The 144179-nt window shown below is 39.0% G+C and overlaps 2 protein-coding genes and 1 long non-coding RNA gene across 8 annotated transcripts; 2 read left to right on the top strand and 1 right to left on the bottom strand.

Moving 5' to 3' along the window:
* Positions 1-29015: 29015 nt before the first annotated feature.
* ACOX3 (acyl-CoA oxidase 3, pristanoyl) lies at positions 29016-80997 on the bottom strand. 5 transcript variants are annotated; one of them, XM_054065511.1, is made up of 18 exons: positions 80860-80997; positions 76387-76565; positions 74674-74907; positions 73531-73602; positions 71985-72074; positions 70184-70327; positions 69250-69338; positions 59660-59756; positions 59060-59242; positions 57581-57703; positions 55474-55594; positions 54863-54982; positions 54071-54184; positions 52336-52451; positions 49889-50063; positions 49331-49398; positions 48560-48646; positions 29016-33786 (listed from the first exon to the last, which is right to left on the bottom strand). In XM_054065511.1, the coding sequence occupies exons 2-18, from the start codon at positions 76552-76554 to the stop codon at positions 33682-33684; spliced, it is 2106 nt and encodes a 701-aa protein (XP_053921486.1). In that variant the 5' UTR covers positions 76555-76565; positions 80860-80997; the 3' UTR covers positions 29016-33681. The 5 variants fall into 5 exon arrangements, with proteins under 5 accessions (XP_053921486.1, XP_053921487.1, XP_053921485.1 ...); XM_054065510.1 differs by lacking the exon at positions 29016-33786 and adding an exon at positions 42498-43447 and having other exon boundaries at positions 57581-57700; XM_054065509.1 differs by lacking the exon at positions 29016-33786 and adding an exon at positions 42504-43447.
* On the top strand, positions 80888-102583 carry TRMT44 (tRNA methyltransferase 44 homolog). 2 transcript variants are annotated; one of them, XM_054065513.1, is made up of 11 exons: positions 80890-81271; positions 84191-84308; positions 85174-85393; positions 86663-86731; positions 89561-89668; positions 91130-91201; positions 93742-93848; positions 94455-94638; positions 95315-95699; positions 96626-96742; positions 98860-102581. In XM_054065513.1, exons 1-11 carry the CDS (start codon positions 80932-80934, stop codon positions 99090-99092), a joined length of 1953 nt encoding a protein of 650 aa, XP_053921488.1. In that variant the 5' UTR covers positions 80890-80931; the 3' UTR covers positions 99093-102581. The 2 variants fall into 2 exon arrangements, with proteins under 2 accessions (XP_053921489.1, XP_053921488.1); XM_054065514.1 differs by lacking the exons at positions 89561-89668; positions 91130-91201 and having other exon boundaries at positions 80888-81271; positions 98860-102583.
* A 416-nt stretch (positions 102584-102999) lies between these two features.
* Positions 103000-121193, top strand: LOC128852054 (uncharacterized). Its single transcript, XR_008449667.1, has 3 exons — positions 103000-103608; positions 108542-108613; positions 117650-121193. It is a non-coding gene; the product is annotated as an uncharacterized LOC128852054 (long non-coding RNA).
* The last annotated feature ends 22986 nt before the right edge of the window (positions 121194-144179 follow it).

The raw sequence follows: 144179 nt of genomic DNA, 5'->3' as shown, positions 1-144179 counted from the left end.
GGTTTTTCTTTTTTTTAATTTTTTTTTTTAAATCAAGGCTTATCTTGCATTCTCCACTGGCCACAAAGTGTTTCGTTTACTAGATTCTTTATTGATATTAAAGTAAGTGGTAAAGTGCACATGAAATACAACTATGTCAGTAATTGAAACATCTGATTTAACTTGTCTTTCCACTTTGGTGCAGTCTTTCCTAATTGCTTTACTTCCAAACTTTTCTTCTCTCTCAATTAATTACCCAGTAAAACTTACCGTGACAGTCCTACTCATGCCTGGAGTTGCGTTATGCTCAACCAGTGCATCTATCCAAATTTTTTCCTTTGGGCTGAATGTCAGTTTAGTACATTCTCTTTTCTTATACCTTGGATATTACGGGAAAATCTGAAATGTCTAGGCCTTGAATATTGTATTTTCATGTAGGTTTTTCATACTCAGATTTGTTTTCTTCTTTTTAATAACATTCTATTCTGATCTACCCTTTGCAACAGTTCCCTTTGAGTACCTATAAGAGCTGACTAGATCTACTAAACATATGTACATCTGAACTGGCACTTCAGAGCTTATTCTTCTTAAATCTTTCCCCTTGTTGTGGTTAAAAATCAGGTGGAGAAACAACACATAGCCTCAACTACCTAAATAATATAACTTGTCTCACTGCCCGTGTAGGAATGCTTCTGCATAATTTATCAATGACATTGCTTCCTCTCCTGGACATTATTACCTTTGCAGACAAAATTGAGGATCCCTAGTAGGCATTTTTACTGATAAATTACCTGCAATAGGCATTTGTCTGTAACGCTGGAAGAATGTCTCTTATTTCCTGATAATGTTTTATGGTGCTTCATTTAAGATTAGGCTTCTGCAACGAGAAACTTCCAAATCCCAGAAGACCTTCTTAATTTATTGTCTTATAAACTGTCAATAGGTAATAGAAGTTATGTAATCTTGTGTCTTCTGGGCCGCAACTGTTGAAAAGGGGATCACTCTGTTATTTTCAAGTGAGTTATTAAATAATGATAGAGGATTGGATGGTTTCTGGTAACTGTGGTTGAAATGTAGCAGACAGACGTTAAACATCCTGTGCTTCCCATTTCTACAAACATTGGTTTGGAAATCACTAGGTTCAGTAGTCTTCACAGTCCTCTGTAACCACCTGGCTGCTATTAGAAATTAAATGTATAACACGTATTAGACGTATAAACCTAACTTCAGTGTATGAGTGGCCAAATGAGAGATGTGGGTTCAGGATCATGCCCAGACTACAACTGACACCTGGACTGGTGTGACAGCTGGCAGCCAGAGGGATGCTTTTCTTACATTAGTTGGTAAGGACAGAACATCAAAAGGACAAGTAGGTTTATACCACACAAGTCATCGTTCCTTAAAAATGTAACTGGCATATAGAATCACAAAAGGGACATGTCTGCTTTCCTAGAAAGAAATTGTTTCCTACGTGAATTCTTCTAAGGCTTCTGTGTCACATGTTTTAGATTATTAAAAATAGTCACTATGCCGAATACCTGTATCTAAATTAGGAAAAGCATAATTTTCCATTGACTATGGGAAACGAGAGCTTCCTAAGTTAGGTACTGATGGCTCAGATATGAATATCTGCCTTTGTAACTTGTTGTTAGGTACTCATTTGAGTGCGGTTAGGGAGAAAGAAGTATTATGCTTTAAAGTTGGAGTCCAGAAGCAAAATTTAGGGATACAAAACTGTTTTAAATATTACACAGATAATGACAGTTGAGGAGAGAATTTGATAAAGTAGGTAGGGAGTAAATCCTGTTAAGCAAATTGGAAATCTGGGGTAATGTGTTGAAAAGGAATGGTCTGAAGAATAGAGGAGTGTCTGGCAAATGTTATATAACTGGAATTATTCTGGCCAGCTTTGGGCAGAGAAGAGCCAAAATGCAGAGCAGGCTCTGGTAAGGACTGCCCAGAAAGAAGAACTGGAATGGAAAAATCTCGTGAAGCACTTTCCAACTGTCCCAAATTCCTTTGTCAGTAATATGAAGTGCTCTGTACCCATCGCCCTGGATGTCGCTGAAGGTGATGAGGTAGTGTCTAAGCTTTAGCATGTACCTAGCAGCTTTCACGCATGCACAAGCTGAACTGGAGAAGAGAGTGATGAGTACCCATTATTATTGCACAGATAAAAAGTTCTATTTAATTGCTGAATTTTGCCCAGTTTGCCTACCAACACAAAGGCATTGTAAGAACACTCAGCTCATTGTCTCCAGAAAATACATTGCCCCTGGAGAAGCTGTGCTGTTTCGGTGAAGCACCTAACATCAAATCACATGAAGCTGTCTAATTTCTTATTTTCCCATTCCAGTAAAGCCTGTTTTCTGGTTCCAAAAAATCTTGAGTGCCCTCAGCTTTTTATGACCTACACTCCATGCATTAGATAGTCCTTCCCTGCCCCCACCAGTGACAAACATCCAAGGACAAAATGTCAATAATATTTTCCCAGAAACAGAGATGATGCATGTCTGAGTCACAGACAGAGAAACCAAAGGGTGTATAAACAATACAGGAGCAGAAAGAAAATTATGCAGGAGAATCTGCTGGAATTTGTTGTCTTCAAAATTTTGCATGAACACTCAGTATATTCAGTATCAACATGGCATTATTGCCTTTCAAAGACCTGGGTGTGAAATAATTATGTTTTTGCCATTTTGAAGATATTGCTAAATTAGGCATCCCCTTTTTTGTTTGTTTTATAATTCCTTACTGATTTTTTTTATCTGGATGCCTATTGATGACATCTATTAGAATGACATATAAGTGTTTTAACTACATATTTGCCATATATTTCTGTAACAGGTCTAAGCAGTGTTACTGGAGTTTTGATGCATAAGCACAGAAAGATTCAAAGATAATCTAATTTTTAGGACAATTTGGAACAACCAAGAATGTAGTAGCCTGAAGCTCATGACATCCAAGAAATAGTAGCCTCCTTGAATGTCTAAGCCTCCTTGTCTTTATCCCTATGATTAAGTTTTCATACTTTGGAACATTTAGCTTTCTTCATAATATGACATTAAAGACTGTGATCAAAATGGAGGTGGTGGTTAATCTCTTGGGTTTTTAGAATGAGAAACCAGATGATGAGCTTCAGAGGGTACAGGAAGAACAAAGGTCTCTTTAGTTAAGTATTCCATATTTTTCAGTGGTCAGTAATATAAAGAAAGATAAGTAAGAAAGAGAGCAATAACAGGGCAAATAATCAGTGATATGTATTGTTTTCCCAGTAAAATATTCCCCCATGACTTGGGGAATTTGAACTTCAGGTTTTACCTGCATTTTTGTGTGTAATAATATGCCAAAAAAGACTTCCCTTTTATTAAATTATCTTGTTGCAATAAGAGGATCAGTCTGTATACTCCCTGTTTTAATATATTCCCACTAAGCATCTACAGAATACTCTCAAAGATAAAATACTAGATTACACAACCAGAGCTGGTTCTCCCTTTGGGATGGTGCCCTTCCATTCAGCCTTAAATTGCTTGGCTTCTCTAGTTCACTTTACTCAGTGTGAACTCAGTGAGCACTCAGGGGTGCTCAGCTTTAGAGTCTTTATACTTGGAGGTTTCCAGACTAGGCTGGAAAAAAATTACAGGTGGCTTGATCCAGCACTGGTGACCATCCTGTTGGCAGCGGGAGGCTGGATGAGATGACTACCAGAGTTCCTTTCCAGTCAACATTTCTATGGGTCTGTGATAACTGATGTGGTTGAGGGAACCCAAAATGGAAATATAATTTCTGACAGCGAGGCATTTGTAACAAAAAGGAGTATAATTGGAAAACATGGATGAATCCAGTGCAATAGTATTTGTCTCTGTAGCCTCATTCACATTAAGGAGAAGAGATTATAGATTGAGCTAGTTCAGCCACTTGTATTAGCAAATGTATTAGCGCAGACTTCAGCAGAATATGCTGGATAGCTTGAGTGGCTGGATGGAAAATTGTTTAATCAGAATTACAAAGTGGCAATGGTCCAACCAGTGATTTGCTGTGACTCTAGGACAGAGAGCCTTTCTATCTCCATTTCTGTGTCAAAAGAAATCAGTGTTTACGTTCTGTAATATGCTTTGTATATAGTCTATTTGAGAGACTAATAAATTATTTTCCTGTTTTGATGGTAAGTTTCTGAGCGGTGGATGTTTTAGGTAGGCCAATTAAGCTGAGATATCGATTTTGTTACATACACAGACAAGAAATATGACTATATGAATTTATCCCATAGGTGTCTGATTTGGTTTCCTGAGAGGACTTGGATGCCTTCAGACACCAGCATTTTCAGTTCATCGACCCTCTGAGAGCAAAGAGTGTGTATGAAGTACATAAGTACCTTCAGATCAGCAGGGGAAAAATTAAATATCTTGGAAAATACATAACACATTTATAAAGCAGGGAGAAGATTAATGCTAAGCAACAGAAAAAACTAAGAGCAGATTTTATATGTTATGAACACTATCCCCCTCCAGAGCATAGGTTCTGGATTCAAGCCTACAGAATGGTGTATCCATTCATTTTAGAGCCTGGGGTCTTCTGTGGCTAGACATTTACATCTGGTTTTTGAAAGAACACCATTGTTGCTTTCCTTTAAAAATAGAATTTTTTAAAAAAATACGAAAGCAGCACCCTTGTTTTATATATTTGTCTTATGCTTTGATCACTTAGCAGGAAAAAAGCTTGCCCAGGCAGACACTGAATGTAAGGCTTTTGGCTGTGTTGTTCACAGTAGATACCAGTGCCCTGTCCTCCTGGGCTATACCGCAGCGAACTGGAGCTCTCCCTCTCCCATTGTGCCGAAAGGAATCCAAGGTACAGCAGGGAACAAAGGCAGAAGAGGTGTGCACAGCTAAAATTTGCACTGAAAACTACTTGAACAGAATATGGGAAGAAAACTTGTACTACATATACGGACAGTATTATGTCATTTTCAGGATTAGAATTTTCTGAAAATTAAGAATCTCTCTAAATTATCTGCTTCGACCTCTTTGGGCACACCTGGAGGAATGGTTCATTCCTGTATCCCAGATGGGCACAGGGCAGGAAGCATCTAGCCTGACACTTCTGGGTATCATTACTTTTTTCCCACCAAAACCTTTGTTCATGGTCCAAGTTTCTCACAGGCTGTAGTGTGTGATGGTTTGCTTAAATCTACACAGTTTAAACCAAAGGATGAACCCAGATAACCTCAGTCTATCCTTCAGCCTTACTATAACATCATCACTCCTCAGATGTGTAGTATTGCTTTAACCAGCGGCCTGCAGGCTTTTAAGTTTGTGGACGATTTCCTCCTCTGATAATTGTCAGATTTCCTCCATTTCAGGAGGGTGAAAAAGCTTTTCTAAGAAAACCCCAAACCCAGTGCTTGGTAAGAATCCTGGCGAGTCATTAAAACCTTTCTGTTGAACCTTGCAGCAAGGAAGCCTTGGACAGTGAAGACAAAATGTAAGCTGCTTTAGCTCAGCATAAGCTTCAAACTTTCTGCTGCAGACAAGAGGAAGAACTTAATTCCATGGAGCTGAGTTTTCTGTATTTGATGATGAATGAAAAGGAAAGCTTTGCTGGCACTGGTGGGCACAAAGTAAAACAGTATAAAGTTAGAGGCCAAGACAAACAGTGGAAAAAGTAAGCGACTCTCCTTAAGCTCAGCTGTAGGTGAAATAGTACCTCCGGTTTTTCCAACAAAAAAGTCAGAAATTTCTGGGGGGTTTTGGCTTAGTATACAAAACTCAGAAAAAATATCCAGAGTGATTAATAATTCTCTACTTTGTTTTCACAAATAAACAACTGGATACTGAACTGAACTCTGGGCAGCATAAATTCTGGTACCTGTAATAGAACTCCTTATATCAGGAACACAGAGAAGGAAATCTGACAAGATGAAACAAATACTAATATGACTATTATGATCATTATTTTAAGAATATTTTAACAATTAATATTTTAAGAAATAATGTGTATAGGCACACGTGGAGTCTTTTAATACATCACTGATAAATTTAGAGACCAAAATCAGGCACTCAAATCAGAAAATATTTATTTGCACACAAGCATTTTTGTTCTGCTGACATCATGCAGCATTTTCCGCAGGCCCACTACATCATCATGGTACAAAATGAATTAACAAAGGCCTATTTAAATTTTTTTCACTGACTTCTGAGTTTTGGACTCTGTGCTAATCAATTTCATCCATTATTCATTATTTTTTTTAAGCCATTCCTAGCTGGAAATTAATGCCATGATGAATTAGGTGACCAGATTATGTGAATGCTCTCTTTCTGGTCCAGTGCAACATCAGGCAGGTCTGAGGGTCTTTTAGCAAAAAGTTACTAGAATTTTAACTGATGTGGAGGAGAAATTTTTAGGCACTTCATCTGCTGATGATGCAGCCAAGAGCATAATTAAAACCACCAGAGGAAAATAATCAACTTCTCGGTATAGAGGGCGATGCCATCTTAAACTACAACACCCATTTCTGAACAGGCCTGATTTCCTATTTCTTTTCTTGTAAAAGAAACAGAGGTATTTCATCATATGTCATCACTCAACCCAGCAGGGTTCTGTCAAGCAGTTAAATAATTTACGATAGAAATAAATTGACATAATTTATAGAGACCAGCTGTGAAGGAGAAAAATATAGCTAGATCACCAATGGGCTTCACGGCTACTATCTAACAAGAACAAATGATGATTAGAAAGCTGGATATCCATTACAGGGTAAAAAACATATGTCATGGCTCCTAACTTGTCGCTTTACATCTCACCTTCTTCGACGTGTTCCTATGACTACATTGATTCTCCTGGAATTCTTATTTCATGTAATTCAGCCAGCCACAGCTCCTATCCTCCAACAAAGGTTTAAATCTTCGTCCACCAACTTTCAGAGAGTCATTCCCTTCACTGATCTGTCTTTGTCCCCTCTCCTATTCTTAGCAGACCATTTCATATCTCTGTTCCCGGACAACCAAGTCGGTGTTTCTTCTGCATTTGCATTGGCTAATGTTCTGTACTGAAATATCTGTGCCCCAAAAGGAGGGAATCTGGAAAAGAGAGGTATGCTATTTATTATTCCGAAAACCCAGCGCTACAGGAGATTTGAGATGCTTAAGACAGGATTGGTTCTGTTTAGTTTTTAAAATAGAATTTTTCTGCTGAGCCCTTTTAAACTGTGATTAAAACAGTTAAACTTGTTTAACTTGTAAGTTTAACTTGTAAAGTTAAACAAGTTTAACTTGTAAAACTTTTTCTAGATTTGGTGGAAAACAGTGAAAACATGCTCCCTGTAAGAAGGCATTATTTTACTGTGTTTCCAATACGTGTTGTAGCATAGGCTTCTGGTTTCTCCAAGAAAATGTGTGTATACTTTTAATATGGCATAAAATGTTTCATTTTACTGGTTTCACTCTTGGAGAAAACTGAACAGTTGCACAATTTTGGCTGATGCTTGCCAGTAAAATTCAGCCTGAGGCTAAATTTTCTAAGCAACATGTAAAATTTCAGCCCAAATGGTTCAGGTCTGGCAAAGCTATGAGCTGTTGAATACAGAGTCTTGTAAGTGGAAGTGTTAGAAAAGTTTAATAGCAGGCAGTGCTACCAACTCCACCTACAGGATATCTTAAATCTACTATTAGGTCTATAAATTAGATCATGCTAAAAGTAATACCAGAACGATAACAAACATGTTTTTATCAAACTTGAAATGTCATAAAAAGCTTTACAGCCTTAAGCTGGTATATAAATGTAGGTTCTGATCTTGCACTTTATCCTAAGCAGAGGCAGAAGCCAACACTTTTCAGTTGTAGTGTCAGTATTCCCACAACATCCTGTGGAGAAGCTTCACTACCTTGATCTGCTAAATAAAATTTCTGTGGGAGTTCCTATGCTCTGCTGTTCATGCCCTGAAATCTCTGCTCAGTCATTATATGGACCAACTCCCACTGAGGTCGAGTTTCCCCAAGAGAGTATCAAGCAATAACTGAATAAGAACCTCTGGATGCAGAAACATCTTTGTTGTAACTGTAGCTCTGTAATGTTGTTTTTGTGATGTTTTTATGATAAGGGAGGGCAGGATCAGGGTGTACATATGGAGGTGGGAGTGAGAGACCAGTATAATAATTAACATCTAGCAGATTTAAATTCTTTCTCAGTTGCTGGAAAGCAGCTGTTAAAGGAATGAAAACAAAGAACAGTTGTTTCAGATGAATACATCCAGTAATGTTTTCCAAAGTTTATATAGAAACTGTAATGGGCAAGCAAATAAAAACCGGCATAAAATATTAGGAATCAAAATGCAATTTTGTTGGTGGGCAAAGCTGGTGGACAAACTGATGAAAGGATGGGCCTCTCCCCTCAGCGTCTTTATATGCTGTAAGGTGGTGCAAAGAGAAGTAAATGTCTCAAAGTGCACATATTGTAACCCAACTCTTATTGCTACCACAACTTCCCAAGATACTCTCCCACCTTTCATTGCCCCAGGCCTAAAGGAACCATATAAAGTTGTTTCTTCTACCAAGTGTAGCTAATCACCAAACTTCTCTTGGGTTCCTAGTATCTTTTCTTCACTCCTGTAACTTTTTGCCTTTCCACCTTCTGTCCTTGAATATAATTTTTTATTTTGCCTGCTTGAAGTCCTTACACCGCCTCTTCACAGAGACTGCTGTAAGCAGCAACTATAAGGTCACAGCAAAAGTATCCAGTTTGTTGGATCAAAGAGTGTCTGATGACATTCTTGTGCTTGAGATGCCCTGGAGTAGAAAGCTTGGATTTATAATTTGTTCCTACCTTATTTATATTCTTTATTAACTTTAAGAGAACACAAAAAAAAGATTATTCTAGTTGCAGTTGTTGCTAGGGGACTAGCAGGCTGATACCTGAGCTTTTACAGTAATGCTGCACATCAAATGAAGGTATTTGGGAATCTGGTTCTAGTTTTTCACATCCGTGGAACACAAAAGCAAACAATAGTTCCTTTTCCTTCCTAAAAGTGGGAGAAAATTTCCCCATTCTTACTGATTTAAGGAAGAAGGATTTCTCTATTGATCCCTCTCCACTTTGTTGCGGAGATAGAAATAATTCCTGTCACTGCATCGTGCTTTAGGCACTCTTCTGTGGGGTGATGAGTTGCTAGATTGTCCTGCTGCAGAGAGGAGGCTTTTCCTTATTCAGAGTTCCTGCACATATGAATTGGAAGATTTTCAGTTGCTTCCACTCCTACTATCAGTAAAGATGAAGGTGGAAAGAAATCAAACAGAGATGAATTTTCAGTGTGGAGAGGCTTTACTGCCTCTCTCGCTGACTATTACAAAGGAAAAAGAAATAAAATGAAGGCAGTAACAGAATGAGGAGTTAGGGTAAATTTATTATAATTATAAGACCTCTGAGAGCAGATATTATTTTTAAAAAAATCTTTTGAAAAAGAGGAGGATTTAGTCCTTAGGATAAAATGGGACTGTATCGAATATATCAAGGATAATCATACTAAACTAATTCCCTCTCAGAATGCCAACTTTCTTGAAAGTATTTAGAAGACAAATACCAATACAAATGAACTATGTTTCTAATAATGCAGATTAATGGAGCCCAGGCTCCATTTTTCTTGAGGAAAATTAATAAAGGCAATTTCATGCTGGCTCCTTGGCGTAATGCTAAAATAGAAGGTCTGTACTGCTGTACATAAAAGGCATATGAGTATTTGTGAAACCTACAGTCATCTCTTCAACCTATCAGGCCTATTTCTTCTATTCTTGCTGTGCTTGGAGTGCTGCTTCTTTATACTCCTTAGGCTTTGTGTTTCCCTCAGAATGACATCTCTGGTAAAATGGAGTGGCAGGATTAATATACAATAGGAATTTAGAATATTTGCTGAATCTGGACTTTATAATAGCATGGCATGGAGTTTCATTTCAGAAATGAATTAAAAATGATTTGTATAACTACACTTTCAAGTAGGCTGGCAAGCAGACAAGGGACCATAAATCAAAGTTAATGATAATGGCAATGTACCAATTTGGAAGGGAAGATGAACACAAGGAGTATAGCAAGAATTGGTGCTAGGCCCAGCTTTACTAAAAGCCATTATTTATTATGTTAATGGAAACTAAAGAACATAGAAGGCAAAGCAGTTGCCAAAATCTATGGAAGATGGAGAAGACACCTTGCCTAGTTACATCTATCTGACCATTACTTGCTTAGAACGTCTTAGTTTTATAAATTCTCCTGACAAAAGTGAAGACAAAAAAGTACCTCAAAAAGAAGTGACCAGGCTAAGAGGAAGGATGTATGTCTAAAAGCACCTTTCTATAGATTTGGAAAAAGGCCAGAAGAGTGTAGTAGTTAGACGACTGAAAGATATTCAGGACAAAAAAATACAATTAAATCTAGAAAAAGGTTAAATTATGTTTCCTGTTGGATTTGCTTTGGACTGAGATATACAGCTGGAGAAAGATGTTTTGAAATCTTAGTGTCAATAAAGAACTTCTTAATACAGATCAAGCAGTAAAAATCAGCTTTTAACACTAAATAGTTCCAGAATAAAGTTTTTTTAGTGCTTCATGTCTAAAACTCAGATAGGAATTATAATTTAATGGCAATAATAATAAAGAGGTGTATGTTGAATTGAAGACTAACAATATTGAATGAGAACCCAAAGGGTTAGTTCAATAAATCATGAAAGTTAAAAAAGAAAAGAATCAAGCTTAGCCAAATAATGACTAAAAAGAAAAAGAAAACCTGCTAGAAATATTTATTTAAAGTTGAAAACAGCAAGGGGAGTGATAGCCCAAGGGGCATGAGTAAGGAGGATGAACTCAGTGTAACTGTAAGCTGAATATTAAAAGTATTGCTTAATACTAAATTTCTTTAGACACTGAAATATTTTGCAAGAAACAAGATGGAAGCCAAATATCATCAGAGTTATACTTTTTGTTGTTGTTAGGTTGATTGGTTTAAATTAGTTTTATAAAGCAATGTGAACATGCTGCCAAGTGTGTTCCTATGCTAATTATGGCATGGGAAAATTAGTAGTTAAGGGAAATATGAATGTTGTACTCTAAAGACAGAAGAAAAGAGCTCCTATCAATGGTATTGTAGTACATATTGATCAGACTTTTCAGCCTTGCCTGAGGCAAAATGAATGAGACAAAAGAAGTAATGAAATCAACACTCTAATTTAGTGGTTGGGTCCTTTCCCTGAAACATGTGAACACACTTTTCCAATTTTACAGAGTTTATGAACTGTGCATCCTATTTCTACAGTATCCATAGTAATTGGACAAGATATTTAAACATTTCTTACAGCAAGGACTGGAACTTAAGTCTACTCTTGCAAAGGAATTCTTTAAACCAAAAAAAAAGAAGGATTATCTCTTGGCCTAGTGGTTCTTTCATAACTCCAGGGAAAGCTGCCTGTCTAGAGGTGTGTATGAAGTCATCCTCCAACAGTTCAATATTTAGATCCCATTCCTGGGACATGTGTATTTGATATTTCTTAGGCTAAGAAAACAATTGGAAATCACTGTTTCGCTAGCTGCACGAGTGCTCTGCCCACTGCACTAATGGATGCCAAATCAGCTGCCAAAACCTTTGCTGGCATTTCCATGGAGAGCCTTCCTCAGTAGACTTGCTGTAAAAATCTTTAATATATAAGAGATATAGAAAAGAGAAGGAATGTCTCTTGTTTAAGATGACGTGCATTGTCCATGCTAGAACATGCATGACTGGTGTCAACTGGCTACATAAGTTACTGATGAAATTGGAGGCATCAAAGGATCACAGTTTTGGAGTTAAGCACCTAAATGCAGCCCATGTCCCACATCTGACTTTATGTTGCTGATTCTGAAAAACATGGTGAGCTAACAGCAGTATTCCCCTGGAAATCCACTGAAAAGGATTTTCATGCAGTCAGTAAAGCCCTAGAGTTGATTTCCAGGAAGCAGGAGTGGAGGACTGGTATCTCAGACGACTACCTACTTGCAGTATATCAACTGTGCTATTAATCCTGAAAACTTTGTCATTGTCTGGAAATAATTTACTCTGAACATATTCAGGAGTTCTGGACCCTGTTTCCACCTGCCCCAAAGCAATTCCCTACACTACAGGCTGTCCATTAAGCAACACAGAATTTCAAATTAGGGTTTGAAAAAAAAGACTTTTGCTTTTTGCAGCTTGGTTTGGATTTTTATTGAGTGGATGTAGTAGACCATTATGTCACTTGCCATGTAAAAATACACAAGCCATGAATTACATCAGTGTCAGAGATAAAAAAGAAAAGCCAAAGCCTGTAAAGGAGCTTAAGGTACTTAAATGCAAAATATAGATCCTTGAAGCTTTTTCATACATTTCAAAGCAACCAAACTCCCGTCAGTGCAGATGTCTACATTTCTGGTCTTGGAAATATGTAGTTCTTTCAAAATCCTAATAGCAGATCAGTATTTAAGTCCTCTCAGGATTCCCAGGCTCCACGCATTTTGTCAGTGTTCCCCACAAGGCCCCTGTCCCTGCGGCACACTCTGACAACACAACCCAGTTCTACCAGGAGAAAAGCTTGGAGGAGGAGGTGAAATCTCTCTTTAATCTTTGACGGAGTAGTGATTAGGACACTCCATGGCTGAAAATCCTTCCAGTGTCTAGTCTGTCCCAGACATTTTTGCTGAGATCTTTATATTCTTACATAGGTCAATGAAGCCTCTCCCATCGGTAGCTCCCCCCAAGTCTTTGGTGAACACCTTGTGTAGAAAAGCAAGTGCGTATCTAAGTCTTTATCAGACTGTTAAGAGAGGATTCAAACCATTGGGCTGTTAGTAGACAGTCTGACTTGGGTGCTCTTGAGGTTTCTTGGTGGATTATTTCACTTTGCGTAAGCTGTTGAATAATCACTGGGTTGTGGAGCAAAGTGGTGAAAATTCTCTCTGTTATCATCAGTAAGGCATTGGTGCCCAGTGTGTAGGCAACAGAAACCCAGATCCCTTACCTAGATGAGTGTTTTGACTGTATGGATATTTGGCAGTGAGAGGGATCTGCACCTTTGTTTAAGGTGCTTCAAGAGAAAAGTGCTGGACTAAGCTGGAGACTAATTCTAGGCAAAAATTACCTTGGGTTCTAAGAAAGGCGGTCAAAAGGGGGTCAAAAACCTACATTTTCAGGAATGTGGCAAGCAAACCACAGCCAATGATGGACTAGAAAGTGGAAGATCTGATCTAGGTTCTTTAAAGTTTGGGAAGTTTCAGAGCCATGGGACTGAGCAGGAGTTCCGAACAACCAGTCTAGGGGTTATGCTAGACCAAGTTAAAGCAACTACACAATAGGCTGTGATGCAGAATGAGCCTCTGAGCAGGCACAAGCAGGCTATTGCTTTTAATGACCAGGGAAAACGGATGCCTGGGTGGCAATCACAGGAAAACCATCAGGAACATTGTAGAAACAGGTATACCATAGCCTCTATCATAGGTGAGCCCAAGATGAATGTTTAGAAAGGCCTTAGACAGCACTTTATAGCTTCAAAATGCTGCAAGAGCCCTCCCACTGTCAGCAGAGTGTGTTGAAAGTGAGGCTGAAGAAGTGGGAATTGAAACAGCATTCTTTGGGTGGGTGGATCTTCTTGTCACCAGCTATTGGCAAGGTAGGTGCTCCGTCAGGGATGTGCCTGCCCTCAAGTTTGCATTTTTAGACAATGTGTTCTTGTCTCAGATCTTCAGATATCCCTGATGTTTCATGTCCTTACTGAAGACAAAAGTGCCTCTGCCTTTTTTTCCTATTAAAGACCTGCTGTCTAGCTCAAACTAGATCTTTGCTATTCGGAATGCTTGCTAATAACTACCTGGACTACTGTTAAAATAAAAATCCATTTGCTTCTCTTTAAGTAATGCCATTCAAGTATGTTCTCTGCAAAATGTAATTTCCATCTAATGCTCGAACTAGACCTCATGAAATAAGATTCTGAGAAAGATTTACAAGTCACCAAGGCTGAGCTAATGTGCTGATAGCTGTGGAATTTCAGATGTTCAAATAGAATTACTCACAGCTGCAGCAGGAATTTCCTAATTTGCTAAAAACCCTTAGAAATTAACCCTCCAAAAAAAAGGTAACTGAAAGTTTTAACTATTTGTATGCACTTGATTTTTTTTATACTTTTAAATTGCTCTTACAACTTAAAAGATAATTTTGGAGTCATCTTCATACAAAAAGCTATTTCTGAAAATGGAGCAAGTAAGGAAGAGTGAGATGAACCTTTCTGACTGCTCTGCCTCTGTGAAGCTTCTTTCGCACATACACCTGATGACACCTGTCAACACATCCAAAGTCCTCTGGGAAGTCTCTTAATGACTTATGTTTAATTGAGATTTTCCTCAAGTTCTAAGCACAACATATGTAGTGTAACAGACCAGTTCCTGCCTTGAATACTCATTTGAAATATTCAGTGATATTTACTTGGGTAAAGGCTGCAGCATCAATTTGTTATAAAAGATAATGGAGGATTTGATTCATCGGAAAGTTGAATGCCAAATACAATTTTCAGTCATTTTGGTTCACTTAATGTTATTTCAACACAATAAATGAAGCACAGCCTATATTGTTTTCTGTGGGACATTTGGAGTGCATTTCACTTTTATATGTTTTATCCTTAAAGTAAATGTTCAGAAGAGGGATAAAAAGCTATTTGAGGAGACAGGTGGTACTTACAATCATGTAGGTGGGAATACTTAAAAGCTTTATTATTTTCCAGTGTATATATGCTAAGATAATGCTGGTTTGGACACAGTTATGAATGTATATATTAATAAAAGTTTTTTTCCAGTATAATTCCTTCTTTGTCTGAAATCAGCTATACAAGTATAAGCATAAGTACGTAAGTGCAACTATGTTTATGCCACTACCAGGTGTAAATGAAGCAGGATAGGCTTTTGTCTAGGTAACACCAAGTCCTTCAGCTCTTCCAAATACATCGTAATGGCACAAAACTTAATGTTTAGAGATTTGATCATTTTTTTTTGTGAACCTTCCTCTGCATTTGGATAACAGTCCTTAGCAAATATGTTTAAAGAGATGTCTTTCTTCCAATATAGGACTTGGAAACTTTTGATTTTTTTGCAGTGTCTTTCCAAAGCTAGTTGTGTCAAGCATGCCAAGTATTTGATGTCTGTAGTCTGACACGAACGCTTAGAAATGTGTTGCTTGTGATCTATTTTGGATAACACAAGCATCGCCATGCTTTCATGAGTCCTTGATGGTTTAGTTCTTTAGGGAAAAGATGACAACAACATCAAACTTCAGCCAATAAACCTCTATTCTGTTTCAGTTGCAGGGAAATATCCAGTTGCAGGGTAATGAAAGAGTACAAGGTTCAGATAAAAAGAATCGACAACCTGGATATGGACTGAGTAGTTCAGATGCGGGCTGTTTGTGAGTACCGTCCTCTGAGAAAGTGTTATAGACCTGGAAGAACTTCTATACTAACGCATGGAGTTAATTTAGGGCCTGACGCAACAGTTTCATATCCAAATTAGTAAAGATAGACAACAGAGGGATACAGCACAGAGACATTTCTGATGAATATGTGGTGATTGACATGGTTGCTTGTCCACTCGTGGCATTATTTGCAACTCATATGGTCCAGTAATTGTCACAGGAAGTTGACTATGAATGCATTTAGTGCTGAAGAAACAAATCTCATCTGGATACTCTCTGGATACTTCTCTGTTGTTTTCCCTAATGTTGTCTCCAGCCTAATGTAAGCCTCTGTGTGCAATGCCTGGGCTTATATGATTCACTGTATTGCTCAGATTTCACCCTGAGATGGAATGAATGTGATATCAGTCTGAGGAGAATAAAAATGATTAGAGAATTGTTACAAAGCCATTTGGGACAATCTATTATAAAATGAGGTTATGTATTTTCAGACCTTCTTAATGTAGCCAGTCAGTACGTGTCATTCTGAGAAGACACTGTTAAGCTAGGATGATTTCTCGTTCATTGTTTGTTTTCAGGAATTTGCTGCAACAAATGAAAAATCAGTCTGTCCTAGGAGGAGAAAAAGCCTACTAGACATCACTGGGTGTGGAGACTTGGATGAGCTCTGCAAAACAAATATCTTCCAAGGAATCAGCAACATTAGATGATGTTTGAACACTGATAAAATAAATGTGCTAGGCACAAGCGATTCAGAACAGGATAGAGTAAATTTTATACTTTACAAAATAAATGTCTTTCCAAGTGCAACTTCAGCATTCAGTCAAGTTTTGTCGTCACAAGGAACGTACCAGTTTTGTTTTCCTTTGTTGTTCATTTTTCTTTCTTGTTAATTGTGTTTATTTAAAAGATCTTTTGTATTTCCTAGAAGTTTCTTCTCATTTTCTTGTTAATTTTAAGAGGGGTGCCACTGCAGAAATATTGCTGGGCTCAATTATCTCCTACAGTGTCCAGCTTCTCTTAATTTTTCAAATGATCTTTGAAATAGTACTCCATTTAAATACAGTCTGGTATAGAAACACCAAACTATTTTCATTAACATGGCCTGTATGTGATGTAGTAGTGTAGGGGGATTGGTATTTTAATCGTCCATTTTATTTGAAAGAGTAGCTGGTTGATGTGTACCTACTGCAAGTCAATTCTACTTTCTAAAATCTTTCTAATTAATCTGGATACCCTTCTGTTATAAATTTTTTTTAAAAAATATCACACTTGTGTTCATTTTATTCTCTGTTTTAGGTTTCAAACTAATCTTACTTTCATGAAGAAACTGCTGTTATCATAGAATCATAGAATCACCGGGTTGGAAAGGACCCACTGGATCATCGAGTCCAACCATTCCTAACACTCCCTAAAGCATGTCCCTAAGCACTTCATCAACCCGTTCCTTAAACACCTCCAGTGAAGGTGACTCGATCACCTCCCTGGGCAGCCTGTTCCAGTACCCAATGACTCTTACTGTGAAGAATTTTTTTTGATATCCAGCCTGAACCTCCCCTGGTGGAGCTTGAGGCCATTCCCCCTTGTCCTGTCCCCTGTCACTTGGGAGAAGAGAACAGCTCCCTCCTCTCCACAACCTCCTTTCAGGTAGTTGTAGAGAGCAATAAGGTCTCCCCTCAGCCTCCTCTTCTCCAGGCTGAACAACGCCAGCTCTCTCAGCCGCTCCTCATAAGACTTGTTCTCCAGCTTCGTTGCTCTTCTCTGGACATGCTCCAGAGCCTCAACATCCTTCTTGTGGTGAGGGGCCCAGAACTGAACACAGGATTCGAGGTGCGGTCTCACCAGTGCTGAGTACAGAGGGAGAATCACCTCCCTGGACCTGCTGGTCACACCGTTTCTGATACAAGCCGAGATGCCAGATAAGACATCAACATTTTTCCTCTACCTCCCAGGCAGTTTGTATATACATGCTCCAGTACAGTTAAGTAACTTAATGTTTAGGACTGAGTTTGGATATACAATGCTGTGTCTGCTCCTGTCTGTCTCTCTAATAGGAGATTTAAGCTTGTAATAGCACAGCTACATCAAGACTGAAACTGCAGACTTCCAAATGAATTTATCCAACTTTGGCCATAGCAAAGAGAGAAAAGTGACATTGCCTGTGCCTTTGGGGCTGGTGTTCATCCTCTGGGTATTCCACCTGTGCAGGCATCGTTGCAGTAGCTAAGCACCTTTGTGTTGGGAGCAGGGCTGGAGATGGTGTGCATTGGGCTGGTATTGTAGAGCAGGGCTTGCAGTGGGTGAAAAGTGGCCAGTGCTGCAAACAGACACCAGGAACTGCTGAGCACTGAAGCCCTCACACATAATCATCCCGTTAGGGTGCATCATCTGGACTTTTGTCCTGAACACAGACACTCTTTCAAAGGTTCAATTCAGTGATGACAATTAAGGAATAGTTGCAGGTAGAAAAGCTTAAGCTAACACTAAGCTTTTAGGTCATATCCTAACAACTACAAATTTGGCTAGGAAACGAGAAAAGTGGATTGATTTGGTCTTCTTTAATTTGCTTGAGGGTTTCCAACTTCTCCCGCAGCCTAAGACGCCTCTGGGTTGAGCTTTGCCTTAAGCCATTGTGGTGAGGCAAGCATGGATGTGCATGTGGGAGACTTTAAAGAGAAAAGTGAGCTACCAGTAAAACTTTGCTGTTTCCAGGATCAACAGCTGCTGAATGAGAGTTTTCCACATCACACTCATGAATTTAGTTATTAGACAATTATATCTGACTTTTTTGGAGCTAGCCTTTAATCTCTCTGCCTGCTTTTTTCTCTATATTGATGATGTATACCTCCCTCCTTGTACCTCAAAGGGGAGTTTGATATCTGTCTTAAATTACCTCATCCCTTCGGTCTTCCCACCACTGGATGATTGCTCCTGGGGGAAATAGTTAGGACTTTGTGTGGTCCAGCTTTGAAAGACTTTGGACACAAGAATCAGCCTCTTTCCTTATGGGACTGCTTCACATCCCACTTCATTCTAGCAGTAGAAATTGTATTCCAGTTCTAATTTTCCTTTTTCCTAACTTCATCCTCTAAGGGTCCATCTAATTATGCCAGGCAACCAAGCCAAATCTAGTTCAGCCAAAGAGACAGTGGCTACATTGAAGTTTGATGAACTTAGCTTCCCTTGAGCCTGAAAAAGCACCATGCAAATGACAGAGTGGTAAAGAGAAGACTTTCCTTTAATAGTATTGCAAGGGGCATCTGACACCTGAACACCTTCACAACTTGGCATGAGCCTGAGTGAAAGCTGGCAGCGTGGGCCCACACCTCCATCGTTGGTCCAGATTTTCCATCAATTTGATATCTCTATGTACAAGCTGCTAAAAAAATTGATTTTTCTACCTGTAGAGCTAAAATGAAACAAAATCCCTGTTTTTCAAGCCACTGTTACTTACCACAACTGGGTATCAATCTTTTTTCTGTGCTTCCTCCTCCCTGTTTCACTTCCCGAGTGCAAGATACAGGTAAATTTGAAATCCTATGGCAGACTGGAGGCCAAATGCAACATATTCTGAGCATTTTGAAGGGATTCTGGAAAGACATTTAGAATTTATTAGAAGATGGAAACACTTCTGTTTCTAATGTGCAATTAGGGAATTGCAAATCTTTCATGAAATTCTGAATAGCTGGGATAAAAAATTCCAGCAGCCTAATACCCTTTTTAATGTCCAGGCCTGGTATTTAAATTAAACATCTCTCTTCCAAGGTGTGATCCTCTTCACTCTCCCCTTCATAGCCAGGAAGCAGCATTTAGTATCAGATGCCTACTAAGAAAATCTGCTGCTTCTGCTCTACCATGGATTCATACACCCTTTTCTCCTGCTGTTCCCAAAAGCAGGGAAAGGGTTGCTTAATATCTACCACTTACCTTTGTAAGAGAAATTGTTTAATGGGAGTTGGGCCAGGTTTGGATTGCTTCCAGAGCAATTCCTAGAGAAGCAACTGTGAAGTTCCTGTAAAAACACCAGCCTGAATCATTTACTTGCTGTCCTTTGCCATTCCCTTATCTGTGAGCAAACTAAAAATAGAGATGAATTATGGGGCTCCAAGAAACTATGTCAAGTGGAGAATTTGAGATGATGGTGTGTATTTAACGAGAAATGTTTTATAATTGAAACAGAAATAGTAGGAGCTAAATATAGACTTTTAAATTTGTTTGGAATTTGGAGTTGGCAGTTTTGTCTTTATGTTACTTGTACCGATTTCCTTATTTGAACCAACATGAACTGCTATTTTTTTCAGACTCCCAGCACTTCCATGATCCAATATTTTTGGTACACATCAGCATGGAATATCTGATAATTGCAAGTCAAAATTTAAAATCAGAATTTTTCTCCCTAGAGAAAGTTTCTGAGGAGGAGAGGTCAAAGTGGTCACTAGTGAAACTTCAAAGGCTGATGGAGAAAAAGTACATCTTTTTGCCAAATCCATTCTTTTTGTTTAACTTTGGTGAGCAAGTCTTTCATTCTGGTTGTAGAGATACACAAGTCGCCTCCACCCACACTCATCCCAAGCCAGAAGTGCTGAGAGACACCTGAATCTGGTGTGTATTATTAATTGCTGCTAAGCCATGCTAGAAAGTGCTCCTGTGTGGTTTCCCTCCCTGTTGTTTCCCTCTGGACATCAGGAAAAAAATTTTCAAGGAAAGGGTCATTGGGCACTGGCAGAGGCTGCCCAGGGAGGTGGTGGAGTCACCTTCCCTGGAGGTGTTTAAGGGACGGGTGGATGAGGTGCTGAGGGGCATGGTTTAGGGAGTGTTAGGAGTGGTTGGACTCGATGACCCAGTGGGTCCCTTCCAAACTGGTGATTCTATGATTCTGTGATTCTATGATTCTAAAATGCTCCTATGGAAATCTCTTTGCCACACTTCTCTGCACGTTGTTCTAAGTTCTCCTAGGCCAAGGGGAAACAGCCTCCTTTCCTGTAGGACAGATGTTGCATATCAAAGAAAAAACGAAAGCGTGTTGGGTAAAGCATTGCCCATGGGTGGCTGGCAATTAATGGGCAATACAAGTTGCAGCAGAAAAGCACTTAGTGGAATGCAATCTAAATACCAAGGTTTCTTAGTCTTAAGAAAATCATTGCCCAGTAAATGTGCAGTCAGCCACCATAAGTAGTTCTCTCAAGAAGTTGTAACTGCCTAAAAGTTAGGAGTCTGATCTTAGCTAATTATCTCCATGATTAGGGAGAGAGTGGATTCATCCCATCTTAATACATGATTAGTGCTGCCCATTGAAAGTGTGCTTCTCTCTATTGACTATTTAAAAAGAGTAGATGCTAGTTGAGAGGCAAATAATCCTGTCCTAATAACAGAATTACCCATAAACCCAGAAAGATTAATGTGGGCCAATAATTAATCTGAAGGCATCCCTTTAGGAGAGATTTTCTACAGTTTTTTTCTTTCCAAAATAAATCATTTGGCTAAAAATACCAGTGCTGCTTCAGTTAAATCTCAACAGAAATACGCAAACAAACAAAAAAAGTTTTTCATTAAGGACTGCAATTACTGAATAACAGGATACGACTTTCCACCACATCCTACTTCTCGCTGCAGGCTTTTTGAAAAATCACCAGAATCCCAGTCAGAGAAGCAGTGCTGTTGACCGAGCTCGTTGGTGACGGAGCTTTCCGATGATTGCAAGTTTCATCTTCACCTCTCCATCAGGTCTGCCAGTGGGTGAGTTCAGAATTAAGTCAGGAGGGGCAAACGGATCACTGTGTCATCTTTCAGCCCTTTGAAAAAAACAAAGAGGACATACTTGGCAGTACTTCAATTTCTATGGTTACTGATGAATAACAGCACAGCTGGGTAACTGTTGCTACAACCCACTAGCAGAGATAATTTGAGAGGTCACACTTAAGCAGATCCATCAAAAAAGCAGTAGGTTTTTTTAGGGATAATAAAACAGAGGGCCACAGGTTGTACTCTTTGGATTATTATCAAGTGGACTACTCAGCTATTCATAAATTTGTCCTCATTACTGTAATTGTTTATAAAGCAAGGAAAAGAAGGAGGGCTCTTCGTTAAAAGTGTCAAATCCGGGCTGGGGATTTATGAACAAAATCTTGACCAGGAACAGTGTTTGCTTGGATTTTGTCACAGTCTCAAATGCCGATGTCTCCCTTGCTAATGCAGGCAGATACTCCATGCTGCTTGGAGGGCCTTTCTGGCCGGGGAGACCTGTATCAAGGCTTCACTTTCTATCAGGGGAACAGTGATACAATTTTCCAGCAAGTCCGGAAAAAATAATTGAGTAACCCTGAATCAGAATGGTTTGAGAGCTCTGGCATAGACTTCTTCCACGACTTGGGTGAAATGGCTGGTTTCTGCTTTCAATTTTGATCTGTACTTCCTTTTTTATCAGTTAAGGTACCAGTTATGAAGCCCTGGTAACTTCACTGCAGTTCAATGTATCTTTAAATAATTGATGGAATAGACTTTAAAAGCCTTTTGGGTGGGGAAAACCCGTTGCTTTTTCTACAGAGTGCCCCATTCAGGAGGGAAGTGAAGGCAAAATTCCCCCTAGTTTTTGTTTGCCATGCCCTAGCTGGGGGCTCCTCTTAAGCAAATCCTTCCCTAAAACAGCCAGGCATAACAAAGACTTTCAAATTTTTTTTTATTTCTACAAATTCAAAAAAGTCAAGGAAAAGAATAACTATTTTACATGCCTGTGGGTAGAATTATAAAGGACACTGTTAAATATATAAAATAATTATTAATGGGCTGAACCTGTGAGTCTTTCCACAGAAATGTACCGTTGCTGTCAATGCAAATGTTGCAATTTTACATTTTATTCAGTGTAATGCAGGAATAATATCAGAAAAGACAAATGAAATCCATGTAAGTCCTTTTGCAAGACTGTTCCTTCTACTTGTTGTCTTAACCCACACTGGAATAAGCACATCATCGAGAATAAAATGATTTACATCATTAGAGTTTCACCTGGGATGGATTTGGCCTACTTTTGCTAATTGCATCATTACCCTCAAGCTGCACTGAACAATTCATTAGTGGCAGACAGCTGAATTTCTAAAAGAGTGTGTAACCTAACTCTAAAACCAATACAGAAGAAACTACTCTCAGTAGCTCCTCTGGGCAACCAAGGACACCAAGAAATTGGATAAATAAATATAAACAAAAAATGTTTTTCAATTTGCTCTCCATCTGGAGTACTGGCTATTTTTCCAGCTCAGAAACCAAGGCACGTTTGCACACTATTAAAGACAGTCCTCTTCACCCATCTCTGATGAGCTCGGTGAATTTAAGAGTGCTTCTATAAATTAGAGATTTCCCTTACTTTTCACCGCTTCCACAGAATAAGCCAACATGCCATGTGCTGCTTCATTTCTGAAAATCCCTTCTTAAATCTTTGGTTTTGTAGACTAAGGCAAAGGTGAATATACAGTAAGATTTTGAATTTTATTTCTTTCTTCCTAAATGCTTATTTCACTTACTGGTTACAAGCTTTACAGTAATTAGGCAATATACCAGATATTCCTCGTAGCTGTTGGAGCTGAGCTGGTTGGTTGTGGCATTGAGGTGCCGGAGCAGTGGCTGGGCTGGGGTGGCTGGGGACGGCCAGCTCTCCTCTGCAGTTCCGGGGGCCGTTCCCCAAGGGTGGTGGCCACATGCAGCTGCCCTGTCTTGGAGGACAGACGAGCTCACTAGCTAGACACTGTGCCAGCTGGCTTGGGTGCCTGACAGCCCTTCTGAACTTGTTTAATTTATCAGCTGAGGTTTAATGTTGAGGTCTGCAAAGGTGTCCTTCACTGGTAGCTACAGTTTGGGTTCCTGTGCTTTTTTACCTCCCTCTTTAATACTACTTAAAGAGGAATGGTATTAATTCATCTCTCTTGTGTTAGAGCTGGATAAACAGATTTTTTTTCCCACAGAACTTGCGGTTTAACTGATGCATCTAACGGCCAGTGTAGGACTTCTGTAAATAAATGCCCTCACCCAAACAGTTTTGGCTGATGCCTAAAGTTTCATTTCTTGAGACACAAAAAAATGAAATGATCTGAAATGTTGTTATTCCTCTCATCTTCTTTTTCTCTCTGTGGCTCATATTCGTATTTTTGCTCAGTAGTAGCTCTTCAGAAGTGAAGGGACCATTAATCTATCAGTGGGATATACTTCTCCTTGCCCACATGACAGCTAAAAAGGGCAGAGGCCATAGGTGGATATTCATAGTCTTGTTTCTAGATCTCACCAGAGGTGGTTGGGTGCAAGTGCATCAGATCTGGGGACATGTGGGTACAAATTTACAGGTATCTCCCCGAGCAGTCCAATTCTCTCTCTATTCCAGTTTGGAAATAAGTACCTTTTTCAGTGTGTTAGATCTCATGCATAGTATAGAATGCTGTTCCTCTCACCCCACTGTAGACCTCTGAAACAGTTCTTTTTAACTGTACTCTTCGAATGACTGTTTCTATTCAGTGATTATAAAAGGATTCAAGATGTTTGCCTCAGCTCCACCATTTAGTCCACATCTAAGGCCAGGAAAGGCTGGTTCAGACATCAAACCTCTGTGCTAAATGTAGGTCTAGATGGAGGGCTGCTCAGCTTGTAGCTTGATGAAGTGCCACAGGCTGCAAGTGATAACCTCACTTGGGCACTATCCACAAAGTAAGAATCTAAGTTTAAATATCCTGTTTGTCCTACATGTCCCTCCACACCCTAAGGATTAAAGCCAATGGCCACCTTGTGAACCAAGCACAAGTTTTCTTCTGACCCCATCTGACTCGTATTTGAGGAAGACCTACTTGTTCAATGTCACAGAATCAGTGGTTTTGGTAGTCTGTCAGGAGCTGAGGTTGAGCCCAGTGAAGCACACTGGAGTTTGCGTTTCTGAATATTCCTGGTAAATGCTGACTAATGTGCACCTGCTGCTCAAACAGGACCCCTTTCAACATACTGGTTATGGTCTGGGTTTGATGTTGTCTCAGATGTGCTGATTCATCAGAGCCTCTCCTCTTACATGCTGGTGTTGTCTTCTCCTTTCTCCTGGAACTGAGTCCAGACTCTATGATTCTATAATAACATAGGGTTCCCAGGAAAACAAATCACCTTATATGAATCACCTCATAAGGCAGGCATTTATTAGTCCTCCACCTCTGGGGATCTGCAGAGGTTCTTTGTAAATAAAGGAGCTATTTCGTCATCCTCACAAGTATTTTAACTCTACCTAGTCTGTAAAAAATAATAAGAATAAAGGATATTAAAAGAAAAATATTGTTATAATTATGTTTCTGTCCTCACCTTCATCATGCTGTCCTTAATTTGCCTCAAACTAGCTGCTTCCAGTCCTCCATTTTGTTGCTTCTCTGCATTTAATATTCCTTTGCTAATTTTTAAGCTCTAAAGCTATACATTACTTTAAGGGTGATTGATGAAATACTCAAACCAATATCAAACTGAGACTATTCTAATTTTTTTTTAAAACATAACAAATATCTAGTCTGGTGATTATAAACTGATAGCTCTTTGCACTGCAGTAGCTGATGATGCCCTGGTCAGCAGCATTGCCTCACTGAAAATGTAAAGCAATTTTGCAGTGGACCCCTGCTTGGCTTCAGACAAACAAATCAAAGAAGGTTGTGTGCTGGGGGCTTTACTATACGCAGATGGAGTTGGGATCCATGAACCAAAGCCAACCTTCTACTGTTGATCTGTAGCTCTGTTTCTGACACCTTAGGATGAACGTGGGACTACTTTCAACAAGATAGACCCCAAAACCATTCAGAAGCAAAGACACTTTCCTGGGCAGCACATTTCTGACACCTCAAACTAAGGAGGGAGCTGAAGGTGTTCCTTGCCTTCCTTGAGGTGATACTTAAAAGGTGAGTGCCACCTCCTTGCTGGCAGCATTGTTTGAAAGACTCAACTTCACCTGGCTCTGCAGCCTCCTCAGTGTTATGAGCAGTCCTGAAACAGGCTCTGAGGCTGCAGAGAAGAGCAAGGCTTTGTCTGCAGGGTGCCTTCTATTTGTAGATCCAGCACCTCTTCTGTTCATAATATACACAACTTCTTACATTTGTGTTCTTGTGTGTGATACCTTTATCACCTATAGTTGTGCCATGCAGTTTTGAGTTATGTTACTCTAGTGAGTTAGTTTAGCATTTCAAAAATAAAGTCAGAATGAATATTGGTGTGTTTAAAAGGTGTATTAGACAGTATAGATTGAGACAACAAATATTTTTCCCATATAAAGCAGTATTCTTGTTGTAACTATTTCAAGGAAATAGGCTTGTCCTGTTCTGTGAAATGGCTAAAAGATTTTAGGGACTGTGTAATAATTCTATACTGTCCAAGCACATGAATAGGACAACATAAAATGACCTTTTCAAAATTCAAGGAAATGTAGCATGCAGCAATGGTAATTTGGCATAGAGCTTACACAATAGATTTCAATTTTTCTTAACAGAACAATAATTGAAAACTGACTTATCCTCTTAAATAAACCAGTGACAGCTGGGAAAATCAGCAGTTTGGCCCTTTCTGCTTGTTTATAGTAGATTTTGGCAGAGAGATAGTTGATGCATTCTCTATAGGACACAGCTATTATGTCTTCCAGATGTTTTGACCTTTATCTTGGATAAAAATCCATCTTGCCATAGAAACTATCAATTTATATACTCTAAGCCCAAGTCATCAGCTTCTTTAAGATGCTGAAAAAAACCTCTTGTGATGGTTATGCTTCCATTGCCATTCAGTACAGATGTCTAATTTGCTTGTTCTTAGATTTTCAAACGTGTATACACAATGTCAGCTCAGTGCGCCTGTAGAGGAAGATCAGTAACACAATAAAGGTTTCTTGGTACATGCAGAAGGACATTTAGGAAGTCCTTCCTTGGTTAGCTACTGACAGTGGATGGAGGCAGAAAGATAAACAGCAATAGCTTCTTCATGCAATGCCTTTTATTATTTATTTATGTCTATAGGACGATGCTGCTGTACTCTCTGGCTCCTCAGAGGAACTATATCAAACAGTTCCAAGCAAAGAGTTAAGCTTGCTAACGTGCCAAGTAGCCAAGAAGAGCATGGGCCACCTTGTACACGCTGACTCTAGGGACATGAGCAGGACTTCTACCAAGGCCGAGCCTACATCAATGCAAATTGTCCCACTGGTGAAACCCCTGAGCCCAAAGATAAAGAAAAGGAGCCTCTGGCTATAAATGCACTTCAGTCCATGGAGGATTCCAGCACGTTAATTTGACTTTGCTGCACAGAAGAGAAGGACCTGGGGGTGCTGGTTGACAGCCGACTGAACATGAGCCAGCAGTGTGCCCAGGTGGCCAAGAAGGCCAACGGCATCTTGGCTTGTATCAGAAATGGGGTCACCAGCAGGTCCAGGGAGGTTATTCTCCCTCTGTACTCAGCACTGGTGAGACCGCACCTCGAATCCTGTGTTCAGTTCTGGGCCCCTCACCACAAGAAGGATGTTGAGCCTCTGGAGCGTGTCCAGAGAAGAGCAACAAAGCTGGTGAGGGGGCTGGAGAACAAGTCTTATGAGGAGTGGCTGAGAGAGCTGGGGTTGTTTAGCCTGGAGAAGAGGAGGCTGAGGGGAGACCTTATTGCTCTCTACAACTACCTGAAAGGAGGTTGTGGAGAGGAGGGAGCTGGGCTCTTCTCCCAAGTGACAGAGGATAGGACAAGAGGGAATGGCCTGAAGCTCCGTCAGGGGAGGTTCAGGTTGGATATCAGAAAAAAATTCTTCACAGTAAGAGTCATTGGGTACTGGAACAGGCTGCCCAGGGAGGTGGTCGAGTCACCTTCCCTGGAGGTGTTTAAGGGACGGGTGGATGAAGTGCTTAGGGACATGGTTTAGGGAGTGTTAGGAATGGTTGGTCTCGATGATCCAATGGGTCCTTTCCAACCTTGTGATTCTGTGATTCTGTGATTCTGTGACTTTGTCAAAATCCATACTGTGGCACTCAGACAGAGTAGCACAAGAATAGAGTGAACATCATACATCAGTGTTTATGGGGAAGAGAATTAGGACATAGTGGAGCAGAGGAGAATGGGAGAAATGGATAGACCAGTGTGGAATGAAGGGAAGATGTGGGAATCCTGGGAATCTGGACATATCACCAGAGAGGGAGAGGTTGAGAGTCACATCAGTTTGAAGAGAGGACTTGTTTTGATGGGAGACAAAGCAAGACAAGATGCAGAGTGGTTCATACTTGCTGTCATGTGCTCACATCTCTGGGCTGGCAGATGAAAAGGTATGGTTTCCTGCTCCCTACAGTTTTGTGGCATCTGTGTAGCTTGGCTAACACTACTGTTTCTCCTTTTCATATAGGCCAGATGTGATGTCTCCTGAGACAGACCACAAATTCAAGTACAGGAAACTAAGGAGACAGACCGGCTCAGAGCGCCATGCGTCCCAGTGAGTTCATTTCAGACACCAGTGCAGAGCTGAAAATCTTCATCCACCCCCATGCACTCCATTCACCATCACACAACCCTGTATGTCTTGGCCTTCCATGACCAGGCAGGTTCATAGATTTGTATCTGTCACCTGACCGGAGGCATAAGGTCCCCATAGAGCCATGTCATTGTGTGACTTTGTATACAGATGCCTCACGTTGGGAATTTAAAGTCTTGGAGGCAGATGTGACAGGATGTACCAAGGTTATGGCAGAAGAAACCTGGCTGAAAGAAATACTAAAGCCAAGCTGAGCTGATGGCCCACCAGTGTGGTCCACTGACAACAACGATGGATGTAAATCTGCTCTCTACATTGCTGTGGGACAGGAAGGAAAGCTTGTAGAAAGCTGGAAGCAAGAAAATGATGAAGGGAAGAGACAAGAGAGGAGCTGAAAAATGTTCTCTCGTGTTTACATTTTATCCAGAGGTAAAGCTTTTCAGATCTTGAGACACAACAGTAGGCCAGTTTCAAAAGAGTGGGAGGATTCTGGAATGTAGTTTCTGGAAGGCCATGTAGCAGCATTTCTGCAACTAATTTTCTGGGTAGTTGTTTGTGGGAAAACAAAAAAAGAAACAAGCCCACAGTAATTGGTTCAAATTGGACCAAAATTGCACACAATTAAGAAATCTTGCTTTTGAGCCTTTGTGACAACCTTCTGACTCTCCTTTTGTGACTAAATCCAGCTGACAGCAGAAGGATAGTGATTTCTGAGATATTGTTTCCTGGAGATCAAAATATTTCAGGAAAGGTGATGGGCGAGGTAGAACCTGGCTTCATCACATTGAGCCACTGGTGAAATGTCATTGGAGGGCGTTACTTAGTTTTGCAAAGTGGCATTTCTAAACATAGCTTTCTTCCTGTGTTTAGCAGAGCCCCCCAAAAGGGATGAGTTCTGTCTGTAACTCCCTATTTCTTTCCCTTTTGAAGAAGATGTAATGGTACACATTCCAATTTGTCCGTATTTGGGACTTTAATCATTTCACAATATCTTCAAATGATGAGGCAAATAGGAGAGGGCAGTAAGACTATATGGTAAAATGTATTTCATTGAAATAACAAAAAAATGTCAAATAACCAAAAATAAAACAGAATTTGACAAGTGGGAAAAGAAAACAGCTGTGTCAGCTGTTACATTGCTGCATAAATTATAAATTTTCTCCCAGTCACACTGCAGGATAGATAATGAGGGTTTTCACATACACTCTTCCTTTATTTTCATCAGAAGTCCTCCTCTTGAGTCACAGGCTGCTTCAGTAATTTGGTACCATATGGTAAGCTGTGTTTATGGAGCGATGTGCAGATGTTTCAGCCCAAGCTTCCACAGTTGCTCTTCTTGTCTGGACCGCTGGGGGTGGGCAGGTGCTGTCAAACCACATGGTCGGAAACGCTGGGTTCAGGCCATGCCTTATGCTTTATGCTTCGATGAGGAAAAGAACTGCTTGTCTTCTTAGTACTCTCCTTGTGACTCTTCCGAAGTGCAAGCCATTAAACCCAAACCTGTGATCTTTGCCAGATTTAACCAGTTTTACACTCCATCACTCTCATACTTCATGAAGTTTGAGGAGAAAGAAAGAAAGAAGACATTTCCCAGACTGTAAGGCCAGCTGTATTATATAGCAGGTGATTAGTGAATGTGGTCTGACTGTATGCAATGGCTCAGCTAGAGGATAACGAAGTACTGTTTTCATGGAGCTGTTGTCCTGGGTCTTCTGCCCCCCCAGGTTCCTGTGCACACAGGGTGGGCCAGTGCGTAATCCTGGTGCCGCAGAAACAGGTTTCTACGCAACAGGGTCTGGTCACTTCTTCTTAAATTCCCTGGACCCTTCATAAGCTGAAAATCTTTGGCTCAAGGGCCACTGCTCACTATAGACTATTCAGAGTTGGGATTTTTTGGTGGTTTAAGCGTTGACTTGCTTGCTTTACCACAGACATGCCCTGTTAGCTGCATGAGACATGGCACAGTTTGTGTAGGTGCGCTCTGTAGGGATATTCATATACTACATAGCAAAGAAAGGCTTTAAACAGAGTTTGCCTTCGAAGTGCGGAAATAGTAGAATGTAATTATTTACAACATGCTGAAATGTGTATGCATTGAAATGGAGTTTGCATTAAAATGTCAAGATTTTCAATGTATTTTTATTTTACATAGCTGTAAATTAATCCGCAGACAATCTATAGTTCTTAATATTCTCATAGCAACCACAGATCAGCAAATTATTTCCCTGCACTATTCAGGCATACCACTGCTCTTAGGTCCTTTGATTTTTAATTAAAATCAAACAGCTCTAAACATCTTGAGGTAATTAAAATGATAATATCTTTTGTGAGATGCATTTGTTAAACTAACAGCAATTTCTCTACGTGGCTTTACTATTCAAAAATATAACTGCAACTATATTAGACAAATGGGATTGTCCATTATTTTTCATAAACTTAAAAAGTAAAATACGCTTGCATTCTTCTGCAATTCTTGAATGTAATAATAGAATTCCCTCTCCTACATTTTACAGGATAATTCTTGAGATAACAGTCTTATTCACTTTCATTATAATTCTAATTAACATACCATATCATAAATAGTCCCTTATTATCTCTTTTCCTTTCATAATGATTTCATAAGGAGTTGATTACTGTGGTAATGTTATGACTCCTTGTTAAAAAAAAATTATGCATTCACATCTGGCCAGCAGGTCGAGGGTGGTGATTCTGCCCCTCTATTCCTCTCTTGTGAGGCCTCATGTGGAGTATTGTGTCCAGTTCTAGAATCCTCAACATAAGAAGGATATGGAACTCTTGGAATGGGTCCAGAGGAGGGGTACAAAGATGATCGGAGGGCCGGAGCACCTTCCCTGCAAGGACAGGCTGAGACAGTTGGGGTTGTTCAGCCTGGAGAAGAGAAGGCTCTGAGGAGATCTTATAGCGACCTTCCAGTAACTGAAAGGGGCTACAAGAAAGCTGGAGAGGGGCTATTCATAAAGGCTTGTGGGGATAGGACAAGCGGGAATGGGTACAGACTGGAGGGATTTAGGCAAGCAGATTTAGGCTTGATATAAGGAAGAATTTCTTCACCATGAGAGTGGTGAGACACTGGCACGGGTTGTTCAGGAAAGTTGTGGCTGCCCCATCCCTGGAGGTGTTCAAGGCCAGGTTGGATGGGGCCTTGGGCAGCCTGATCCAGTGGGATGTCCCTGCCCATGGCAGGGGGGTTGGAAATGGACGATCTTTAAAGTCCCTTCCAACCCTAACTATTCTATGATTCTATGATTCTGGATGAATTCTGACAGAAAGAAGTAATAGGCAGAGGGAAAACTATTTGACAAAGCCTGCTTAAAAATTGCAAGGTTTTTTTGCATCTGAACGCAGATGCATGGATTGAGATTTGTAAATAATTGTGTAATTGTATATGCAATCTGTATCTTTAAAAATGAAAATCTTGCAACATGCTGCAATGAACCACTGGATTTTTGGAGTTTTTAGAGAATAACATTATTCCAGGTGTTGCCTAGATACATATGGAAGCAAAAAATAACTGAACAAGAACTGCCACAGATGTAATTACTTAACAGTTTAAGCGGAAATTTCTACTGCAGATGAAAACTTACTGTCAGTCAGTCTGGTCCTTATGTCCAAGATATCTCTAAATCTTAAAACTCCTTTGGGTTCTCTGCAAAAACTATTGACTTCCCCCTCTCTCATACAGACAGATATAAACAGAGACTCATAAAACTATGTACCCATTATTCCCTTTTCTCTGCCCTTGGTAAATGTACCTCTGTCCTTATTTTCACAAGAGATCATTTACATTGTCTCTTAGCACAGGACCTTGGTACCATCCCTCGATTTCTATGTCTTTCCACTGGCTTTGATATTAAATTAAGTGTAAGTTCTAGACCTTTACTCTCAAGACTCATCATAGCTAATCCTAATTTTGAAATCTTTTGGTCACTGATAGAATATTTACTCCAGCCTCCATGATACCATCCTTGATGCCAAGTGCTGGCTACCTATTTTCTCCTATTTCCAAATCAGAAAATTTCCGGACAAGCTTCCCATTAGTTTCTTTTACATCTCACCCTTAAATTCTCCTGACACAATATTTATAAATAATTTGGCTAAAAATGACAACTGGAACACTGAGATTGTTGCACGTAGTGCTTTCCAGCACTGACATAATTATTTGTTTATAGTGCATTATTTCTTGTCTTCTATTTAAGTTGCAGAGGTTTGGAGGTATATTTAGGAGAGCTTTGTGTAGCACTTAGGATGACAGGACCCTGGTCTGTGATTTCATCTCTCATACATCACAGTAAACCCTCGTTCTATCTCCACCAATATCCACAAAAACATGCAATGAAAAAATACGAGATTTCTAGAATAATAGCTATGCTTGCCCGTTCCGCTATGTCATTTACAATTTAAAAGTGAATCTGTATTCAAGAAAATGTCAGGCTTAAGAACTAACGCTGATAGAATTAACCTTGTCTTGAAGAACAGCTTTTGACCAGGTGACATCTTGAATCACCTTGATTTTTATGAAGCAGGAACATCTATGAATGAGACTAACTTGGACCTTTTAATTCTTTTTCTCAAACTATTACTGCATTCCTGAATGGGAATTTGAATACATATGAGAGAATTATCTCTGGTAATTCTGAGGTAACATGATAGTTCTGAGAAGCGCTAAGACACATCTCGCTACTAATGATGATGCTGCCACTTTCTTCCTAAATAAAACAGACAATAATTGATCATGTTGTAAACTGAACAGCTAAGGAATGTCCCTTTCTATACAGGCTTTTTCTCCTTACTTAACTGAAACAAAATACAACACGATTCTTTCAACTCTGAGCTTTCTTAGGTCAAAATGAAAAAAAACAATAAGTGATTTTTTTTTCTTTAAGCATCTAAAATCCTGTCTTGTGAGATTAGCCAGTGAATCAAGTTTTGGATAATATTATTATGAGAGAAGTTAAGCAAACAGAAAGATGACTCAAATAGGTTAGTGCCAGGACTATTTCTTAATACAGAGGAAAATCATCCTCTGGTTGCATATGGAATCCTCCCACAATGAACAGGAAGCCTGGCAACAGAAATAAAACTGCAAACACTCCAACTTTTGCTGTGAAACTGACCTTAGAGCAGAAGCATAATGAGGGGACATCAGAAAAATGGACACCGCAGAGGAGAAATCACAACATGGCTAAGTAACACCGTGCCCACATCCTCGCTTGTCCAAAGAGACACCCTGGTAGAGAGAAAGGTGAAAGTTTCTTCGATTCTCCCTCCCTGTCAACAACCCCCAAATGAAGCTCAAAACAAAAAAGTAAGCCAAAAAACATAGAGAGGGACTTCTTGAACAGGTGCTTTCACTATGACAGCAATGGATTATGAAGAGTAACGGTGGATTTCTCCTGCTCAAGTAGAGTACAGCAGGGCAGCACTGCATCAGCTCCCAAGTATCACCTGGTGCCTCTTGCAGGGCGGTCCTGGAACAGAGCCCACTATTGAGACCAAAGAGTGGCTCTGACTGGATCTGTGCTGATGGGTTGTGTCTTGGGTAAACGACACTCAGTGCAACTGATGGCTGTGAAATAAATACATGGTTTTCATCTGCCACGTTGCATAGCTCATCTGTGTGACATTCTTGTGCTGAGAGAAGAACAGTGCTGCTGCTTGCTCATTGTTGTAGGCACTTGTGTGTTTCGTCCTTTTTATGATCTTGTCAAAGACTGGATGGTGGCATCCTTCTTCAGGTGGGAAAGGTAGTTTTTCTATAGAAATACTTTGTGAAAATTGTTCTCCCATTGCCCCATGCTTCTGGCTGTAGGATTTATCCACAGCTTTGGACTGGAACAGGATATGCAGTTTCTGCAGAGCTGGAAGACATTCTTTTAGTAAGAATTTGTAAAGAGATCAAAACAAGCACAGAAACCAAATTCCACCCTATACGTGTCAAAAATAAATTTACAAGTGGGAATATCCCCCAGGAGATATGTTTTTCCTGGCTCCTCCATCGCTCTAGTGAAATACAGCCAGTGCTCGGTTCTGGACTGTGCAAACACTCATCATTGATAAACTAGATAGAAAAAGCCAAGTGTTTGTGTGGGCTTAAAAAAAACGACACTTAGAGAAGTACATTTTTTGGACAGCTGTTCAAAGGGCACCAGCTGTTCTAAAAAGGAGATTTAAAGGGTCTTGGTACAGCATATAACAAAACCATATACTGTTGTTTGGCTGTCCCAAGTAATGTGTGTATATGCACACACTTTCCTTCAAAGTAAACCATGTCCTTAAACCTCTCCCTAGTAATTGGACAAGTCAGATTTGTTTTGACATTTGGCGTTTTGTTCCACTTTTGGACAAGCTGATAATACTGTAATCACATCATATTTTAAGCTCCTCTTCGACTTGCTAAACATTGAGTTCTTTCAGTTTCCTGTTGTACCACACTTTTCTCCAGCTTTGAAGTCAGTACTGTTGCTCTTTTTTGCATCCTTTGCTAGCTTGTACCTCAAGGAAACAGTAGTTTGGCACTCGGTAATTCTACAGAATTACTTGTAGAAATTTTCACCTCCCACAACAGTTTCCATGTTCCAGGAAGGCCTACATTTTTGTGGGTCTAACTTTGGATATGGCTTTTTAAAAAACAGGGCTGGACAAGAAACAATTCTCTGACCATGTCAAGGTTGTAAGGATCACACGTTTTCTTACTCCTCCTGTGACACTTCTGTAAGCTTTTAAGAAATTGTAAACCGCATCATTCTCTCCTAAACAGATCAGTGCAGGTCAAATGTTGACGAACGCAATGACCCAATGCGGAGAGGAAAGCGAACACCTTGTCTCAGCTCTATCTGACTTAGAATGACAAAATCTCTCTGTCCCTATCTTTTTGAAGGAGTTTTTGCATACTTGGGTCAGCAAACCCAGGCTGGTTTGAATTTATTAAGCATTTCAGATTATGTTGTATGTCAAGTCTGTTTCCCCCTTTATTTACCAGTCCACCGATTCTGCACATTTTAGTAGAAGAGATTTTACAATTACTTCCAGCTCACTGAGGAAAATAATATGCAGTGCCTGGACTAGGATTGTCCTTAATAACATCCCTAAAAATCACACAATGATTTCTCTGCTGAGGGCTTCCTGAGATCTTGTCAGTCTGAGAGTTCCTACTCCACTTAAAGTGTTTTTTACTTATAGATAGAACACTGATTCTTACTCACAGGGTCAGGTGACAGTAACTAACTCTTAGACGTAAATGTATACATTGCATGTTGCATCTATTAAAAAAATAGGGAACGATGTCTCTCTATAGATTCCTGGTTTGACTCTTCCATTTTACAAAACTAATGTATCACACTGTTAAAGAAGCTTTGTTCTCAGGTAATGGTTTTCATTGCTAATGTATGGACTGCTGCAAAAATCTCGTGGAGGTTGGGGGGGCCAGTGTGTAGTATATAGAATCATAGAATCACTAGGTCGGAAGGAACCCACTAGATCATCGAGTCCAACCATTCCTAAAAATCCCTAAATCATGCCCCTCAGCACCTCATCCACCCGTCCCTTAAACACCTCCAGGGAAGGTGACTCCTCCCTGGGCAGCCTCTGCCAGTGACCAATGACCCTTTCTGTGAAAATTTTTTTCCTAATGTCCAGCCTGAACCTCCCCTGGCGGAGCTTCAGGCCATTCCCCCTTGTCCTATCCCCTGTCACTTGGGAGAAGAGCCCAGCTCCCTCCTTTCCACAACCTCCTTTCAGGTAGTTGTAGAGAGCAATAAGCTCTCCCCTCAGCCTCCTCTTCTCCAGGCTAAACAACCCCAGCTCTCTCAGCTGCTCCTCGTAAGACTTGTCCTCCAGCCCCCTCACCAGCTTCGTTGCTCTTCTCTGGACACACTCCAGAGCCTCAACATCCTTCTTGTGGTGAGGGGCCCAGAACTGAACACAGTACTCAAGGTGCGGTCTCACCAGTGCTGAGTACAGAGGGAGAATAACCTCCCTGGACCTGCTGGTCACACTGTTTCTGATACAAGCCAAGATGTCATTGGCCTCCTTGGCCACCTGAGCACACTGCTGGCTCATGTTCAGTTGCCTGTCAACCAACACCCCCAGGTCCTTCTCCTCCAGGCAGCTTTCCAGCCAGACTTCTCCTAGTCTGTAGCACTGCACAGGGTTGTTGTGCCCCAAGTGCAGGACCCGGCATTTGGCCTTGTTAAACCTCATGCCATTGGTCTCAGCCCAGCGTTCCAGCCTGCTCAGATCCCTTTTCAGAGCCTCCCTACCCTCCAGCAGATCCACACTTCCACCCAGCTTAGTGTCATCTGCAAACTTGCTGAGGGTGCACTCAATGTCTCCATCCAGGTCATTGATAAAGACATTGAACAGGGCTGGACCCAGTACCGAGCCCTGGGGAACACCGTTCATAACTGGACTCCAGCTGGAGTTAACTCCATTTACCACCACTCTCTGGGCTCGGCCATCCAACCAGTTTTCAACCCAGGAGAGTGTGCTCCTGTCCAGGCCAGAGCCTGACAGTTTCTGAAGCAGAAGACTGTGAGAAACTGTGTCAAAGGCTTTACTGAAGTCCAAGAAGACTACACAGGATCCCAGCAGTAGAGCTGTTTTTCTCTGTATGCTTCAGGAGGTGCCCAGGCCCACAGATAACCTGTTGAAATCAGTAGGCACGTCTCTAGCACAGTCAGAGGTTTGACCAGACTAGAGCTTCGTGTTGGTCTTTCCACATGCTATCTTCCAATTTATTCTTGGTTACCTCTCCATGGCACATACATTGCAAAAAACTGCCCTTCTAAACAAAATTATCATTATGAATTGAGGTGCTTTCTCTATCAAGGAACTTACAATTTGTAAATATTCTTTGAATAAAAGGTGAAATAACAATAGATATTTTCTAATTGGGCAAAAATGAAATTTTAGCAAAGCAATGAGTACAGGAAAGATAACAAGCAAGTGAGATGAGTTGGAGAGGGTACTCTGCAGGAGGATGGAGGAACAAAGGCAGGTGAAGGGGGGCTATTGCCCACTGACACTGTGTCCTTGGAGTCTTCTGCAAATATCAGCAGATGCTGGATACTACTGTTGATCATAGTTCCCAAACAAAAACATAAAAAAAGTGTGAATTACCTTCAGAAAATCCAGTGGGAATTGTTCTAGCTACACACTTGCTGGTCTATTCTTTAACAAACACAGTGGAGAAACTCCTAATGGAAAGTGCATTTATTCAAGAGAGATTCACGCTGTGGGAATGCTGAACAAAGGCAACCAGAGCACAAAAACTTGGGGAAGAAAGGCAAGGTAGTCAAGAGAACTGTTGCTGTCAGCAAAAACTGCATTCATCTCTCTTTCCAGCCCTGAAAGTAAACAAAGTGAAATGCTCTGCTTGTATTTTATGAACCTTAGACCTGACTTGCTTATAGGAGAGTGAAGCTTTATGCTTCTGTTCCCACTGACAGTGAAGTGGGCAGCCTGCTGTGATCACAGCTGACCTTTCCTTGGCTGGATCTGTCTGTCTCCGATTATGCTATCACATGGATGTCTCATGCAGTGAGCTCCCCTTTGCTTATGGTGCTCCTTAGGCCAGTGAACCAAAATAAAATGGTCCGGAGCCTTACTCTGATCTCAGGCTAATGAGAACTGGAATAACAAAACATTGCCGCGGCCCACGGAGGTACAGTGCCACAAGAGGAAACAGAGGTCTCCGTGATGTCCATATGGTTGCATCTGAGAGAGAGATCAGCCATGTTGGTAGCACGTGCTTGTATTAAATCACCACTCTGGTTTGAAAACACATTAAGTCAGTAAAGAAAATACATGAAGAAAGGCAAACAGATGAGAAACTTGCAACCCTGCAGATGCACTAGAAAATGTTTATTACAGTGGGGAAGAGGCTTTCAGTCAGAAATGGCAGCGTATGAGTCTACCTATCTCTGCAGAAACAAGCACATCTGGGAAATTCAGATATCTACAGAAACGCACCTGTAAAGATGGAAGGGCTTCCATCTGGCACCTTAAACCCTTTCCCAGACACCTTTGCTCCTACAAAAGGAGATGTGAAGTATTCATGTATTTATCTTGCCCCATCAACAAGGGAGATCTCTGCATTCAGTGTCCTAATGCACATGAACAATTTGGGCTTTTTTTCTTTAAGAGCTTTTTTGCTTTAAGTGGGTCACATCAGCAGAAATACCAGATCGCAGAGGAAACCAGCTTGAAATAACTTTGGCAAGTTTGACAAAGTCACAAAGATGAAAAGTGCCACTGTCTAGGAGACAAGCCATGAGCACGTGGGAAGCAGCAGGTTGGGGTTCTTTTGGGCCTACTTAAATTCAAATTTCTGCTGAGAGATTTAGCTGCCTTCATGTGTCAGCTTGAAAGCAAAGATTCCTATGGCCAAATTGTTTTGGAATGAAGCTATTTGATAGCCTTTGACCCAGCTCCCCAATGAAGTTAGAATGACATATCCAACTTTATTTGTCATTTGAACAGTGAGGGAAATGACTTTTCTGTTCTGCCAGAGATCTCTTTTATTTAATGTCCCGTAAAGAGGAACAAACTGCATAGAACAATGACATCTTGTGGTAGTTGTTAAATTATTGCCTTATGATTTAGTAGATAATTTGATGCCAAATTCCATGACATCTTTCTTCCTCCATGTTGCAGCTCTGCAAGTTCACACTTATAATTTCTGCTGCTCTGAGAAGCTGGACGTAGAAGACACCTAGATTCTTTGGCTCATTGTTGACTTCACAGAGAAAGGATGTTTTGATAATTTGACAAGTCTGGTTTAACATACAAGTCAGAAAATCACAGTCATAACTGATTAAAGAATGATTATGCAGATATTCATGCAGAAACTACTAGAGTTTTGATAATATTGTGCACAGGGTGTCTCTTGCCCATGGAAGGAGTCTGCCCATAGTCATGGATGGCTCATCCCTGGAGGTGTTGAAGACCAGGCTGGGTGAGGCTTTGAGCAACCTGATCTAGTGGAAGGTGTCCCTGCCCATGGCAGAGGGGGTTGGAACTAATGATCTTGAAGGTCCCTTCTGATTGAAACCACTGTATAATGATTCTATGATGACTCTTTGCTGCACTGTGGCTTTGTAACTGGGTGTGAGAGTAAATGGACATAACCTTTTCTAGCTCAACAGCTGCTGAGCACCTGCATTTAGCTTGTGAATGGTCTTGATGAGCAGCCACCACTGCTTCAGGGCTGCGGGTGCGGAGATGTGAGGTGTTACAGAGTAAACCTGCAAGGCCTCAGGGCACTCCTACTTTGCTTCTACTTGTTTCAGCTTTGGTGCTCAAGTCTCTAACTCCTGCCACTAACTGTGCAGGGATCCGAGGATCCCATGAAGCTTTAAGCTTAGTGCAAGCTGTGTGACAGTTCATATTAGTGTCCATAAATGTGACATTTTACTGAATATCCCATTTTGTCTGCCTGTAATCCTGTTCTTGCTGATGCAGTCTTCGCAGTGCTTGCTGTAGTCAAAGTTTGAAGCGTTTCAGAACAAACAGCACATTTCCCTGCCAGTTTGTACTGTCCTTATCAGCACGGAGGGACCCAACTTAGTTCTGAGTTGCTGACTAAATCGTCATAATAAAGAAGATTAGTGGAAACAGCTTAGGGATAGACTTCTACAGAGGTGCCTGTTTATCCTGTCATGTGTTTGGTGGGTATCTTTGGGGCACACTAGGTCTTCGGTTCTGTTCTACTGTGACACAGAAGATTTCTCATGGTTTTTTTTTTGGATGAAAGTGGGTTAAGCTACAGGCCAAACGACTTTGGGTTTTTTTCTTCTGGTCTATAAAAGGCTCATAAACAGACTTAAAATTTATAAGCAAGATTTATATGCAGCTCTGGTTCCCACCTGTGAGGAAGGCAGTAGGAAAAGACTGTATCAATTACGAAGAGCTCAGAGATGACAGTGAAATTGCATGTGTGTAAGAAAGTGAAATAATGCTTCTGATCAATTAATAGTACAGGATGTGGTGTGACAGATAAATGCTACTGGTGTCTGCATCTTTTCCCATTTTGCTCCACTCACTGCCAGAGATCCTTGTGTTCACATCGGGTATTGAGGACAATATGCTCTACTTGATTCGTTCGGGTCTGCACGAATGCAAGCAGGACACACTTATTGGATTCTCTATTAATACAGAAAATAAATGAAGATAATCATGAGACTCCATGATCCATTATATTATATCTAGTGATAGGTATTTAGCTGTATTGATCTATCTTCTTTTCCATGGCACGATGCATCCTATTGGACATTATTAACAGAGGCAAAACAGTTCAAACAAAATAAATAAATAAATAAATAAATGCTTTATACTGGTTTGGGTTTGGGTTTTTTTTTTGGTTTTTTTTTTTTCAGCAGAGAAGGCTAAATTGTTGACTGTTTCCTACACTTTTGTAGCTAAACAAAGAGCTTCTATTGGGATGTCCTGAATTATGGTACTTCCATTAGAAACACAGAAAGGACAGAGGGTAGAAGAAACACTGGCAATCCTGATTATCTCTGGCAAAGAAAACAAAGTTCAGAAAAAAACCCTACAGGTAAGAGTTAACAAGACAGTTTATATCCATTTTTTCCAATGGGGCTATAAACAACAGGCTTGGCATTTGGCAGTTTTTATTTGTTTGCTTGTTGGGGTTTTTTTACATAAGTGTGTTGAGGGTGATTATCTTTAATTGGCAATGGAATTTGTGGTGCTAAAAATATGATTTAAGATGGAGTTCTGGCTAAGAAGTTATCTTTAGTAAAAGAACATTCCTTTCAACTAAAAGCTGATTATTTCCAACTTCCGACTTCTAAGCTAAGCTAAGATGGGCTGTGCCACTAATACCGGATCCACTAAAAGTCATCTCTTGATACTGTCATGTTATTTACTGTTTGATTCCTTAGAACTGCCACAGTCAGCAAAATTCCTAAGGAGTCTGTGCCTCCAGGGAAGGATACCTGGCTTTGTTAACAGGGAAATTCTTCTTCTTCCTTACTTCTTTCTTTTGTTTTTTCTGAAACTGTATACAGGTTGGGACTCTGCACTCAGCTGAGAACAGGAGAGCAGAGGGGGAGATGCTTTCTGAATGTTCTCTAACTATGATCATAGTTAACAAAGCTTCTGTCTCGACTGTCAGCCTTGTACTTGCATTCTTATGCACTCGGAGTCCCCAGATTTGCCAATAAAGTGCTCTTAAAAACACAATCAAAATTTAAAAAAAAAAAAATCTGTTTAGTAGCCATACTCTGAAAAATCTTCACACTGGCCTTTCAATACATTCTCCAGCTATGAAATGTTTCCTGAGCTCTGTCAGATTTGCATGGAGTCCAAGCCTTTACAGAACTACTTGGTCACATTGTGGCAGCCTGTAAAGATCTACAAACTTCCATATACTGACACTGTAACAACAGACAAAATGATAAACCCCCCCAAGGACAAGGGCCAGATTCTGCTCAAGTAGAATTCAACACTCAAATATTGAAATCATACTTATCTAATAGCCCAAACTATAATTCATCCCCAATGAGTCATCAGTAATACTCAATTTTCTAACATGAAATAATCTCTTTGGCTTGATAGGACTGCTTACGATATCAAGGGCAACAGCAATTCTGCTTCAACAGTACTTTTGATCATATGTACAATAAATGAAAAAATGAATTTGCTTTTCACAGCATAACTAAACCACAGAATATTCTGAATTTTCAAAGCTTTGTTACTCTCTTCCATTTGTGAATCAAAATATTTGGTAGTTAATATAGCTGATAAATATCCTATTCTGTACAATGCCAAGTGCAAGCTCTTGCACCTGGGTCTGGGCAATCCCAAGCAAAATACAGGCTGAGGGAAGAATGGATTGAGAGTAGCCTTGAAGAGAAGGACTTTGGAGTGCTGGGAGATGAGAAGCTCAACATGAGAAAGCAATGCACACTTGTAGCCCAGAAAGCCAATCATATCCTCGGCTGCATCAAAATAAATGTGCAGGTCGAGGGAGGTGATTCTACCCCTCAATTCTGCTCTCGTGAGATCTCACCTGAAGTACCTTGTTCAGTTCTAGGGCTTCAGCACAGGAAGGTCATGGATTTGTCATAGCAAGTCCAGAGGAGGGCCACGAAGATCGTCAGAGGGCTGGAGCACCTCCCACACGAGGAACAGGCTGAGAGAGTTCGACTTTTCAGCCTGGAGAAGAGAAGGCTCCAGGGAGACATTACAGCAGCTTTCCAGTACTTAAAGGGGGCCTTAAAAGAAAGATGAGGAGGGGCTCTTTTTCAAGGAGCGCAGTGATAACATGAGGAATAATGGTTTTATGCTGAGAGGAGATTTAGATATCAGGAAGAAATTTTTTACTGTAAGGGTGTGAGGCACTGGAACACGTTCCCCAGAGAAGTCATGGAGGCCCCATGCCTGGAAGTGTTCAAGGTCAGGCTGGATGGGGCTTTGGGCAACCTGCTCTAGTGGAAAGTGTTCCTGCCCATGGCAGGGGGGTTGGAACTAGCTGATCTTTAAGATCCCTTCCAACCTAAATCATTCTATGATTCTATGTTCGATAATGACTACGACTGTCATTTGTTTTTACAAGCTCATATTTATAATAATTCATCGAGTATATTCTGACCTAAAACATAGATCCAGTTTCTATGTGTGTTGATATATCCCAGGCTTGACACTGGTTCTGCAGTACCGAAAACTGTATAATCAACAAAGAACACATATAAGACTTACAAGTTTGCATTACCATACATTTTTTTTAAAAAAAGATGTACAAATGAGTTGTTTTCAATTGATTTTATCTAAAGAGTTATACACAATTAAAAGACAGATTAGCTAAAATCCCAGACCTCTCCCGCGCTGGAAGTGCAATCAAGTAGTTTAACATAGGCATATATGAGGTAAATCAGAATAGCTTCACAAATTTGAAAGAGGCATCAGAAATGATTCGCATCCCTTAACACAGGTTTATCACTGTTGGTGTTTTTGATGTCTTGTTTTCTTTTTTCTCTGAATTCTCTTTTATTTTGCTTTCGTTCAGCTTATTCATAATCTCTGGTGGGAAATGGGTTTTAATTATTTCATTGCTTTGATATGACAGTAAAATCAAGAGACTGATTGGAACATTTATAGAAACTTTGCAAAGCAGTGATCATAATGAATCTTAATTTTTCTGTATTTAATTGAGTAAATATGAATAGTGTGCAGATGTATTGCTCTAGCTCCTCTCATTATTATAACAGTTGATGAGACCAAGCTGGACTTCATTTTAAAGTTATTTTAAAACTTGGCACTTCTCTATGAAAATCTCTTTAATTTTCAGTGTTTGACATACGGTCTCATTTCCTCCCGATGTCTGAAATACGGTGTCCATCTCAGACCTGTCCAGCCTCTTAAAAGTTATTTGTTTTACATTCTTGACCTCAGCCTGCCTATAACAGGTTTATTAACACAAAATTCTGCCCACCAGGAAGGCCTGTTCAGAGCTTTGCTGCCTTGAAGGACCTCTGCCCACATATTTTTATATAACTGCAAAATAAAAATGAAAGAAGGATTAGTTCATACTAATAAATCATACTAAGTTCATAAAGCAAACTTCTGCAAGACAAATTATCTAACTTATTGGTTGAAATGGGATTGTGATTGAATTTCTAGATAACAAATGTGAATAATTAAGTACAGGCAAGAATAAACAGATAAAGCACAAAATTTCAAAGTACTATAAACATCAAATTTATATGAAATGTAAATCATTTAGGCCATCTTTGGCACAAGAACAGGAAACCAGTAACCTTTCTAATTTCTTGTTTTCAACTTGACAGGTAGCTTTCTCTTACAGGTAGAAAAATGGAAACAGGGTTATACTAAGCCAGGCTTTGTTCTGTCCAAAGCTGATGATTATGTCTGAAAGCAGTTGTTCATCTCTGGTGTTACTTCTATTTCAACACATTTCTGTAAAGTAACATAACTTCTTTCCCAGATGTGAACTACTTGATCTGAGCATAAGAAATTCCTCTGTCATAAGCAGATCATTAATTCATCATAGAATCATAGAACAGTTTGGTTGGAAGGGACCTTAAAGATCATCTAGTTCCAACTCCCCTGCCACAGGCAGGGACATCTCACCAGATCAGGCTGCCCAAGGCCCCATCCAACCTGGCCTTGAACATCTCCAGGAATGGGGCGGCCACAACCCCCCTGAGCAACATGTTCCAGTGTCTCATTGCTTATGGTGATCACCTTCATCAATTAACAATTTTATGTGGAATGATTAAAAAAAGTACATGGGAAGTGAATTCTGCAAAATTACAATTTTAGCAATATATGGCAATTCATAATTAACTGAAGCTTAAAACTTTAAATGACATTATAGAAAGATGAGGAAAGGAAGGCCATATTTTAAGCAGTAAGTTAAAGTACAACGTAATTCCATATCAAAAAGGTATAAAAGCAGTCAGCTATGTAAAGTAAGAAGCCTTTCCTCTACCGGAAAAGATGCCTTGCCCCATATATTTGTGATGATTTAAATGAATATTGAAATATAATACATTCAATATTAAATACATTTTACCTTGATTACATAGGCCAGTGTTAACTATTTATTGCACTCCACGATTTAATATTGTCTAACAATTTTTAATTAATCTTTAAATAAATGTGGTGATAACTTCACATACTTGATGAGATTGCCAAAGCTATGGGTAAATGTTGCCCACACTATCAAAGCTGCTTTTAAAGTGAATCTGAATTATTCAGTGCTTAAAGCTGCCCATAATGAATTTGGAAACTTTTCTTCCTCTCTGATTAGGACCTGTGGTTTGCGGTGCAAGAAACTCCACTGCAGTACAACACAGGTTACCCTGAATTAAATTCATTTTCTTGGTATGCTTGGATAATCTATTCTTTACCATATTGTAATTTTTACCAAAATGTTCGCATTGTTTTTTAGAAGCTGCAAAGACAGCAATGAATAATTAAATATAGGCAGCCAAGAGACAAGGAGCTTTATTAAGTATTTTCTTTCAGTGAGGAATTGGCAGCCTTTTTCAAATTTCAGTTGAAAATACTTACACAAATTGAAAACCACAGACTTAGAGGCACTTCAGAAAACCTCCCTGAATTGTGCAGAACATGGATTTAGATTACTTTACATTACTTGAAATTATTCTCTCAATATGACCCAATGAATTTACAAAAACCTTACCAAATATTTAGGACACAGTGAAGTCAGTAGTGTTTACTCACATATTATAGTAATAATACTAGACTCCAATATTAACTCTGACTGCTAATAATCCTCTGTGGCTACTCTAGTTGTGTCAGCTAAGAGCTAGCCAAAGAGGAACTAGAGTCAAATCCCTTAAACAACAACTTTATTGGCTGCTGATAAGAAATCCCCAGCCCAGTGACAGCAAGGAGATAGTATTCTATCAACAGATCACTGTGTACTTGCACCATATTTTATATTCCTGCCTATAGCATCTGCTCATAGCTTCTGTTAGAGACAGAACAATGGGTGAAAATGGCTTTTGGCTAATATAAATAGTTCTTTAATTCTTAGAGATAACGTTCCTTCTCACTGAGCTTCCCTGCCACAACCTCTTTCATTAATTTAATCCTCAAAAAGCAACAGAAACAGAAACAAAGTTTTCAGTGATGATTACAGTTCTCTTGTTGAGGTGGCTGGATTTGTAGAGCTAGTCTCCTTCCTTTATTTGTAGAAACTCTGTTACCAAAGTAATCACTCTGTTAGGTCAGAGTCAGGTTAGAAACATCTGGGGTGCTTTTGTATTGCTTTATTACCATGGGAACGATTGACAACTTTAGACCAGAAGACACAGACAAGGGATAATTAAAAGCATTCGGTACACTTGACTCAGCAATCCCGTCAAAATTCTTGGCTGCCTGGACAGACTCCAGTGATTCCCTACAGGGTCTATCCACACTAACCCAAACTACCACACTGTGACACCAGTATCTACGTAAGTTATCCCACAGCTTGGCTCCACTGAGTAGGGTTAGCCAGTAAGCAAGAATTTTGGTTTGCTGAGACTTTGGAATGGAATACAGCTCTCTAAATATGACAAGAAAAAAAAGAAGGGAAGGACCATGAATTACTGTAGGAAATCCTGAACCATAGAATGGTTTGGGTTGGAAAAGACCTGAAAGATCATCTAATTCCAACCTCATTGCCATGGGCAGGGACACCTCTTACTAGAACAGGCTGCTCAAGGCCCCATCCAACCTGGCTTTGAACACCTGCAGCAACGGGGCATCCACAACTTCCCTGGGCAACCTGTTCCAGTGTGTCACCACACTCAAAGTGAAGAACTTCTTCCTGATGTCTAGGCTAAATCTGCACCTCTCCAGCTTATACTCATGCGCCTTTGTCCTATCACTACAAGACTTTGTATAAGGTCCCTCCTCAGCTTTCCTGTAGGCCCCCTTCAGTTACTGGAAGGCCGCTATAAGGTCTCCCTGAAGCCTTTTCTTCTCCAGGCTGAACAACCCCAGCTCTCTCAGTCTGTACTCACAGCAGGGGTACTCCATTCCTCTGATCATCTTTGTAGCCTTCCTCTGCACCCATTCAAACAGTTCCATATTCTTCCTATGTTGGGGATTCCAGAACTGGACACAATACTCCAGGTGGGGTCTCACGAAAGCGGAGCAAAGGGGGAGAATCATCTCCCTCGACCTGCTGGCCACGCGCCTTTTGATGCAGCCCAGGATGCGGTTGGTCTTCTGGGCTGCGAGTGCGCATTGCCGGCTCATGTCAAAGTTTTCAACAACCAGCACCTCCAAGTCCTTCTCTGCAGGGCTGCTCTCAATGACATCATTCCCCACCCTGTATTGAAATTGTAAAGTGCCCCAACACTGGTGTTGGACCTTGCACTTGGCCTTGTTGAACCTCATGAGATTCACACAGGCCCAGTTCTCCAGCTTTTCTAGGTCCCTCTGGATGACATCCCATCCTTCCGGTGTGGCAACTGCACCACTCAGCTTGGTGTCATCTCCAAACTTGCTGAGAGTGCACCCAATCTCATTGTCTATATCATTGATGAAGATATTAAACAGGACTGGTCAGTAGGGACACCATTTGTCACATATCTCCATCAAGCCCTTGACCACTACTCTCTGAATAAGACCACCCAATCAACCCCTTATGCACTGAACAGTCCACCCATCAAATCCGTATCTCTCCAATTCAGGGAGAAGGATGTTGTGGGGGACAGTGTCAGAGGCTTTACAGAAGTCCAAATAGATCACAACCGCTGGTTTTTCCATGTCCACTGCTGTGGTTACCCCATCACAGAAAGCCACTAGGTTGGCCAGACAGGACTTGCCCCTGGTGAAGCCATGCTGGCTGTCTTGAATCACCGCCCTGTCCTCCATGTGCTTCAGCATAACTTCTAGGAGGATCTGTTCCATGATCCTGCCAGGCACAGAGGTGAGGCTGACAGGTCGGTAGTTCTCAGGGTCGTCCTTTCTATCTTTTTTAAAAATGGGGACAATGTTGACCTTCTTTCAGTCACCAGGGACTTCTCCTGACTGCCATGACTTTTCAAATATCATGGAGAGTGGCTTGGCAACGACATCAGCCAATTCCCTCAGGGCTCTGGGATGCATCTCATCAGGTCCCATAAACTTATATATGTTCAGGTTCCACAGGCGGTCACAAACCTGACCTTTCCCTACAGTGGGAGAGGCTATCCCTTCTTGTTGTGCATTGATTCAGGAGGGGAGAGGAGAGCGGTTGTCAGTGAAGACTGAGGCAATAAAGTTAAGTACCTCAGCCTTCTCCTTGTCTTTTGATATGAAGTCACCATTTTCATCCATCAGTTGATGTGTGCTTTCTTTAATCTTCCTTTTCTGATTGACATCCCTGTAGAAGCCCTTCTTGTTAGTCTTTGCTTCCCTTGCCAAGTTCAGCTCCAGCTGTGCCTTGGCCTTCGTGAGCCCACCTCTACACAACCGGGCAGCATCTCTACTAGTTAGTATAAGAAACTCTGTCATACATTAGAATGACAGAAAGAATTCTCAAAGAGTTTTGCAATTTCTGATATAATCTGTAATTAGAACAAGCTTTAAATTTTCCTTCCTTTTACTAAAATAACTATTTTATAAAGAATTAAAAGAAAGAAAGAATTTGTACATCATTTATATGCTCATCACAGGAATTGAGTGTGATGTCATTACCAATAAAGGAAGCAAAAATCCCAGGCAGAGAAGAAATACACTTTACCACCTCTCTCCAGGGTATTAAGCTATATATTAAAACCAATATATTAAAGACACATGATTCCTTAAGGATTCTGAGGAGATGGTAAGTTTTTTTTCAGTGGCACGGATGCCCACAACACCAAACTAGACAATACTGTATGAGTTTCTTATTGAAGCCCATCTCCAGCATAGGCAAACCACCATATTCTGCTGATAACCATTTAAATATGTTATTTTCCACCGAAAAGTGTCATTCTGTTCTTTCGTAACTGTGAATTATGATGATCTTTAAGGTTCCTTCCAACGCTAATTATTCTATGATTCTATGATTCTATGATTGTCTTGACTATGTTATGGATATTTACAGGCACTATCCTTCTTAGTGTTCAAACTTAGAAATTTTAGAATGCGTTTTCTTACCTCTCCACTAGCTTTACCAATGGGAGAGTTGAGAATGAAGTCAGGAGGAGCAAAGACATCAACCAGGGCAACCGCGTCGTCTTTCAACTATTTAAAAACAAAAGACACAACTTCTTAGTTGTTTATGGCTACCTGCAAACTACAAAGCAATATATAGATTTATTTGCATAAAGTACCAATTACTACAAAAGTAACCGAAGAGTAGCCCACAATAAGGAATCTAGATTTATTTTGCTTTTGTTTCTTCCAGTGTAATTACCAAAAAGATACTGTATTTTAAATTATTTCCTCCTTCGCTTAGGGGTTTTAAATATATTTTGACCAAGCTGGTACTCTTTACACACATAAAACCATGTATTTTTATAACTTTAAAAATGTAACTTCCAGATTCTTCATTGAAATTTTACTTACCTGAGAAGAATATAATACGGTTTGAAAAGCTTTTGTGTATAGAAAAAACCGCGAGCCAACACAATAATGAAACAAATAGAACTGTATTGCAGTATTTCATTGGCTTTCCAGTGAAGACTGCCGGGTGACAAATGGTGGAGTGTTATATTCTAAAGTATATTGGTTCTCTTTTTTTTTTTTTTTGCAAATATACTAGGACTGGATTCAACATCAATGAGTTACTAAACTTTACAGAATGTTATTCAGGAAGTATTAATGTGATGTCCTGCTAATTTACCCTTCGAATTATAGAATAACTGATATGCCTTTTTTGGTATTTGTATTATCATTTAATCTCAACATAGATTACCAAAGGTTTACCTTGAAGCAGAGCTCCAGAATAGCATTCTGAATAAATCTACCAGCTCGTTCACCTGAAGCATAGCCACCTGCAAAGTCATTCACAAAGAAGCTTATACCAGTTATGATTACACTTATAAAATCCTTTTACAAAGGAGTTTACCAGTTCAATATCAAAGACCCTAAACAGATTCTCCTGTGTAATTGCATTGACTGTCTTTCATTAACGAGTTCACTGTGAAACTGACAAGCTAAGACATTTTGAGACTTTTACACTAACATTCTATAGTGCCATTCTCACATCCTCTCCCTCAAGCACTGGACCACACTAAAACAAACTAACATCAAATCTGATTTAAAAGAGAGTCTTTTGTGTTAATTTGTAGCTCCACGTTCCTGCTTCTGAAAATTTTGCCCAGCATGGTTGCTTTATGTTATACAGGCAATAAGAAAATGCTCTAATCTAAATCCTAATTAGGATTCCCTGCCCAGATACAATATGGGAAAACAAATTTCTAATCTTTAAGGTAGGACTTTTACAAAGTAACACGCATAGTATATTCAGGGAGCTGATCTCACCTTGGTAGAGCACAGCCAGATGTTTACTTAAAGACCAGAGTCCATACAGGGCACTGAGATTCTTAAGCACTGGCTGCAGAGTAGATGGTATACTGGGATCATGAGTGTAGTCATGATATCTTTGTAAGACTGCTTGTTCAATAAAAGCAATGGCTAATGATTGACAGTAGTACACCTTCGGAAAGAGAAAAAAAGGATACAGAGTAAACACACACCAGAAACCAAGCTGGTACAAAACAGCATCACCATTGAAGATTTGTTGATTTAGTTTTGCTGATCCACCATGAGATTAAAGAGAGTCTAAGAAGAAACTCTAGTAGAAAACTGTATCTACAATGTCTTTGCAAAGGCTAGTTATAAAATGCCTAACAAAATGCCTCTTAGAAATAAGATCTTAATTTTCCACTGTATTCCAGATGGGGTTATCTTTTATACCAATTCAGAGAGAGTGCAGATTGTATGCCTATTACCAGGATAATTAGCCAGTTGCACCCAGACTCTATGGGATCGAGTAGCTACATCAGAGAGAAGAAAAATGAAACCTTAAAAGATTGTACTTGCATAGGAACACTTCTCTACTTTTACATACTTACCATTGCTGTATCATGGACTATGTCCTCCATGAAACAGACAGCTGACTGAAAATAGTCTAGCCAGTGAGCAGAAGGGGAATATGAAACCATTGCTGTTGTGTCTAATTTGTTGCAATGCTGTAAACTGGTGTTTGCTTTTAGTCCATTTGTTCCATTGGGTTTTGTTTTTCAATTTAGAATTAGTTGACTAGTTTTCTTTTTTTTTTTCTTTTGAATACTTTCATCATCCTTGCATTTAAATCCATTGTATTTTAAAAAGGCATATTCTAAAGATTGCTGTCTCTCTCAATAGCTGTTCAGTGGCATACTTGTGTCCAAACTCAGATACAAGTTCGAACTGCAAATCACACATCTATTCTCTGTAGAATTATTCTCTGTAGACGCAATTTTTAGATATGAGCGTCAATCTCCCAACCAGAATGAAATGTCCCAAATTCCCAAACAAGCATTAACTCGCTATTCTTCTCCCCTGTAATTCTACCTTCTTCTTTATCTTTGCTTGCACTTCTATACTGTTTCTACCATGCTATCCCCAAACCAAGACAGCCTAGATAAAGGCTAGGAAACTCTTCCAGATTTCCCATAGCAAGAAAAAATATTATATACTAGACAAACACTGAGCTGTCAGAAAAGTGCTTCTTTATGCCCAGAAAGTTTTAAATTAAATATGTACATGTCTTTAAAGCACAGCTTGTAAATAATTTTCAGATATTTTTGAGGTATGCCATTTAAACTAAAAAAATCCCGCTGTCCTCAAGATGAATAGTAGGAAGAAAAGAAAACCTAAGGACCTAAGGTATATCAATGCCTATCTCAAAAGTTGTGTGCCTAAGTATTTTTAAATTTTATAACACATAAAAGAACATAAAAGAAAAGAGATGCTTCATACTTCTGAGCAAACTATTCTCTCCAACACTGGCCCTGGTAGTGAGAGCTGTCCAACTGACTGGCAGTCAGAATTGAATTTCTTGCAACTCCCACTCGAAAGTGACTCTGAAGAGTTTCTCTAATAAACCACTTCTTGGGCAAAACCAAGAAAGATTTCCCCCACTTCACCAGTGGTTTCACACAAACCATCCCTTGTTAAAGGCAGGCTGGCTCTTCCTAGGTTCAATGCTGAATATTCCTTCCTAATGTTTCAGAATGAGCATTGCACATAAGGTAGTAACACCATCCCCAGGAAACAGATCTCTCTCCTCAGTGACAAATGACAAGTGTTCTTTCCTTGGATGCGAGCCAGATTTTCTTATGGAGGTAATGGAAGAATCTGGGGAGGTTGGGGATATACATTGAAATCTGGAGTTAAGCCACTCCTAACTGTTAAAACTCACTGGTGAGAGTGGATCGATCTGCTATATGTACATTGTCAATGTTTCCTTTTCAAGTTCCAATACTGTCAGTCTGGTATCTTTCATGAGTACTTCGCACTATAGAAATTAGAGATGGAAAAGACCCATTAGCTTATGTAGTTTACCTACCTGCCAGAGCAAGATTCCTTCCTACAGTATGTATTTGGCCACAAGAGCAGATGGAGATGTAATAATCAGATGCTGCAGTAGATTTAATAGTAGTAGATTTAGTCTTCAGAAGTTGTGCTATCAAAATCACAGACATCATTCAACACATGCCTGCAACTTTTCTGAAGCAAAATATATCCTGGAAGATATCTGCTGATGGTAACTGTCCTTCTGATAGCACGTTCAATACAACGTAAATGTTCATTCTATTAGTTATATGACTTGCTGCTCTATGTTTGACATTGTAATTAGTGACTTAAGAAGATAAAACTAACAGGACCTGATAAACTTCAATGAAAGTAATTAAATAAAATAAAGCAAGCTGAGTAGGTATTACCTGACAGTTGTTTTTTGCCTCAAAATCGCTTCGCCCAGACTGCTTCTCCTTGCTCAGCTTTAGGTCACTTTCTTGGAGCAGGTAGCAAACCAGCCACTTATATGCTGCTAAAGGAACTGAGAAAAAGAGAACCCCCAAATTCTTAACATTCACATTTATAATGCAAGAAGTCACATGCAGATTCTACTACAGTCTCGGATTTTATTACCCAAGATAGAAAGTTGAAGTGTTAATTAATCAACCCATTAACACATCACTTTGTGCGTTACTGTAGCTGCAGAAAATGACAGCGGGGTATAATAAGCTGCGATTGTACAGTGAAGACATAACATGCTGACCACACACTAGTTCAAACAGATCCTAAGTTAAAACACAAAGTACATCCACAGCTCGATTTACACACAAATATTTTTTGAATCAATTAAATTTTTTAGCTTGTTGTTTTCTTCCCATATTAAGACTTAGGTCTACAAGGTACTCAGTCTCTTCTGAGAACAGAAGTACAGACGACAGTCAATGTTGTGTGGACACACCACTTTGTAATTGTGAAATGATGTTATGTACTGTCAAGTGCATGACTTCTAAGATTGCGAAGGTGGCATGTGAATGAACTGCTTTGTACATAACTGCATTATATTTTTTATAGCAGCCTGGAACTATTAAGGAAAAAAGTACTTCAGCATCAAGTCCTTGTCTGAATCCTGCTTGCCTGTGTCTTAACTTCAGATTTATTGTAGAATATTATTTAGGCGCACAAATTAATAGTTCAATTTCTAATAGGGAGCAACAATAAACATTCAGATATTTTTAAAAACTATAGTCTGGTACAGTAGGTATTACAAGAAAGGAGAAAACATGCTTAAGTATCAGTTTATGTTCTACTGGATTTCACAAGTTGGAGACATACAATGAAGAAAGTAAGTAGTTGTTTTGAACTAGTCTTGTTCTTATAAGCCTTTGTATTTTGAAATATTCGTATTTTACCCCACAGCTATTATGAAACTATCTTACTAGGCACTTTTTTGCAATTATTTGAGCAATTAAGTGATTACTCAGTTCTAGGAATCAACCCAACTGACCCTTATATATTAAGACTGGAGTTTCTTTCCACAGTATGTTCTCAGCTTCAGAGATTCATTTTTGCTCAATGCTCTGTCATTCTCTCTCTATCTACCCACTTTGTTCATTTTTGCCTCCGAGGGCCAATCTTGGCTCACAATGATACAAAAGTGGGCCTAGCATCTCGTGTCATACTTGATTTGATTATAGCAGAATAAGCCAGGAAAACTGCAGGGAATTTTCTTTCACCATTACTCATTTTTCTCTATGCAACCAAACACAACTTTCAAAAGCAGACACACTTGAAGGCTTTTCAACGTATTTCTAAATCACTTGCATGGGTTTAAAAAATAAGATATTTTAGTGATATAAGGTAGTGGCAATCAATGCCCCATTCAACAGTTTCACTTAAAAATACAGTGGCAAAACACCTAGATCATAAATACTATCTTAGAGAAACAGAAATGAAATTGAGGCTGGGGACAGCAGGACATATTTTGAAATGCAAACTATATTCTCAGTAAAGTGAATTCCACATAATAACTAAGAAAGTCACCAAATAGTAATATGACAAATATCTAATAAGTAGTAGAGGTTGAATCTCTAACTGCTGGATCCTTTCCTCTGGAAATAAATTTAAGATTTTAGAATCAGTTTAACAATAGCAAAAAACTACCTGAGGAGTCCATGCAACCTTCAACACTAATGGCTGTGAATTTACAGCCAAGGATATGATTGTAGTCTTGCAAAAAGTTTATTGTTCCAAAAGGTGATTCAATAGGAGCTCTATCTGAAATACCAAAGAAAATAAAAAATTATTTACAAGAAGATAAATGAGACACTTTGGAAGTAGAAGCCTATTACAAAGCTGTGGTACACTTAGTAGGCCAAACGCAATTAAATTTGGCTGTAAGATTTATTTTACTGTGGCCTAGTCCAGCCAAACGAGGACTAATGGATGAGTGCTGAAAAACCTGACATCACTGCCTCTAAGCCTCATAAGATTCAACTCCTATTGCTGAGTCTTCCAGTTCTGTAAGATGCTGGTGAAACTCACTGCTGGAAAACTGAAATAAAATAATTTATCTAGAGAACTAAAAATGTACTCATGGATATTGCTACCAAGTTAGGTGAAATGAACTGTTTTAAGTACAATGAGCAGACTTAAACCAACTTTAGGAGTAGTTCAATTGAACTAAACTGTGCTTCTCGGGGAGTAAGATACTACTTGCCATGATTAGAGATGGCAAAACATCTAGCTAGCTTCTGCAAGACTTAGAAGAAAGAATATTTCTTGCAGCAATATCTCTATCTTGCGAATGCATCATACGATGGAGTCTGTAGCACATTATATATGCTCTACAAAATGATTAAATGACTGCCAACTGCTTTCAGTATGAAATTACCTTCTAATTCCATTAGCTACACACTGTTGGGTCCATCATACGATTCCACAACAAAAACGTACCTCTTATGCAATTCATCCAGCTCATTAAGTAGTTGCTGGTTTGCTGAAGCAAGACGTTGTTATCTCCCTCATATGTGCAGTTTGGATCATTGTCATTTCGGATTTCACCCAGACGATTCACTTAATAAGAACAAGCGCGCAATTTAATATTGTAATGTATTAAGGGAAGCTAGGAGCAATTAAATAATTATACTGTGACAAAATGTAAGGGAGTTGTCTGTTCCTGTATGTACAGTCATTGTTACCATAAGATGACCTTGAAAGTTCACTGTTTAGCTTGTGAACGAACATACTGGAAAGACTTTAAAAGTGTAGCATTTATCTTATATAGGGAATTTCCATCTATACAGTCTGCATCTTTATTTTTGGAACTGAGACTGAATCACATGTACAGTCTTATTCTGTCCAAATGCTGGTGCACATGCTGCACAGGTTTAGCTTTTCTAAAGTAGTATCAGGTATAAAATGAATTTTAAAAACACAGATATGAAGGAAAACCCCTTTCTAAACATATTGCTGAAATTCAGACACCATGATGCATCAACAGCCAAAGAACTCATCGATGTAACAATCCTCTTTCTGACTAGCATATGCAGTACGCTGCAACTTACTAGCAAGGTAACCATGTCCTCCACAAGCTTCTCTGCACTCTTGGGCTGCATGCTGAGCCGTCCAAGACGACAGTGGTTTGCTGGCAGCAGATAAGGCATGAATCTCACGTCCCATATCAGCCTTTGTGAAAAACAAGTTACAAGTAAGTAACAACTTTGGCACAAAGTTTGTGACAAGAGTACCTTGCAAAACATACATGAAACTCTCTGAGATCTATTTAAAGGCAGAGTATTTTTTTGCTGCCACTAAAATACCCTGCCGTAACCTAAAAACCTGTGGCACTAACTTTCTTATATGGGACATCAAAAATATGTGCCAGGTAATGGACACATGGGTAAATCCTAGCTCAGATGTGTCAGCGGACAAGGCATTGCATGGGACAAGTCACTGCTTGCCAGTTTTTGCCACCCAAAGTTGGAGAGGCAGGTGGCTGAAAGTAGCATGTCCATAGAAAGCATCTGTACCCTCTGCAACACAAGCAAATCCTCTGTCCCCATTCTGCAAGGGCATATCTGCAATATTTACTTCCCTACATAGTTTTCACTCATATTCCAAACATCAATTCTGCAAAAAGTAGGAAAGCTATGTGCCCCTCTCAATGTCCGGACAATTTCTGGAGACAGAGCGTTGATACTACTGAAGATTGTTTAATAGCAGTTTCCTGGTTGAGTGCTATGGTTTTAGCTAAAATAGAATCAGTTTTATAACTACAGCTCAGTCTCATCTAAGTAACTTCATTTTCTGAAAGTTAACTGCATGTTTTTCAGACAGCGTTTCTCTCTAGAAGTGATAACGTGGGGCCTTGGTATGCAGAAAGGACAGGTTACCCCAAACTGACCAACAGAGTATTCCATCCCATATACATCATACTTGGTATAAAACTGAGAGATCATGAAGGTCTCCCTCTCTCCTGGGATGGCCGACATCCACTGAGGACCTTGTCCGTATGTTTGCCCCTGGTCCTGGATCCATGCATTCCTGAATCCAGTTCCTGGGCCCAGCTCCCTCCTAGCCTTGGACCTTTTCCCTTGCGCCTGTTCTGCAGCATTTGTGGTGACATATAGTCATTGAGGGGTGGGTGACCGATTTGATACATTTGTATATATTTTATTACTTTCTTATTATTTCATTATTATTAGTAGTAGTATTTTATTAAAGCTGTTTTAGTTTAGTTTCCAGCTCACAAGTCTTTTTCCCCTCATTTCCCTTACGTGAGGTCGGGGTGGGAGGGGAATCGGGAGACCAACTACTAGGTTTTAGCTGCCAAAATCGGCTGGGTTGGGACTAAACTGGACATTGGGCTTTCTGGTGTATTCTTGTTAGGGTTTGTTTATTTGGTTTTTTTAAGATCTCTTGTAGAATAAAAGTAATTCCTAAGGATTACACTCTTAAAGTAGTCAACAATCAGATTTTTCTCTATCACAAGTTTTTTTTCTGATACCCAATGTTTTGTCTGAGATTAGTGATTGCACTGGAGACCTCCAGAGATAAAACATCAGATTAAAAATTGAATCAGATTATTCAGTAATTTGTGCAAAGAGGAGAAATTAGACTACCCTTCCACTAGCATGCATATCTTTCAGGAGTTTTATTTTAGCTGAAAAAAGCCTGAGTCTTTAAGTGAGATCTGAGCAATACGCAGCAAGTATGTAGGTGACTACAATGGTCTGATGGGAGATGAGAAATTCAGCATTAAGACTCAAAAGTCTTAACTTTTTTCTCCAAAGCTATTTATCCTAATGAATGAACATGAATTGTAAACTCAAGCTAGACTCAGAGTCTGTGCAGGAGTTAAGCATAGAATAATTTAATAAAGTAGTATCACTTACAACAATTATTAGCTGAATTTAAATTATTATATATTTATCATAAACAATATGTAAGGAAACATCACCTTAAACTCCACAGAAACCAATATAATACTAACCACTCTGCTTTTCTGAATGGAACTTTAATCACTACTTTGTATCTCTTGTTTTTCTGAGACATTGGTCCAGCATTCTTGAAAAAAAGACGACCTAAGACTTCGAAGTAAGTCTTTCATTTAACAATTTCCAGTTTATTATAATAACAAACCCGCTGAGAAGAAATGTGTATATATCTCACCTGTCTCTGACTCTTTTGCTTTGTCAATAAGCCTGCATAAAATTCTACGAAGTTCTCAAACAGAGATTTGGAGAAATAATCTAAGGCATATGAGGCCGCCAGATAAGGAAGAAGACGCCACTGCTAGAATAAAAATTAAATAAATTTGAACACAAACTGATATATATCTTTTATAGCTATATATATGTAACTATCTTATAATATTGAACCAGTGTATTTGCTTTTACTGTGTTCAAATTGGTGAACTGTTTTATGGAGAACTTAAAAATAAACATCTAGAAAATTAAGTGTAAATATTCCACACAGAAGTTATCGTCATGCTATTCTAGTTCATGCATTTTATGAATTTGTGATACACATTCTGTAAAACCAGTGCAAAAGTTCACCAAAGCTTTGGGAACTAATGACAAATTTTTGCTCCGTCTTTATATAATGTCTGGCACACTGGGGCCAGTCATGATTCATGTGTTTCTTAAGTACCGACATGACAGAGGGTGTTACTGTTTCAGTTGCTTGTTCACTGCTGAATTCAAGATAGTGCTGGTTGCATTCTGTGAAAAACAAAAATAAAGGGCTGGGAAGTAGAGAAAAAAAGCATCTTTGCCACTCCATGCTGCTCAGATGGAACCCATAAAGGAAAAGAGAAAAAGCTTAAGGAAACTCTCATAGTACAGCAAGAAAGGAATGAGAGGTTCAAGCCAAAACTAAGTAAAATCGAAAGACTCAAAGAATAGTGGGAAGAAGACTTTGGCTTATTCAGAAGAGGTGGAAAGAAGGCAGCTTTGGGTAGTTTGCAGAAACTCATGAAATCTTTCCAAGTTGCAAGAGTAAGTGTAAACCTGGAAAAAACGACCCGCTTTGCAAGTTTGTTTTTAGCACTTCTTACACAGCAACATTTCTCATTCAGCAGATTTGAGTTTTCTGTTTCCCAGTTATCCTACATACTCTATTTTCTCAGAGCAAAAGGTGTTTTTCATTTGTATAATCTGCAGAAAAACACTGTTTTTATTCTTCTCAAAATCAGTGCTAGCTTGAGACTTCACCACAATGAATATCATTGATTCCTATACTTTTAAAGAATAAAGGCTAAAAAAAGAGAAAATTAGCACACTGGCAAAAGAGGTACTGACAGTTTTAAACAAATACTAGTTGCTACACTTACAGTAGTTTCATGCGTGCACAGAAGACAGTAATTCTCTGAAAAGATTACTATTTAGAAGACAAACCTTTCTAGGTTCTTCAGAGAAAAATTAATATTTTGGGGTTTGATATTTCAAGAACTTATGTCAAAAACCTGATCGTGCCATAAGATCCTGAATTGAAATGAATCTCCACAGCTGCACTATAATGGCATTTCAGATTACATAGACAATTTCAATTTCACTAACTTCAGTGTTGCTATTTTGATCTGCAGTAACTCTGAATCTGATTTTAATTATATAAATATAAGTCTGCAGATGTGAATTCCAAAGTATTTACCTGTGTTTGGTATTCAAGAACAGGTATTTCTTCTTCATCAGTTGGTCCAAACTGACGGCGAGTTGCTGAGAACCGAATGGCTATTGATAAGGCAAGCTTTAAATTGGTCACAGAGATTGCCGTGATCAAAATTCTGCCTGTGGACAAGGATCCCAGAGTTGCACTAAAACGTTCTTTAACATCCTGAATGAATAAAAGGCACAGACTGAATGGTGAGACTAACTTTATTTAACTCCCCCGTAAAGATTCAACTCTGGTAGCATGACCAGAAGCCCAGACAACTGGCCAATTTTGTTTCTTGACACATTTAGATAAGGTGTTCAAGCAGTACTCAGAGTAGTACTTTGAGATCAGCTGGGTAGTGCAAAGGGCATGGAGTTAGTAAAATCAGTAAGGTGTTGAGTTGAAACATCTCTGAAAGGCAATTAAAAAGCCAGCACTGTGCATTGTGACTATCTCATGTGTAATTGTCAACAGCCTTTTTTAAGTCAAAGTATCTAGTACTTCCCAACATAAGAGGCCCATGCACTATCTCTTAACCTACTTATACCTTTGTATATTTAATGAACTGTATTGATGAAACCAGATCTCCATTGATACCTTGATTGAACTTGAGTACTTCCCCTCAGCTGTGACATCTCCAGCTACATTCACTATGTTTTCTTTAGGTATCCTGACATTGTGGAACATGGCAAATCTGTTTAAACAAATACAGAAGCAATGTAAAATCTACCTTGACATAGTCTGAGGTGTCTACATTACAGAAAAAGGTCACAACAAAGACATGATTGCACAATGATCTCAGGCATATATCAGTGACTGAAAACAGTAGCACTCAAGACAAGTAGTTAATTTTAGGTGAGTATGCCCAGGAGAACTAAAGCTTTCAGACTCACAGCAGCAGAGGAAATTGAAGATGTGAAATGATTTTTTTATCAATCTTAACTTCATATTTTTTTATTAAAAATAAAGATTATGCTTAAAAAAAACCACAACAAAACAAGCACTTCATTGATTCTAGGAGAGCATTTCAGCAGCTTCTCAAGTAAAGAAGTAAACTACTAGTGGAAGGATGAGTAATGCATTCTGTTTGAGGGAAAGGACAAGTAAAGATACTTATTAAAGACCTTATGCAGAGGCAGTCTGACAGACGCTTTCCCTAGTAGCCCAGAAACCTGAACTGAATTCTCAGTTTGTGTGAGTTTAGGTAACTTACTTACCTTGGTATCTCAGCTATTGAAAATCTTGGGGAGCCGAACAACTTCCCTCTCTTGCTCAGAACCTGACTGGGCCATTCTACCTCCTAATAATTCCCTGCCACAAACAATTCTGCTGAACCACGTGCTTTACTGAAGTGCTGTTCAGTCCAGTGTGGAAACTGCTTTGGAAAAGAGAGACTATACATTTTTATGAGTCTAAAATACAGAACTGCGAGGATCATTCATGTTATTTCAATACAAATGAGGACATAGCTGAAACAGTGCCCTGAGAAGGAAATGAATGGAGAATTTTCCTTTGTTTAAACTCAGACTAGGATTTCTGTTTCCTGGAATGTGGGATCTTAGCAAGGAAAAGCAAGATAACCTTCTCAACATTGTGGCAGCCCAGCAGCAATAAAGAAGGAAATTGTTAAAATAGGCAGGATGTCCCAAGTATTCACATTCATCAGGAAGAAAGGGTATGAACTGCTTCACCCAAATGGGCAATACAGTTTGGCACAAGAGCAGTAATATCAGCTCCACTCAAGAATATCTCAGTATCTAATAGCACTTGAAAAGCTGCATTTGTAATCAAAGCAAATTCCTTTTTCCTGCCAATACTGGCTGATCTATTTAATAAGGCTCACGAGAGCCAGGTCTTTCACATTAATAAATTACATAAGGGCTGCATTGCTGCATGTGCTTTAAAATAACGAGTTGTTTCCAAGGAAACAAATCTGCATACTGAATTTATTCAGCCTTAGAGATACACAGTATTTCTGGACTTAGCCACAGAAAAAAGCATGCTACCACAACCAAGAACCAGCTGCTTACTGGCCTTAACCATGCTAAAAAAAGTGCTTTACTAAGTGCCAGCTTCACTGAGACAACATTACATTCTAACAGAAGCAAATTCAAAATGTCAAAAAATCTGATTTCCATCTTTGTTTATAATTTTCACTGAAAATAAAAAACCTCAATCAAAAAGATCTTCTAGTTAAATTCACATTCTCTTCTTCCTATACGTGAAATAAAATCCATCACAACTAAAACTGCACAGCAATTCCAGTAATTTTAAGAAATAGCATGCATGTTAGACAGAACTGGAACTTTTTAGGTACTATTACTTGTTATTTTAATTAGAGGAGAGTGTGTGTGGCAAGGTTTATGGCCAAAGTTTAGGACTCTCTTTTTAAGTTACTGCACATTCATGGAACTACAAGAAGGTGCCCCCTCCTATAAGCTTACAACTCAAGCACAAAGCAAGAAGCTACAAATGTGTTCACACAAATGGTAAGGCAGATACTAACTACTGAAGAATACTTTCTTGATATGATATCAGCCGTCAGAGCATATTGGCAGCTTAGCATTCGCATTTTTTTTACAAAGCCATTAGAGCAAATCAGAGTTTTAAGGAGGAATCTAAGTGGTGAAAATAAGGGAGCTTCATGGATATTTAAAAAGGATCCTTCCTAAGTAGGAAAAGATACATGAAAGAAAGCTGGAATCATACGCCAGACTACAGGAAGGGCTGACCTAACAGAGAGATGATAAAATCTTTTGGATAGAGATAAGGAAGACATTTCAAGGGGCTTCAGCTCTTGGACCTTCTCTGCAAATACATATTGGGAGCATGCTTAGTCCTCTGTGTGACGAATGGTAAGATTCATGGTAGTAATGACAATGAAAAAGATGGCAAATTGTCCTTTTGTGTTTTACACTGTATGATTAGTTCAATTCCTTCAGCAAAGCTGTGCAGTTGTAGAAAATTATTTCTATTGATACCGGCTTGAAACTCTAGAGTTCTTAAAAAGCAAATTAAAACCTACTAATATATAAATCTATACTCTAATAACTTACTTTTAGGAAATTCAAGCCTACTAATATCATCTATGTGGCAAATGTGTGCCAAAAAAAACAGGTCCCAAAACAAGCTAAACAGTCTTATCCACTTTGACCTGTTGTGAAACAATCCCAAATGGTCAAATTTAGAGGAAAGAGCAAAAAATCTTATAGACAGTATAATCTCATGTAAATATACTGTAGCTAATTCTGTACCACATAAAAGATTACATAGAATTATTTTAATTAAAACCCGCATGTATACCCATCTTAAAATAACTTTTTTTTCACAGCTAGTAAATCAGAATACTAGATTTCCAATCATTACAGAACAATCTGTTTTCTTAAAATCAAAACTAGTTCAAATAACAGTTTTTGAAAGTTTAGGGTTTTTTCTTGATATTATCCATTATGGATACGTTATTTCCTTCTTTTTCTGTAAGCTGCCATCAAAATAAACACATATAAGATGCCAAAACCTTTAAGAAGCAAAAGAGAGAGAGCTAGAACTAGCAATTAAAAATCACACAGAAAATTCCCATGTGTAATGCAATATATAAGCAACGGTGTTGATAATAAAAGCAGAACCACACAGGACCTGGGAGTTAGGCAACCTTGTGAGATCATTTCCAACTGCTGTTAGACTTCTTCTCCAAGAACTTTGCTGTTTGAAATTGTTAAGACATACTGGCCAATTTGAACTCGATATTGGAACATATTAAAAATAAGTAGTAAGACTTAATGAAGTCAATGATCACATTTCTAATGGTTATTAGCCTAGAAACCGTAACGAATAGACATGGACCACATCTGTCAATGCATTTAGGAGAAAAATCTTAAAGAACTAAAGAAATATCTCATAACAACGGAACTGTATACAGTCACGGGGATATCATGTACCAGCACATTTGGAAAATGGCTGCATTTCACGTGGTGATGACAAGATCATAGGTTTGAAAGCTACCCTACTTGGGGCCTCTTCTACACAGCAAATAGCGTGACTGAGATTAAGACCTCTCAGTACGAAAGACAGATAGCTGTCACTTTAAATATATATCACAGGGTACTACAGCAATGTGCAATTTTGCATCATGTAGCCCACAGTTAAAAAAACCACATTTTTACTTAGATTAGTTGAGCAGAGTAAAGTTTAGGAACCTTTCCGTAGCAAAGTTAATATTACAGACTTTAAATCATGCAATAGTAATTCATCTGGTCTGCAGAAATGCTGATAAAAAAGGAGCAGCTGGAAAAGCTATGAGCTCCTTTTGCCAGTGCTAAATTAATAAGCTGTTACCTATAGTACAAATAGCTCAAACATGCGTTGGTGAGTTTCAGACTCCCTAAATACCTTTTCTGCCAACTTTTGCTATTGACTATGTTAGAGATGGTGCAGAGACAGTTCCTTCAATCCTTCCAGCCAGAAACAGAAAACAGGTGAACAGTATTGGAAGGCTGTGAGTCAAGTGATCTCACGGCTGTTTACGGGATACAGTAAACCTCGGGAAGAACAATAGAGGTTTGGCGAAAAACTTGCAGAAGTCGTATATTCCAGACTGAAAACTCGCACAAAGGTTAGAGTTGAAAAGAGTTACAGAGAAGCTGGGGAAAAATTCAAGGCAATATTTTAGCTCCAGTTTCTACAATCAAGGCTCTAATCTAAGAATTCAGCTCTGTAACAGTAGTGCTCAATAGCAATGATAAATCAACACAGCATTTTTACAGGCTTCCTAATTCTATCTTAATGGACTTCATGGACTCGCAAAGACCCACTCACCCTGAAGTTCCTATAGTCTAAGTGCCAGTCTTGCAAGGAGTTCTGGATATGCAGACTCCTGCAAGTGTCAAGAGCTGACAGAGTTCTGCTAAGGAAGAAAAAATGTTGAAGTACACTGCAGACATGAGGCTGTATTTCTGTGGTTGGACTCAGTATGGTTGGACTCTATGATCTCAAAGGTGTTTTCCAACCAAGCAATTCTATGATTCTATGACAAAACAAATGCACAACCAGATCCGAATTTACTTTTCCCCATTAGCACCATCAAATGCCTGTCAGTTTAAACTGGCTATGGCTACATAGTTTTAAGGTATTTGTGAGTGACAAAAATGAAGGGATAAGGCAGCACTCTTTATTAATGTGACTACAGCTTAGCAATGAGCACAGCACTGTATGTACACATATAGTCTAATGTTGACTGTAGAAATTAAGAGGAGAGGGCAAAACAGGGAAATAGCAATGATTTCACTGCAGACATCACTGTTTTGACTTAAATTTCAAATGTGTAGGATGTGTCTTGCAAAATATTTGGTTTAACTGCAAAAGTGGCACTCTTCACAAGGACCGAAGGGTTGATGATACTGTACTCAGATAACATAAGTACAGGCACAGGCATCTATAACATTTATTTTTACTTTATAGCTGTTCCATTACTATTGCAGTCGTTTGTGTCTCTGGTTAGAGGCTGCAAGACAATAAAAATGTTAAACAAGCAGAAGCACATTTAATTGAGAAGCAGGACTGATTTCAACACTTGCTTTCTTATTCACACCCCTGTACTGTCCCTTTCTTTGTATTGAAGTAGCCTCTTCTGTGGCCTTGCAGTGAACCAGACCTGACAAACGATCTGGCTGAAGACATCCACATTTGGGTTTTCTTTGTCGGATCAGTTTCAAGGCAGTTCCAGTTCCCTAGCTGAGCCCCCTACACAGCTACAAAAATGTTTGTCCCAGAACAAAGAAAAAGTCAGTGTGGGAGTTGAAAAAAGCAACAGAAGAAGCTGAGTATGGAAATTATCTTCACCAACCTACAGCTTCAGATTGCAAAGTGAAGCTCCAAGAGGCTATTTAGGCTTCAACCATGTATTATAGCTCCTATCTTCCCAGGGAAATAACTGCAACAATTGCAAAATCTAAAGATTTAAGAGGATAAATGCTGGGAGACTAAAACTCTTTAAAGGACTAGACTTCTACCTGTTCTACTCTCAAACTAGTAGTAGCAGAATCTTAATGCATTATTGGCACTGATACTTAAATAGTAACAAGCAAGAACAAAGAAAAGAATTAACTATTTAAAAGTAATCTGTGAAGGCTTGGAGGCTGTGTGATATAAGCCATCTTCACCAATATAGAAGGAATTGTAGTAGCTTTCAGAACCTGCAATCTATTTCCAGGAGGGATCTTTTACAACATTGATTGCTTTTCTGCCCAATAAATTCCCTTTATCCATTTCCTCTTGTGCCTTTTGGTTTGTTTTCAGGATCTAGAAAACCGAATCTGGCCTCAGCGATTGCTATAGAACATGCTGAATGTCTTAGCATGCTCTGTGTGTGCAGAGATTGATCACATCTTAATCACACATGAAAAGTTGTTGAACAGCTAATAATAAACTTCAGTTTTCCAAAGCCCATAATTACAATTAGATAGAGCTAACAATTCCTCTTTCTCCAGAAAGATCTTTTTCTCCCCTAGAAACAATTAATTTTAAATAAATAGCTTTGAGTCTAGCAGTCATTTGCTGTACCCTCAATAGCTTCATTTTACTAGTTCTTCCCTTATCATAGGTTTTGTCTGCTCAACAAACTATGTACATAATTATCAGTGGACACAGCTGAATGAGCTCAGAGCATGGTTCACAAAGACAGGCATGTTAAGGACCACTTCAGAAACACAATTATAACTGATTTTCTAACTCTTCCCCACGCAGATTCAGTTGGGCATCATTTCTATTTCTGGACTGGGGAAAAGCTGCAATTTGCTGCTAGTTACAACTAGAGATGAAATTGGCTCACTACCCTTTCAGTGACAATGACTGACTGAGGTGCACTGCAGTAATGGGTAATTTTGGTAATGTTACAGTAGGCAGGGCCGACAAAAAAAAAAAAATAAAAAAGAGGGGGTGGGGGAGAACGGACATGCACATCAGCACTTACCCAAGCTCTTCCTTTATGTACCACCTCTTGCCATTCAGTTTACTGATCACCCCCCCTCAGATCCCAAAACCTGAGAGACTTTTCAGTGGTTATTTTTTCCTCAGCTACTTCCATTTTGAGATATCAGAGAACAGCATACTTCAAAGGCTGCCAGAGCACAAGCAACAGGTGGGCATTTTTATAGTACAAAAATAAAGACTGAAGCACTTGCATCCCCTGGTGGCAGTTTGATTTATTTTTTAGTAACAAAACACAAAACCAGTCTAAACTCTCCATAAGAAAAATCAGAGTACTATTTTTCTCAATTTATGTATTGATTACACAAATTCTCTGTTAGAGAGACAGAACAATTTAAAACATTTTGAAGTTATTTAGGCTTTTTTTTTTCTGTCAAGGTAGCTGAAATTGCAAAGACTTGCAAAATCCACATGATTTTTTGGACATTCCAGTTATGAAGCTATGAGAATATTTGCAAAGACAGACTTAGAAGGAGCAATTGGATTTATGCTGCAAAATTTCCTACATTACTTCTGAAATTCTTTCTCTTACTGAAAACATTGCCCTCTGCATTAGCAGGAAACAAGCCTTCATCCAAATGACCCAAGGGATTAATTGTTTTCCAAAGCCAGCAAGGACAACTGCAATCACCAACTCTGTTCTCTTATGTAGCGTAAATCAACAGCATTTTCCAAGGAAATGCTGGATTTTTTTCCCCTGTGTTCTATATAAGTGTTCAGGAGTTTAAGACTTGGTACCTATATTAAAAATTACTAGCATAAACTTCTTGAAGTGCAGAAACAAAATCTGACATGTCTGCCAGAGATGCCTGACTCTGATCTCCACTTTGACAAGTTATTCTGTAATTACATGGAAATATATCTGATTTATTAAATGTCTATGGTCTTCACACATACATTCAAACAACTGGCAAAGCATGCAGTAAACACTTGCATTCACAGCAGAATTGAATGTTTTGTTGTCACGGCATACAACAGGCTCTATGACACACAAGAACTGCAGGCTGTGCTTCTTTGGGATAAGCTAAGATATAAGATTACTAAATTGCTTACGAGAACACCTTGACAAGGCAGTATCTAGTGGCTTAAGATAAACTGTATCCCTGTGAATATTTGCATTTGGCAGATCAAGCAACCAATAGTCCATCTTAGAGTGGCACAGCATGTTTTGTCTGCAAATGCAGAGCTATTAAGCTACGACCCTTCCAGTCCCCGACAGGCCTTCATATACCTCTGAGAATCAATGTGTACAAGTCCTGACATTTTTCACAGCTTGCTATGAGCAGGAAGGTTGCAAAGTGAAAACTTCCCTAGTTCTTGTGAACAAAGTTGTCATCCAGCCTCCGACCTCCAAAGAGAAAAACTGAGGTAGGTCAGGAACACAGGCTCCTACAGTTTTTTTGCTGAATTAATGTATCTGTCCGTAAACTTGGGCTCCCTCATCCTTGTATCTTAATCTGCAGGTGCTGTTTTAAACTTAAGTTTTCTAGAGCAAGGACTGTCTTAATTCATACTGAAGAGACCTAGATCCATGATAAGGGCTCCTCAGGCACTGCTGTTAGCATAAAACAGTATTTTTTTAAAGCAGTACATGCAGAGTAAATAGAAAGATTAGAATGCCCTATGATTGCTTTAAATGACATGTGATGTCATAACTACAATAAGGGACTCCTTTGGACATTAACACAGGAATTCATTTGTATGTCTTTTCACAGTGTGTTATGTGGATTATAATTTCAGATTACTCACTAATTATCAATATTTTAAGAAATGTTCTATTTCTTCCCAGTAGGTCGGAGAATAAATGGATTTTAAAATCATGTGCATTTTGATGTCACATGAGAAGTACTCTCTTTTCCTTCCTTGTGTTGCATATAAAACTATGCTGCAAATTAAGAATGAACAGCAGAATGTGACCATTTCTACAGAAATACGAACCTGACTTACATTTAAGACTACTTAAACCCGTGTTGCTGTGCCATCTGGTGGCTACTATGTTGTAATGCAGATGCAGGCAAAAATACCCACCAAAAACCAAAACCCCCTTCTTTTCCACACCTTTCCTCACATTTTTCTTCTATAAAACTTCATTTTCTATATTTTTTCTTTATTTCATCTGTGTCTTCAGGCAACAGAGCATCAGAGAGAATGATCAACGCAAATATGAAAGTCAGAACTATTTCTGCCACCACTGTTTCTTTGGGATACGAGGAGGTTGGTAAGACACCAAACTATGGAAGACCCATGACCTTCTAGAAAGCTAGGGAAAGCCATTACATTTGAAAGAGGGTATGTTAGGATGCCTATCCTTTTTTACTGTGATGGCACATTCTGAAGGACAACACATATACCTGTAGTGAACTGAATCAACAGAAAGAGGTGAATAGGAGGCACAAAGAAGTGAAAGGAGTGACCCCCCACCACGTACTCCCTTTCTATTTAAGGTCTCTGCCCTTACACAGAGCTATGTAAATAATTCAGGGGTTTAAATCATGATTTCTACATAATGGCTGTTTTAATGCAGAAGTCTGCCTCAACTGCCTCACTGTCTCTGCTCCCCATTAAACAACTTTGATTAGTAAAGCAGAGACACAGTAAGGCCACTGAAATCCATCACTCAGAAACGGAGCCGAGGTACTTTTTTTTATTACAGAGAATACAGAAAAAAAAAAAAAAAAAAAAAAGTAACCTTCTCATTCTCTTCTGCACTGATCAGGATTAGTCCAGAAATCCCATATTTTAAAGAAGATACTTAGTTTCTCTGCTGGGTCTCATTAATCTTATGTCTTTAGTAACAATAAACCTTGGCTGCTGGCCTCCACTAGCCTTCCTGTGGGCTGGAAATCAACACAAAAAACAATTACGGGCTCCCAGATGACTGGAGAGGTTGATTAAGTTCTTATTCAGAACTTAAAAGATTTGGGGTTTTTTTTTCCATTATTATTGTTTCAGAGTCTATGACTGCAAGAATGCTTGAGGATACTCACAGAATATCAGTGGCACTTCATATTCTAAAAACTGAGAGTAACAGAAAGACTATGGTTGCTCAGACGCTAATATTTTTCAATCTTTTTTTTTTTTCTGAAGTATCAACAACTTAAAACCACCAGCAGATACCTCAGAAGTAAAGCCAGAACTGACACAGGAGGCTATTAGCACCATTATGACCTACAAAGTTTCTTCCTACAAATGAATTGACTTACCCATTATCTAAGCCATTCTGCCCAATTTTCTTTCCTATGTCACCTACCATCACACCTGGCATTGGCAGGAGAGTTTTTGTATCTCGAATCTGCATAGAAGTGGAACAAAACACTGTTTCAGCTTTGGAACAATGAAAGTTATTGGCTGAACTTCTCAAAGAGTGAAAATATTCCCAACTTCTATTCTGTTATTAATGCTACAGAAAGCTCTCCATTTTTTTCTTACTCATAATCCTGGGTATAACTTGTACTTACGTATCCTCTTATTCAGGACATAGATCCCTTAACAAAAATTGCTTTGGTAATGCGTCACTAATTGCATCACTGTGTCAAACATGTCTCAGCACTGATGACTGCACTCATTAGACTAACACTGAAACCTTCTTCAGGTGTACACAGATATAGTAGGAATCAATGAAACTAAGATATCATAGTAACTATGTTACTATCAGCTTTTAGATATTTCCTGGTCTTGAAATAAATTCTGCTCATTCTGCAACTAGTTCATTTTCCTATTTATGACTCCCCTACTGCATTTGTATAATTTCTAACGCTTTCAATCTTATAATCTGATCTCTGTGGTAGAAGCTTGCAGATTTCATCCAATCAGCCTGCAACACCCTTAAGCCTCATCCAAGACTTTAAGGACTTCATGTAACAAAGGTTAGTTCCAGCTATATAAGTAGTGATAATCTGTAGGCTTTTCAGCTCTTTCATATTTTTCAGAATCTGAGAGTATAAAGCTGGCTGTAGAACCACCACAAAACCAGTGAATATTTAAAAACAGTACAGTTGCTACAACTGCAATAATTGTTGAAGGAATTAATTACAGAATCTGCTGGTCAGTAATAAATAAGAGCATGACAGAAAGTCTTTACTTTGAACCCACTTCCTCTCAAAAAGAAAAAAGAGATCAGCAACATTTCTACCCTACCTGTACAACAAAGGAATGTAATCCTTGGCACTGTCCATCAGGAGTATAGAGCTGGGCGTACACAACTGCATGAGTGGCATGTTTCCCCATATTACCAACCCAGAACTTTGCGGCTTCAAAGTCAGGAGTATTGATGATAAATTCCTGTAGCAATGAAAGGGAAGACAAAATCATATAAACAACAACACACACCTATTTTTTTAATTTTATTTTTTTTTATTTTTTTCTTTTGTTAATGACCATGGTAATGTTTTGAAAACATCCATTAACTGCCAGAATTTCATTCTGTACTTCACTCTAACAGCTGAGATCTCATTTATTGTGTTCAATTTAGGAGAACATACATGCAGCTAGGAAAAATTCAGAGCTGAAAAAGTTCATTAACTCATTGTAAAGCCTGAAATTCAGCCTTTTAATTGCTCACTTAAGTAGTTTAAAAAAAGGAAAGCAAAGCGATAGAAGGATTTCTTAGATCTTAGCTTAAGCTGAGCTGTGAATCCATGTGAGAGACTGTGAGAGCTGATTCAGCCGCAAGGGCTGAAACCTCTGCAAGGACCAGGACAACTTTCTCCTTACGCAGTTTTGTATGGAAAAGAAGTCTGGTTGGCAGTGTGAAAGGCAGCACACTTCCCAGTTTGGACAACCGGGGGACCATGACAAGAAGAAATTCTGAAGAACACATGTATCTTGAAATTTAGACATAGCTTCTACGTTCAGATTTTTAGAATCCAAATAATCATCTTTCTGGCTCTAAAAGAAATCTGAACTCAGAGCTTCATGATCTTAACAAAGATTTAGCCATTTTGGTTACTTTAATTGCAGTGAATTCATCGCCACCCTAAAATTCAAATTATTTAAATGAAGCTTTCATGCTGTCAATCTCATAAGTCTGGGGTTTTTTTCTGGAAAGGGATCTGATTGTCCATGTTGCATAAATGATCACTGAATTGTTTGCATATGAAAAATGTAGACTGGAAGGCTGTTCTACTGAAGAACATAAAATCTTATGTTTCAAATCTGTGATTCTCATACTTTTCAAACCACTTCATAATGTGATATTGTTGACAGCAACAGCACCCAGTTCTGTACATTATGGTGTAATAAAATGCCACAGTCTTTGGGGCAGATGATGAGCCTACTTTCTTGGGACATTAAGCAACACATTTTAAATTCAACTTGGCATAAATCAAGAATGTAAATGACAGAGATAAAGTTCTATCAGCCTCCTCTCTTAAATTCTGTTTTCTTCATCCCTAATGTAAAGATACAATGAGTTCTATTCATTTACTGGAAAAATATTAGGACAATAAATTTATTTCTGCAGTAGTATTGATTTCAGAAAACAAATTAAGAACACTAAGCAGTGTCTTAATGGAGAAAGCAGTTTATTGTTTTCGTCTTTGGGTCTCTTTGATAGTTGCATTATCTCTTCTCTGTGTTTCTTTTCCTAATGTCAGGAAAAAATCTTGATTTTCATATATAGAGCCTTCATATTTAAAGACAAAAGAATATTTAATATGCACATCCAACTATTTCTTAAGAGATACAACAAAGAAGGATGCTATCCTTCTTTTGTATCACAACTAGAAGATAAAATAACTACTTGAAGAATAAAACAGAAATTGCTGGTTTTATTGTAAATAGTTATAATAATGTAAATGCGTTATTATTTTTTTTTTTACATTTACATTATACTTGATTCTTTCTTGTTAATCGAAGAACTGCCTGAATCATTCCATCCTGTTAGTAAATAACAGAGCTTAATAGTGTCAAACATTATTCCTGTGCATTAAGGACTAACCTGAGTGCTACGATCAAATGTGGCAGTAGTCCGTATCCCCCTGGTATTGGTTCCATGGCTGAGTTCAGTCAATGCAAAACATCCAAAAATCTAAATAAAGAGATGTAATGTACAGTTATAAACTACTTTATCACAGCAATTAAAACTGTTAAGATTTTCATTTGATTGCAAATTCAGCTGCTGGGAAGTAACTTGCGATTCTGAGAAACTAATCAAATGTAATCCTAAGGCTAGGACATCATGCCTGCAGTAGGGTAACAGGTATTTTTATCCTTTGCTGATGGCTGACTCATTCAGGCAGGTACAGATTATTACATCCACCGACTAAATTTTCAGCTGTCTGTTCTTTCAAGAACTGTTGCATGGTGAAAATCAGCAAGTCTGCTTGCACTACAAGCAGTTCTGGGAACTCCCAGAGATGGGGAAAAACAGAATGAGGCTATTCATTTTCAAAATTGCAAATAGCCTACATTATTGAAGCGGATAAATTTATTTCAGATCAAATTATGCATATATTTGGTTCTCAACAGCATTTGGGAACACTGCCTGCTTGAAGCCACACTGAAATGTGCATACTGCAGCCCCTTACCGTGACCTGGTCTGGCCTGTAGTGCATACTTGTCAGTAATGAAACTTTGAAAAATCAGTGAAAATTACAAAAAAACCACCAACACAACAACACAAATGAAGCCTTAGGCAAAATTGTTTTGATAAATACATATCCTCAGGCTTTTGCTTAGATTGAAAGTCATTAAAAGAATTCACTGTAATTGTCAGCATAGGGTATCCCATCCAAACTATGTAGCAGTATGTTGTCTATGGGTAGATAGATAAACACACAATTTCAGAAAATTAAATAAGGAAGGAAAGTGAATGGTTGGCAAAAAAAAAAATAAATCTAATAAGTGATAAAGAATAACAAAAATGCATGAAGCTCTGTCCGGGTGTGCTCAGCATATATACCTTACGAAACTGAAGAGGGTCAGGCCAGGTAGTGAATGGCCAAATGCCATCGGCAGGAGAAACTGTTTAGGATTGACTCTTCCTGTATCAGAGGGGCTGCACTTATTCTGCAGGGCACCTGGACTCCATTGAATTCCATGTGGTGTTTCTGTGGCATTAAGACATTATTTGCCATTTTACAGCATCAGAACGGAATTTTTATAGCATCATGGCAAGGTTCTATGTTGCAGTCCACGATGAAGACGTGGGAGGTGGGAACATCTCAGCATACAAAACTTGCCAGAACACTCTTAAGGGACTATGGATGGAGGAAAAAATGGTATAGTGTCATCTATGTGCCCTTTGGGAGAAGTCTACAAACTTTGTCTGCATACTGACAGCCTAAAACAGATGAAGCAAGTGGCATAATAGCTAGCAGTGAGGACAGTCAGGGCTCAGTGCTTCCATCTGCTCCTTGGTCTTTTCTTTTGCTATTTAGAAGTACCTACGTACATAAAGAGATCAGAAGTAACACACAGATGCAGGTGGCGCCATGGTTCCCCGATGGTGCCCAGTTCTCACATGTTATAAAAAACAAAATTACCTCCATGTTATAAACTTGTTTTAAAAGGTCTGCAAATCTCTTACGAGCACTCAAAATTGCACCTGCAAATACCTGTAAAACCAGAGAATTATGAATTAAATTGGTGACCTCATCATGGAAAGTGTCAATTGCACATGCATAATAATTTTTAATAGTGAAGCCCACTAAAGAGACAAAGGAAAACAGACTGAGCAACAAACTACTACTCAGAGCATAATGGAAGAACGTTAAGACAGAATTTGATCTTGTCAGGGCCCTTTGTACAGAGGACTGAACTTTTCATAGCTCTAACCTATTCAAGCCCTTATTGCAAATGATTAAAAACACTGAGTAAGCTTTCTTTCCCCTTGTCCTTACTGATGTCCCCTTAAGTTAAGCAAAACTTTAATACTATTCTAGTTTGATTTAGAGCAAATGGATTGGGAACTGAAGATAGCTGCTTCAAGATCAGAGAACACCACTGTTTTTAAAGCTACTCTCTGTTTTTCTAGGTAGATATCCAGATAACAAAAGTTTAATTCCCAGAGGCTTCCCTGCCACGTGAACAGAAATAATTAATTAACTGAACTAGTATTATTTGATCAGCTATGTCAAGTATCCTTTCAAAGAGATTTATTTAGGAAGCAGCTGATGAGGAGAATCCCAGCCACTGATGCTAGTGAGAAGCTTTACACTAGTTTCCATTCCTTCTGGATTCTGTTCTGAATCAACACACCAAGGGTGAGGCAAAGAAATTTCTTATACCTGTAACTGTAGCAAAGGCATAGCCACCAAATACAGCCCAACGAACAAATACAGCCAAGTTCTTTGGCTGCTAATGCATAGAGAGGAGGCAGAGGAGTGGACAAAAATAAAAGGTGGAACTGTAGGCATCAAAATATCTATTTCTCTGTCTATACTGCTCCACCTTTACCTTCCAAGTGAGACTCCAGTGGAGACAGGGCTTAATGACAAAGATCCACCAACTTCATCCCACAGCTCTCTGATTCTTCAATACAGTTCAAACGAGTATCATTTTTGAAAACAAAAACTGACTGGGAAAAGATATAGTTTTAACAAAATAGGGAGATAGCACTGGAATTATGGTATTAGAAGACATTTCAATTCAAATATACACCACTACAGCTTTTGAACTGTACTTACGCCACAATGTAAGAAATACTGCAGAGAAGGAGACCAATCATACATTCCTATACAGATGACCATATTAAGCATCTTTAATGGATTCTCTAAGATCTCTTGCTGAGTAAGAAAATCATACTCAAAGAGCCTTTTACAGCGCAGAAATGTGAGCTCCTGGTATTTTTCACGGGATAAATCTTCTCCAGGATGACGTGCAAAAAGAGGATCACTTTCCAGAGCAGAGAATATTTTGTTCTTGAAGGGGAAAAAAATGACATGAGAATGGCAATCTAAAAGCATTACAAAACCAAGTAGATTTTCTTCTAGAATGTTTTTCTAGAATAATACCATTACCCAAACGACAATAATTTGATTAAGATTAATTTATAAAGCCAAAACTCCACAGAATTAAAAAAAAATCTATTTAAATGGTCTGTCATTATATATACAGTCCATGCAGCTAAATGTTATTATAAAATAAGTGTGGTACTGATTCACTCTGAAGGTAAGAGAACAGTATGGTAAAACTCACTTGCTTTTTATAGCAGCTTCATTATTGCAACTGTATGAAGCTGCTGGGCAATGACTCTCTATCTGAGAGTAAAGGTAAAACTCCAGGGGTTACATTCAGTTAGAAATACGGTGTAACGGTAAAAACATTAAGCTACCACAACTGCTCTGCTCCCAGATGAAAGTAGAAATGTACTCTATTTAATGGAACCATCATATGTGCCCATTCAATATATGGATGTGCATTTTTTAATGTTTTAATTTGGATCTCTTTTTTTTCATTAGATGATACACTACAGCATTTTTTCACTTCAGATCCCTGTTTCTTCAAGATACCCACATCTTCTTAATTGTCCTTCATGCAATTCTAAAAGAAAAAAGTGCAGTGCCTTAGGCAAAATCTTTTAAAAAGGTTTCTAAAGTCTTTTCCTCCTGTCTGAAGAGAATGACACAGCAAGAAGGAAGAAAAACAGATTTCCTGTGCTTTTCTTTGAAAGGTAGGGTCATTCCCTTTCTCTGTATGAACAATACTATTTGCCCATACAGCTTTGAATCTCCCTGAGACCCAGAGCATTTGTGTTTTTTCTATGCTCTTATCAGTCAGATGCCAAACAAGGCATTTTTTACTTCTTTGATCCACCTCCCAAGATTTCAATAATTATGGTGAATGCTCAGGATTAGCTTAAATCCATGTAACTCTACACCACCACCTTTTTTTTTTGGTAGGGTTAGCTTTCAGCAAAGGTAAGCATGCTAATCTGTCCAACTACAATGCCACATAAGCATTAATGCAAGCACAAAAGATGGCAGAAAATTATGTTGGATCAATGAAATACTATGTTTGACAGCGGTATGAAGTTAGCTCCGCTTAAGTGCACTGCAAAACCATGACATATATGATTTAATGCAAACGGTACAGTAACGAAATATGGAAGAATATATCCCTTTCTCAGTTTGAAATGAACACTGAAGTTTTGTAACATACATAGCACTTGCTGGTGTCCCCTGTACTGATGTTCAGTAATGAAATGAGCCTTATGAGACAGCAAGGTACATTGTTTAAAATTTCAGTTCTGTTCTGAAAATTGGATGGGCAAAATTAATTTCTCCATGCTCCATACCTTCAGAGTATTATTGAAGTAAATATTCTCCCTCTGGAAATCAAATACTTACTTCTACTGATATCTCCAAAATTAAAACATACTTAACATTCTTGCCATTTACCTTAAGCTGGATGATATCTTCGCCATTTAGTAACACTGCCATCTCCTTCCAGTTAAAGGAAGCTTTATTACGGTATTTGCAAAGTGGTCCTTTAGGGAAATCTGGAAGTAAAGTATCCCACGAACTTTGGTTGCTAGTGACTTCTTTCAGATTCATTGTGGATGCCATTGTTGGCTAAGCTGCACCAAGCAAGAAAAGATACATCATGAACTAAAGCACTGCAGATGCCTAATATTACAAAAAGAAATCAAAAAGGTTGTTATTGAATTCCAGACTTGTTCAAATGTATGAGTTGAGTACTGCAGAGCAACTAAGAGCTCTGCCTTTCCATTTTTCTATTTCAATTGGCTTGCTACAAGCTAAGAAAAAAAATGCCTTTGATGAAATGTAAATTAATTACATGGTCTTTGTTACCAAAATATGAGCTAAACATTTTAAAATAAGCAAAATATGAAACAGAGACAACACTGTTTAATTTCACACAAGAAAGGGAGGGATGAGATAAAATATCCAAACAACCAAATAATGCGTTTCAAATAACATAATGTGAACAGTTTTATACAACGTAAGCTGAATAATTGTTACCTCACTTCTAACTTAAATGTAAAATAATAAAACTTCAAAGCACCTAAACATGCATACAAAGTCCTAATCAAATGCAGAAGATGCCTGTATTATCTCCGCATTACTCGTTAATATTTAAACAACTTTTTACTAAATGGCATGTTGGTTATATTAACATATAATATATAACCAACAGGTTCATTTTTATATAACTGAAACGATGAGCCCTTGTTCATGCATAAACGTGAGACAGGAGACATCAGAGAAATGGCATAAACTCTGCACTTATCTTCCACTAGTTGAATACACCAGAGAGGCAATAAAACCTTTATGTCATGTACACTAACAGCAAGAAACTAATTTCTGTAAAATTCCACACATTTGCATCTCCCTTGCCTAATTTATTCTACTCCAGATCTCAGTTAGCTCTCATAGACTTGCTTTGCCATAGAACCTGGTCCAAAGTGTAAAGGCTTATGCCTCTGCTGCTTCGGGAAGCCGATGTTGAAGTGCCCTCTGCCGCTACTTGCTCATAGCACACACAGAAAATTCCTGCAGTTCACGCAGAGGACAGAGATCTGTTATGCTTGCAACACAGAAGTGACTGGGCAAGGGAACAGGAGCAGGCCATATTTTAACCATGGGTCTGGCTGGAAGAAGGAATTCTCAAAGGTACTGGGAAGACATCCAGGTCCAGGGCTGGCCAAGGGACCGAGAGCAGAGACTATGAATGCAATAAAGCACAGAAACTACTAGCTTGGTGTTCTACTTTTCCCATCACTTTTTTTTTCTCCCCTCATCATCTTGATATATATACATGCTACCTCTCTTTTCTTTCAACCTCTTACCGAGGAAATTTTCTACTTCTGGACAGCATGGACATAGTAGAACAGGCTCTGCAGGACAGTATTTCTGCATTTGACTTCCAAATTGGTTCCAGGAAGGTGCAATTCCAGTATTAAGCAACAGATTTGGACAGAAGTGTGTGTGGGGGGGGGGAAACGGCACCTCATATGGACAAAAAAGGCATTGAGAAAGAGCATTACAACATGAAGCCAAAAAAACAGCCATTACTCTTGTAACTGGAAACCAGGTAAATCACACAGGAGGTCAAGGCTTCTGGCTCAGAACAGAGAAAAAATAGGTGAAAATACTGCAGTTATTGTATCTAACTTTATTTACATGGCAAATCAATGAGATTGCTCAAACGAGGAAAACCTAAGCATTCATAAAAAAAGCATCCTGTACTTCAAAAAATTATAACTCCTCTCTCTGTCTTCACACAATGTTTTAATATAATTTGGCTCCAAGCAAACAGTTTCAAAACTAATTAGGAAAGCAAAACAGGTGGTTACAATAGGAAAATCACAATAGATTGCCCTAAAGAATAACCTCAGTGTTAATTCCAGCCTTATGCTGGCATTTTGAAATCTGCATATGGATATGGCAGTAAAAAATAAGGCATGTTATTTTCAACTAGCCAGGAACTGCTGGAGTTTCACTGAACTGAAATCCTGAGATGAAAACATTTTCATGTAGAAGGTGCTCCTGCTAGTGATTCAAATTCACAACTGGACAACAACAACAGTACGCGACTCACAAGGGAATATCTCAGTATTATCCTGAATAATCTTGTGTAATGATGACAGCAGCTCAGATTCTTGGCAGCTGTCAAGACTAACAATATTGTATCCTTATTCCGACAGAAAACACCATTACTCACAAAACCAGAGCTGCTGGAAAATTAAAAGCTAGCAATGGCAGCTGCCTCAAAAAAGACAACACCAAAGGGGTCAAAGACAGGAAGTAAACCATGTCCTTATGACTCCTTTGAGGTTGTATTGCACACCCACTATGTGAACAGCCTAAGCGCGGTAGGAGAACCGGGGGGCTTGTTTCTGCTTGGAGAAGGAAAAATCCAAAAAAGACTAGGTAATGTACTATTTTTCACTCAAAAACATGTACTGAGATTGGTTTCCTCAAAACCCTGTCCGGCTGCCAGTCAGTGTTCCCAGTTCTGAGCCCACTTTAGAATGGCATCTCGGTGCTAAGGTACCGTGTACTCTGCCATGGCAACACAGACCTTCCTCAAACAGCAGACAGAAAGATGAGAAATAACCTCTCAAGCCTTGATCTGGGAGTAGGCGGTGTCCCCATATGGAACAGGTCCAGAGGGCTACAAAAATGATCAGTGGGCTGAGCACCTCTGCTGAGGGGACAGGCTGAGAGTTGGAGTTGTTCAGCCTGGAGAAAAGAAAGCTCCAGGAAGACCTTAGAGCAGCCTTCCAGTACCTGAAGGGGGCCTGCAGGAAAGCTGAGGTGGGACTTTTTACAAGTGCATAGAGTGATAGAACTAGGGGTAATGGCTATAAATTGCGGGAAGACATGAGGAAGAAATTCTTCACGGTGAGGGTGGTGAGACACTGCAACAGGTTGCCCAGGGAAGCTGTGGATGCCCCCTCCCTGGAAGTGTTCAAGGCCAGGTTGGATGGGGCCTTGAGCAGCCTGGTCCAGTAGGAAGTGTCCCTCCCATGGCACAGGGGTTGGAACTGGATGATCTTTATCATAGAATCATAGAATGGTTTAGGTTGGAAGGGACCTTAAAGACTATCTATCGCTACAGGCCCTCCACAGCTTTCTTGTTCACCCCCTTCACATCCTAGATGGTTGCTACAAGGTCTCCTTGGAGCCTTCTCTTCTCTAGGCTGAATAACTCCAACTCCCTCAGCCTGTCCTCATAGCAGCCCTCTGACCATCTTTGCAGCTCTCCTCTGAGCCCACTCCAAAACCCCATATCCTTCTAATGCTGAGGATTCCAGAACTAGATACAATATTCTAGGTGAGGTTTCACAAGAGAGGAACAGGGGCAGAATCATCTTCCTCGCCCTGCTGGCCATGCTTCTTTTGATGCAGCCCAGGATAGTTGGCTTTCTGGGCTGCGAGAGCACATTGCTGGCTCACAGAATCATAGAATAGTTTGGGTTGGAAGGGACCTTAAAGATCATCCAGTTCCAACTCCCCTACCACAGCCAGGAACATGTCCTGCCAGACCAGGCTGCTCAAGGCCCCATCCAACCTGGCCATGAACACCTTCAGAGATGGGGCAGCCACAGCTTCCCTGGGCAACCTGTGCCACTGCCTCACCACTCTCATGGTGAAGAAATTCCTCTTTATGTCTTGTCTAAATCTTCCCCTCTCCAGTTTATAGGCATTGCCTCTAGTCATATCACTACACGTGTTTGCAAACAGTCCCCCCTTGCTTTCTTAAAGGCTCTCTTCAGGTACTCATGTTGATCTTCTCATCGACCAGCACCCTCAAGTCCTTCTGCACAGTGCTGTTCTCAATCAAATCATCCCTCATCCTGTACGGCAACTGCAGATCACTCCTACCCTGGTGTAGGACCTTGCACCTGTTGAACCTCATGAGGTTCTCACAGTCCCACTTCTCCAGCTTGTCCAGCTCCCTCTGGATGACATCCCGTCCTTCAAGGTCCCTTCATAGAATCACAGAATCACCAGGCTGGAAAAGACCTCTTGGATCATCGAGTCCAACCATTCCCATCTGTCACTAAACCATGTCCCTGAGCACCTCGTCCACTCGTCTTTTAAACCTCTCCAGGGACGGTGACTCCACCCCCTCCCTGGGCAACCTCTGCCGGTGCCCCATGGCCCTTGCTATGAAAAACTTCTTCCTGATGTCCAGTCTGAACCTGCCCTGGCGCAGCTTGAGGCCATTCCCCCTTGTCCTGTCCCCTGCCACTTGGGAGACGAGCCCAGCACCCACCTTCCCTCCCAAACCACTCTCCCATTATCTGCCGAGCAGCTCCGCGCCCCACGCAGCAGCGGAAACCCCGGGACCTGCCCGGCAGCCCGGCAGCCCCGCGCCCGCCGCCCGCTCTGCGCTCCTACCTGCGGCCGCCGCCGTCCCCGCCCCAGGAACTGACGGGCTCTGCGCGCCCCGCCCCCCGCGCCGGGCGGACCATGGCGACGGCGCGGGTGCGGGACGGCGGCTCCGCGCTGCCCCGCGGCTTCTGGGCGGCGGCGCGCGTGTGGCTGGAGAAGCCGCAGGTGGCCAACAGGCGGCTGTGCGGCGCCGCCATCGAGGCGGAGGGGACGGTGGCGCTCGGCGAGGGCGCGGCTCCCCCCGAGGGCGCCGCCGAGGACGGGCCGCGGCGGCTGTGGGCGCTGTGGCGGGAGGCGCGCGGGCCGCTGCCGCCACCGCTCCGGCCCTGGGGCGGCGCGGAGCTGCGCGCGCTGCTGAGGGCGCTGCTGCCCCGCGGGCGGCCCCGGGCGCCCCCCGCCAGGGAGCTGGCGGTGCAAGGTGAGCGGGAGCGCGGCCCGAGCCGGGGCGGCTCGCACGGGAGAGAAACGCCGCGTGCTTCCTGCTGAGCAGAAGGGGTTCCGTCGGAAGAGGCCTCAAAGATCATCCGTGATTCATCATCAAGAAGAATGTCCTCACGATGAGGGCGGTGAGGCACTGGCACAGGTTGTCTAGGGAAGTCGTGGCTGCCCCATCCCTGGAGGTGTTCAGTACCAGGCTGGATGGGGCCTTGAGCAGCCTGATCTGGTGGGACGTGTCCCTGCCCATGGAACTGGATGATCTTTAAGGTCTCTTCCAACCCAGACTATTCTATGATTCCGTGAGCCGAGAATGTGCACTCGCAGCCCAGAAGGCCAACCGGGTCCTGGGCTGCATCAAAAGAAGCGTGGCCAGCAGGGTGAGGGAGGGGATTCTGCCCTCTATTCCTCTCCTGTGAGACCCCATCTGGAGTATTGTGTCCAGTTCTGGAATCCTTAACATTAGGATATTGGAGCTGCTGGAACAGGCCCAGAGAAGAGCTACAAAGGTGATCAGAGGGCTGCTGTGAGGACAGGCTGAGAGAGTTGGGATTGTTCAGCCTGGAGAAGAGAAGGCATCTAGGATGTGAAGGGAGTGAACAAGAAAGCTGTGGAGGGCCTGTAGTGATAGATAATCTTTAAGGTCCCTTCCAACCTAAACCATTCTGATTCTGTGATAAAGATCATCCAGTTCCAATCCCCGTGCCATGGGAGGGACACTTCCTACTGGACCAGGCTGCTCAAGGCCTCATCCAACCTGGCCTTGAACGCTTCCAGGGAGGGGCATCCACAGCTTCTCTGGGCAGCTTGTGCCAGAGCCTCACCACCTGCACAGTAAAAACAAACAAAAAAGTTCTTAGTAATATCTGGTCTGAATTTCCTCTTTCGGCTTAAAACTGTTCCCCCTCATCCTGTTCCTGCACTACCTGATCAAGAGCCCCTCCTAATTTTTCTTGTAGGCCCCTTTAAGTACTGTAAGGCTGTTATAAGGTCTCGCTGGTGCCTTCTCTCCTCTAGGCTGAACAACCTCAACCTGTGGGAGTGCAGATGGGTTCTTGTCCTCATCATAGAATCCTAGAATAGTTACGGTTGGAAGGGACCTTAAAGATCCTCTAGTTCCAACCCCCCTGCCATGCGCAGGGACATGTCCCACTAGATCAGGCTCCCTAGGTTTGATGTGTTTTTATCTTTTTTGTTGTTTTAGGAAGCGCCAGCATTTGAAATACAGATTACAGATCTCAGACACCTGTAGGACTCAGATTTAAACTTCTTCAGTCTTAGGGAATTGTGATAGCGGAAGAGCTAATATGTTGTGTGGGGTGCCGCTGGGGTGGGAATAGTGTTTAGGGAACCCAGGTACCTGAGGAAGAGGTACAGCAAATATCTTAACAAGAGGAGGGAAGAATGCCTGTCACTGTGCAAGCTCCTGTCAGTAAACTCTCTGCATGCAAACGCTACTTGTGGTGCAAACTAGACTCTCAGTTTGTAAAGAGTAACAGTAGCCTTTGGAAATGCAGAGTTGATGAAAAAAGTAGCCAGCTGTGGCACCTGCCTGGCCAAGTTGAACTACTTGTGTCAGCTTTTTTATTGTTTAGTGTGGCTTACAATTAAGCTTGATTGTTTTAAGTTTTTTTTTCCAGGTGCTTACATTGTAGCACAGTAATACACTGGAGTAAATTATACTAATATAAAGAAACCTGTGTAGGGTAAAAGTTGACGCCTTTTTAAGATAATCTTTGAATAGTTTTTGACAAGAATCAGAATTCCAGACCCAATTAAATTTAAGATTCAAAGAGCCCTGTAGTCATTTATGGGAAACTGCTGATGTAGGATGCTCTTGTGGCCAGTGGTTCTTCGAAAAAAAAAGTAAGCCTTCCAAAAAAAGGTATATATTGCAGTTTTATGTTTTATATTTTTACCTTTTGATGTTAAGAGTTGTTCCTGAACTACATCTAGAGAGCCTATCTTTACAAAAATGCCTAGGAAAAGATTTTCTTTTAAATTAATATATTAAAAGTGTAAAAAAAATGAGAATATTAGAGAGGAAATTGTCTAAGGATGGGCTGAGATAGCAAGACTCAATGTTTGCAGAATTGCTAATTGTTTTTTTCCTGTCTCCCTCAAAAAACTTTGGGGTCAAATTGAAATTTGATTACTTAGCCAGTACAGAATTCTTAGTCTGAGGATTTGTAGTTGTCAGAGTATTTGTTTTGATGGCAATTGAAAAGCCATTTTCAAAAGTGAGAACGTATTAAGTTATTCTGAAGATATCACTCTTTATAAACAATAACTAAACAGATTTTTGCAACTGGCTTATAAAGAAATAATGCATACATATCCTATACCATATAGAATATAGTAAATATTTTTAGAGTCATATTTTTAGGAAGGATATAGGGAATAGATGAAGATTAAAAAAATCAGAAAAGTGAGCATTAGGTTGTCTTGTGTCATTCATATTTTGCTGTAGTCTCCTTTTATTTCTAAGTTATTTCAAAAGAACACACTCTCCCTCCCCTCTGATTTTTCTTTTGTAGGTGTTAATTGTGGTACATGGGTGATTGGTATTAGAGAATGAAATATGACCAAAGTTGCAGAATGTCTTCCTGAAATATGGTAGAGGCACTGAAGGGTGTGGCCTGCTGTATATCAACCCATCTCAACTCTTCCAAAGTATTTAGTGTTTGGAATCTGTCACTAATTATAAACATTTTCTTCCATGGATAGCATTGAGATGAATAGTGTGGTTGCTGAACAAAACAGTTCTATGGTTTTAGATGTCAGGCACACTGACGTGTTAGTGTGAGAAACTGATCTGTTGTTAGCATTTTGATTCTTCCTGTGTTGTCCTATATCTTGCCTCCTGTGGAATAATGTATCGCTGTTTACATATCTTTTTCAGATGTTTACAATGGAACTGTGACCTTTCTGCCTTTGGAGGAAAACAGTGAAGGAAAATATTGTATTAAAAAGGGCAATATTTATCAAATTCAACTTACACATGTAAAAGATGAGGAATGGTAAGTGCTGGGGGTGAGAGAAAAAGCAAACCCTTAATTATTGAGAGGATGACACTGTGTTTTGATATTGGTATCTGGGCAATTTTGTTGGCATAATCTGGTGTTTGATTAGTAAATGGCAGTAGTGGTGTGATTGTAGTGCATATAAAAATAAAACAGCTACAATTTTCGAATCAACACAAACCAAATTTGTTTTGACTTTGTATGTATACATTGATAGTACATGTGTGTGGTCTAGAAAAAGTATGCATATTCTGATCATGAGGAGCTAGCTGTGCCTGTGGGAGTGTTCAGGTTCTGTGGGCATTAAAAAGGTTGAGGGTCAAGTTGTAATTCCTGTTTGGAACATACTGAGTTTCAGTCATTGAAATGTAAACCATTGCAGCTTGGTCCTGAGCATCTGAGGGCATAGCTCTAATGGCATCTAAATAAAGTTAGAGATGATGAAATAATGAAATTTCTGATTAAATTCTGAAATTACTGGTGTATTTTCCTCCTAATTTTTCCTGCTGTTTTCATGAATTCACTTCTACTAGTTAGTCTTTGGTTATGTTGCTAAATCGGGTTGTTCATCATATGTGAGTTCTCAGTCACTGTGTTAAATGCAGAATGGACTCTCATATACAGTGTTTGAGTTGGCAGATAATGAGCTAACCAAATTCAGGGAAGACTTCCATTATTCGGTAACTTCACAGTTTTATTTTTGTTTTGTTTCCATGTATTACAGGTTTCTGTATTCCCCAGTCTACTCTTACACGTTTGTCCGATCTGCTGATTTTTTTTCCATTTAATAATTCTTTTCTCTGATCTGGCTAAGATAATGAAATACACTGCATTTATGCAAGTTTTTATTTTATTTTTGAAGGTCTATGTCTATTGTAGCTCCATTTCCGGAAGATTGGTTTTCAGATGGAATTACATACCCCAAACTAGCATGGCTTGGAAATGAACTTTTGCCCAAACTAGTTAAGTGGTCTGTGGAGCAAAAGCCCAGTGAGTTTAAAAGCACACTCTCACTCATCTCTGTAGCAAAATACAGCAAAGTTTATGAAGACCTCAAAGAAAAATACAGAGAGATGGTAAAGGTAAGCTTGACAATAAATGCAGTAATAATATGCTTTCCTATAAATTTTTTGTTGTTCTTGTTGTTTGTTTAGTGAGAACTGTTTCTTTCACTGATTTTTTTTTTTTAAATAAAAAAAGCAATATAATTGAAATATCTGTTTTATGGTTTGGTGTTTTGTCTGTTTGAGGGTTTTTTTCTGTGTAGGTGGGAAACAAACAATTTAGTATGTGAAAAACTGAGCTGGAAAAGCAAGATTTGAAGCCATATGCACTCTAAATATCTGGAGGAGTTAAATACCTTCCAGAATGTTTCCCTTCAAATAAGAAGTAAATAGTAGGTCAGTGGATATAAGTACTAAGTCATCTGTATTAGAAGGCATAAAGTACCACCTTCTTCAAAACCTGAAAGATCCTGGAAACAGCAGTGATCTTAGTAAGCAGGTTAAATTTCTTATTATTCTTTCAAAATTTAAATGTTGTATGTTATCTTTCTGAGTGAAGAGGAGGAATGTTGTAGTATTGTTTTATCCTAGGAATCTTCAAAAATGGCAGTGATCATCTTAAGGGCTGTATGAAGTAATACCTATATCCTTATACACCAAACTGTGGCTACAAGCAAAAGAATTGGTAGATGTTTTTATAAAACATTGTGAAAATGCTAAAAGGTTTTACTGCTGATACTTCTGTACTAATAGGAAAATATATGTGAGAGGAAAATCACACTTGTGGGTAAGATAATGGTTCAATCTTTAGCTCTGCAGTAGACTTAGTGTGTAGTGTTGAGCATTTTAATCTTTGTTTCAATTCGTCATTTACGAAATAGGGATAAGGCAACTTTCTGCCTTCTTCAATTTCTGATTCTTGTTCAGTTTTGCCAGGACAGTTCTATGCCCATTACATTGAAAACATGAGCATTTGTAAATTTATTTTCACAGTGTTGCACGTAATAGGAATAATACAAGTATTTTTCTTCTGAGAGAGCTAAGCAAAAGGATGCATGCTATGGTACCAAATAGATGCAACAGTTGACTTGTGACCTCCACATATGGAGCCATAATGTTCTTGGAAACTGTTGATTGGATGACAGCATACATTCTCTACACCTTTATTGTTGTGGCTCACAAAATCAAACAGTCTTTATTTTCTTCCTTCATGTGTTTTTAATGAGGTTAAAATGTAGAATTTGTGAAGCATAGAAACCTATTGAAGTGGATGAGTGTCCAGACTGCTTTTTGAAGTAATTTCAGATGGTGCAAAAAAATACTTTTTCTCTATTTTTTTTTCTGAAGGTGTGGCCTGAAGTGACAGATCCTGAGAAATTTGTTTATGAAGATGTTGCCATTGCTGCTTACTTACTGGTAGGAACTACTTTGCCTAGTAATACTCTGTAAGGGGTTTATTTCTAAAGAAATGAGTATTTTCATTTTATAGTTGTTGCATTCCTTAAAATAGAATGAGCTAAAGTTATTACAGGTATACAGGGTGAGAGGAGAGGCAAGGTGGGAGAGAATGGGTGTGGGGTTTTTGTATTTTCGGGGAGGGAGATTTTAGTGGTTGTTTACCATTTGTTCACATTTAAGCAGAGAGAGAAGGTTCTTATTACAGTGTTTCCAAGCGTAACTTAAACTGAAAGTGGAATTCGTGTTTGTAGCTGTTCAGGTTGTGTGTATGTTCTGGTATTCTTTGGTAGTATTCTTAATGTTTTTTCAGTGATTTACATATAAGTCATTATAGAAAGAAGCATTTTACAACAGAAGTGGAAAAAAATAATATGACAAATCAAAGGGAAAACTAGCTGTTTTCTTTTTAATACTGTCCTATAACACAAAAACCAGCACAATAACACTGAAAATTAAGTTTATAAGGATACTGAAACTTATTTGTTGAAGACATGGTAAAGATCTACAGTTCTCTGTCATAGGAAGTTTGACCTATGCAGACAAGAAGTATTTTTATTAGGTGATAAAGCAAAAAGTGTGATGTAGCAGAAAAATAAGGATTAGACTGACTGATTTGGAGATCAGAAGCTATTATTTTATACATGTTTCTAGGATTTGTTGCATTTACGTTAAGATGTTTTTTTTCACTGGTTTGCCTTTCCCTGATAAAAGTTCAGCTTAAATCCCATCTTCAAATGCAGTAAGGCTAACTGTAGGAACACAGATAAGTGCTCGGTGAAGTTTTCGAAGGCACCTACGTATTTAAGATTCTATGAAAATTCTACCACCTGCATTCATTAGAAATTGAGGTTTTTAAACAGCATCAAAATTTGTCACTATGTAGTCGTATCAATGTTTTTTGGTTGCTCTCCAGAGTTAAGAGCATGTCTGCCTTGAAGTATAATGTAAAAACCTCTTACTTCTTCTCTAGATGAGTATTTGTAAATAAGTTGGCTCATTTACAGAACTTGTTGAGGACTAACTTATTTTGATATTTGACTGTTTAAATTTAGAATTCCTGTTTCTTTTGCTGTGAAGATTCTTTAAAATTGTCTGAGTGAACCTGACTGACCTAGGCTACTTGCAAAATCTTGTCACTTTGATGTGACAGAACTTCTTGCATCAGAGGAATGATCATGACGAAGCTGTCAGATAGTTGGATTGTTGTAGGTCCTTTCCAACTTTTATTTTTCTGTGTTACTAGTTTGTGGAAAGAGCTATGTAATAGACAACATTTTTACCACCACGATAATATCAAATGTTGAAAATTAGTTCCTATATGTTAGGAATCATAATGACAGGAAGATTCGATAATAACACTCAGGAAAATGCTTTACAAATTTGTAATGCAAGAGTGTTAGTTTACAGTGATGTGTTTTAGCTGATATAGCAGTACTTTTAAAATTATTAAAGTCATTTAGTAACTGGCTTGCGTAAATGAAAGCTTAAAGTATGGTGTTAATAACCTAACCTGTTTGCAAAATTTTCAGATATCTATGTGATGAAATATATTAACTCATTATTTACAAATGCATTGAACAGGTTCTTAAGAGAAGGTAGGCCTAGTATTGAGATTTTGTGGATTTAGAACATCTAAATTAATGTGATGAGAAGAAGGAGCATCTGACCTCATTCTGCCTGCAGTCATGTTAAGGTCACCTACTGTCTTGGCATATGCCCAGAGAAGTAGCTGTTCAGTTTGCATCATGAGAAACTCGGCAGGGGATGGGGGATTAGGTGTGCTCTGTGCAGGAGGTGACTAGGGATTTCTGGGATACAGTGTGGAGTGCAGAAGTGCAATGATTGGTACATTTAAAAATGTAAACAGAGGCTGATAATCTCATGGATTATCTGCAGCTTCTTTCCCTCTAGCAAAACTGATGTGTTAACATGCAGCAATGTTATAAGCATTCATTTTTGAGGTTAAATACTCTTGATTTTTGTTAGTCATAGTAAAAAATTAATGTGTGGAGTTGATGAATGTGAGCACTGTAGGTTCTTATTGAAGAAAAAACAATTTGGTGGTGGTAGAAAGAGACTAATCCATGTCTTGTAGACAAACATCCAATTATTAACTATTTATGAATTACATAACTATGTAAAAGTAACTACTTATGTACAGACCAGGGACTAGAAAAGTTTTGGAGTTGCTTTAGCTGATGTAGAACCCGGGATGGCTGACTGTTGTTAGATAGATTATACTGTGTTCAGTAGAAACTGATGCTACATGTACTCATATGTAGAGAACTGATTACAAATAACATTTTGGTCTTTGTTTTAAGCTCTGCCACCAATTCGCTCTTGAATACAGTGGATATAAATGCTTCTGTGGTGTTACTTTGTAGACATGCTGTTGAAGTTTATTTGCTACCTTCCTTGCTTCTTGTGTTTGACTCTTGCACCTTTTGTTTTAGCTGCTTATTTTACATTTATGCTCACTGTAGCCCAGGATTTTATAGTTTTATTTTTAGCTTCCATTGACTCAAAGCGGAGTGGAGAATGTGCTTAGCGCTTAGAAAATGATAGATACCTTGCAATATAATTCCTGCCTTTCTCCACAAACACATTTAGTGTTTTCTTGGTTTTGTTTTCTCCTCTGAAGTTGTTTTCTTTGTGAGAACAGGGAATGTCTGATGGCAAATCTGGATTCCTCTACCAGCTTTCTCTTTATTTCCAATAACCTTTGCTGCTTTCTTGCAGGGAAACATGAGAATAAATGAAACTAAATTTTTTTTTTTCTTATTTTAGATTCTTTGGGAAGAAGAGAGAAAGGAAAAAGAGTTGACCAAGAAACAGTCATTTGTAGATCTTGGATGTGGGAATGGTCTATTAGTTCACATTCTAAACAATGAAGGGGTAAATGGAGTGCTTTTTGAAATAATAATTAAAAATAGAGAGTCAATATTCTTGTTAGGCTTTCCTTTTATATTGTTAACTTTTCCTTTTTCTTTTGGCATGCAAATAGCCCAAATCCAATTAATTTGTGTTGCTAAAATAGTATTTCATAACTCTAGTTACCAAGAAAGAATATTAGCAGAGCTTTAGAAACTTTCCACTTGCATATCTAATTTTATTAGTGCAATTCATTTGAATTCAAGGCTATTTTTCTGAGGTAAGAGGGAAAAGAAAAAGTAGTGTTGTGATTTAGTTATGCTTTAGCCAAGCAAAAAGAAATGGAGACTCTTAACACAGAGATTCTCTCTCCCAAAAGCCTTTAAATGAGATCTTTTATATGAACTTAATTTTATGGAAATGGAATTTTTCTTGTCATGTCCTGAAAGTGTTTTTCTATATTTTTGAAAATAATCTTAAGATTTGTTAATTGAGAAAAAGCCGAACAACATACTGTGCTTTTGGGAGTGAAAATGTAGCAGGAGCAAAACTCGGTTTCTTGAGGTGTAGTTTCTGAAACAATAGCAAAAAAACATCAGTGCGGTTGAAAAGAAACCAGTGAAGTTCAGTCTTTCTCTATCAGAAAATTGTATTTTCTGCTTTTGGCAGAACATGGTAAAATTTGTGGAGGAACTTAGTGTCTCTTATTAGAAAATAGATGTTATTGGGGGGTAAAGTCCCCAGTTCCCCTAATACAAGTTTGCTATCCTTGCGAGGCCAGAAAATGTTGATCTAATACAAGACGCAATTTTCTCTGTAGATTTCCTACATCGTTGCGTTATCACTGCTGTAGCAGTGACAAACATTGTTGACTGCCAGAACTGTGTGTGAAAGTTTTATGGGACATTTTTAGTAATTGATTTTGGTTAGTTCTGCACCAGGTTCTTGAAGTTCAAATACCATTACTTACGTATTCTTAATTTCTTGCTTTTCAGTTTCCAGTCCTATTTCCTCTCCCCCTGAGTTCATAAAGGGAAATGTGTGTTTGGACTCCAACAACCTAATGAATTTCAGTAGTTCAGACTGTTTAGAATAGCACTCTTCTTTGACTCCAGAGGGTGCTACAGTAATGCTTGTCTAGGAAAAGTGTTGGTATTTTAAAAGCAAACAAACAGAAAACAATGTTCTGCTTTTACTTTAGTAGATATCCAGATTTTCAAGAGTAGTCTCAATAGGGGTGCCCAGGTAAAGTTTCAGACCAGATATATTCTTGGTGTTCCCTAGTCTTTGCCTTCATATTTAGAAGGGAAAGAAAGGATTAAAAGTATTCAGCTTCTGCCTGAAATGTGTCTGAATTTTAGTATGAATGAAATAATCACTTTTTGTATGTACATTCAGTGAGCCTGTTTGACAGATATGTTTGTTTTCCTGCAGAAAGTAATACTTTACTTAAGCATGATACTTTTTGTTGTTCAAATATTTCAGCATTCAGGTAGAGGAATTGATGTGAGGAGAAGAAAAATATGGGACATGTATGGACCGAAAACTTATTTAGAGGTATTATGCAGAAGTATGTCCGTCTTCTTGAATTGTAACTTTATTAAATTATTCATTGCTTCAAGTTTTTTTTGATGCAAATGTAATCAAATTACTGGCTTACAGACAGTTTTCTACAATGATCTGTGGGTGTGGTATGATGCTGCCCATATGTCTTGTGGGGCTATGAAGTAAATTGTAAAGGACATTATTAAAGCGATGCTGTACCATACCTTGCATATTTGCAACTTAATTATTTTTCATCTGAGTATACTAGTATGATTTCCTACTGCATGTACAGACATGCACATGATGAAACAGTTTCTGATACTAATGGATCAATATTAAGCATCTTGCTTTGCACTTCTGAACCTCATAAAGGCATTGGTATCCAAAGTCAAGTTCCAATTTAGCATATTTGTGAGAACAGTAACAATTTGAGCACAAGAGAATTCACTTTTAACCGTTCTTGGTTGGATAGTTAATGTGCTGTACTCATCAACAGTTACCTTTTGGAGGTGAGGTGTCCTCTGGACTTCTAAAATTTCTCTCAGTTTTCTGAAAAATTGACAGCTTCCAATATATTAAAAGAATTTTCTGCCTGCAGTTATTCTTCAGTAGTTTTGTTTAAAAGTTAATTCAACATATCTTTGAATTCTAACAACGTAAATTAAATCAACAAAAGAGCAGCATTTTTCACAGATGGGAGGTGGAACTTCACAGTCTTGTGCAGCCTTCTCTCTGCCATTCTTCCACATTGGTGCAGATTGCCCAAACTGCCAGATTCCTTTGCTGCAGTCTGCAACCAGATGTTGCTGAAAACCTTCAAAAAACAATCCAAAGTATCAAGTTGTGGTGCTGCTTCATTTCTGTTGTGCTAATTAAGTCGCTTCTGATAATATCAAACAGCCCCTTCTCTTTTCCTTCATATTATATATTATTTTTTCTACCTCTGTCTCTGTATTGTGTAAATTTTTGAATTTTGTACATTCATTTCATATTAAGGTCTGGCTGTTTACAATTTCTCAGGTTTCTTGGCTCATAGGGAAACTTCTGAGCATCAGCTGTACTTCTCTGTAGAATGAGGGGAAAAAATAGAAAAGGATGGCCTTTATTAATTTTTTATAAAAAAAGAAGAATTCAGAGAACAATTGAAAAAGCCAGACAGAAACAACAAAAATATCTGAAATATGCATGTAAGGAGAGCAGTGATTTATGTGGGATGGAGTTGTATAATGAACAGGAAGGGTGAAATCATTTTGCAATGCTCTTGTAGCCACAAGAGCCATAGAAGGAGAAAGCACCTGCTCACAGCCTTTTGTTTCCCTCAAAGCTGATTTTGTTTTGATCTTCACTTAAAGCATGAGTTGCAGGATGAATATGTTCATTGACAATCAGATACAATGTGGATGAATGTTACAGGTGGCCCTCTACATTGCCAAACCGCTACCAGACCTGGGGAATGCAAATATCATTATGGGTGACTATCAGAATGTGGAGTGTGGCGTTGATAATTCATGCTATAAATTGAATGATCAAAACTGAAATGTCATGTAGGAGTAACTTGTTTAAGCAACCACGTGAAAACACTTTTCAAACACTTGATTTAACATCTACCAATCCACCAAAAAGAAATTTACCTGTGTTATCTAGAAATGTATGTTACACAATAACTGTGTCATTATACCTAACTAAAAATGGTCAGAGAATCTATGTTTCAAAGAACAATAATAAGCCATACTGATACTTATAACACCTAACACAGTGTTTTCAGAAGAGGGGGTCTTGGAATGTAATAGAGGTAGCCTGAGACTTCTGAAATTTCACTTTTTTTTTTTTTTAATTTATATACAGATACTATTTTGAATACACTGTACGTTTTTACCTGTACGGTTGGTTGGTTTTTTTCAAGAATATTAGGATAGGGTATTCTTGAGACTAATAACTATTCTTCGAGTCAATATTGTGGTGTTAATACTTCTGTGCTGATGTCTCCTCAATCCATATATATTGAATTTCCTTGAGGCAAAATGCTATTTTGAAGGCAAACAAAGAAGCCTTCTTTCCTGAAATTATTGTTTCCTATTTTGGCTACTGATTTTTCATGTGTCATAAGGTAATCTTGATGCAGCTTGGAAGAGGATGGAATAGCAACATAAACAAGAGGGAAGGTGTTAGGCTGGATTATACATGAATGATAGGCTGTGAAAAGTAGTGTACTGTATATTAGGATTTGATTTGGGAAGAATCTGTGAAGGAAGAGAAGATAGTATTAATGCTTGTGTTCTCACTAATTGCTGTGTGAGTCTTAGGAGCGTAAGACATAGCAAATTAACAAAAGTGATTACTAAATTGCTAAATTACTTCTTTGCAGCTGTAAAAAAATTATCTGGCAAAAGTGCAGATTGAGGAAAATACTGGTGTCTGTGGTTCTCTTACCTTGTATTTGTCAGCTTGTATGATTTTATAATGTTTTTTAGTACTTTAGGTGCATTTTATTAGTTAAGAAAGAAGCCTGGAATAAAATTCACTTAAAAGTAGTATTTGTTTCTTTTTTTTAGGAATCTGCAATTATGCCAGGTGACAGTCACCTTTTTCCAGATGCTGACTGGCTTATAGGAAACCATTCAGATGAATTAACACCATGGATACCTGTAATCGCAGCTAGGTATTTGCAGAGGAAGGGGAGTGGCAGGGAAAGAACTTAAAACCAAAACTAATTACTCCTATCTGTGCTTGGTGAGAACTGTCACTTTGGCAGCCACACCTGCTGTCTTTGCAGGACTTGCTGATTTTGATACCAGTTGATTACTTTTTACAAAATGTTTTCCTGTGGAGAAGCACAGATGTAGTATTTACTTTCTCATAGAATTCAGTACAGCATTTTGCTTTTGAAGGTCAAAAGAACCAGAACTAATATTTATTCTTTTGATGTAAGTCTGTTGTTTGGGTTTTTTTGAATAAAACTGCTGTTGGTTCTGTCTTTCCTTGAACCGTTGTGCTCTTCACAACCAGCTGTGATAGTTCGATATCTAGTGATTTAGTCTTACCAAACCAAGTTAGCACAGTAATTTACTATAGCAAATTATTTGTGAAACAGTATTTTGGATTATGGTAATAGTTCTACTGAAAAGTGAACATATAAATATTATTTCATGAAGCTCTGTCACTTAACAAAATTTTACATTATTGCTTGTATTTGGTGGGTTATTTGTTAAATTTATGTGTGCTCTGAAATAACTTCCCATTCAGCAGTTTGTTATCCTTTTTGTAGGTCTTCCAATTCATGTTGCTACTTTGTGCTGCCATGTTGCTTCTTTGATTTCCATGGAAAATACAGCCGAAGACAAAGCAAGAAAACTCAGTACAGAGAATATCTCGATTTTGTTACCCAAGTGGGATTTGTTTGCGGCTTTCATGTGGAAGAAGATTGCCTTAGAATTCCATCAACAAAAAGGGTAATTTTGGACTGTGTAGGACTTTTGTCTTCTTTATTTTTTTAAGCTGCTAGCTGTCTGAAGCATGTTCATTATTATTTTTTGTTCATTGTTGTTGTAAGATCAGAATGTAGTCAGTTGCATTACTTGAGGCAATATGCTTTGAAGAGAGAGACTAAAAATACTTATTTTTTGGAGGGGGGTAAACTGTTCTTAATGTCATAGGTAAAATCCTAAAAACAAGCAAGAATGGTAGATTTTATAGTTACTTCTTTTGCCACACTATAGGATGGAAAACTTCCAAAACTCGTTATTTGCTTAATTCTTTCAGCTACCTATGTTGCTTATTTGTACTTAGTTCTGTGTTTTTATCTCCAGTGAAATTCAAAATGAAATGTTCTTAGATCAGGAAGAGGCGTCCAGCTTTAATTTTGTAACAAATCTAGGGTCAGGAACAATCTTTTTGTTCTGTGCATGTATGGCATGATGGATTACAATTCAGTCACCGTATTTCTTCTGTGGCAACAGTATTCAAAAACTAAAATTAAAAACCCCTCAGATGTTAACGAATATTGAGTTTGAGTGTATATCTCCTGTAGGTAGATTTAGAAGCCTGTGTAAGATGTGTGCGGGTTAGGTGCCTGTGTGTAGGTATGGGACTCTATTTATAGTGATTTAACTGTTTCTACTAAAATAGGTATGCCTTATTGGAAAAAATAGGACCTATCCACCTTCAGAATGGGCTGTGATTGATAAGCAGATAACACAATATATTAATAATCGTCAGACCTGTGCCTTGGTCAGGTGTGACAGAAGAGTTGGATTTAATCTCAAAGATCATGGTGTATGCGAAGAAGCAGGTTCAGAACTTCCTGAAAATGAGGCTGATGCTGCTGGTACAATTTGGATGCCTGGCTTTCAACCCAGAGAAAAAGTAGAACAAATCAGAAATTGTGCTTCTCTACCTCGGGATTTTGTAGACGATGTGGTTCTTAAAGTGGCAAATTTGCTGTTAAATGCAACCCCCCAAAAATCATGTCCTAATATGCATGGTGGAAATACGAACTCCTGGAATCAAGGAGGTGAGATTGTTTTTCCTTTAGATAATGTTTTGCTTTTGCTGGTAGAGGATATATTTTCCAGTGAATTTTCATATTTGTAAATTTAGCAAGTGGAACACATTTTTAGGACCTAACACCTAACTCAAAGAGCAGTAGAGTAGCAATAAAAGGGGTTTTTTTCCCCCACTGTTTTATTCCACACTGGGAATGAATTTAATCCATGTAAGAATATTTTTAAGTTAGTGTGGGTTTTTTTCCCTTTGCACTTAAATACTAGGGTGGAATCAATTTTTATTTAAAAAAAAAAAGCCCCAACCAACCGAAAAAAAGAAACCAAATCCCAAACCCAGAACTGCTTCTCATTTATCAAACCAGAAAGGCCTACATCTATTTGGGGAGACTATTACTTTTCTTTTTTGCATAGTTACATAATAGCTGTAATTCTGTACCAGTTCTATCAGAAGTGCTTTGAAGTGCTGTTTGGTTACAAATTAGAAATTTTTAGTTTGGTCTTGGGAAGAATAAGGATAAAAGTTGCCGTTACATTTATAAGCATTCAGTTAGTTTTCACTGCTACTGTCTTTCCATTTTCCTCTGTCCGTTAGTATTTACTCCCTGTAGTTTGTTACACAGATGCTTGGAGTCGTTCTCTCTTCTGTCTAACTGCATGCGTTTAACAGTGCTTGTCTCAATAAGGGTTAGATGCTACTGTGAAAAAATCAGGGAAAATAATGAATGTGTCTTACTGTAGAAATTTTTAGAGTTCTGTAGAATTAAAGCTGCTATTTCACACACAATGTGGATATAAAATATGTCATGCATGATGTTGGGGATACACAGCTGCTGCAGTACTGATAGATAATTGATAGATTCTTCTCATAATCATTAATCTATAGAAAATTAGTATTTTGTATATGTACGTATAATTACACCATTATTTATTGCAGAAAGTTTTTCCTTGAAAGAAGTAGCAGAACATTTAAATAAAGAGACTTTAAAAAGGCTAAAGAGTGAATGTGGAGGCCTGCAGACACTACTCAAGAACAATCATCAAGTATTTGAAGGTAGAGAAGGGGGATTGTTTTTTTATTTTGGGGCTTTTTTAATCATCTGTTTTGTCTCCTCTCTATGCAGCCAAATTCAACTGAAAAATTGCTATTGTGGTAGAGATTTTTTAATTGCTTTCTATACCTTTTTTGAAAACTAGATATTCTTTATGTGTCCATTGCTCCAAGATACTGTTAGTAAAAACTCTTTTGAATGAGATTGATAAGGCATCTATAGGCAAAGAGTTGTTCTAGACCAACTGTATCTGAAAAGGCAACCCTTTAAGTAAAGCAGCTAATGCCATGCTATTCTTTGACTTGGAAAATTTTTATTTTGCTGTAAAGTATTGATGATTTCAGGGCTGTCAAATGCAGAGCCAGTTCACCAAAGTATTTAACTGAGACTTAGTCTAGCCTTACCACACCTTACAGTGTAAATGCCAACACAAAATAAAATTAGCCTCCATAAGAACCTGCAACTGTGAGACTTGATGGGTTTATACAGCCTGTGGTAGCACGGCAGAAAGAACTCTTAAGTTTCTGTGGTTGACTGTTTGCTGATAGCTTTACCCCCCTGTTGTAATGTGACAGTGGTGTGTTTTGTATGGTTGGTTTGGGGGATTTTTTTGTCAATGTGGAGTTTTGCAGAAGTAAGGTAATCTTACAGATTTTCAAGAAATACAAGATTTTCAAGGTTCAATCGGTATTTAAAACTACTTCAATTTTGAAAGTGTGTTAACTTCCTGTGTCCTAACAATTTACAGCAGCTGTAAAATGTTTATCAACTAATCCATGGCAAATCATCATGAGTATGCAGCCTAGTTGCTGCTAGTGGTTACCTTACCCAAGTTTAGCATCCTCTAAGGATTTCTATACACTTGGCAATTATAAAATGTGAAGCCATACTGAAATCCTTTTTAATTACCATCTGTTAAAAAGAATTGGTCACATTGCATTCATTATTTGTCTGAATTTGATTGCCTGTCATTAGGGACACATGGAGTAGTTTTAAGACCTGTGACATGGAATGAACTTTTTAACTTGGCATGGATGCTGTCTGCACATTACCTCTGAAGAAAGACCAGTACTGAGGCCAAATCTTTCTCAGTGATTTACATCTCATGGAAATTCCCTGGAGCTTCGGTAGAGGCTGTTTGATTCTTTCCGTCGGTTGCATGTCACTATAATAAGGGACTTAGCAGCAGGTGATCTGGTATGCCAAAGAGGACAGAGAGGAATGTAACTGCAGCTCTTTTGTCATCTTTACTTAAGCATTTTTCTTTTAAAGACACGGAAAACATAATTTTTCTTCATCTTTTGACAGAGATTTTAAAGCTGTACTGAACCCACCTCTGGATTTGTTTTGTGCAAGTTCAGATCTGTTTGTATATCACAAGGAAACCTGCAGGGATGAATTTATTCTAGCCTGAAAGTGTGGTATTAAGCTTTCACTGGACTTGCTACCTTTGGTGTAGTGATTATCACAATGCAGAATGGTGTCAGTTAGATGATATTACAAAAAGATTAATTACAAAAAAACCCTGCAATGCTGAATCTTTATTAACTGATGGTAGTTCACTGTTGATTCAAGGTAAATGGTTAGACTTGTCATCTCTTTCATGCAGTGGTATTTTTGGGTGAGTGAACTAATACAAGAGCATTTATGAGTGTTGAAAGTAGTAGAATACTCTTAACAGATTTTTTGCTGCTTATCACATTTTAAGTGTGGAGATTACACAGTTTTGAACACAGGAAGGATTGCCGTTCTAGAAGTTGAAACTTCTTTGTCAAGACGTGCAATGTAAATTCAGAGGATTTTAGTCTAAAGGATCCTAACTGTTATTTTTAAAACAAACAAACCTCTACAAAGACGATACAAAGGTCCCTCAAACTATTAGGCGTCACAGTAAAATATCTCACAGGGAAATCAATCAATTCTTTAGACCGTGTCTGTATCTTCTCAGTTTGTTGTGCTCTTCTTTCTATTTCTGAACAAATGGCACATTTGGTTTTGCCTGAGTGATCTGTTTGTAGAATATATATTTTATTCACAGAATGTCACCATGCATTTTTTCCAGTACAATTCCCATGGCCATCTATTAACAGCTGCATTTTTGTTTGTTTTTAAATCTTAGTTCTAAATGGGAGAGTTCATATTCGTGACTGGAGAAAAGAGAAACCATCAAGGAAATCTAAGCCTGAAGTGAAACGACGCCTTTCAGCTGAAGCATTTAAAACACGTCTCTGTTGGTTTTTCATTCATCATCCTGATGGTTGTTCTTTGCCTTCTGAATCTTGCCCCTATGCTCATGGGACTGAGGAGCTAAGACAGTCTCAGATTATTAAAAAGAAAAAACATAGACAGTAATAAAATGCTGCCACTTAACTTTGTACATAACTGAATCTGTGATTGATTTTGGGACGGCCTAGTGCATGAAGATCTGTATAATATGGGGGTTTTGTCCCCACTCCTATGCATCTTATTTTCCAGTTGGTTTACAAGTTCTCTTGTATTTTTAATTCTTTAATTTTTTTGGTTCATGTGGAAAAGGTGTAGTAAGGTATGTATATACTTTTGGATTTTGTCATGGCTTGTCTAACGTACATTTGTATAAGTGGAAAAGTTTAAAATATTATTTTTGTAGGACGCTTCATGATCCTCATTCAGATTGGATGTACGTGATATAGCCTTTTCAAACCCTGAAAATTAACTGGTTCGTTCCAGATTTTCCTAGAGGATTTATGGTTTCTATGGTTCACAGTGACTCTTGGGAGATTTCACTCATTCCTGACATGACAATTTTTCTCCATACTATGGTGTAATACTGCATATTACCCTTCCTTTCCTGGTCAGACCTAGTCCTCCTTTTTTCCCTACTGACTGAAAATGAGAGTTGGTTTGAAGAATAACTTCCTGAGAAATTTTCACATATAGATTTAGGCTTTTAGGGCTCTGTAGGCCATAATGTCCTTTTCCTCTATGTTTTTTTTAGAAGTAAGGAATGGCAATAGAGAAAGTATTTAATACTATTGGAATGGTAGGGTTTCTGCTTATCAGATAACAAAAGACTGTCTTGGCACCTTGAGCAGGTTATGATTTTCTTTGGTATACTCTATTATTTTCTTTAAACAGTTTAACTTTGCAGAAATCCTAATTATTGCTCAGTGACAGTCATTGAACTAGTGTCATAATTCCTACCTGTCAGCTCTTAAGTACTTGTAAAGTTCAGTATCCACTGTACAAGCTCTGAGACAAGTAATCATGTTGGTTCTAGTGTAGCTGTGTACTGATAGTATGGAAACTCTGCTCCGATCTACTGAGACAATACTTGGATTCCAGATCCTGCTGAAGAAGCTGGAAGATTTAGAAAATAAATAAATAAAAGGGTGCATTACTAAAGAAAAAACGTGGAGGGGAGAGCAGTGCTGTGGAAACTGGTTGCACAACAAAGAAGTCTAGGGATAAAGGTGACTGAGCCATGTGAGAACTCTACTCGGGGAATCTGAAGAACAAAGGAAGGAAATAATTTAAGGTAAAGCAGAGGAAAAATGAAAGATGACACAAGAAAGGCTTTTCAAAACATTCCCAGAGACACTGTTCTTATGTCCTAACTTTAAGCCTACAGGCTGCAGTCCATTCCATGCTGAAAAAACGGGGTCTAAATCTACTGACAGGGAAGGAGCAAAGAACTGACTGAAACATTGTGTGTTCCTCCTTGGATCCGTCGATCACATACCACATTATCCTATGTACCATGTAGTACAACTACCTGGGCTGCCTCTAGGCTCTGCAGGGACAATGCTGGCCCTAAGCTTTACCCTAAGCCTAACTGACTAATGACTCCCCGTGGACAGCTGTCCCTGTACCTCTAACGGGAGCTGTGGTGGGCTCTGAGCCTTCCCCCATGGCTCTGCTCTGCAGTGTTGTATATCACACCCTGAATTTAGTGTGAATTAGTGCTGTGCTATAGACAGTAAAGAATTTACACATTTCAAAAAGAGAGAGCGTCAGAGTGACTCACGTTCTAAGGGGCAAGTTAGATGCTGTTCGATTAAAGCTTATTGGACTAAGGGAAAGAGTGGTGTCATCCAGGTAAACTGCAACTCTTATGAAGCAGGGCAGCACAGTAAGAAAACGGTAGTGTAGTTTCTGTTCTAAGAATCTCAGAAATATTTAGCTTTAGCAAGAGTTGAGCAGCACTATGGCATTGTATAAACTTGTATATAATGAAGCGATGATATTGATTCAGTTAGCCTTTGTTTGGCTATGTGCAGAGTAAGAGGAGTTCCCCAAGATGCTTGTTTACTTCGGTAAACATACTGGTATATTTGAGGAGGAAGAGGAGGCCCCTGCAGCATTAAGTTCATGCTCTCTCCGGATGAAGATTGTTACCAGATGGTGCCAAAAGCAAAAACAGACTTTCAATTCTTTTCCTGTCATGGGTGTCTTTCCTAATGATTCATCTTGGTGTAGGATGTGTTTGACCTGTTCTGAAATGTGATTTCCTGAGTTGGGGTTCACCTGTGGGGCCCTTGGAGGGAGGAGGGGCTGGCAGAAAGGCAGAGTTAAGCAGCTGGAAGAAGGTTGGTTGTATTTTGGTTTCTTTGGGGTTATTCTTTCCAACAAATGGGGAACAAAATACCTGTTTAATTCATAGAAGTCGCCAATATACATGTAAGTGTAGTGAATTAGTTTTAAAGCCAGCTTTTTTATTATTTGTGCAATGCTATGATAATTAGCATACTATCACTGTAGTACACTGCCTCCTTTGTATAGTCTGCTTCTGAACTCACCAGCGTGCAGATCTGCCACAGATGTGTAATGGCTGTTCGCCTTTCTGTTTGGCATCACTGCAGGTGGCAAGTCAGCCTGCAAGACTCTTGTAATTACAGAAACTTCCCTGTTGTTTGGAAAAATAAGAAGAGAACTAAATGCTAGCCTTGTATGATTCTGTATTTAAATGTGAAGGTAACTGCTGAAGGCATAAAATAGCTCCACTTTATCTAAATTCTGTTTCTTGTTGCTTTCATAGAATCGTTAAGGTTGGAAAAGACCACTAAGATCATCCATTCCAACAGTAAGCCCAACACCACCATCCCTACTAAACCATGTCACAAAGTGCCATGTCTACACAATTTTTAACACATCCAGGGAAGGAGGCTCCGCTAGTTCCCTGGGCAGCTTGTTCCAATGCTTGACCACAGTCTTAAAATGTGATCCAAAGTCTTACAATGGCATTACTACAATACTCAGTTTTGGCAATGGATGAAGTACTATAGAAAATAAGAATCAGTTTCGCTCTTGATAAGAAAGCTCATGCTCCACAAAGGAATTGAGCATAAAGTCTCAGTTGTTCAGGTGATACTGTCATTTTACTCCTTAGTTTATCAGCATCACTACCCATTAGTTAATTTGGCTTTATTTGAAGCCTGTTTTGGAGAAGGAAAATAATTGCTGTTGCATATAGCTTATACAAATGAGAATATAAAGAGAAGCGAGATTCCAGATTGCAATAAGATGCTGGGATCTATAGATTTTGTGATTTCATCTGTTGCTGAGCTACTGTTTTATTAAGTCTATAGATAGATATTCTAATTTAAGAACAAAAAAAAATCTGTGTTCACATTCTCCCTTAAGCCTCAGTAGAAGGCTGGATTTTAGTTTTTCATCAGATCCCTAAACTTGAAAAAAAAAAAAACCAACCCAAGACAGTATTTTTGCTGGTGGAATATCTGTATATAGCTTCAGAACAGTGTATTTTCTGGCACATTTCAAACCAGGAAGATTTTCCGTGTATGTATCATTTGGATTGTCTGTTTACAATATTGCTGTCAGTACTTTGTGTTATAAATTATTAGCCCAGATTTGAATAATTTTCTAAAGGAAGCCTTACAGCTTGTCTGACAGCAAATATAAGCCTCTAGGTATGCTTTGTAATAAAATTAGGCTGCTTCTTATGGGGCTTTGGGCTTGTTTGTTCAGATTCACAGTTTTAAATGATAATTAACTCTTCATCTTTGATGGTCTTAGCATATTTTTATGAGCTGGAATCTAGCTTTAGCTGTATGAAGTAGACTTAGGGCATCATAATAGCAAATATTGCAGAATCAACAGAGATGGGGAAAAAAAAATCTGTAACAGTCCTACCAAGTGACAGCTAAGACAAATATTGGAACAGGTGTCCACTAAATTGTCTAAACATTTGGCATCCACTTAAGTCAGACATGTTTTGTTATTGTAGTAATTTCTGTTTATATAACTGATAGAATATTTTCATACAAAAATTGCGGTAAATTGGGAATTCACCCAGAACGTAATCCTTTTTATGTTACTGTGAGGAACACTTTTCACCTTTTTCTTCTGTTGTGTCTTGCTGGACCTGTGAGTAGCATCCTAAGATTTTCTTTCAGGGTGTTGGTGCATTTCCTCCTATAGAAGAACTTAGAGCAGTTTTGTGTAGATATTGCAATGGTTTCATGACTGGGCTTTGCATGTTGTTGAGTAATTCTTAGTGAACACTCTTATTTGGACGTGCTGAGTTCATGAAGTTGGTATTATACCTTATGTTCATATTTATCAGGTAGATATACATATCTGCTTTAGTGCTTATTTATTAGCATCATCTTACGAGCGCTGCTTTATGCCACTTCTATCGGGGTGCTACTACAACACTGCCAGATGAAATCTGCTTAGCAATCGCAATCCAGCTCCTCTCTTCCCTCTACAATTTTATTATAACAAGTTTCTGCAGCTCTAAATAGCTGAGTGTAGCTTTGGATTCCTTTCTGGCAGGAGCATCGTGGCAAACGTTTCTTCAGAGATCAGTGGAACCATCTGTATTACTCGGTGCTTGATAGAAAGCTGTGTATCCAGCCCTTCCCAGGTATGTGCACTGGCTGGGGAGGCTGAGGGCTCTGCCACGCTGGGAAAACACTGTCATTCAAGCTGCAAGTCCCAGTGTCTGACAGCTAGCCAGGCACTGTACACATAATTAGAACAATCTTCTCCTGGAAAGCTTGCCCTGAATTTTGAATACCTTGATGATTACTTCGCTATTGTAGCAATAAGGAATATGTCCTCACTGCTAAATGAAATTATGAGTGGGACATACACAGAGATACAACAGCTGTGAGTCTTTTTGCTTTGGATCGTAAGATTCATGTTAGTAGTTTTTAATCCAGTGAATAAATGCGGAACTGTGCCCTTTTCTTAGGCACAAAATATTGAGAGAGCAGAAGAGGGTTTTCAAGTTGCTTGTCTTTGCCAGTATATCACACTTCTTTTGTTTTCTTTGAATGTGCAGCCTTCCTAAGAAGCAATGCTTTTACTTTGCAACACTTGGATAACTTTACTGGCCTTTGATGCATCGTGAGGAAATCCACCCAGTGCAGGCATTGCTATCCATATCGCTGTTATACTATGGAACAGCGTAGACATAATAATTTTGAGGTTTTTTCTTCTTTCTGTTTTATTTAATGTTGTTTATGTCAGATTGTTCCAGATACTTAAAATCCCGTAGCGAACACATTACCTGTTAGCAATGAACTGATAATACTGTGAACATGAATATTGAATCTTTCCATTGAGCTTAGCCCAGCAGCTTGTATTCTTTCTTGTGTGTGGAATCTGAACAGATAGGGTATGCTTACAAGTGAGAGAAGTCTTCTGTTTTTTGGAAAGCCTAGTGATCAGGTATTTTTGCCCTTTCTTTCACTGTGGTTTTACTGGGATGTGTCATCGTAGATACTGATCTCGCTTCTAACAGTATAGAAATGCAGAGAAGCTTAGTAATGGCCCATGGAAGTACTTCAGTGTGAGGGCAGAATCACTTCAGTCAGAGATTTTCATTTTATGATCTATATTGGTGCTGTGCTGCTTTCCAGCATGGCCAGCAGATGGGGAAAGTGAAAAAGCTGCAGAGGCAGCTCCAGCAGCAGCTGCATATATATCCCCGGTTCAACAAGTCCTGGGGCTGGGGAAAGCGGAGTGGTGGCTGCATTGTATTTCGTTAGACATTGCAGGCAATTAGATCTTGCATTATTCCATTCTTCCATCAAATTCCATACTGTATTTTTCTCTTGAAAACATTACCTGCGTTTACTTCTCCAACACTGTCCTTCTGTATAAACTGCCTAAGTGAAGTAACTGAGGTAAGTATAAGTAAGTGATGTTATTTTGATAATTGCCTTGATTAGTTTAAATAGACTAGATTATTTCAAGTCATTTCTTGGCAATGTAAAATGAAAATTATTATTAAGAACCTGGGTATTTAGGTAATGTTACAGCTTCTTTTATTTTTTCCTCTGAAACATTGCTTTCTTTTCTGAAATTCCCTGTGGTATTCTAGGCCTTGCAGTGGCTGGGGAAAAAAAAAAGGACAGGTTTTGTTAACTATCCTTTTCTGGTAAGTTAAAAGGTCCTGAATTGTCCTAATACATCCTGATAATTATAGAGAGATGTCACAATCTTACCTTTCCAAAGGCTTCTTGGCATCTCTGTACTTGTAGTGGTCAAAACAACAAACCTGGAAAATGCTGCACGATGGTACAAATGAGTGTCTCCTAGGAGTCTTTATGTGAGGAAGTGTCTTTATGGTACAGTTAAGTGTCTTTGTGCATGTTCATTTTTTTTTTTCTTGCTCAGTTAACTTTTGGAAGTAAAATGACCATTGCAATAGGAAAAGATGTTTAAAAATATTTATGAACTTTATGCCCTCAAAAGACTAGTATAAAATTAAGTAGCTAACTACTAAACTCCAGGTGTATCAGTGAAAAAAACAGATGTATTGGCTTGCTTGCAGAAGTTCAGCAAGAAAGGGTGATCAGGAAGATGCTGGCTGAGCACAGTCAAAGTTGTTTTGTTAAAATGTGCCTCAGGCAGGTAATTACTGGTAGCTCAGCTTACGGCATAAGAGAGCTTGTCATCTTGCTCTTTGCCACTAGATATTTAACATCAATTTCCATCTGATACAGAGCTTCCAAAGCTGATTTTTGTGCGTGGTGTCTCAGTCACTGAAACACTCCCTCTGTTTAAACACTGATGCTTTCCTTGGAAAATATTTGTTCCTTGGATTTATATAAGTAGGGAGTTCCTGCAGTTTGTACTACTGTGGTTTGCTTCTTTCTTTGATGATACCATGTCATAATGTATTGCTGTTGAGGCTTTGGAAAGGGTCATAAAGAGGTTAGGAAGGAGTGAAATGGGTGATATTGATGTTGTCTGGCATAAGAACAGCCAACGAAGCAACAGCAGTCCCTCTCCTGGGCAGCTGGAAAAGGAACTTAAATGGACAGCAATTTAGCAAAAGGATGACTTCTGGGTAGAGAGATTCTAACTTTAATATTAAGAAGAAATACTTTAAACCACTATAAATATCACTTGATGGTCATAAAAGAAAGTTCCGGTGCTGATCTATCACGTCACTGTCAACCTGGAGACACATCCATGGAGCCGGACTCCAGTACATCACAGTAGGACAGATTGGTTTGACTTGGATTGACAATCCATCCAATTGTTTGAGGCTAAGAGTGGGGTCCTGCACTTGCGTCACAACAAACTCATGCAGTTCTACAGGCCTGGTAACAAATGTCTGGAAAGCGTCCCCACAGAAAAGGACTGGTTGATAGCTCACTGAATGTCAGCCAGCAGTGTGCCCAGGTGACTGAGAAGGCCAACAGCATCCTGGCTTGAATGGAAAATAGTCTCCCCAGCAAGACTAGGAAAGTGATCGTACGCCTGTACTCTGCACTGGTGAGGCTACACCTTCAGTACTGTTCAATGTTGGGCCCCTCACAGCAAGAAGGACATTGAGGTGCTGCACCTTGTCCAGAGAACTGCAACAAAGCTGGTGAATGGTCTGGAGCGCAAGTCTTATGAGGAGCGGCTGAGGGAACTGGGGTTGTTTAGTCTGGAGAAAAGAAGGCTGAGGGGAGACCTTATCTCTCTCTACAACCATCTAAAAGGCAGTTGTAGTGAGGTGGGTCTTCGTCTCTTCTCCCAAGTAACATAAAATGAGAGGAACTGTTCTCAAATTGTGCCAGGGGAGGTTTAGACTGGGTGTTAGAAAATACTGCTTTACAGAAAGGGCTGTTGAGCATTGGAACAGGCAGCCCAGGGAAGTGGTTGAGTCACCATCCTGGGAGGTATTTAAAAGACAAGGGTGTGGTACTTAGGGACATGCTTTAGTGGTGGACTTGGCAGAGTTAGGTTTATGGTTGGGCTTGATGATCTTAAAGGTCTTTTCCAACCTAAACCATTCTGTGAATCTGCCCCTTGGTCATCACTTTGATGACAGGACAGAGGCACCTCTGCAGCTGGATAGGAAAGCCCACTGCTCCCATGCCTTATTTATAACCAGATTCTGGTGTTATGGAAAAAGCAGAAATCACATCTTTTCTCCTCCAGGTCCATAAAAGCACCTTTATTAAGCCCCTGCACAAGCATGGAATGAGCTTGTTTCTGTTAAATTCTTTGCGATATAGGATCAAGCCATGATGCATGTTCAGGTTCTTTTGAACACCTTTGCTGCTGTTACTCGTCTATCATCTATCATAGCACTCCGCCTCTGCACTTCAGTAGATTATGGGCTTAATTTTGTAAATTCCAGACGTATTTTGTAATTTTGTTGATGGGCAATTGCCTTTGTCTGGAAATACTATTCTTAAATGTGTGCACTTAATGGGAAATGGCTTTTTATATGTGTTTCCACCTCAAATGTTTGTCAATGTTTAATCAGTGATGGAACAGGATCTGGCAGCTACTCACCATTTTGATGAGCAGAGGACTGATGTTTTCCGATGAAAGAAGCAGGTTATGCGCTAGGTAGTTCTTTGAAGTACTTTCCTCTGTAGATCATTGTTAAACCTTCAGTAGGGTCAAGATAAATCTACTGCTCTTTACACAGGAACTAATTCCTGCCACATATTGTGAGACTTTACAGATATCAATGTCTACGTTTGCAGAGAGTAAATGAGGGAATCAGCTGGATGGTCTTTGCAGTGAAACCTATAGATTGTTTCCTCTTCCCACTGGGTGTTGAAGAGAAAGGGACGTAAGATCCCAGTAGAAGATCACAAGCAAAGGTTTTGAAAGAGGATGAAAAGCAGGATTGCACTTATAATTACTGCCTACACTGCACGGTATATGTCTGCATTGAAAATAGACTGTACTTTTTGTTACTGAATATGTCAACTATTTCAGCAATTTCCGCTAGAAAGTGGAAGGTGTGCAGGCAGAGATGAGATCTGTGTGTGCTGCTCAGTTCTTTTCAAGACTTTTTTTTTAGCATAAGTCAAGTAGCTTTGAACAATTCTCCTTTGACCTATTAACTGTCAAAAGCTGTAGTATAGCTGCAATATAGTCTTTCTCCATATGGAAGCATCCTTCATATGAATCCAGGCATATACATACTGAAGTACTTACACATTAAATGACACGTTTACAATGAGACAGGGAAATATATCATGAACAATTCAGTTGCCTAGACATGAAGTACCATTTGAGATACTGTCTCATCTCATCTCTTGGTATATCACCAGGTCTCCGGCTACTGACCCAGCAGCCTCCATTAGGTCCTTTGTCATGGCTTTGTATCTCCTGTCTTAAGATATCTCAAATGGCACAAAATACTTACGTTTAGATCAATTAATTAAGTCCACGTAGATGAAAATAGCACAAAGTTTGTTCCTAGCTTCTTGAAACGTAACCTCTGGAGACAGGATGCATTAAAAGTCCTTCTGCACAAGCTGCTAGTCTTAGGAATCCTAATCTGTAATTTTTGGATGTTGGAATAAAGTTTATGTTTATTACATTTTCAGACTGTGCCACATGGGAAGTACTGTGAACTCTTTGGAATGAACAGTGGTAATTAAGTGCTTAAAATGGAGAAGGTAAGAGTTTTTAATGTGAATTTTGACAACTGTATTAATAACAAGAATGAATAATTAAAGATACAGATGAGCAAAAATGGATAAACCACTTCAGTTTTTCATGAAATTATTAGAATCACTGCTTGTGTGAAGACTTCAGGTCAGAAGCGGGATTAGTGGATGTTCAGTACTAAAAACATGTTATGTTTACTAAATCTCAAAGGCTTTGATTTTGAGCTGCAGTATAGCAAGTCCCAAGGTGACTCTATAGCCAGCAGTATGCCAGTATTGTCCTACTTGTTACATTCCTTGAGTGATATTATTCTGTTGCAGAACTGAGTTTGTAGCTAGAAAGGAGAGTCACCGGCTGGCAGGAGGCAGTTCCTGGAGGAAGAATAAAAGGGAGAGAAACAATTATAATTAAAAATTATCTTGATTAATTGCATAATTTATTTGAAATCAGAGAGATGAAATCCAGTAAGTTCAAGTGTTTAAATACATGGGGAGAGGTGTATGTTTGTAGGCAAGGAGAGGGCAAATATTATAACAAATCACAAACTGAACAGGGATCAATGGTGTTTGCTGTAAAAGCGGGATAAATCTAATTCTGGGGATGGTGAACAGGAATGTAATGCATAAGAAGTGGAAGGAGAGACCATAGGTGAAGTGGAAGGTCTGGATCTGTAGACTGTGACTTAAGAAACATGTAAATACATTAAAGGAGGCTGCAGGAGATCCATAAAAGAATATTAGATATTTAAAGATGAAAGAGCATGATCTTCAGGTGATATAAATCACTTCAGACTCAGTAACTCCCAAAGAACTAAGCTGATTCATACCAGCTGAAGAGCTGATTAAAATAGTTATTCTTTAAATTTTCTTTCTAATATAACCTTAAGAGTGGCAATTTGCATTAACTTCTCAGCGCCATCAAGTTTTCCCCAAGGCTTACAGGAAAAGAATTATTCGAGTGTCATAATTTAACTCTCTCTATTTTTTCTTCCATTTTTATTTTAAATTGAGCTATAGATTTTTGTTGCAGTTTCTATTTTAGCACTATTTAAAAATGATCACAGTTAAAATGGAAAAAAGGAAGTGCTTTTTAAATACAAGACACAATTAACCTCTGAGCCCTACTATCTCTTGAAATCATTGCAGCCAGAATCTTAATAGGATCAAAGAAGGGTAATAGGTAATGAGAAAATCTCCTGACATATTAGAGGAGATTAAAATTAAAAAGACTTTAGGAAAAAAAAAAGGACATAAATCTACATGCTCCAGGACATAAGACAGCATTTATAGGTCTGAACAGAGGAAGCTGGTTTCTTAAAGAGCATGTTGTCCTATGGTTGCCCTTAATGGGTTTGTCTTACTTTGAAACATCTCCTATTCCCACTTGTAAGAGGAAGGGTACTGAAGCAGATGGACGTAGGTCTCAATGAATCTGGCAATCATACTTTTTCCTAATTTGAATTCCATGCAAAATTCTGTGCTCCTGCAACTAACCTCTTAGTGATGTGTAAAGGTGACCTGAAAGAGCTATTTGAAAAAAACGGCAAAGGCAAGGTTCTTTTTGTCTGTATATTCATTCATGTCCGTCTGCATATTTATATCATATTCATCCTTACCACCACATTGTTTCAACATCTTTTATGTAGATATGTGTTTAATATTTACCCTAATGTTGCTGGAGGTTGGATCAGTGGAATGAAGAAAGGTGTCTCCAAGGGTTGACTTAGCAAAAGGTGGACAGCAGTAAAGAAACACAACAAAGGAAGAATGCAAAAGCATTGCTTGGGTACATAAGGAAAAAGTTAGAAATGACAAAGCCCAGCTGCAGCTGTAACTGGCAGGGCACATTAAAGATGGTAAGAATGGATTCTAGAAGGTGCTAGCTTCCAAAGGAAGTTTAGGAAAAATTGTGCTTGTTCATGAACAAGGGCCTAGTGATAGACAATAGTGGAAGAAAACTGAAATTCTCAAGTCCTTTTTTAACTCGCTGTTCACAGGCAAACTTGCTTCCCAAAGTCTGCATGTATTTCTGCTCTTTGGGAAGGAAGTGGCAGACAGCAAAGGGGAGCAACGGATTAAAGACTAGTCAGAAGTGCTGGATTTCTTAAAATCCACAGTGGTGGCTGGGATTCGCCTGAGGGTGCTGATCCGGTGACTGTGAGGCTACTGTCTGTTATTTCTCAAAACTCATGGCAGTCAGGGAAGCAAGATTGGGTACCCTCACCCTGTGTTCGTGATGGATAGCTTTCTCAGCAAAGGTTCGCAGTAGTCTGCTTGCGTGGATCATGAACTGAGCTGATTTAATACCATGATTAATTTTTCATGGTTCTTTTCTTCCCCCAAGCCTACGTACTGCTCTTTGGATTTGCCAGTGACTCATTCCTAATAGCCTAATGCTGTTGGAGCTATATTCTAGTGATGAGATATGTGAGCTCTGCTTGATTTCTAACATCGGACAGGCCCAATAAATGTTATCTGTTGGAGGGGACACTGGATTTTCACGCTTTAAGGATGATAATCCTTAGATCTTTCCTTAGAATAAAAGAATTACTGTAACAGTTCAGTAGCACAAAATGGGGCACTGATAAGAGATTTTACTCATGCACTTTTACACATGCAAGTTAAACATCATGTGATGTGCTCCTGATGTAATTTGGGCCTTATGGAAACAAGAAGTGGTTAACTGAGTTCGATTATTAAGTTGAACTAATAGAACCTATACACATTTTCATTGCTCCTTTCATGCTTACCTTGAAGGCCTTTTCCAAGCTACTTGACAGCATCACAAATTCTTTTTGCAGCATCTTCCAACTATTTAGGAATATGTTAATGCTTCTTCTGGGTTGTGTGAAAATCGTCTCTGACAAAACCTTGATTTGGGGAATTGCATCTTTTCCTGTGAGACTGAGCCAAAGCAACTTGCCTGCAATGATTTATACTACTAGAAGATCTGGGCTAATATGTCTTTTTCTAGCATACACAGGGCAGAGGCTGTGTGTCCTTCATGCTGTGGTCTGACTTTTATGATTGCTTAATGCTCTTTGCAAAAAAAATACCCCAAACCAAAGAAAAGAATGAACTAAGCTGAAGAAAGTGAACCTTCTGTTTAAATTTCAAGTGTTACTTTAAAGGTTTTAATACTTCATAAATGTCACAGTTTTACTTTTTTGTAGTCCTTAGCTCAATGGGAAAAGTCTTCAGATGTTAATGAGCTTCAAGCTGGATCCCTGTTATTTTTGATTGCAAATTCATTAATCTATAGCAGATTGATAGAACTATGGGCAGTAAAAGGTCTATGACATTTTTCCAAAGATGTATTCTGTCTTGATTTGAAGGTCTTAGTGCTTAATCACACTTGTGGTTGAAACAGAGTCTTGTTTTCGATTTGAATTTGTTCAACTTGACCTGTCTACCATTGCTTCTTGGTTTACCTCTGCTTGATTAAAAATCCGACTCTGATTCAGCGTCCCTGTAGGTTTCTTCTTGAGGAGGCAGGCTGTGTAAGCTTTTAATTCTTTCATGTTTGTATTTCTTCAGTTTTGTGTCATGATTTTCCAAATGTGGACACCAGAATTGGAAGCAGCTTTTACATTTCAGTGCTTTCAATAAATGTTCTAAACTCAAATCTTACTTTTCCACGGTTCATATACTGAAGGAACATATTAGCCTTTCTGGTGTCTTTTGACCAGTCAGAGACTAATGATAAAATAACTCTTTTTATCATTCATTTGTCCATTTTAGCTCTAGGTTCATTTTAAATCATCGATTTGGCAGTACACCTCCATTCTGTAGGTATGATTTGCATTTCTGTTTCTGGATGTGTAATGTGAATGTGATTTTATTAGAATATTTTGTAGATCTGATTGTCTCATATGCTGAATTACTTCAGATCATTCTATATAACTGTTCCATCTTTGCTCTTTTTTCTGCCTGTTTTTGTCATCTGTAATTGTTTTAAGACTGCATTAGCCTTGTTTCAAAATCATTTATGGAAATGCTATATATACTGAAGTCCATGGACAACCCTGAGGAATGATATTAAAATTACTTGGGTTACAAGGTGTTGTCTCTTTGGTAACTATTTCTAGAGATTTGTGGGCCATTTTTTAATTCACATAATGTGTGCTTTATTAGTAATGCATGTTAATTTTTAGATCAGATTATCATATGTCTATGCATAAATCAAATGCCTTATAAAGTCTAAATATATCTTCACAGTTCTCTTTTTTAAAGAAAATTTTGACCTCATCAAGTAATTAAATAAGATTTGATCAATAAGATCTGCTTTCAGTAAAATCATCATCACTGGCTGTAATTATATTCAAGCACTTAGTTTTTAATTGATGAACTGGTACAGGATTTAATTGAGAATTTGCTCAAATTAGATTAATTGGCTTGTAGTCATGCTAACTGTCCTACTTGCCTTTCTTGAAGGTTTGTACACCAATTGTTAAAGGTGTAGAGCAGAGGCAGATATCTCCTCAGGTAGCTGTAGCACGTCATTGATGTATAAGGAAAATTTTGAACATATCATCAAAATATTTTATTGTTGAAAATGGCTAATTCACATAAATTATTTTTGTCATATAAGACCTTTTTATTTTAATAATGTTTTTAATGGAAGAAAAAATGAAACTACTTGTAGTACTTTGCCTTGTGTTATTAAAGAACATTAAAAATTGTTTACAGCTAATCACTGGTAAAAGCAGGATGACAAAGCATGAAGGAGGAGGAAAGTATAATTAATATTTTTTTCCATGTTTTCATGCCCCTTCAAAGTCAAGTGAACCTGCATATAATTGAAATTCAGAACATGTGTCCTTGTTTCACAGATAGACTGAGCATCTGGTAAGAACGGTAACCTCAGTTCTTTGTATTGCCAGAAAGTAAAACTGAATCTGCTTTAACCAGACAGGGACAGTGAAAATCAACAGTTTAAGAGTGAAAATCAAAGAGACAGCAGGGAGAGATTAAGATCTGAGCCCTTCCGAGGCATCATCAGAGGTGGGTGAGAGGCAGCCTGGAACTGAGGAGGAATGGGCAGTTCCCAGAGACAACGAGATTAGAGCTGCAGCTGTCGCACAGGTGGAGGAGGAATTATCTAAGCCAAGAGATTTGATGCTTTGTCAAGGAAAAATGAGCACCAAGGGGAAATTTCAAAAATAAAGAAAATACTAGGAATGGCAAAGGAACAGCATGGCAGAAGCGTGTGCTAGTGAGATGAACAGGGCACTCTTGCAGATCTGGGAAGGGAAAATGCAGCTATAGATAGAGTATGAAACCATAGGCTTCATTTGATGCTAACACAGAATTCTGGCTAAAACTTTTTATGGAGGCTTCCCAGCGGGAAGGTGACCAACCAAAATCAGGCTGCCTGTGTCCACCAGAACAAGAAGAATGCTGTGATGGTGGTGGACTGTGTACTTTGAATACCAGGATATGGGCACACATATGAAGCTGTCGTGCTGGCATCAGAAAATGGTGATGTCAAAGACAAACAACCTGTAGCAGCCCAAACCTAAGAGGGACCTGCAGCAGAGGAGAAGGAATGGTCAAAGTCTGCACTATGGAATAGCACTGTAGATCTTACTTTATTTTCTGTGTTGCTAAATAATCTCTAGCAACAGACAGACATGTTTCTGTAAGCCAATAATTATGATGTTTGTTTTCTCATTAGTGATGCAGGACCAAAGATTTTGAAGTATGTTGATACTTAGTTCTCTTGTAAATTGAGGGGCTTATTAAGGGGTTTGGCAGTCTAGACACCACTAAAAATCTGTTCTTTTAGTTAAAATTAATTGAAGTGGACAAGCCTGTTTCTGTTTACTTCAGTGAACCTTGAAGTGGGACTAAGTGCATCTGCTTGATTATCTCTTTCAGCAACTTTAGCATGCAGGGTTTTTTTTAAAAAATCAAATCAGAAAACCAGTATTGTAGTCTATTCAGTCCTCAAGGTAATTTGATGATAGATAACACCAGTGTTTCAGAACTGACATGTACCTACTCTTCCTTCAAAGAGAAGAATCTATGTCAGCTCCACGAAGTTGCTAGGACAACGTGAGGGAACTTACAAATTCTTGTTGAGGAACAGCACTTTTCTTGCTGCTGCATTGATTACACTACTGTATCGCAGTTCAGGAGAAAAGTGCCAATTAAGCTATGACACTTCTCTGGAGAATTGCCATTTTATTTAGAAACAGCGTGAAGTTGGAGGCACATAATCCAAATGAAATGGAGACCCTTATCACACAGTGCTATCAATTATACTTTAGATATAGAGATTTTTCCATCAGTATGCAATTTAGGAATTAATGTAGCATCTCTGTTAGAAGCAATAGAAGAAGTTCTGGCAACACAAAGTTTAGTTTTAAACAGAGCACAGTTACCTAAACTGTATGCTTATGCAGGGAAACGTAGGATGAGATCCTACTACTGGGGTACTTGAAAAACTTATTTGAAATTCTTGGTCTCCCATCATAAAGTGTCAGTGCGTCAAAACTATGAGTTATTCTTCAAAACCAACCTTATCCAACTGGAAAAACATATACAAATTTTCGTGATGTATCAAAAAAACCTTTGCTTCACTTGATTTCTGAAATCAGCTCCTTGATTCTCCCCCCCCAAAAAAAAGAATGATTCATTTCACTTAGGACATCTTTACAATAATGTTTTGGATACACCAAATGTGAAATATTCTGAATGTCTCAAGAGAGGTTTCAGGTGATATTTGCAGAAAATGTATAGATTGTCAACTTTCTGCCCAATGTGGAAAGGAGGAAAAAATCCTAAGGGTGGGTAAACCCACTTCTTGGACAACCTTGACCCTCTAAGTCTTTAGGCAGTCCAGTCTGGGCTAAGGAATAATGCTCTCTGACTGCTGAAGATCATCCCTAAGGTACACACAGGTGGTGCTCTATAATACACTTAATTGGAGGTTGTATATGCACCTGTTTGCTCTCTTTGGGGAGCAGCATGGCAAAAGAAGCAATCTGCAGAACTGTGGTGACAGTAGGGGGGTGTTCTAAATTTATCGCTGGGCTAGGCTGGCAGATACCCCCCTCTTCACAGGAAGCCAGGAGAAAGCAGGGAAGGATGTGCATTTAGGTGATTCCAGATCTAACCTTCTAAAACTTGAAGCATTAAAGCAATTAAACTCGCTTCTATCCTATTTGAGCACATTTGAAATAGCTGTGAAAATAATTAACACTTTTTTTGACCTGAAGCATTGATAATCTGATACTTAGAAAGGGCATCAAGTAGAGGACATGAGAAGCAGTATCAGAGTCAGAACAAGCTATTTTTTCTCAGTATCTTGCTCTATTTTCTTTACTCTGCTTATTATGTAATACTGAGTATGTTGTAAAGGCTATCATGGTATCCATGTGCACTATTACTTTTTCAATATTTGATCTTATTTAAGTGCTGGCATATGATATTGTATCTAGAATTACGTCAGTGCTAATTGTGTTGAGGGACATGATAAGATGTCACAAATATCTGGAAAGGTCAAATACACCCACGAACTGTGAATATCAGTACAGCTCTGTGAACAGATTCTAGTTACATTTCTGGACTATTTCATTGCAAAATGAGCCTAGTTGCTGTATTACATTTACCCAGTTAACAGCAGGAGAAAAAATCCAGCACTATGCAAATATAATTCTGCAGCTAGTGTAGTCCTGTGGAAACAGATGTAAAGTAATCTTTGTCTTTAATTTACTTTGAGACAAAATTTATTTTGTGTCAAAAATTTCTAATGTCTTCAACTGGTGTTATGAAGTTAGATAACGATACAAATATACATAAATAACAAACTTAATGGATCATAGAATCATGCAATGGTTTGGGTTGGAAGCGACTTTAAAAATCATCTAATTCCAACCCCCCTGCTACGGGCAGGGACACCTCCCACTGGATCAGGCTGCCCGAGGCTCCATCCAACCTGACCTTGAACACCTGCGGGGATGGGGCAGCCACAGCTTCCCTGGGCAACCTGTGCCAGTGCCTCACCACTCTCATCGTGAAGAATTTCTTTCTAATGTCTAATCTAAATCTTCCCCCTTCCAACTTAAATCAATTAAATCGGAAATCTGAAATAATATTTAAGGATCGCGTGTAAAGTTTCATAGAGATATTTGAAATTAGTTTTGGTTTGTGCTCTTAGTTGTGCTTTACTTATTTGAGCTTTACCTATTTGTGACACAAGACAGAGGCCTTTCAGTCCAAATAAATAAGATTTGCACTGTTTAGTTTGGCATTTGAAAATTAAAGGCTTAGAATTAAAAATCAGCTACTATAAATGACATTGGATTCACCAAGTAAATGTGCTTTCAATATTTAGAAATTTTCTGCCCTTAAATTCTTTGAACACTTGTGCTGATAAATTTAGTTAATTATTCCTTAGATGCTTTGGATATTCTTATGCAATCATTCCAATAGGTGATTAATATATGACCCCAGAATTTCAGTGGATGTTAGCAAAGATGTGCTAGGTTGGGTTTATCCTTGGCTTAAACCCACTGAATCAGATCTTACCAGGTAAGAAATGGGCTTGTGTAATCTACCCGATCGTGGTGTTCCTATGAACAATTTATGTACATCCCATATTCCTCTGCAGTGATAGTTTTGGTCACGGATGTATTGCAAATAAATTAATTTTTTTCACCAAAAGCTATTCTTTTATGTGTTTCTCTTCAAAAATGTGTATTTCTATCCTTCAGTTTTTACGAATAAAAAGGAAACCTGCAACATTAATGATATCTGCAGATAATAAGGAATTTGAAAGAGTGTTGAAAGAGGAGAAATACATCAAACAGGAAAATGAAAGCAATTCAGAATACCTGCAGAAGATGGGCAAAAGTTGATTCCACGTGGTCCAATGCAGGAGGAAAAATAAATAATCCAAACAACATAAAACTCAGGAGTAGGGAGAAATTTTACACTGAACACAGAATGGCAGAATAAAAGTTTAGTTATTTCATGATTAGATTTCTGAAATGATTTTCATAATACATTCTGCTGTAACACCATGGCATTATTTTATAGGTTTTACAGTTGTGAAGCTGGCACACGTATAGATGTATTCTTCAGAGAGCAGAGCATTCTCAAGAGAAGCAATTTTCTGGCTTAAACCTGACAAGCTGTTCCAAGAGGCATTCATCAAATGAAGCCCTGGTACTTATGCCAGACTGAAGCATGTAGAGGTCCTCTCCAGCCCATCAGGAAAAGAAGTCACGATACCTTAGTCCTGATATGAATTTTAACCATAAAACTGTTCAGGCTCTCTAAAAAAAAACCAATGCAGTAGACAGTGAATTACGGGAAGAAAGGTCTTTTTTTATGTTTCCGATGGTAAGACACGAGACTATTTAACCTTTTGATAAGATTGGCCTTGATTTTCTGTGACTTTGGACTAAAAAAATTTCTTTTTTCAATTCTGGATATCACAAGACCAGACCCAGGCAGACTGTTTTCCAGTAACTAAAGGAAAAAAAAGTCAGGAATTTGCAGTAAAAATGAAAAACAATTATGCTAAGAATATTTTGTGATACTTAGCAACTAAACAAAAGGTACAGTTTTCAAATCCAACATCTTCTTTCATAAGCCTGATGGAACGGTGGTTTATATACGTCTAATAAAATTGTATCACTATTCTTATTCAGTTTCATTATAAGTTTTGCCATGGATTTCATGGTAGCCAAGATTTCAGCTGCATAATTAGGAAAAAGCGTTTACCTGAGAAAGGAGCACCACCTTTTTGGCTAGAGCACTTTTTGGGTACATAGGTAACCTGACCTGTAATGACCCATTTGAAGCAAGAAGGTCAACCAAAATCTGCTTTATTTTGGGAGTGGGGTGGCTAAGCCATCTTTCTACAGGTATTCTTTCTCTTAGTCTTTCTTCCTCTCAGTCTTTCTTCTTAGCATTTTTCCACTTTATATTAAAAATGTACTATTGCTTTTCTATGTGTTTTACCTCTGAGCAATTACAGAGGAGATATCTGCTGTTCTTCTCCCCGCCCCAAACCTTAATTTGATTTGCTCTGTTTTAAATCTATTTGTAAAAAAAGAGTGTTTAAAACTTTTTAAAGAAAGAAAAAAGGCATCTCACTGCCAATTAATTTTCATTCCCACTTTCATCTTCTTGCTGCGACCATTTCGTCACTGCAGAAGGATAGGATCTAATCCTATACTCCAGACACGCAATGCCCTCCCTTTCCTTTCCCTACGGCGTTTACTTAGAGAGGAATGAGGGCATCGAGCTAAGCTTCAGCTCATAGTTTAGGACTAAATTATCAGAAAGAAATCCTTACAGTGATATGCAGAACCATTTGTGAAAAAAGGGGCCTTTTTGTGCCCTCAGGCATTGCTTAGGAACACAAATTGCACTATCCTAGAAATATCCCAGAGCTGCCCGTAGCGTATCTCCCTTCCCCAGAAGCTGTTCCCTCACCTTCAGAAACTTTCCTCAGCAGGGAGAGTCCTGGGCAATGCTTCTGCAAACACTGCCTACGTTTTGCAAGGAGGGTAGTTATTGTCTGTTTGCTTTTTCTGTCATCATTTCAAAAACTTATGTTCTTTTAAAGAAAGGCAAAGGAACAGGATAAAAAAATTTCTCCAGATGGCAACCTCACAGATGAGAAGGTGCTTCTTTTTCTCACTCTGTGATTTGTTGAAAGCTTCCTACTCTTTTGCTGTTTTAATTTCATCTCGTTGGCATGTTCCCAGTGAACCTGTTTTCCCCATATGTGAATATTCCTTTTTTTTTCTAAACCAAGGTAACACCATTGGCAAATGTCCCTGAATGTAAAGGGCAGGTTTCTTTTCCTGTCATTATCAATAATACTTGTTTTATCTCTTAAACACATTTTTATGTGCATTGCCTCAAAAGGCTAACAGGAAAGCATTGTGTTATTTGACCTTATGTTCTTGTGCGTAAATAGTTGCTAATCAAGGATCTTTCCTTGCATCTTGGGCAAATAGTAACTGTAGTTCACATCTCTTGTTTCTCCAAAGCTTTGAGATAATAGGTACATTCTCAGACTCCTGAAGTGATTTTTTCACCTGTTTTTGTGCATAACTGGGTTACTGCCAGATAATGGGTGTGTGTGGCAGTGTACAGTCTGCTTATTTATACCAATAAAGAGGAAAAGAATTAAAATTTATCCCATTGTACGTATAATGAAGGAAGGCAAAGGGAAAGTAAGGACTATTTTGCCACAGATATTTATCGTTTGCAAGACTGAACTTCTAGATCACCTATTGTCTAGTAAAGACAGTCTGGTACAGTGTAAAATACCTGAGGAATGACAGACTGGCTGTGCCTGTTCTAGTAGAGAAGTGTGCCAGGGCCTGGCTTGTGGCTTTGATGGCAAATGAGATGACTTTTTGCCTGTGGCTTTTTCCCCTCCTCATCTATTTCCTAACCTGGATGTTTTCTGGGAGATTAGTAGTGGTCATAATCCAACTCTGTACTAGAGGAGCTAACAATTTAGCAATATGGACAGTCATGGCAACCTTGGTCTATCTTTAAATTATAATTTACTACTAAAGGTGTAGCCTCGAAACCTATTGAATTAACTTAGAGCAATGGAGTGCTGTTTAAAAGCACTTGGGTCCAGGCAGAAACCAATCAATACATTCTCATTTTAGCTTGGCCAAATCCTGCTTAAGTTTTCCTGCTTAAGTCTTGGTTTCCCTTCCATGGGAAAAGGAAAGGCTTCTTTGAATAGCTATTAACCCTCCACTGGGAGAACTTCCCAGTAGTAAGCCTGGGTCCTGTTTCTTCCTGGACTGATTGATATGAAAGAAAGATTTGAACCCACATCTGCTTCCACTTTGAAGAGTTCTTTGTCTGAAAGAACATGTGTTGGAACCATTCTAGTTTGTATTAAACAATTATCCACTGAACCAGAGAAAGTGAGAGAGTAAGAGAACAGTTGGATATGTTCGTCTAATTGGAAACAGAGGGGTGAATCTACTCAGTTGTGTCTGCAGCTGAGACATGATGACTCGTCCTGTGCTTGTTTGTAGTCATTTGCAATGCATAGCAAATCAATAATAAAGCTGATTTGTGCTCCTTTTTCTGATGAAGTGCCCTCCTAAAAGATGTGAATTTCACAGCTTACAATTAGTTGATTGTGTGCCTGATTGTCTACATGAATGTTTGTGTCTTTTTCAATAGAAATGGATGGGGGAAATTGAACTGATACTGAAACTGCATCCTCATTGATAGCAGTGACTTGTGATTTGGAGTTTATTTTGCTGGGTCACTGTGCACGTTTGTCTAAATTCTCAGCTGGTGAAATACATGTGTATGTTATCATAGGTAAATAACCATGAAATAAAATTTCCTACTTAACTTCATGCCTCTGCATGTTAACCAACACTTCCAAGAAGATTCTGTCTTTGATTTCATTTAAAAAACTGTTGTAGATGGTTAATGTGCAGAGAATAGAGAGGTCGAGAGGTATGTTTTCTTCTTCTCTTATTGAATGTTAGACACATAAAGACTGTAAAGTAATTAACATATTGATTTATAGTAAATATAAATTAACCTCATAATTCCCTAAATGAAATGTAGACCAAAGCTTGGGGAATAAAAGCTTGATGATAGTACTAGAAAAGTATTCATCTTCTCAATGGATATAAATTTTATGGTCAAGGAATGGGAGTGAGAAGGAGGGTTATACATCAAACACTGACATTCTCTTTCATCTAACAGGCTTCATCTTTCTAGCTTTCAACATCAAGAGCTAAAGACAGATCCTAGTGACTGCGATTAAGATATACCCTCTTACATCAGGGCTGAAAGTTGTGCCTGCTTGTTTGAAGGGAATAATAAAAACCACATAACTGTATTTTACTTGGCTAGAGCTCTCATTACATTAACCAACATACTATGGAGAAAAGTTATGGAGTAATGAAATTTTATTTGAGGGCTTTTAAACATAAAATGATTGTATATTACTGAAAATTTATGGGTCATATATTCAACTACTGTAGTGATATTCTGGCAAGATCAAACATTAAGCTAGTGGACTAGGGACTTAAATTTATTTTCTTTTTAAAGGGCAAAAGAAATCAATAGGAAATAGTGTTGTTCTCAGGGCTGTAGTCAGCATGACCTCTGTCTGTTGTGGATTATTCTGTTCAACTATAAAAGAATCATGAGGCTAGCTATGTTCTGAGGCTACAGGAAATCTATTTGCTTCACTGGAATAAAGAAGGAGCAGTTATTACTTTTACCAGTGTAAAAACCCTTTTTGTTAATTAAAATCAGACTTAAAAGGGCCTATACCTGGAAAATTAGGCTATAAAGTCTATTCTCTGAATACTAAAATATTTAAAATATCTCGTTCACAGCTGCAGTTAGGATAGGATTCAGTTGGCGATAAAAAATGCTCAGCTTTGTTCAGTGGTGATTTCCAGGACCTAATTGTGTATTGGCAAGATATAAGTCTGAGAACTTAACAGTGTTAATTAGTAGATCTTTTGATCAGAATTTAAGATAATCAGATACAAACTGAGTATCAGAGTAAAGAACTGTCTAGCTCAGACTGTGGTCCTAAAGGATGCTTGGGGAAGGAAAGCATTAAACAAAGCAGGTGTTCCCTGTTCCATTTAGTGCACTTCCTCACCTATCCCAAAGCCATGGATTTCTAGCAGCTGTTAGTAGATTCATCCACTAACTGTAGTAGATATGGAGCTCATGGAGATTACAGATCCCTTTATGTGGATTTAAATCTAAAACCATCACAGTCGTCACTTCCCTTTCTCTTCCTTCAAGGAAAGATGCTGTATTTTCTTTTCCTGCTTCACTCTCTCAACACCCACCACCTTCTTCATTAGATATACAGGTGAAGCGATTGGAATGGCTTTGGTTTATGTGTTCCTACTTCCTTCTGCCAAAAAGTTCACTGTTCAATGAACTACGTCCCAGTTTGGGTTTAATTTGAATATCGCCCATGACAGCATTCTCACAATATGTGCTCCTGTCCCTAGTGATGAGGAGTTGGTGTGTCTATGACGGTGATTCTTCAGAATTATTCGGGTACAGAACATCCACGTATCTGAACTGCTGAGGTGTGATAGAAAGAAAACATGAGAGGGAATTTGTGTTGTGGGTTTTGTAAAGTGGCAATTCTGAGGCCACAAAAAAATAAAATTATCTATGGTACAGCACTCAAAGTCTTAAGCTTTAGGGTACACCTTGTGACTATCCATTCTGAAAACTGTTATGTACCTCAGAGAGTCAAAAAAGTGAATCTGCCTGAGTGCATGCGGCCGCATAAATCTCTGCCCTCAGAGACAAAGCTGTGGTCCAAGCTGGAGCCATATATCTAAAATGGGGGAAGTGCTCTTCCTGTCCTATTTCTTTGCCTGATACACTTCAGTGAAGTTAAATACAGCTTCATAGCCAAAAAAAATAAATTTTTGGCTAGTGTGAATAAGGATGTATGGAAAAAAAAAATATTTTGATGTGTCTACCAAGTCTCATATACACTCTTCTGAAAATTGAATTTACTTAAATGTCAAAGCCAATTTACATGGGATCAGGACCTCTGCATTTTGATGGAAGTTCATGTCAGGACAAACCTACTTTCCAAATATTGTTACAAACTTAATACGAAGGTTCAAGTTGATTCCCCTTCTCCTGGACTCATGCTGATTTGACTGGATAGGACCTGGTGACTGCTCTCTAAGTAATCCCAGGCAGTCTTTCCTAGCAGTGGAGCTCTTTGAAAATGTCACAGACAGTCATGATATTTGAAATTGCTGGCACTATTAAACACGTGGCGTTTAATAAGGAGCATTATAGAACACCAATAAATGGCTTCTGTGTGGTTTGAGACCTGGCTGTACCAGAGACAAAATATTTAGCACAACATCGAGGGATTTGGATGGATGAATGTACGCTGAGTATAATCATTCCTTTATGCAAATCTTTTGTTGGTCAGATGTGAACTGGGCCTAACCTTAGGTCTGTTCACTGTTGGAGATTAGTGGCTTTCTCCACTGCTTTGCCTTTTCCTCCCCCCTTAGATGCTAGTCCAAACCCTTTTCACATGGTCTGCCAGGTCAGCCCTCATCTGTGTGCTTCTAAAAGGTCTTTTGTGCTTTTTTCTGCTGGATTCATCCCCAGGTGCTAATGCAATGAAAATATTGTTAATTCTGTGTTGTGTAACAGTGGCTCTCAAAGTGCATCCTGTGGAGTGCATGGTGGAGCTCAGCGGCGAGCTGGCTGCCCAGATGGTGCTGGCTCCTTCCAAGTCCTACTCACTACTGAGATGCAGCTGAAAAGTGGCTTAGAGTATGTTGCTAAGAGTAATTTCCTCTTGCTTCACGAGAACCTAATGAAAATTATATGATTCTTATGTCTTCCTAGCACCTCATATAAATCTCCCCTCTTTCATTTTAAAACTCTACCCCCTCGTCCTGTCCTGCACTCCTTGATAAAGAGTCCCTCTCCAGCTATCCTGTAGCCTCTTTCAGTACTGGAACTTGCTCTAAGGTCTTGCCTCAGCCTTCTCTTCTCCAGGCTGAACAACCCCAGTTCTCGCAGCCTGTCCTTATGGGGGAGGTGCTCCATTCCTCCTGGCCTCCTGTGGACCTGTTCCAGCGATTCTCCATATCCTTCTTATGCTGGGGATTCCAGAACTGGACATAGTGCTCCAAGTGGGGTCTCACAAGACAGGAGTAGAATCATGGAGTCATAGAGTGGTTTGGGTTGGAAGGGACCTTGGAGATCATCCAGTTCCAACTCTCCTGCCATGGAGTATTTACTGCTCCCCATTCTTTACAAAATGAATTTAGGGGAGCTAGATTATATGTTATTATGAACAACAACTAAACATGGTGAATCCCCAGCACCACTGTCCAGAATCACAGAATCATAGAATCATAGATCAGTTTGGGTTGGAAGGGACCTTGGAGATCATCCAGTTCCAACTCTCCTGCCATGGGTGGGGACACCTCCCACCAGACCTGGCTGCTCAAGGCCCCATCCTTCTCTCCTGCCATTCCGCTATGGGTTTGTGACAGGAGCCTCTGATAAAACCTAGCACACTGATACCAAAACTGCCAGCAAAAAGTCTCTAAGACTCATTTTGGAGTTTTAGAAAGCAAGCATCCTTTAATCTAGTCGGTCTGGTGGGAGGTGTCTCTGCCCATGGCAGGGGGCTTGGAACTGGATGAGCTTTGGGGTCCCTTCCAACCAAAGCCATTCTATGGTTCTATGATTCTGTGGATAAAGGCCTGCAGTGACAGGACTAGGGGCAATGGGTATAAACTGCAGAGGGGCAGATTTAGGCTAGACATAAGGAAGAGTTTCTTCGCCATGAGGGTGGTGAGGCACTGGCACAGGCTGCCCAGGAAAACTGTGGCTGCCCCATCCCTGGAGGTGTTCAGGGCTGGGTTGGATGGGTCTTGAGCAGCCTGGTCTGCTGGGAGGTGTCCCTGCCCATGGCAGGGGGGTTGGAACTGGATGATCTTTAAGGTCCCTTCCAACCCAAACTGATCTATGATTCTATGATTCTGTGATTCTGGACAGTGGTGCTGGGGATTCACCATGCTTAGTTGTTGTTCATAACAACATATATATAATCTAGCTCCCCTAAATTCATTTTGTAAAGAATGGGGAGCAGTAAATACCTTACGGTGGGGTTTCTGCAATCTGGTTTGGCTGTCTGCTGTGGGATGAAAGGAATTGTATGCCAGAAGTGCCTGGTTTTTTTTCCATTAACTCTAAGTGAAGTGTACAGTGCCTGGCTCAGGCATAGCTGTCACTATCACCGTGGATACTAGCCCTTGTCTGTGCAAGCTCGCGGAGAAAAAACTAATATATATTTCTTCACTATAGGTACTCTTCAGGAATAGGAAAAGAAGCTAAGAATCACTTAGGACAAAAGTGAGTGAAGTTCTCATGCAATGAAAATACTTGCAAAGCCTTGCTGCAAAATGTCCTTTACAAGCTCACTAATATCCGGAGTACATCTATTCAAGCTGTGTAAACAAAAAAAACTGAATCTAAAAAAAAAAAATTAGTCATAGAGCTGTTTTGTTTCTTGTTGTGAATGCTGTAAAAATTGCAGTAGCTTCAGAATTCAGATACTGTTTTCATTAAGATACAATTTCAAATCCACTGATGCATCATTTATTCCTACAAAGAATAACCATTTAATTGTGAAACATTGTAGGAAAAGGATTACGAGTTTTTACAGGTTAAAGCAATCTACCCAGTAAGGTGATCTGTGACTAGACCAGAATTCATTCCGGATTAGGAGATAATACTGGGATCCATTTTTAGGAGATGTCTGTATTTTTCCATGCAGCAAGAAACATGATGTCTGTTTTCCTTAAAGCAACAGAGAATACATTAAGGAACTATCAGCGTTAGAAGAAGTGTTTCATTTTTTATTTTCTCTAGTGTAAGTATTTGCAGAAAGTTTTGTTCCCTGTTTTTTATAAATACTGATCAAGAAATCGGTGTTTCTGTGCCTGAAAATCCTACAAAAAAGGGTCTCAAGGGAATACAAGAGGCATAATGCACTTACTGATTATTATCTCTGTGTGATTGTTTTTTCCTATTAAAATGTGAAAACAAGTTAATTTGTAACACAGACTGTGTCTAAAGCATAATTTTCTTGGCATTTTATATATATATGTGTCAATCTGTATAGAAGTATAGGTAGTTTACTTAGAAATGCATTGTAAATAAGTTATTTTTAACTTCCCTGTCACTACCTAGCTGACTTTCAAGCAGTCACAGTACAATCCATCATAAAAGTTATTGATTTACGTTCTGATAATAGTAGCATCTATGCCATTTAAATACTTTTGCTGTGTGCATTATATATACAGATGCATGCATATTACATATACAGAGATATACATTAAACAGATGCGCTCCATCTAAATACATTTATCTATTTTCTCTGTTTGTGATATTTTTGCTTACTGGTCCAGGTTTCTATGAGCAGCTTTTCAAGGGTAAATTTTGAGCAGCCAAGTGAAATGGATGAAACGAGCCTGATTGCAGCTTTTTATTTGTGCTAAGCAGAGGCCAAGGTATTTGCTCTTTTGCCTGGTCAGATGTCTTTTTAAGCGGACTAAAGATTGACTGGTGCTAGACTATAATAGCTGTCCAGGAACAAAGTCAAGGCATTAACAGAAGCCCATTATCTGTGGCACCAGAAGTAAAGCTATTCAGAAAGCTATTGTGTTTCAGCAGTGGGGTCGTGATGCCACAGGCAGTATGAGATTTGTGAGTAGGTTGTTCACACAGAACAGGGAGCCCCTCTCCCTCTCAGGAATTTGCTAGAAACTGATATAGATATTGAAATTAAAGAGTAGTCCTCCCTTCCCCTCACCCTGGTAAGAAAACAGCATGAAATACAGAGTTTGAACACACTGCACCTCTTTCAGTCAGTTTACCCAAGCACAGAGTTGCTGGAAAATTCTTCTTCAGTGGAAGGGTTTGACGAGTGTTTGCTCGGTTTCAGTGGTGTGTGATGTTGGGCTGTGAAGCATCAGGGTCAAAAATATACTTAGGCACATGAACCACCTACTGCCTCACATAGTAGAAAGCACTGTACGCAGACAGAAACGAGGAAGGCCGTGTCTATGCTGCTACAGCAGTCTGAACAGAAGGAAACCAGCTGAAAACACAGTCTTTTATCAGCTGCAGGCTGTTGTCATGAGTGACAAAAGCAAATATGCCTCGCTGCCTTGTCTGGCTGGTAGCAAACAACAGCAGTGCCTGACAGAAGCATTGAAAATTGCTGTTTCCCTCAGCATGGGAAGGATGTGGCTGGTATTGATGTGAACTGGTAGCCGTAGCCCGAACTGAAGAGCCTCAGGAGTTCCTGCATGTTACCTGCGGTGGGTGGCAGGACCTCATGGTGGGGAGATATTACTGCTATAGAAAAAAATGAAAGTGTTGCACATATAGGAAGAAAACCTGTTCAGCTGCCTTCAAAAGTGCACTGAAGAGGTGAGATTGAACCAGTTATCTACTGGGGCTGATGGAGGGAGCCCTGGCTTGCGGTTTAATTTTCATCTTTTCAGTCCTATAGCACTGAGAAATGTAAGCTGACAGCACAATACAGAGAGTTCTTGGAGGCTTAATGTGTTAGTGTCAAATGAAACAAAACCTGAGATTAGCTTTTTAAATGATTTTGTCTGCTACAGATAAGAACTGAAAGGCTTTTATAGATCAGCTCTGTTGAATATGACTTTGGGGAAAGAAGGAGGAGATGAGCATCAAGGAGGAATAGTGATGGAGCAACCAAATGGATTAATGGATGGTAACTCTGAAATGGTGTATTTGCCTGTATAATTAGTACCTGCTCAGGCTACAGAAACTCAAGGTAATTTACTGAGGCTGCAGATAATGCCTTACCTTGAAAAAGGTTAAAAATAGCTCTCTGAGGCTTAGAAAAACTTGAAATTATTATAATAATCTACGGAATTCTAGGTTTGCTGGTCCTTTTCTTCCACTTTTTGAGCTGCTTCACATAGTATTATTAATTAAATAATAATTTATCCAGAGAAAGTATATTGTCATGTAGGAAAAAGCCTATCAATTGGAGTGGAGGAGAGGGAGCAAGGGTGATTGACCAATCTATAAAGTAAAAGGGTTCCTCTAAGAAAGCCTGGGAAGAAGGTCATGTAGAGCGGCCAGGTGACTGGGGTTGTATCTTTGAATATAGGATGTGAAAGCTCTGCTTCAGGCTGGGTTGAAGTTTTGGGGTTTGCCAGTAACCATCACCTGCACACTGCTGGTGCCTGATATCTCTTGCCCAAGACATTTATGTCGTTGCTGCCTTATTGACTTTAATGAAGAAGAACACTGTTTGAAGAGCAGATAATTTTGAGTGACCCTCACAGAACTGGCTCAACCAGCAGAGGTAGGCAGGCAGCTTCCTTGAGCAGCAGGGCAGCACCAAGCACACTGCGGCAGAAGTGTCCAACCAGCAATGCTGGAGGTAAGTGTAAAATCATTTCTAAAACCTGTCGATGAGGACTGTGCTGTGAATCAAGGCAGAGCCTCAGAGGAGCAAGGAAAAAATTGTCTGCTCAGATCTGATATGGGTGTTCATGTCACAGGGCGGTTCATGAGCTGTGATAGAGCAAAGCAAATGTTGCTGGGTAATGCCATTGTTGTTTAAATTGTTTATGTTTCAGTAGGTAACTTGACTTTTGACAAGCAAACTTCTTCCAAGCCAAAACTGTTTCGTTAGAAAATCCCCAGGCAGCAACAGTAATGACAGCACACACCAAATTGCACTGATGGGTATCTTCTTTACCACACCACAGCATCTTCTGAGGAGCAGGTGGTGGTTTCAGCAAGATGTGTGTGCCCTGGCATGGGCTTAACAAGTTACCCTGTGAGGAAATTGTGATTTCATAAAGGTTTCTGTGTCTTGGTGTCTGATTATACATAGTGAGAATCTATGCTGAGCAGATGGCTTTCTTGATTTGAAAAACTGAGTCTATCTTTCTGGAGGGTAGACTCTTCAGTAGTGCTTATATGCTTTCCCTTTCCACCAGGGAAAGCATTTTCAATTATACTATTGCTTCTAAAGTACCTATGTGCTTCCAAAAATGCCAGCTGCACTGGACACCCACACCTGAGTTCCTTTCTCTGGCTGCGTGCAGATAAGTGAAGGATACGTTTACCCAAGTGTGGGAGAATGATTTCATTTCATTTCATTTCAGTATCACTTAATTTTTCATACTTCTGGTAAAATCAGGATATTTTTTAGAGGTTGCTATCTGGCTTAGGTAGGTAACAGATGATGCCATTTACAAAATTCCTAAAAGCTTGACCTGGGAAAATACCACCACGAATAAAAATAATTTATTGCATTTAAATCTCATTTGATATTTACTTTTATTTTTTTGACCTTTATTTATCCCAAAGTCCGGAGCTTCATATCTAGTTTACACTTAATCAAATACTTAAGTATGATGTTGTCTCGCAAATCTCGTTCTTACATAACTTTGTTAACTGTCACATGAGGTAGAATGTTTTAATAGGACACCTTAATTTAGGACATAACATGAAGTAGCTAAGCTGCCACAGGCAACTTGCTTGTTCTTACTTGCTGTATATGCATGCAATTACTTCTGAGCTTCAGATTTCTGAGGGTTTGTCCAAGGCAGACTCAGCCTTAAATATCACTTAATACTGATTTCATTAAAGTCTTCAATCCTTCTGTGAACAGCTAAATTCAGAATGAAAGTGCCTTTGGTCATTTTACCATGAATGTCAGTTATGCTAAGCTGAAATAACATTTTAATCCTAATTAATATACAGAATTCAATGTGTGATAACTCTCCTGCCATAGATGTGCAGTGTATCCAGCGTATGGACAGATGCACCTATTACTGCTAGGTGAGTAGGACCTGAATTTGGAAAACAGTACTAATAGGAGGTAATTGCCTTTGTGCACACCTTAAGAATCAAACACTGAATAAGAGGGGTAAGTTGTATTCCATTTTCTGGGTGGCAGGAAGATGCATGAACACATCTGCAAAGTTTTTAAAAGTTAAGCTCTAAATTCACAGCCTTTATCTCCTTGTACCTTGCCTTTGGTGCTGATAGCCTTCCCTGATTTAGATTTACTTGCTGTTCCCAAATAGATGAGCTTTCAATTTTATCACTCTTGTTGCCCGTTCATTTGTTTGTTGTCTTCATTGGAAAACGTTATTTCAAATACCTTGCATTGGTTATTTCCCCTAACAAGCACTCGTCAATCAGACACTAGTTGCAAGGGAAATACAACTACTCCTTGAATGTCTGTGTTCGGGCTTTGGACTGCACTGTCACTGAGGGAGTGTAGGATTGCTTGGGAGATGAATTTGGAGAGAAGCAGTTCCACAACAGAGCCGGGGAGCTGGCACTTGGCTCTACTGACAACAGTTGAACTACCAGCTCCTTTTTTAGTATAGCAGAAGCCCCATCTGCTTCCATAATTAAAGTATACTCATGCTTCCTTGCTTCTGTCATGTAAAATGCTGCTCTAGCAAATTTGATGTAAAGGTGGGGGCCAGGAAAATTCAGTTATAAAATATGCATTTCTTTAGCAAAACTTAGAAAAAAATATATTTTGAAATAGAAACTCTCTGCAAGTCCTTATTTTAGTACCAGAGCTTAATGTTGCTGTGTGTCATGGTCACTTCTTTCAAGGTTTTTCTGTTACTACAGGACCAATCTTTCAAGCCTCTTTAGTACATAGATTTTTGAAAGGGCATCCATATAAGTTATGTCTTTTATTACCCAATATCAAAGTATTTTAACTCCATGATGGAATGAAAGAGGTAATTGCAGCTGGCTTGTGACGGCACTGTGAAGTGACACCAATGTCAATGCTTTCTGCTAAAATTAGAGGCCATCTTATCCTCTTCATGGTTTCTTCTCTCCCATGCAGGAAAAAACAGTGCTACCTTAGTTAAAAGCAATGGAATTCCAGTAGCAGAAAATCATTTTAAGTTGGTGGTGATGGAGGGAAATCAAGGCTTGAAAGTGCTTTATTTGAGAGATGAAATAGAGAAGGTAAATAATGCACTTGTCTTATCCCTCAAAAACTGAAGATTGTTCCCATGAACTGGCTAATGCTGGTGTTCCCTTAAAAAGTCTTTTGATGCTTCACACTTCCCATTTTTTGTTCTAGAATAGGCCTGTGTATAGTTCAAGCTTCTGAGGTATATCTGGGGAAACAATTATTTTTTCTGACGATTCTTATGTTATGAAGCACCTGTCCTGCTCAGAACATAGTTATCCACTGACAACTGGTCAAAAATACACAGAATATTGGGAAGCTGACAGAGAAAAACTGCCAACAGCAACAATAAACGTCAAATGTACCAGCAGAAGCCAAACTCTTAAAGGAACAAGAGGAACTTGAACATAAGGCCAAAACTTTCTCCAGAAACAAAGCTGGAGACACAGATAGGACATTAACAAAGTTGCGAATGGCTTGAAAATCGGGATGAATTTTAATAGAGTGTGTGTAAATAAGGTATCGCTCTCTGTTGTTGTCTTTCCTTTCTTTCTCTAATAACAGTTCTACTAGATTCTCTGAATAATACGTTACCCTTGCTAGTTAGTATTTTTATCTAGCACAATACATAGACATCCCATGCAAAGTTTAAGTCCAGAATTTTGCAGCTGCTCAGGTTCTTTCACTGCCTGTTACTGGGACTGCACATGCAGTGAATTTGTAAGCACTGGAGCTAACTTCTCCTCTGTTTTATTAACTTCAGCTGGCTTGCTTGTAGTGTGGTTGGACTCAAATTTCATTTCATCTCATTTTGAGAAGTCCGGGCTCTTTTGGAGGTGGTGAGATTCCAGCCAGAAAGCAGAGAAAGCTCTGACATTATTCTTTGTCCTGGAAGAAAATGAAGGTGAGTGAGCAGCACTGGGATAATCTGGTCTTCCTCTTCCAATACAGAGGCCACTGTGCTTTGAATGGGTTCTAGAAATTTGTCTCAGGAAAAGAGTAATATTTTGAAGCCATAAAACTAAAATTCAGGTTTAGTCTCCAGTAATAAATGTTTCTTTTTCTGTCTCCCTCTCCTTTCTTCTTTTCTTGGCAATCTCATGAGACGTCTCTGTCTTTTGTATCTAAGTCTCACAATACAAGACACACCAAGGACTTTGTGCGGTGTTGGAGCATAATAAAAAGGATTATTATGGGTTGCTGCTGTTGTTTCTCTGTTAATAAAGAATTAGCTATTTGAAGCAAAGGACATTGTATGGAGTTTCACCATGCAACAAAGTTATCAAGGGGAAATAATGTAGCAGACAATTATTATTTCATAAAACTTATACAGAAGGCTATGATTAAATCTCATGATATGATTTATTGGATTCTGAGAGAAAAAAACTAAGGTGAGGTACTAGAATAAGAAATACTGAATGAGCAATGATTTACAGACAATAAGAAACTACATCTGTGCTTCTGCTGTCAGACTCGGTCATCTTACAGATATGCACTCTTCAGTATCAATAAAGAGAAAATTAAAAGTAATTTCCAATTTCTTCAGTATAGTGTGCTTGCATTTAAAGAAGCTTATGACTCACTCTGTGTTTACTTCATCTGGGAGCCTGACATTTAGAAGGATGCATTTAGTAAGAAAGATTATATAGAGGGGAAAATTCATTTCTCTTAACTACATATATCTTATGTGTTAAGCACCAGCAATACATTAAGATCCATGCTAGAGAGGAAGACTAATTTTCTTTTCAGTCACACCTGTTTTAATTCAAAGTAATTCTAATAGAGTGGCAAAGTGACTTGGTAAAGTGACAGGGAGCACAAGTTTTCCCTTTATATGTTGTTGCTGCTATTGGCAACAGACGAATTTAGATACATTTATTTGCATGAAACAGAACTTTAGTGTGTTAGACATACCAATAAAATATTTGCTTTAGCATTGGGCAACTACAGCTTTTACCCTAATTCATTCATTATAAAATAAAGTCAATGTCTGGAGATGCTAGCTACAAACCACAATTTCAGTAATTTTTGTGGCTTGGCAATAAGCATCATTGGTCTTGACATTTTCAGATGCACATCAGGCTGACATTTTACTACAACAAAGGGGATATTTCTTTCTACTTTTAAAGATTGTGCTTGTACATTTCTCAGGATTCTTTCTTTTTTTTTTTAATTATTGCAACCGCAGTGAGGACTGCAGGACCAATTTGGTTTTTAAGCTTAAAAATTCCCTCTTTATGCACCAGAGACATATATTTTCAGCAGCAGAGAAGGGAGACAAGGGCCGAAACTGGGATGGGCAAGGACTACTTTTCTAAGAATATCATGTTTTCTTGTTTGTCACTGCTTGCAGGAGGAAGCAAATGTGTTCTTTTTTCCTTGGCTTAGCTATGTGATTTATTACACTTTCGTTTCTTGTAGCTGTTTTCTAGCTGTTCTTTTTAGTAATTCTGAAATGGTCTTTACTGATTTAGGGGAAGGATATCTTCAGGATGTCTTCCACTACATAGAAGCAAAATCAAAAAGTTAATAAGAAAGGCTTTATTTGTGGGATCTCTAAATGCAAGTGCAGGTTTTGGTGCTACATGTTTGTGATGCTTTTTTTCCTGCTAAAATTTTCTGCTTTCTGAAGGAAAATTTGATTTCTCTCTCTTTCTTTCTTTTTTTTTTCTTTTCCCAAGGAAGAAAAAAAAAGAACTCTATATACTTTAACCAGCTTGATTTCAATTTGCTGGTGTATCAAAGAAGGTCTTTGTAGCACACTAGGGAGAAACACAGGTGCTGTTGGACAGATGATGCAAAATAATAGCCATGTAAAAAGAAACAGTATATCCCTTTGCAGCCCTGTTTGCTTTCATTTCACACAGCTACAGGTTCTAGAAACCCAACACTGAAGGAACTTGGCGGTACCTACCTGCATGGCCTTTGGAAACCTGCCTGCCTCTTCCAAGCTCACGTGTCTTCAGGCCTCAGAAAATATCTCCAGCAAAATTACAAGAGTCCTGCTCAAATTGTTGGCTCCTAATGGATTCATTTACTTAGATAGAAGAAAGGAAACATTCTCCGACTCATTCACAAGAACTATTTTGAGGTCTAATAATTAAATGAAGGAACCACGCTCTGAGCTGCTCCTTTATTGGAGCCCTTGATGGCATCTCACTTTACCACACATTTTTACTGTGTTCTGTATGAATTGTTATTAAATCACATAAGAACCAGTCTCTTCAATCTTTATGAATTTCCACGTGAGTCATTTAAATTTGGGACTCCTTGATGATGTTCTTTTACATCATTTCTGCTAGCTCTGTTGTATATACGCTTGCAATTTCTAATGTGTGTAGACGCAGTACAATCCTTCTTGTTTGGATAAATAAAAAATATAAAAAAAAAGAATATTTCAGATGGTCTCTACTGTGCTGAGATGGCTGCCCTAGGACTGACTTGAAGCTAGAGGTGCCACGTAGCTGCATTGGCTTCGTAACCCTGCACCTGGTTTGCTCTTTGTAGCAGGCAGTGCCACTCTTCTGCCAGGGGGCCCTTGGGCTGCACTAAAAGAAGATCCTTTTGGGTTCTCTCATGAGGTAAACAATAATTGTTAGGTTTGCTTACCAGCTCTTGTGTTCACTTTTAGCTCCCACACATGTTCAATTATCTTCAGTCATTCGTCTAAAATATATTGTCTATCTGCAGTACAAGTGATTTTTCCTTCCCAGAGCCTGCAGTGATTACATACTTCATCAATATACCTGTACTACTCATGCCAACAAGTGTCTCAGCTGAGAAGAAGGAAAATATCTGTATAGATCTTCCCCTTTTTTTCGCTTTCTCAATAATTTCTAACATTGAATCCTGAAGACTTTCTGAACTTTTCTTTCTCCTCTCTATCTACTTTACATCGTTTTCATCATGTGGTCTTTAAGATGAATGGAAACTTGTATACAGGCTGAGAGAGTTGTGCTTGTTTAGCGCAGAGAAGTCTCTGAGGAGACCTTATAGCAGCCTTCTAGTACTTAAAGGGGGCTACAGGAAAGATGGGAAGGGGCTCTTTTTCACGGAGCGTAGTGACAGGATGAGGAGGAATGGTTTTAAGCTGAAAGAGGGTAGATTTAGATTAGATATTGGAAATAATTTTTTTACTGTGAGGATGATGAGGCATTGGAACACATTACCCAGAGAAGTCATGGAAGCCCCATCGCTAGAGGTGTTGAAGGCTAGGTTGGGTGAGGCTTTGAGCAACCCGATCTAGTGGAAAGTATTGAAACTGGGTGATCTTTAAGGTCCCTTCCAACTGAAACTCTTCTATATATATGATTCTACAGAACAGAGCTGGGAGGTTCACTGGGCGGGGAGACTGTTCCTGTTGCCTTCGGTGAGTGGATAAGAGGATCTAAGAACTGATCCCTCAGGGACAGATTTTGATGTGGGAAGTCTTTCGGTTTTAGGTTCTGCCTAGAACAGGTGAGAATAAAACCATTGTTGCCTGAAGTATAACAAAGAAACTGAAAAGAAAAAGTCAAAGTCTGGAAACGTCATGGAGTGGAGTCAAGGCCTTAATAAAGATGGAAGAGGTGTGTGGGAGAGTAGGTGAATTAGTTTGTCAGTAAACATTTAACACTGGAGTTAAGGATGGGGGAGGATTGAGTTTTAAGCTAGCTGGAACCTGCCAAGGTACATCAAGATATATTTTAGAAATTGAGAGTAGGCTGAGGTTTGTGTGTTTGTGACAGCTTGCGGATTTGACTGCAAGCCTGCGTTTCCTACATGGTGTAGATAAAGCCGTGATGTTTGCTCTAGGGTTTTTTCCAGGATAACTATTCAGGGAATCAGATCTTCTACTAAAATACCCAATATATTTCTCCTGTGCGGATCAAGGTTTGAAAATATTTCTTGTTTTAACTATGTTTTTTAGGATTTTTTTTCAGTTATATGTGTTCTGCCTGCTCAGTGCTGGCAGCTTAGCTTGTTTTTTGCTCAGCTATATAGTGATTTCAGCAGGAGAAAAAAATCACTACAAAAGTTAGCAATAACAAATAGCTTAGGAATGGAATGGCAAGTATAAGAGCAATTCCCATTTGGCTGTCAAGCACAGAACATGGATCACACAGCTGAACGTTTGCTATTTTTTATAGCTTTTTTACAGTGTAGCATAAAGAATCACACTTTTGCCTGTTAAAATTCATGCCTTGGTTGGAAAAACATACCCCTTCGGTATTTTGTTTTGAATTGCAAGGAAACTTAGAGTAAAGATTTAAGTCTCATTCCTGTTTTCTGAGAAAAGAAGCTAAATTAGTTCAGCCTAGCCTGACAGTATTGAGAAGTTAGTCAGCACTGGAGGTGCTAAGCAAATATGTGAGATACAGAGAGTGTAAACTGACCTGAATACCATCTGCTGGGTAATAGTCAGAGGACAAACTTGCTGCACCCTCAGCAAGTTTGCGGGTGACACTAAGCTGGGTGGAAGTGTCGATCTGCTGGAGGGTAGGGAGGCTCTGCAAAGGGATCTGAACAGGCTGGAGCACTGGGCTGAGACCAATGGCATGAGGTTTAACAAGGCCAAACGCTGAGTCCTGCACTTGGGGCACAACAACCCTATGCAGCGCTACAGACTAGGAGAAGTCTGGCTAGAAAGCTGCCTGGAGGAGAAGGACCTGGGGGTAATGGTTGACAGCCGACTGAACATGAGCCAGAGTGTGCCCAGGTGGCCAAGAAGGCCAATGGCATCTTGGCTTGTATCAGAAATGGGGTCACCAGCAGGTCCAGGGAGGTGATTTTCCCTCTGTACTCAGCACTGGTGAGACCGCACCTCGAATACTGTGTTCAGTTCTGGGCCCCTCACCACAAGAAGGATGTTGAGGCTCTGGAGCATGTCCAGAGAAGAGCAACGAAGCTGCTGAGTGGGCTGGAGAACAAGTCTTATGAGGAGCAGCTAAGAGAGCTGGGGTTGTTCAGCCTGGAGAAGAGGAGGCTGAGGGGAGACCTTATTACTCTCTACAGCTACCTGAAAGGAGGTTGTGGAGAGGAGGGAGCTGGGCTCTTCTCCCAAGTGACTGAGGACAGGACAAGGGGGAATGGCCTGAAGCTCCACCAGGGAAGGTTCAGGCTGGATATCAGAAAAAAATTTTCACAGAAAGAGTCATCGGGCACTGGAACAGGCTGCCCAGGGAGGTGGTCGAGTCACCTTCCCTGAAGGTGTTTAAGGAACGGGTTGATGAAGTGCTTAGGGACATGGTTTAAGGGAGTGTTAGGAATGGTTGGACTCGATGATCCAGTGGGTCCTTTCCAACCTGGTGATTCTATGATTCTATGATTTTATGACAGCTGTCGGACACTGCCTTTGGCTGTGGGATTTTTTATGGGGATGCAATACCAGATCAGTCTGCAAACATGCAAAATGCAGATTAAAAAACAAGTCTCACTAAATAAAATAGAACTATTGACAGGGCCCACCAAACCAGGGAAAAGTACAAAGTCATAGCTCTTCTTAAATAGCTTTCACTTCTAAATATTTAGGAATGTCTTACTTTGTTCTTGAAGTCCAGGGAGAGAATGCAGTCCCCCAATCCCGTTTCTCTGGGATTGCATAAGAACTGTTCTTTACCATCACAAAATATGAGTTACATTATAGACAGAAATAGGTATTGCAGTTCTGACCTGACAGTTTTATAACTAACTACTGCATTTTCATTGTTACACTTAACATCCCTTTATATGGATGAAAAGAAAAGAAACCTTATATGGAAAGAAGGTATTGCTATCTGAACAGTCTAATCACAGAGTTATTACTAGTCAAGATCTAATTGCAATAGGTCAAATGATAAAGAGAAGAATAGTATTACAGAAGAAGTTTAATTAATAGTGGTTGAAATTGTTAGGCTCACAGTTCCTGGTCTTTTCTCTTTCTCTGTTGTTACACTAGCCTTCGTGCTCCCTCTGGATCCAATGTTGATAGCTTCAAACCCAGAAGACAGTGGTGCTGTGCTGACCTATCACATCCTGGGTCCTTTCTGGGGACAGTGTAGTACTGCTGGTGGGGATTTCTCCACTTTGCCAGCAGGAACATAATGCTGATGGTTTCTTCTGCCTTGCTCCAGAGCCCACATGGCACTATCTTTATGCATATTCTACCATTCTTAACCCCTATTTCTGTCTTCACTTTACTGTTCTGCACCTCATCCTGAGTCCCACTATGATCACATCATGCACCATTCCTCTATACATCATCATGTTGGGATCATGCATATTTGTTTCTACACCAGATAGCTGCTTATTACTCCTAGCCACAGAAAAATTGCATTTATACACAGCGAATATACAAGGAGATTATTCAAAAAAGTTAGGAATTAGCCACTTGGTCATTAGGAAAAAAAATGCTGTTACAGCTAAATAAGCTAAAACAGAGCTCCAGGCAGGCCAAGCTGAACCTGGGCAATGCCTGACAAGCCTCAAGTCTGTGACCTTGCAAAGTTAGCACGATGTCTGTGGCAGTAGGATATTTATTGGCAACAAGGATACATCAGCTTCTCCAGTCAGTATTATTAGCTCTTACAGTTTTCTTTCTTTTTCCCAGCAGAATGTCATATTGACACATTCATCCAAGAGCCCTTAAATGATTTAAGAATGAAAGTGACTGTTCTGTTAAAAATATACATATGCAAATTCATCTTAAAAGCAGCTGCTTGCTCTGAAGGCGAAGTTCTGTGATCATTAAAATCCAGTTACAATTGCGCTGGATGAAAGCAAGAGAAGGGTAATGTTTCTTCTGTGGAAGCAACTGAAACAATTCAAATTTCTTCTTGTGGGGGCTGTGTTCGAGCAATTTAGGGTATCGAAAAGCCTGTTACCCTGACACTGAGCCACAGCAAGGTTCGCTCCGAGCAATCTGGGTTGGAAGATGCACTGCAACTCTACTGAAGAAGTGGCATGTCTGAGTGAAGTGACTCTGGCCCCTACCCACCCTTGCCTACGAGGGTGCTTCTCAAAACCCTTGGCCAGCAGTCATCCTCCTCCCCTTATTTCTATTTTGGACTAGTTTCTTTCTTTAGCTGTTCTGTATACCCCAAACTCTGAAATGATCGGTATTAAAAAGAAAAAAACAACAGTTAAAGTGGCAGATCTGAGGAGGTGCTGATCACTGGTAGGAAGGTAGAGTGAGAGCAGTGAAAGGGGCTGGTGACTCCCTGACCTGGATCAGCACTGGGTGGGCACTTTGCTTAAGCAAATATTAACATGTTTTAACTGAACTTGATGGGTTTGACTGAATCAGGTTAGGGAGCAGTCAGCTGAGTAGTTTACGGCAGGCAATTTGAAAGGGTGACGTTTTCTCCCAGGGAAGTGGTGGTGAGAAGGTAATGCTGAACTGGGGAACATAACCTTTTGACTCAGTTGAGCTCCAGACAGGGCCGAGTGTAAACCCTTCAGCTGAAACAAGAGAATCATAGATTGGAAGCTGGGAAGAAAGGTGGGAGACAGAAAAAAGAGATTAAGTAGGAAGTGCTCAAACTTCAGCATGGCAAAATTTGCAAATCAGTGTGAATTTAGTAGGACAAAGATTTTTGAAGCTGTATGTCTCTGGTGACGATTAGAAAAATCTCTCTCTTTATTCAGCCTCTTGAAACAAGCACTGGGCAGGCTTTCGTCCAGAATTTTTTCTCTCTTCTCTTCATTTAGCTCATGGATGCTTCTGGAGTAAGATATCTTTTTTCCCTGTTGATGGTTGTTTCACCCCTTCATAATGAGGAGCCCCTAACACATCCAGGGCTAAACTGCAAACTCTGTAATCTACTCAAGTGTACTGTTCAATATTCATTACAATAATTCAAGTCAGAAAGCAGTCTGAAGAGCAAGATGGATGTTCGTATAGTCTTTTCTTTTTAAGACAGTCTCCTGTATTTTCTAGGGCTGATTTATTGCTTTTGAATCTACTGAACCATGGTGAAACCTGAATTCAGCATTAATTTATGAGCATGGAAACATATTTGCTTCAGTTATCGAAATTTTAAAGATCAGTAACTCAATACTTTTATTCTACTTTCTAATGTATTGCTTTAAAATTAATTTTTAATTTTATATAAGAAAACTAATTCCTTAAATTTATAAACTGCGGTGACTGCTTCCAATTATTAATGTTGGCATCAGAAAGGTGAATGTTTATTTCCTCTTTCATCATAATTCCACTGTAGTGTCAACACAAACTACTGTGAATTAATCTTTTTAGATCATTATTTTAAGTAATAATTATTTCCTTATTTTTTATAGAAAGTTTTCCCAGCAACAGGTGATATATGTTACCTCAACATGCAGCAAAATTTGAGAAGTAAAAACAGTAAAAGAAAGAAGTTAAAAAAAAAAAAAAGCCTTTTGATTTCCTGATTTCCTCTTTTGGTTGCAAATATTCTTGGTGTTACCTGGAAAAGCCACATAGCCAAAATAGCACTGAAAGGAAAATGCTGTCCCATTAAGGTTTGTAAAATGTTTCATGATATTCTTGAACAACTTTGGTAATTGTATTGAAAGTATTAAAACCACATTTTGATCAAAAATTGGTAGAGCCATCATTTTAGTCATCTGCAATTTACCACTTCTAATAAACAAAACCAGAAAACTTCACTTCTCAAACAACCTTTGCTGTAGTGGAGTCTCATGTTGTCTTTACAACAGAGGCAATGACCTATGACTGCGAGTTTAATGTGCAACTAGAAGGTATTTTTCACATCTTGATGAGAGGCGCATTTGATGGGTATAGGATAAGTCAAAAAACCCACCTCTGTCTGGCACTGGAAGCGGTGCATGTTAGCTTTACCAGCTGGGCTAATTAATTGCATTTAGGGCATACCTACCCTGCTTCTGCCGTCTGAGCCTGCCTGGCGCTGTCATCTGCAGGAACAGGCTGGGCATCTCGGGCAGCCCACAGCGCCTGCCTCTCCTGCTGCGTACAGCCATGCGCACGGAGAGCGCCGAGTGTGTTCACAAAAGAGCTGAGCCAGGGCTAAATTAGTGTTTCTGCTAGGAGATTTCTGATGGGTTGTTAAAAGCATTTTCTTTACTCGTGTATACTCATATGCATGCTTTAGAGAACTATACTGACAGCTTGGTTTTTAATAGTTGCTTAATTAAGTGGCAGGAGAGCATCAGAGAGTCCATATCCACAGCTTCAGGGATGCATTGCCAGCATGCTCATTATTTTCCAGGTCTGGTTGGCTTTGTGGTAGTTGTTTTTCAATTATAAGGTGTCCCAAGTGTAAGGCATTTTTAGCATCACAAAATAATACAAGCTGCACCCCAGAAAGTTGAACTTTTGATCCATTATCTTGGGTTTTTTTTTTTACTCTGAACTCAGTTCTGCAGTGTTATCTCTGCAGTCCAACACTTGAGACAGGCTCCTTTTATCTTTTTTTTAAGTGATACCTTTGTGATATGGTGACAGGCAATTTATGGAAAATTTAGAACTGATAAAAGAAAAAGAAATTGTTTACAGATCAGCCTCCTTCATCCTTTGCTGTTTTTCACCAGAACAAACAAAATTACTTTGTAAGCTTTGGAAGAAATGTACATTTTTTTTTAGTTCCTGAAAAGTAGATTTAGAATAAAGTAGAAATCACTGCATTAAGCCCACAAGAGAAACAGGATCTGCACATTGTTATTACAAAATTCAACTCTTTGCTAGCAGTAATTGTTAATGAATCACTCAGAACCAAGGAATCTGATCAAGACCTTTTGGATAGGTGTGTTGCTAATCATGGTGACGTAACACCTTGCATTGCAAGGTATGGCTCCAGATTGCCTCAGTTTCTTGCCCAGGTAGCTTCCCAAATCTTCCTTTTCTAGCCAAATTTAGGAAAAAATAGTTAAAAAGCAGCATTCACATAATCTAAATTCTCAGATATTACAAACCCATCAGCTAATCCAGAATGAAGAGAGGGGTCCTCTTACAGAACTAGTTTGTAGAAAACTGTCCTTAACTCCCAGTTTCTGGAGGTAACTATCTTAAGACTGAGCCATGTGGATAGATCATGTTTTTTTAATTCTCACCTACTTCTGTGCAAAGACAGTTGGGCTAAAATAGACCTGAAATGGTTCACATTAGCTCAGCTGTCTGTGTACTGCAGAAGATGAAGAGTAATAAAACGATCCATTGGTATATTTGGGTTGTAATTAAAAAACTTGACTATGGCTATGTGGCTGTCTCTTAAAATCTAACCAGAACGGCTTAGCTTAAGTAGCTGAGCCCTAAGGCTTTGGTGGTGGTGTAGCTTTCTGAATCTGGTAGAGGCATCAGTGTTGCTGCAGACATTGGAAAAGCTGTTATTTCTTGTCGAGTCACATCCCATGCCTCATCCACTGCTTCCTGCTAGCTTCTCGCCTTTCTAAGGACATCTTGGACACACATCCCAACTTGTTGCACCATCTTCTTGGGATAGTGAAAGGTTCCACCTGTTTCTTAGGAGTTATGTCTAGAAGGCATAACAGACTTATACAGAGTGGGAGAAAAGTAAGCTACCTGTAAGGATACACTGACACCTGTGTATCGTTAGAGGTCCAGCATCATATCTTAACCTGTGACTTCCCACCACAAACACAAACCATCCTATGTTTACAAGGCGGCAGCAGCTCCCAAGATTTCAAGGACCATTGACTTCATTTCTTTTTATCTGCTGGTTTGTACTTCTGAAACTCTCCAGGGACTGATGTCAGTTGTTCACAGCAAACACCACCTTGTTTTCAATTTTCTTTTGCACAAAATGCCAGTTTGGGAGAACTTGTGGTGCTGTTGTGCAATTTGGCAGGGGTCTACAGCAAGAAGCCTGCTGCAAGCCAGAGGCTCTGGCCCATGGCAGGACCTGGAAAAGGAACATCCCCAGCCATGGCTGGTTTTAGGCTGATATATATTTTTTCACCCCAGAAACCATCGAACAATTATTTCTATGGCCTTCCCCTCCCACCCCCACCTTAACTGATTTGTTCTAGAAGATCCACCAGTTTAAAAGAAAAAAAAGTAGACAAAAAGAATTCCATTGAAGCTAACCAATGATATTCTAGGTTTAACAGAAAATGAGTGCTTCTTGGACTGTTGACAGCAAATAGTTTACTCATTGAATATAGCTCTTTTATGTTTCCCAGTTGCCAGTAAACAGATGATGACAATAAAAACCAGAAATGTGTATGCCACTCATATGCAAAACAGTGAAAGGGTATTTTATGTCAATAAACAACAACCCAGATACTGATCTGACCATGAACTGTATAGTGCAGGACTGTTTACATATTTAACATTCCAATTACTATGATTTTTACTAGAGACACAGATATCTTGCATTCTTTTTGTGAAGTGATAAGTGTTAGTTTTGGGAGCAGGGTCTGCTCCAAGTGATAAATGTTAGGTTTGGGAGCAGATAGATGTAGCTGGAGAATCAAACTCAGTTACCAGAAAGATATGCTAAAATACCAGCAATTGCTAAATTAACATTCATTTGCCAAGACTGCTTTTTAAAAGGAGTCTAAAATAATTTGCCTCATTTAAGTTTTAAGTGACTTTCAAAGTCTTGCATGCTTACCTTCTTTCAACACTACTACTGCCTCTATTACAAACATGAAGTTTATCACTGCTGTTAATAATGAACGAAGAGTGTTATTACTGGTGTTATTGCTAATGGGACTTCTATTACTGACAATTTTAAGACTTGGCTAGATAAAAGCCTGTGGGGAGTGGTTTATGTATAGATGATCTCGCCTTCACACAGATGGATGGACTCAGGAGATCTATTTACTGGGAATTTTTCAGTAGAGAAGATATTTGCCAGAATGAAAGCTGGGCCCCACTCTGACTAATTCAATCTTATTCTCAGCTCCTTTGCAAAGCTCTTGATGAACTTTTCATCCCTTTGTTAAAAAGAATCAATGTGGTCAATGAAATAGAAGGATTTTTTAATCAAGAGATTGTTATCAAATAAATGACTACTGCCATTTTTATACTATATTTCTCATGCTGCTTTTATGTATGTTTAATATTAATCTATCATGCTATGAATACACATACAGCACTAAATATGTTGACCAGGATTTTGAAAAGAA

This window comes from Cuculus canorus, chromosome 4 (genome assembly GCF_017976375.1).
Source record: "Cuculus canorus isolate bCucCan1 chromosome 4, bCucCan1.pri, whole genome shotgun sequence".
Lineage (NCBI taxonomy): Eukaryota > Metazoa > Chordata > Aves > Cuculiformes > Cuculidae > Cuculus > Cuculus canorus.
The sequence above is the reverse complement of the archived record's forward strand: the minus strand, read 5'-3'. Positions and strand labels throughout refer to the sequence as shown.

Bases quoted from the DNA above. Each gene is read 5' to 3' on its own strand.
- TRMT44 (XM_054065513.1), top strand. From the start codon at position 80,932: ATGGCGACGGCGCGGGTGCGGGACGGCGGCTCCGCGCTGCCCCGCGGC. The intron at 81,272-84,190 runs GTGAGCGGGAGC...TATCTTTTTCAG, and splicing joins CAGGGAGCTGGCGGTGCAAG to ATGTTTACAATGGAACTGTG. The intron at 94,639-95,314 runs GTAATTTTGGAC...CTACTAAAATAG, and splicing joins GAATTCCATCAACAAAAAGG to GTATGCCTTATTGGAAAAAA.
- ACOX3 (XM_054065509.1), bottom strand. From the start codon at position 76,554: ATGGCATCCACAATGAATCTGAAAGAAGTCACTAGCAACCAAAGTTCG. The intron at 69,339-70,183 runs GTAGGGTAGAAA...ACTTCTATGCAG, and splicing joins TACATTCCTTTGTTGTACAG to ATTCGAGATACAAAAACTCT. The intron at 50,064-52,335 runs GTAATACCTACT...CTCTTTCCGAAG, and splicing joins AGGCAAAAAACAACTGTCAG to GTGTACTACTGTCAATCATT.